Genomic DNA, 129784 nt, shown 5'->3' with positions numbered 1-129784 from the left:
GTTTTGTTAAAGGTGATTAAATCAACATTTCTTTGTTAATAACTTGAATAAGTGAAGGGACTGGGTTTTGAGAAAAAAAAAAACACAGCTACAATGATATGCGAATGGTGTAGAAAATGATCCATATTGATGCTACAATCACAACATATTTGATGCATCATCAACACAACATTGTTACTAAACTGAACTGAGTCAACACTGAACTGATATGATTTGAATAATGACAATATTGTCATCTGTACAGCTGCTTTATAGCTAATTTTCAATTCGTTTTGATAATTGATTAATTTTACAACATTAAGAGTCATGCTTATTAATGTGAACCTGCTTTGAAACAATCTGTATTGAGTGAAGCACTTTAGAAATAAATGTGACCTGACAGCACAGATTCATTCATGTAATAAAGCTGTAATAACTCTGAAGCTAAAATATAACCACAACAGAATCATGCACTCTATAACCTATCAAAGTGCTAAAAATGCTGATTTTCACAGAATTTCATTTTGGTGTACGAATATATGTGAACATGCAACATGAAAGAGCAGAGCCTTTGCTTTTAACAAACATGCAAAACAAAACAAAAATACCTAACTTTTATTCGAGCTTCATGCATTCTTTTTTAAGTTAAGTTTCAATCAAAATTCTGAACACATTTTGAACAAAAAGCTTAGAAAATCATGTTTTTTTTTTTATCAAAGACCACATCCAAATTCATAAAGATGGTCACAACACAAATGGAGAAAATCAAAACTTCAGTCCTAAACCACTTCATGTGTTGACATTTCATTCAATAACAATAGGCAGTTTTGATTTATATGCCGTTTACTGTTGATGATAAGTTTATTTTGCATTTAGATCTGCTTACATATGCAGCTGCTTGTTTCTTCTTCTTCTTCACTGTGTTTTGATCCAAAGATTTAGTACTCTTTCGGAAAAGTGTAATCGCGACTCCTACCGTCTACCAACTAAACACACGGAAAGCCGGAAAATTCTGTTAATGGTGATAAAAGAAAGAAATGTTATTCAGAAAAGCTTCTTATATGTGACCCTGGACCACAAACCGGTCATAAGTACAAATTTGTCAAAATTGAGATTCTCACGTCATCTAAAAGGCTTTCCATTGATATATTGTTTGTTAAAATAGGACAATGTTTGTCTGAGATGCAACTATTTGAAAATCTAGAATCTAGAAGGGTGCAAAAAATCTAAATATTGAGAAAATCGCCTTTAATGTTGTCCAAATGAAGTTCTTAGCAATGCATATTACTAATCAAAAATCAAGTTTTTATATATTTATGGTAGAAAATTTACAAAATATCTTCATGGAACATGATCTTTACTTAATATGCTAATGATTTTTGGCATAAAAGAAAACTCGATAATTTTGACTGGTTTTGTGGTCCAGGGCACATATGTGTTTGCATATGATGTTGTCCCTGTGTTTTGCACTACCAGAGTGTTGTTAAATCAAAGGAAATCAAAGGAAACGTAAACTGTGCTGGATCCGTATTTTGTAAATTCACCTGCACTATCGTGTCATTGGCCGTTGCCTCTATTGTCTCGGAGCATGTGAACCCGCCGCCACTTCATGAAAATGTGTTTGGATTCACTCTGTTGGTCTAATTGATATTTTGTGAGAAATCTATGCTCCAGACATTCTCAATTAGCCGTGTGGTGACAGTGCTAATTCTCTTGAAAAGCATCCCAAAAAGCCTGCCAATATGTACGCTTTACCATCGCACATTCATTAGAGCGATGCCGCGGCTGTAAGCAGGCGTATTGATCAGCGTGTGAATGCCGTGGCGCTTTTCTTTGTGCCTTTGTGTTGTGCCGTGGCAGACTGATATTGTGAAAGACACTTTACTGCATTACAGCCTTTTACAGCGTGGAGAAGCTCTCCGGTGTCGAGGTGTTTTTCTCCTTTGCTGTTGTAAAAGTGAGTTGACTGATGCACTCCAGATCAGAGCCCTGATGGGACTGTCTGTGTCTCTTCTGGTCACGAATCAGGATAGGAGGCCTGCAAGAATACCTGATTTTCAAACAATCTGAAGGAAATTAGATAATTTATAGCAAATTAATTAATGTTTTCAGCCATGTCTGTCAAAAAATGGCAAAGTAGTCCATGCACTAAGCCTAAAGGCAAGCAGTAGTTTTGTGAGAGTAACAGACCCAAATTTAAAGCACCACAGGTGAATATTGGGTCAAAATGTTGACCAATATATCAACAAGATTTCCCAGTTGATTAATCACAGTACATCGAAACGATTGGATTGTATAAAAGTTTTTCTGAAATGTTATGTTTATGTGATCCTGGTCCACAAAACCAGTCATAAGGGTCAATTTTTGGAAATTTTTGAAAGTTGAATTAATAAGTTTTCCATTGACAATATTTGGCTGAAATAAAACTATTTGAAAATATAGAATATGAGGGTGCAAAAAAATCTAAATATCGAGAAAATTGCCTTTAAATTTGACCAAATGAAGTTCTTAGCAATGCATATTACTAATCAAAAATTACGTTTTGATATATTCAGTAGGAAATTGACAAATATCTTTATAGAACATGATCTTTACTTAATATCCTAATGATTATTGCCATAAAAGAAAAATCAATAATTTTGACCCATGCAATGTATTTTTGGCTATTGCTACAATATACCCATGCTACTTATGACTGGTTTAGTGGTCCAGAGTCACATATAATTAAATATGCATGCATTTTCATACATTTCATAAATCTGAACATGGGATGAAATTGTTTTGTTGACATGGTAAAAGTTTTTCTAGAGGGGATTTTGGATTTCTCTTTTTATAATTTCATAAATCAGAAAATATTGACAACAGCTAGGAACTAAATATATATTTGACCGTATTTTAAGGAATAAAATGTTATATAAATCAGTCTCAAGCATATATGAACAACCCCTCAGTAAAAGCCTTCAGACTAGAAAGAAAAGATGTAAGCACCTTTAAAGATGAAGTGCAATGAAATAAACACTTAAATGTGTATTTTGGATGTTTTATCTCCACTAGTCTTAGCTTAGGCCTAAGTTGTTATTTACAGATTCAAATCTTATTTATTCACTTATTCCATTTGCATATTCAAACAGGCATTTTTGTTTTGGTAACAACCTAAACATGAAACCCAATGAGTAACAACTTAAATAAATTATTTATTATTATTTTATACATTATGAGAAGTTATACTGTGGCAGTCCTGATTTTTGTTGAGCTTGACTGTTGTATGGAAAAGATGTGCACGAAGATTATTCATAATGTCTGTTTTTGTGTTCTACTGAAAAACATGGCGAGTAAACGCTAACAGGATTTACCTTTTTGGGTGAACTGTTTCTTTAAGTAACAAGAATTTTTGTTCATGTTTCAAATATGTGACTGTGGAGCAAATACAATTATAAGGGTCAATTTAATCATCACAAATAAGCTTTCCAGTGATGTACGGTTTGTTAGGATAGGACAATATTTGGCTGAGACTTAAAAATCTGGAATTTGAGGGTGAAAAAAAAAAATCTAAATATTGAGAAAATCACCTCTAACGTTGTCCAAATGAAGTTCTTAGCAATGCATATTATCAATAATTAATTAAGTTTAAAAATATCTTCATGGAACATGGTTTTTGCTTAATATTCAAATTATTTTTGGCATAAAAATGCAATGTATTGTTGGCTATTGCTACAAATATACCTGTGCTACTTAAGACTGGTTTTGTGGTCCAAGGTCACATTTGTCTAATATGCGGCATACAAGCTTCCAGTGCTGATCTGACTGAGGATGATGATGGTGAGGAAGAATATGAATGTCATATATACCGCCGCCTATTTCTGAAAGTTGCCTCTCAACAGCAAGGTCACCGCGGCCAGACTAGAGACGTGATACGGAGCCCAAGTACGGATGGCCATATTGAAATGAGCCGGACCAGCCGCGCGTTCACGATTTCCCTTCGCCAATGAATGATATATACATGCGCGAAGTGTCACAGATGCAGACGCGCTCCCGCTCCACCCAGTCGAACGCGCGCTTATTTATTTACAGCGTGTTTTGCACTGATCTCACAACACTGTAAATTACCGACCGGTCAAGGTTCCTTTCTCAAGCGCGGGACGACATAAACTCTATGATCTATAAGACATTTAATCCCAGAATCACATATGATCTGTCCATTTCCATATATCAAGCTTTAAAGGTCATATTTTAAATACAAATCACATTTAGGAATATAAACGTGAATTATGACTGCTCATTTGTATGATAGTGCATTAAGTAAATTGATGCGCTAGAGACAGGAAAGTCTGGAAAAGCCTTTGACTTATTTGAGAACAAGACATGAGCTGCTGTTTTTACCTTTTCACTCTGATGTGTGGCCCTTTCATACTTCAACTACATATGTGGGTTTATATTGATGTTTATATAAATGACTTTGACCAAAAGATAGTGGTGCAGAACATTCTTGTGCTTCGTTTAGTAAGTGGCCTACATAACATTTAATTCACTTAAAAAAAGGGTACATTTTATAATAGTTTTATTTTTTTAGTTATTTTACGATCATTTTAATTTTTATTTTGAAATAGTTTTCTGTTTTCATTTTCATTTTGAAGTTTTAGTAATTTTGTTGCATGCTTTTGTCATTGTTTTTATTTTTGTCCTTTTTAACATTTCTGTGTAGTTTGTCATTTTACTACATCAAGTTACATCAAGGTCATGGAAATGAGAAATGTCGCCTATTCAACTTTTTTAATTAATTAATTAATTATTGAAGATGTAATGAAGATTGTAACACTTTACAATAAGGTTCATTAGTTAAACATTAGTTAATGTACTAACTAACATGAACTAACCATGAGCAATACAAATTTTTACAGTAATAATTGTGCTGATAGATCATTCACATATTTTCTACTTTGAGGCTTTAAGCAAAGAAAGGCCAGTATTGGCAGAAATGTTAAGAAATGATCAGTTAGGAAGCAAAGAGAGTGAGACACAGACAGACAGACAGACAGACAGACAGATGGCGAAGGTGTGTGGGTCATCTGTAGGTTCCCTCGAGAGCGTCTGTGCTGCTGGGAGAAAGATCTTCACTGTAATGGCAAACAAGAGCATTTCTTTTAAGGCCAGTAGAGATTTCTAACCTTTGGTTGACATGCAGAAAAGGTCGAGTCCATCGCATGCAGTCCTGACCATTTCTGCTCCAGCGCAACACATGCACCTTCACTAAAACACACCATCTCTGTCGGCCCGCTCACTCCCATGACGCAATGCCATTAAGTTCTGTCACTTTAATTCCATGAATGGGTCACCAAATGTAAGGTAAGTGCTGCTGATCCTTCAGTAAATGAAAAATGTCAAACAAAACATATTAGTCATTTCAGTGTTTATTAAGTATTTACCTAAAATAAGATTTGCAATTTTTTTTCCAGCCCTGTTGCCAAAATTTGGTGTACATTTTCTGAGACAAAATGGTAACAATAACAGCAAATGTTCTCAGACAAGGTTCTCTCTAAATTATGAATACATGTTCTTTGAGTAACATTATTCGAATCTTCGCTCAAAGTTATCTAGTCTTTAATAATGTTCTAAAAATGTTATCACAAAAATATACATTGTTTGTTTTTTCTAAAACATAAGTGAACATTCTTCTGCTGTTTAAATGTTACTACTTGTGTCAGAAAATTCAAAAGTAACATTCATATAATATTTGCAAAATGATAAAATAGAATGTTCATGCAATTTCACATAACCAAGAAAAAAATGTTTCTGATACAAAATAAAAATGTGGATGTTAATGGGAATGTTGGCAAAATGTTCTTAGAACATATGTTGTTAGTTAGCTTTTTTAAAGTTAAACAGACATCAAAACTGATCATTTATTAGACAAAATAAGATAAATGTGAGATAGGTAATAGGGTTGCAAGTAATGGGGTTGCCAGTTCCATTTAAATTAAGTTGCAACTCAGTAGGTGCCAAATGGTAACTATTTAGTATTGATAGTAAAAAGTTAAGTAAGAATATTGTATAATTTTCAGTATTGTATATAGTAAAGAAGATCAAGAACTTAAGTAAGCAACATTTTATATTAGTCTATATAACATATCTAATGGTTCTCAAAAAAACCCCAAAACAAACATTTAATCTGGAATAAATAAATTGTACAACTGTAATTTAGTTTCTTGTAAATTACAAATAAAATGCTGCAATACTGCAAGACACAAAATACACCATGAACCTGTTGGATGAGAGATTCTGCTCAATCAAAAAATCATCAGCAGTTTTCTGATTCAAGTTCAGATGAAATATCTCAAGTCAAATATCTCATTTTAAATGTGACCCTGGACCACATTATATTTGTAGCAATAGCCAAAAATACATTGTATGGGTCAAAATTATAGTTTTTTCTAATGCACAATTATTATGCCTAATAATTATTAGGATATTAAGTAAAGATCATGTTCCATGAAGACATTTTGTAAACTTCCTACCGTAAAAATATCAAAACTTCATTTTTGATTAGTAATATGCTTTGCTAAGAACTTCATTTCGACAACTTTAAAGGCGATTTTCTTAATATTATGTTGTTGTTGTTGTTTTTTTGCACCCTCAGATTTCAGATTGTTGTATCTCGTGTAAATATTGTTCTATCCTAACAAACCATACATCAATGGAAAGCTTTGAGATTATGGAATACAAACAAGAATGCAACTGGCATGTGTTAAACAACTGTGTTTTATATTCAACAAGCAGAAACAGAGCTAGAGAGCGATGAGAAACTCACTGGACCAGGAGAAGCTCCGAGACAAGAACCTGTTGAAAGACCAAGCCTTTTATTGTATTTCTGAAGCTGTGTCTCCCGTGGGCTTTCTGCACACTCCGCTTCAGTCCTGAGTGTAATTTTAGCTCTTACTTTATGCGAAGTGTAAACTGCAGCTCAGTCCAAAGCCAATCGCTCACGCCGACACGTGGCTCTTCCCTCGGCCATCAGCGCTGAGAGTAATGGAGATGTGTTAGGACGGATACGAGGCCTTGAACACGTACTGATGGGGATTCATGCTTTGATGAATGCAAATCCATCCACCAAACACACCGTCGACTTGATGCAAAACGGCATGCTGGGAAAACTGGCTTTGACTCCAGCCAACAGCCTGGGTCAATATCAAAATATTCATCCTGATAACATTATATTTCCAACAATAGATACTAATGCTGTACTCTATTTAATAGTGTTGCTAACAGTCTTTCTTTCAAACCATTCTGACTGAAATGCATTCTTCATAGGCAGCATCTCTGTGTCATACAGCTAGCAGACATGGGAACACATAGGATTCACAATTGATTTCAATAGAGTTTAATGTTATCATATTCTGAAAAAAAAAATCCATTTAGATAGAACTTTCATAAAAATAAACAGGATTTTTTTTATGTATGTATGTAGGCTTATGCATTTATTGACTTTAATAAGGCTTTGAAATGTCATAAAGCATTGCTAAATAATCAAATAGATTAAAAATGATAGAATATTAAATAGTATTTAAATTAAGTTATTGTGAACTTTATATGATGTTGGTGGATATGTGTAGTTTAGCTCTTCACAGACTTTTATCTCAACACAAGCAAAATATTACAGTATTTCTGGAAAGATTGATATGTTCATGTTAAAATCTGGTGGTTTTAAAATCTGGTGTATTTTCTTATTATTATTTGTAACAGGTTTTTGAACTTTTTCTTTTTCTCCTAATGAGTTGTTTTTGTATGTGTAGATGTTCTGTTTTGTTAGCCTGAGGAAAGTGAAATGACTTAAATGTTGCTACAGTAATACAATTTCATAATAATGCAAGTGTGTGATTTATACATTTATATATATTTTCCAACGTGATATTATACTTTTATCTGACACACCTGTGAACTATAAACTATATTTTCAATTATTTTTACTTGTTCTTAATATTTTACTTTAGGAACTCTGCTTTAAATGACAGTGTATTTATACATATTTGCATTTGAGTTAATGTTAACTACTATGCAACTAATAAAAAAGTATAATGTGCTACACACACACACACACACACACACACACACACACACACACACACACACACACACACACACACACACACACACACACACACACACACACACACACACATGTTTGTTTTTGTGAATTGTGGGGACATTCCATAGACCTAATGGTTTTTATACTGTACAAACGATATTTGCTATCACCCTACACCTTCCCTACACCTAAACCTAGCCCTCACAGGAGACTGTGCATATCTTTACATTCTCAAAAAAAAAAAACGTATTCTGTATGATTTATAAGCCTTTTGAAAAGTGGGGACATGGGCAATGTCCTCATAAGTCACCCTCTCCTTGTAATACCTATGTCATACCCATTTTATTACACAAATTTGTGTCCTGATATGTCACAAAAACAAACACACACTATTTACTAGTCACTATGTGCAGGAAAATGATAGACTTGAAGGTGGACTGCAGTAAGTATTGAAACAGTGGCTGTGTCTGAGACACAAAAGCCGATTATCAGGTTTTTATCTGCAGCAGGTCTGCGGTGTGTTTTTTGCTACACAGCACATGTCAGTTCTGGGCTGTTTGCTCTGCTGTCTCTGGTGCTCTGAGGGCCGTCCGGCGTCTCTGAGGACATCCTATAGCACTTACACGTTACTACATTACTGAGCCACGCTCTGTCTGAGAGACTTCAGCAGAGCAGATAAAGGTCATCGTCATCCGGCTCCACTGACCACAATCACAGAGCGGACAGTAACACATGGCTTCAGCTCACATCTACAGACTCATGTGCAGATTTATGTGTCATTATCAATGTAAATAATCATTTCATTTTAACAAAATCACTATTTATAGCATTACTGGAGCTCAAACAGACTTTGAATGCAATGTAAATCACTTTGGATAAATGCATCTGCCAAATGCATAAATGTAAATGCACATTTTCTTGATGCATTCAGTAAAACTAAAATGCAACTGCTTCAGTATTTGTCAATAATGCATTTAAAAATAGTAATTGTTCAAGTAACGCATATGTGTGTCTGTGTGTGTGTGTGTGTGTGTGTAAATAAACACCTATTTGCTGCTTATTAATAGTTAGTAAGGTAGACTAAGGGCTCTAAAATATGGTCAAGCTAAATAATAATGTGTGCTTTATAAGTATTTATAAACAGCCAATATGCTAGTGATATGCATGCTAGTTTATAGTGAGAATTGGTCCTTAAAATGTAGTGTTGCCAGATATTTATGAGATCTTACCTGAATTAATCTCCATCATTAAATGACAGTAACATTGAAAAATGTCTTGCAATTTTCAACATATCAAATTATTAAATATAAAGGTCTTTATTGGCATCAATGGTTCTATAAAGAACCTTGAACCTTAGTCGAAAAAGTTTCTTTAGGTTTTTAAAATGTTCTTTGGGGAACCAAATTGGCGTCATTACTGCAAAAACACCCTTTTAAAACATTTATTTTTAAGAGTTTGTGAGAGGAAATGAAGAGAAGTCTAACAGTGCTTTGAGAGTACGTCTTTGTTACGTTTTCATTTTTGACATAAAAAAGAAAGTGACACAGGTGTTTGTTAAATGAACAATATTATTGTACAGTACAGCGTGGCCAAAGTGATATAATATACACAATGAGTATCTTGAGGAGAAACACAAAACCCTTCGTCATTTTGAACATTGAGGGACCAATTCTGAGCTTGACATGCTGCGTTAGAAGCAAATAAATAAATGACAACATTTACAGATATGCATCTTTTCCTTTTTAAACAGGGAATGGAGAGGCACAAATCAACATTCACGCCGCTCACATGGTTACATGTTTTTGGGTAGATGATGAATGTGAACAAGTGTCCCATTGTCAAAAAAGTAGAAAAAAAGCACCTAAATCTGTGCACCGAACAGGACGTGGTAAGAGTGTAGTGTGCTTTGGTGGTTAGTGTGGTTTACGTGAAGCTAACCTAGTTATCTAGCAGTACCAGATGCTGTTACCATCCACCGAACCGCTTCCTGACAACAGGCTAAATAAAGGGCACTACGAAACAGTATTTACAGGATGTCCAGACGTGGATGAATGATGAGGTAGCTACGTGAATGTTGCATAAATGTTCATTACCGTACGTCCATCTCAAGTGCAGGACTAACAGATGTTCATAAAACACTGCGGTACAATTGCGTTACATTATGAATCGTGTTCTAGCGTATTCCAGAAAATCGTAGGTTGAAGCGTTTGCGTTTATGTCGTTCAGATGTGCGCTGCTTTGGCATGGTTTCAGTCAGAATTGATCCCTAATGTGAATCCACACAGTTGCGCTGCATATAAAATGAATCCCTGTATTATCTTCTCTCTCGCTATCTTGTCTGGTGGGGTCGAGACTGTGGCGGGTTCAAGTTTTCTGGGAAAAGTCCTCAGTTATTCAGAGAGAGATTGGACCTGGGGTGTGTTTTCCAGACACAACTTGCTGCTTAACCACAAACTAGTTACTGTTTCCCAAAACTGTAGTAACATGGTTGGACATGTCATTGATAACCAGTGTTGGGGAAAATTACTTTTAACAGTAATGCATTACAATATTGAGTTACGTTGCTTAGTTATTTTTATGGAAAGTAATGCATTACGTTACTTTTGTGTTACTTTTTAAATCTGGGCAGGGCTTGTTTGTTTGTTTTTAATATAAAAAGTTGTATTTTTGTCAAATGTAAAAAACTTTTTACACCAAAAGCCTCAGGCTTAGAGAAAAGTAAATTGACGTCTGTACAGTAGACCGCAGATGAAAAAATGTCAACTCTTCAGCAATAAAAAAAGGAAAACACATGTTAGATTATCTTGAGTCATTTTTGCTTATTAGTATGGATGAATTGGATCATCGAAGGTCGGCAGCAAAGACATCGGTTAATAAAATGGGATTAAATACATAAAGGATATTTATATTATTTAACATTTAATTATTGCAGGTTTGCGTTGAATTTCAGTGTTTTTATTCATTTTGAAGAACACTGTATCTGTTTTTTTAGTGAGTGAGATGAATTAATGCATGTTCACATTTATTCTAGAACTAAAGTAACATCTTACTGACAATTTCTCTCCACATGGGGACAGAAGAGCTTTTAATCAATAAATGGGGGGAAAAGTAACTGGTGTTACTGATTTGAAAAAGTAATTCAGATATTTTCTTGTCAATTAAAAAGTAATGCATTACTTTAATAGGTACTTGGAAAAAGTAATATTATTTTGTCACTTGCGTTACTTGTAATGCATAACCTGTTGATAACAATATAGGCCTGTTTTTAATAAAGAGTAACAACGAGTGCTAATGAATCATTTCAAGAGCGCAAATAATGTGGTCAGATTTACTCCCAGCAGGCACTGGACATCAATATAATGTCAGGTTGACGTTGAACCACAATCTCGGACAGTGTCAGTATTTGATATTAATTTGATGTTGACTTAATGTTGCATTTTGGTTGCACAGTCTAAAAATATCAAAACACCAACATCAAATGTTCTTCAAAATGGTTCTTTTTGGATCTGTTCACTGAAAGGTTCTTCTATTGCATCATTTATTTTTAAGAGTGTATGTTTGTGAGAGGAAATGAAGAGAAGTTTAACAGTCTTTCTTACGTTTTCATTTTTGACATAAAAAAGAAAGTGACACAGGTGTTTGTTAAATGAACAATATTATTGTACAGTACAGCAAGGGAAATAATACTCAAAAAATCTGTTTGATGTCAGTATTTGATATCGATTTGATGTTGGCTTAATGTCAGATTATTAAAATATAAAATATCAACATCAGCTGACGTCAGTATTGGACATCAAATAAACAATGAGATTAGTCGTTGATTTTTTTGTTAATTTTGTTAATGTGACCACACCTTTAATGTCAGATTTTTATAGTTCATTTACACGTACAACAAAAAGCCATTCATTTTTTATTAAATATACAGTATGTAATTGATTTAAATTGAATGGTTCATTCAGTCAAGACTCTATTTGTGATCTTCGTCATTTTGCTTTATTTGATGTTTGATTCATCGCAGGTTCACTTTTATGTCACACTCTTCAAAAATGGCACTGATTGTTGAAATACCAAAATATATAGATTGCAATGTAAGTAGCATGCTTGCAGCCATGATGTAGAAACCCAGAAGCGACACTTGGATGTTTTGGTCTACAACGTAAATCACACACTAATGGACCAAACCCACTTTTGAAACCAATTTTACAGCATTTATGTTTATAAAAATAATAATAAGTAACCGCTTAAGAAAATTTGGGAGTGTGAGTGTGTGCAGTTTACATTGTAAAGAAAAAGTCCAATTATTGTCAAGTTATGTTGACCACAGACCTTATTTTATTCATGAATTGAAAAACCCAATTGTAAAATCTGGAGTCTTTGACGTCACGGCTGCAGCACTCCTTTGATTTAAATGCAAGGCTATAGAAAGCATCTTATCTTGCCTAATGTGCAAATCAAGCATTATCCATTAAAGTCCACGTCATTTTAACAAGACGCTTCTAACTGAAGGTCAAAAGTGGTTCGGTTTTGGAAAACACCAAATCGCTAAGCTATGTTGGCAACAGTGTTGGGGAAAGTTACTTTTAAAAGTAATGCATTACAATATTGAGTTACTCCCTTAAAAGGAAACTAATTATATTACTTTTTATGGAGCATAATGTGTTAATGTGTTACTTTTTAAATCTAGGCAGAGCTTGCTTGTTTGTTTTTAATATAAAGAGTTACATTTTGGACAAAAAAAGCCTTTTCACACCAAAAGCCTCAGACTTAGAGAAAAGTAAATTGACGTCTGTACAGTGGACCGCAGAAGAAAAAATGTCAACTGTGAACAAATAAAAAAGAAAAAGAAAACAAATGTTAGATTATCTTGAGTCATTTTTGCTCATTAGTATGGATGAATTGGATCATCGAAGGTCGGCAGCAAAGAAATCGGTTAATAAAATGGGATTAAATACATAAAGGATATTTGTATTATTTAACATTTAATTATTGCAGGTTTGCCTTGAATTTCACAGTTTTTATTCATTTTGAAAAACACTGTATCTGTTTTTTTAGTGAGTGAGATGAATGAATGCATGTTCACATTTATTCTAGAATTAAAGGAACATCTTACTCACGATTTCTCTCAACATGGAGACAGGAGAGCTTTTAATCAATAAATGAGGGAAAAGTAACTGGCGTGACTTATTTAAAAATTAACTTATTTTCTTGTCAATTTAAAAGTGATGCGTTACTTTACTAGTTACTTGTAATGCGTTACTACCCCCAACACTGATTGGCAATGACTATAGTTGTTTTTGGGAAACACACCCCAGAACTCAACTAAACCCAAAGGTCCTTCAGTCACAGTATCGAATCCCGACAGCGCCACAGTTCACTTCAAGTAAATGACATCGGTAGCGTACGCCGACGACCCGGTCCACTCGATGACAGATCTAATGTTTGTCGGGCGCGGGATAATCCTAATTGATATCTCGGACTAACGGCCGAACTGTCAGGTGGATCTAGGGGTAATAAGCTGTTTATAGGGACGGCGAAGATTTGAAGGCCGTTTTCGAAGCGACGCTTTTGTGTCAACATGAGGTCAAACACCCCTCCTGTTCAATCTGCTGTCATCTTCCAAGACCTAAAAATAAAGCTGGTGATAAAGACCCGCACCTGCCGCCCACCTTCATTTGGATACATGGCTATAAAAGTCCTGGCAGGGTCCGAGCAGATGATGACGGGCACCTCGTTTCCTCCTCCGGTGGCTTAACAAGCCCAAAATAGGCCGTTTGACATATGGGCATCTGATTGTTTGAACACGGAGCGTCCTGGACTTCTGCCACGCGTCGTAAATCCTTTGAAAGCTCGTCCCCCTCCACCCACCGACTACATTTAGGCCAAAACATCAACGACAACAATAACAAGTAGTTTAAAAAAGCAGTACAGTGCAACACAAGAGGTGGGCTCTTCTCCTCGTCCTCTCGCCGTCGGCTCGATTTATTGCTGAGTTACTAGAGTAAGATGACTGAGATCCCGGATGAGCGTGTCACGAACGCCGTCCGCCCGGGATTCAAGAAGAGGTATTTTCAAGGACGTCAGCAAGTTCACATTTAGGGAAGAACCGGCAGCAGCTTCCACGTCCGGTCTCGGCCAAATCCTGCGGCTCGCCGCCATGAATATTTACAAGTCCTCAAGGTGTCCTGGCGCTCGCTCGCGGTCGGACCGAGGTCGTTGGCGACACGCACGGAGGGTTAGCGGAACGAAAAATGACTACTCACTCTGAAATGACTTACAGTTTCTTCCATCATATATAAGCACAGATCGAGAACAAAAAGCATTACTGTACAAGTACATAGTATTTGTTATAGATTTTTAAATTATTTTCCATTTATATTTATGCTTTAAACCAAGTTATTTTTTTTTTTTTCAGTTTCAGTTTCTCAGGTCTTTAAAAACGTCTCAGGCGGACGAGAGACGAGCGTCCCGCAGCCCACGCGTTCGTCGGAAGAGCGTCCGTCCTCCGCAGTCTCTGCCACGCCCCGCTCGCCGTGGCCTCCGTGATGTCACGCCACGAGCGGCCAATCAGACCTTGGCCTCCAGCATTTCCAGGAAGAGTTTGTGCATGGGCACCTTGCCCTGCATCTTGATGCTGTAGAAGTGCTGGATGGCCTTGGTGGCCGTCTGCCGGAGCAGCGGCAGCGTCATGAGCAGCTTTCCCGCCCGCCGAGGGTCTTCTGTGTGCTGACAGCTCTCGTAGTCCTGCAGCGCTTCGTGAAGGGCGTCCTGGAGCTTCTGAACTGACTCCACATCCTCTATGTGCATGGAGTCTGTCACCAGAACAACAAACATCACATATGCTGAGTACACATAATGAAAATGCACCAAACACACAGCCAATATGCTGTATAAAGCAAATGCTTTTCTTACATTGATTTTTTGTCTTGTTTCCAGCCAAAATATTGTAAAATTCTTAAATCAAGAAGGATTTTCTAGACGAGTAAAAATGATTGCCTTGTTTTCAGAAAAAAAGTCAAAGTTAAGTGCATTTTTGCTTGAAACAAGCAAAACAACTGCCAATGAGGTACAAAAAAGCTTATTTTTTGTTTGAAATAAGAATTTTTGCTTACCCATTGGCAGATTATCTCACTTGTTCTAAGCAAAAACTCACTTAATTTAGATTTTTTTCTGAAAACGAAGAAAATAATTTTTACTCATCTAAGAAAAGCATTTTTTTTGCAGTGTTGAAGCACGTTTTACAAAAAATACCATTTCAGGCTTGATGCTTCAAAATTTTATTACATTACATTGTTTGTCCTGTTCTTTGTAAGTAGAATTAATCATATGTGACCCTTGACCAAAAAACCAGCAATAGCCAATAGCCAAAAATACTTTTGTCTTTTCTTTTATGCAAAAAATCATTAGAATATTAAAATCATGTTCCATGAAGATATTTTGTGAATTTCCTACCGTAAATATATCAAAACTTAATTTTGAGTAATATGCATTGCTAAGCATGTAATTTAGACAACTTTAAAGCATTTTTCTCAATATTTAGAATTTTTTGCACCCTCAGATTCCAGATTTTCAAATAGTTGTATCTCGGCCAAATATCGTCCGATCCTAACAAACCACACATTAATTGAAAGTTTTTTAGCTACTTTTCAGACCAGTTTAAAAATCACCTTAACCGCAATGAAATAAAATGATACAATAATTACACTACCGTTCAATAGTTTTGAGGTCACCAGGATTATGGGGACAGTAAAGACAACATTTAATATATTACAAAATATTTCTATTTCAAATAAATGCTGTTCTTTTGAACTTTCTATCCATTTATGAATCCTGGAAAATAAAATACAAACAAAAATATTGGGCGACACAACTGTTTTCAACAGCGATAATAATATTTCTTAAGCAGCAAATCAAAGGATCATGTGACACTGAAGACTGACGAAATGATGCTAAAAATTCAGCTTTGATCACAGAAATAAATTGCATTTTAACAAATATTCTTAAATTTCACAATATTACTGTTTTTTTTGTCACATAAATGCAGCCTTGGTGAGCAGAGACTTCTTTCAAAACATTTAAAAAAAATCTTCCTGGCCCCAGACTCTGACAAATAAATACTTTTTAAATAAATATTTCTATTTTTTGTATTTTTGTCTTGTTTTCCAGTATAAACATTTTAAAATCAAGAAACACTTGAGATGCACAATGTCTTAAGATTTTAAGTCTTGTTAACTGAAAAAACAAACTTAAACCAAAATGAGAACAAGATTATTTTTCTGACTCTGTTGGCAGATATTTTTTCTTGAACTTGAATAATTCGAAAATTTTTTTAGTTAATACACTGCAAAAAATGCTTTTATTTAGATTTTTTGTCTTGTTTCCAGCCAAAATATCTAAAAATTATGAAATCATGAAGGATTTTCTAGACGATTAAAAATTATTGTCTTGTTTTCAGAAAAAAAAAACAAGTCAAAATTAAGTGTGTTTTTGCTTGAAACAAGCAAATTAATCTGCCAATGGGGTAAAAAACCCAAAACAAAACAAAAAAAAAACTTGTTTTCTGTTTGAAATAGGATTTTTCTTAACCCATTGGAAGATTATTTTGCATGTTCTAAGCAAAAAATCACTTAATTTTGGCATGTTTTTTCTGAAAACAAGAAAATGATTTTTACTCGTCTAGAAAATCCATCTTGATTTAAGAATTTTCAGATATTTTGGCTGGAAACAAGACAACAAATCTAAGTAAGAAAAGCATTTTTTGCAGTTTAAGACTTAATATCTTGTCATTTTGCTTCTCAAGTGAATGTATCTTAAATTAAGACAGTTTAGATATTTGCACTGGAAAACAAGACAAAAATACTGAGGAAAAACAATGTTTTGCAGTGTTCAGCAGAGAAACAGACTGAAGACCTGGACTCTTGTGTGTGTGTGTGTGTGTGTGTGTGTGTGTGTGTGTGTGTGTGTGTGTGAGGTGGAGGTTAAAAAAACACGTCTGAAGAAACAATTTCCTTGCAATCCATCAGAAAGAGCCTGTCGATACGATTGATAAACTGCTAATTACAAAATCAATGGCTATGAATTTTCACAGCTGTCAGACAGCGGCAGTCCCGCGAGAGCCATCGGACAGAGCGTGTCTCTCTCTCTCTCTCCCATCGCACCTCTCCGCAGAGCGCCTGTCATCCCGCGCGCGCCAAAGTCCACCATCAGCATTTTCATTTTTCAGCCAGACAAAGAGAGACAGCGGACGAGACGGCAGAATAAAACGAGGCGGAGCGCGGGCCGCATTGATCAGGCGGGGACGGGGCCTGCCTTCTGAAAAGCCAGCTGTCGATATGGCCCTGTGTCTTCTCCCCCGAACAGACGAGGGCCATCGCTCGCTGATACTCATTCCATTCGACTTAACACATTTTATTGACAGCCCTGGTGTTCCTAATGAAATGCTAAATTTATCTGTGGCGGCGGCCGGGCCCCGTGGCTACCGTTATGGAGATAGAGAGAGAAACGGGGAACGCGGCCACACGGAAGGCGTTCAATTAAAAGCTCAACGCTCTCTCACGCTCTTGTTTCCGCTGGCTTTATCTTTACACGGGCTGTATCCGTCCACGGGGCTCATGTCAGCTAATGCACGCATGTGTGAGTGTCCTCCGATATAATAAAGCGTACAGTTGGAAAGTGTGCATACTGTAATGCCGGGTGGTTCAGTCATTGCATGTGGCTCTTTTTTGAGGTGTTTTAGCGAATGAAAATAAAACTTTACAGTAGCTATTTTGGTTTTGGTTTGAATATAATTTAATTGAAAGATGGTATTAATAAAACCAGCCACTGTTAAGTGAGATTCTCTGCAATTCCTTTGTTAGATCTGCTGTATGGACCTGCACTGTAAATGTAAAATCTGAATGAGATGTTGTGACATTTTACTTGAACTTTTAATGTTATTAATTATTACATTATTTACGTATTATTTAAGGGATTTGAAATTTAGGCTAATTGATTTTTGTGCAATTCTTGGCAATCAGTGAACTATGTATGCGATCAAGAGGAATATGATGCTAAAACATTTACCAAATAAATAAAATTAAATTAATTAAAATAATCAATTTATCTCAAAATGTGACAAATGTGGCAGTTAATTTATTAAAGAAAAAATATATATTTAGTCTCTTCTACTCACCAGGGCTGCATTTACTTTGCAAAAAATACAGTAAAAAAGTAATATATTATTACAATTTAAAATAGCTGTTTTCTGTCTGAATATGTAGTAAAATGTCATTTATTTCTGTGATTAAAGCTGAATTTTCAGCATCATTACTCCAGTCTTCAGTGTCACATGATCCTTCAGAAATCATTCTAATATGCTGATTTGCTGCTCAACAAACATTTTTGATCATTATCAATGTTGAAAACAGCTGTGCTGCCCAATATGTTTGTGGAAAATGTGATACATTTTATTTTTCAGGATTCACAGATGAATAGAAAATTTGAAAGAACAGCATTTAAAGAGGCTTATTTTATATCTTATTTAGTATTTTGTATTGTTTCTAGTCTTAATCTTTTATTTTATTTTTTTATTTGAGGTGCATTTACTAGATAAGCAAAATGACATAAGATATTTAGTCTTGTTTTAGGCAAAATGCACTTTAAATGCAAATTATCTGCCAATGGAGTGTTTTACTTACCCAACTGGCAGATCATTTTACTTCTTTTAAGCAAAATGCACTTAATTTAGTTTTTTTCCCCCCTGGAAACAAGATTAAATATGTCATTTTGCTTATATAGTAAATGCATCTTCATTTAAGAATTTTTAGATATTTTGACTAGAAACAAGACAAAAATACTAAGTAAGATTATAAATGTATTTACTGGCACTTTACACTGCATGAATGCTTTTCTTACTTGTTTCCAGCCAAAATATCTAAAAATTAAATCAAGAAGGATTTTCTAGACAAGTAAACATTTATGGGGTAAGCAAAAAAAAAAAAAAAAAAGAAAAAAAAAATTTCAAACAGAAAACAAGATTTTTTTTCCCATTTTGACTTTTTTTTTTTCTGAAAACAAGACACTTTTTACTCAAAAAAGCACTAATTCCTTTAAAAAAGTATTAGTATGTGTATACATCTAAAGCTGCTGATACCTGAGTTGGCGAGTGCAATGGCCTTCAGCGTGACAAACTCCTCTTTCTCCACCTTGAGTTTCTTGTACTTGCGCACAAGCTGTAGGATGGACACATAGAGGTCCAGCAGGCCCGTGAGCCGCGAATGTTCCTCGTCCATCACATAGTCCTCCGCGTACACCAGCTCATCCTCGTAGGGCAAAGAACGGAAGACGATGCTGAGGATCAGGATTTCCATCCATGCACTCTGCAGTAGACTCATCTGATCTCCAAGAGACAGGCTGGAGAAACCTGAGCAAGAGACGAGATTGTTTTTTATTCATCAACAGTGTTGGGGAAAGTTACCTTTAAAAGTAATGCATTACAATATTGAGTTGCTCCCTAAAAAAGTTACTAATTAGTTAACTTAGTTATTTTTATGGAAAGGAATGCGTTACGTTACTTTTGCGTTATTTTTTAAATCTGGGCAGGGCTTGCTTGTTTGTTTTTAATATAAAAAGTTCTATTTTTGTCAAATGTAAAAGCCTTTTCACACCAAAAGCCTCAGGCTTAGAGAAAAGTAAATTGACGTCTGTACAGTAGACCGCAGATGAAAAAATGTCAACTCTTCAGCAATAAAAAAAAAAGGAAAACAAATGTTAGATTATCTTGAGTAATTTTTGCTTATTAGTATGGATGAATTGGATCATGGAAGGTCGGCAGCAAAGACATCGGTTAATAAAATGGGATTAAATACATAAAGGATATTTGCATTATTTAACATATTTAATTATTGCAGGTTTGCGTTGTTTGTGTTGTTTTTATTCATTTTGAAGAACACTGTATCTGTTGTTTTAGTGAGTGAGATGAATTAATGCATGTTCACATTTATTCTAGAACTAAAGTATCATCTTACTCATAATTTCTCTCAACATGGGGACAGGAGATCTTATTCGAAAAATTAACTCAGATATTTTCTTGTCAATTAAAAAGTAATGCGTTACTTTATTAGTTACTTGGAAAAAGTTATATTATTACATAACTTGCATTACTTGTAATGCGTTACCCCAACACTGATCATCAACATTCTGTACTCAGTTTCCTGAATGAAGACAATATAATACAGAAATACTAAAGTAAAAACAGGATAAGGGCATTATCATTATGTGTTTCCTCTGACAGCTGTCAATAACGTGTGCAGCTCTTCTCGGCGACCCCGTTTGCACATCACAGGCGTTGCGATGATTAAAATGATTGCTTTACAAGTAGACTAAAGCAGCGCTATCTGCCCCGCTCGCCATTAAAGAGCCGATAGATTACAGTATCGATCGACTCACCCCGCCACACCTGACCCCAAACTTTCATATGAATGCCGGCATTGAGGCAGAGATGAGCGGGCGATGTCTATCTGCCGCCGGCTGACACTTTGGAGTGTTTGTGGGCCGAGAGACAGAAAGAGCCAGAGGAAAATAAGAAAGCGGCAAAAAAGGGGAAGCTGAGTGTTTAATTTCCTTTATCGGGTGGGCGAACAGCGGCCGGGCGTGCTGGAGGATACATTAATTAACAGATTGCGATCAGGACCGCGGGGCACCTGACAATGTGAAGAGGGATCAATAAGGGCCTCGGAATGGAGGTGGCGGGATGAACGGGAGCCGCCGGAGATCAGGTCCTCCATGCGTACAGTCAAACGTGTGCCATTAGACATCATCTTTTTCTAAAAGAAACACTTCAACCTACTATACACAGAATGTAAAAGACTTCAGTGATGTGGGCTCAGGATTGGGTAACATCGAAGTGATTCATATGCAAAGCACATTGATTAGCGCATGAATGCCACATGTCTGTCACAGCCTTCTTTGACAAAACAAAGGGCCGGGTAGCGATGCCTAAACATGAAACACTACACTGTAGTGTTACACAGGATATTACATGAGAAGGAAAGATGGTACTTGATTCTATTTATTGAGAATGGAGCTCAGATTATATTATTTTAAAACAAAATATTACTATACTACTAATACTACTACATTGCAAAAAAATTTTTTCTTCCTTAGTGTTTTTGTCTTGTTTCCTAGTATAAATATCTTAGGATTCTCGAATCAGAATGCAATTACTTGACAATCTTAAATCAAAGGCTAAACACGATTATTTTTCTTGCCCCATTGGCAGATATTTTTGCTTGTTTTAAAAAAATTCAGGTAATTTTTTCACAAAACAAGACATAATATCTCAAGTCATTTTACTTGTCCAGTAAATGATTCAAGAATTTGTAGATATTTATACTCGGAAAAAAAGACAAAAATACTAAGGAAGAAAATCATTTTTTGCAATGTACTTACAAATGTCAGGTTTGATTCATTGTGTTACTTTGATATTGATTATTTGTAATTATTTGTAAAATCTGCTAGCAATTTTTAAATGTAAATTGCTTTTAAAAATGTTTTCAGTGTATATATTATAAAACAGATATTATAAAATTTTCCTTTCCTTTCTTTTCCTTTTCTTTCCTTTCCAGATTGTTATAATAAATTCTGATTGCGTTTGAAAATGAAATACTAATGCATATTTTATAAGAAACCTCAAAAGTTACTTTGCTTGAAAAAAAAAAGCTTATGGTTACTTAGAAATTTAAGTTAATGATTAGTTAATAAAAATAAAAAAATAAAAATTAACAGCTCTACAGAAGACAACCGTGTCATTAATGAGCTCAGTTTAGTTCATTGTCAATTTAATTTAGTTTAATATCAGTTCTGATCTTGCAGATAGTAACTATCATTATTCAGTTCAAATTGTGTTCTCATCCAATAAATCAATAATATTATTGAATATTTCTATTAATTGTATTTTAAACCCCAAATGTAAAACATTTATTGAATATTCTTTTATCATTTTGAGATTTGCATTGTGGGTGTTTAAGTCAAATTTTGTAAATTTTTCATTACATCATCAGTTTTTAAATTTATTCTCTTCAAATGGGATTTACTTTATAAAAATCTGCTTTGACAGGTTGTTTCTCATGTCCATTTACTCTTGTTGAAACGTTCCTGAAATCTTAGTTTTTACTCTTGGTGCAAAAACAACTGCCACTGTGATGCATCTTAACCACTAGTAAAAAATGTAATCAGTTTTTAGCTTGTTTTTATGCAGCCTAATAAAATTCATTGCTGGAAACATCTTCTATAACAAAGACGGGCTCGTCCATCTCCTCGTGATATATTTCACGCTCGCTGAATCAAAGCCAGCAATTCTTAAAGTAGACAAAAGCCGAAACCTGCGCAAAAAGGCTTTTTATGACTCTTATAAACAAAATAACCATAAAAAACGACAAGTTTTAATCTGCCTGTATTCACAAGCTTATATTTGAGAATTTATTCCTGTCAGTTTATGGCTGTGGTCTCCTCCTCCTCCTCGCCTGATGGTTTGTTGGTGGAGTTTGTGTGAGTTTCGCTGTCAATCAACATCCTCTCTCCAATGAAACTCATTTGACACTGAAAATAGCAATACATCATTCTTAAGACATTTGCATTATGCACATGCCATGCCAAAGTATATTTGATGGATTTGGAAGACATCTGTGAATTTAAGGTGATTAGAGCACCTTAGACTCAGGGGAGAACATTTATGATGAAGTCACGACCCCATCGGCCATTAAAAAAGCACTTCATTTAATGCGCGCACCCACAAACGTGTAGATATCAAACCGATATGCTTTTGAAATCCAAGTACATAAACTTGAATTACACATAAAGATCCACATGCGTGGACGGTTTGTGCATTATTAATGCATCAGCCTTTACTAGAAATCCTGCAGCATCACCATTATATCAGCAGAGATTTCAGATACAAACTGCACACTATGAGTCATGTGCCTTTACCTCCTTTTGACAGGAGCCGCATTCTGTCTGCTATTTAGTCTTGTTTGTGTTAATTAGGGGTAGATATTAAAGGTGAATAGAATACAATTGTAACTAATATACATCACCATACTTCCCCAGTTGATTAATCAGTGCATTAGGACAAATGTTTTTCTAAAAATGGTAGGTTTCCATATGCAAATTATTAAATAAAATATGATCTAATATTTGCATGCATTTCCTGAACAGAAATCTAAACTTTGTATACCCTAGTAAAAAGTAGTATATTTAAAATGCATCGATTTTGTTCTAGTAAAGTTCAAGTCTATTCATATTTACTGACATATCATTTGAGACTTATTGATATAAAAAATTGCAATTAAACTTTATTCGGAGTACTACTTGTGCATAATGCACATTTCTTAATATTAAGTCTAAAATACGTTTTAATGTCACTATTGATGATGATTGTATGATCTTTAAATAATATGTCTTTAACTGCAAAATATTAAGAGTGTATACTTGCAATAGTTCCACTTTAGCACAATCAAATATACTTAAGTATATCTTTAGTTTCAATTTAGCAGACTTTAAATATACCAGTTTAGTATACTAAAAGTACAATAGCAGAGTATTTTTATTAAGTGCACTAGCGCTCAAAAGTTTGGGGTCAGTAAGACTTGTAATAGTCTTTAAAGAAGTCTCTTCTGCTCATCAAGACTGCATTTATTTAATTAAAAATACTGAAAAAACAGTAATATTGCAAAATGTTTTTACAATATAAAATAATGTTTTTTATTTTAAAATATTTTAAAATAGAATTTATTCCTGTGATGAAAAGCTGAATTTTTATCAGCTGTCTTAAGTGTCACATGATCAAATATCCCAAAAATATTTTTTGGAACCTGTGATTTTTTTTTTCAGGATTCTTTCATGAATAACAAGTTTAAAAAGTACAGCGTTTATTCAAAATATAAATATTTTATAACAATGTAAATGATTTATTATTAACTTTTAATAAACGTTTAATTAATTATTAACTTAATACATCCTTGGTGAATAAAACTATTAATTTCTTTAAAAAAAGAAACAATAAAAATGTACTGAGCCCAAACTTTTTAAATGTGTTTGTAGTATACTTAGCATGAAATAAACGTACTTTAAATACATTTTAGTATATTTATTTTTTACTAGGGTATGAATAAAATGTTAAATATAAATCAGTGTGAATGACTATATTATGAGTATATGGATAGGAATAAAACTGTTGTGTTTAGTGTAAGTGTTGCTGAAGTAGAGAAAAACGCTGCTGCTGAACTGGGATTGGTTTAATAAATAAATAATGTCTTAATGAAGATGTAAAAAAGGTTTTTGTGGAGGGCAGAGTATAGAAACGATCCTTAACTCGCTGTAAAAGCGCCAGCAGTCTGTGGACAGTCTCCATTGTGATGAAAACAAATGTGTGTGTTTGTGCGATTCCTCTACATTTGGCATGACATCATCAGCAGAGACCCAATCAATACATGTCTGCTCATAAATTACACTGCTCCATAAATAATTTCAGCAGCGCTGCTGGTGCTCACACGAGCATTGAGCTCACGCGTCTGTCTCACCTCATCTCGCAAACGACAACAAAGAGCACAATCCAATAAAAGCCGTGCAATGGATTCCACCTCAGAGTGTTTGTCATTCCTGATCTCTGTAAGACCACGGTCAAATCAGACTAAAAACTACTTTTCTTATTTAGGTTAAATGTCTAAAAATTTGACACATATCAGATCAAATCTGAATAATTTCACATATCTGCTCATTCAGAAGCAGAAAAGATGTTGTAACATACAGCTTGAAGTCATAATTTGTCTTCTTAAGTCATTATTCTTATTGTGAATGAATCATCAGTAATGTTATGCTAAAAAGCTATATTTGTCTTCATAATCTTACTTTAAAATGTAAAACTTCAGCTTCAAGCTCCATGCTTTTACTTTTCGGCCCACCTGTGATACATTTTTGTCTTGTTAAAACCACTGATGCAATGGAAATACATTTCATTACTAGCCCGACTTTTATGCAAAATGATATTATGTTGCATCTTGCATGTTTCTCGAGACTTTCAAAGTGAAATGTCCAGTGAGTGGTGCTAAAAGTTTTATTCAAGACAGACAAATGTCAATCTGCCACTAAAAGGTTAATCATCTACAACTTTAGAAAATAAGATATCGCTATCTGAATTCTGACAGTGTTAACTAAAGCAAACAAGATTAAAAAAAAAACATATGCCCATTCCTTTTATTATGTTTAAGAACAGTTTGCCAACGTTCCAATTACGTTATTAATGTTATTTCTATATGTTATCTAAAAAATTAAAACGTCCAGGTTTTTTCATGCTTTAATTTTTTTTCTTGGTTATGCATAAACGTTTTTGTAATTTTGCAAACATTATGGAAACTATAATTTTAAATGTTCTCTGAACATTCTGAAACAACAACTTGTTATATATGTACACAGAATTTTTTGTGTACTGTCAACTGTCAACAAATGTTTTATTAATGTTCCTGGAAAAAAAAAAGTTGTTTTTTGTGACATGTATCATGACTTTTAATCACAAGTGCAATGCTGTACCGGGTGCGTTAACAAGCAAGTTTACTACGTCAGAAAATACACATTTATGAGGCTGGTTATATGATAAAAAAAATCGGCCTCTTTAATCATAATTTGTGTGAAAATGAATAAAAGATGTTGTTTTTTACTGCCACTAGTGTTCATTTCAACTTAAAACTGCAGTGAGTTGTACGCATAGGTATGTTTTTGGAGTTTCACAAAAATCAAGGGAGTCTGTGTTGTCCATTACGGAAGTACAATGGCTTCTGAGTGCCGTTTCATGTTGACTTTAAATGAAGATCTATCTGTACTTTACTAACGATAAGTGGCCCATCAGAAGCCAGCGCAGGCCTAGAGATCATTTGGTCAGTGAGGCATGAACGGTATGACGTTTTGTTCTGTTAAATACAGTAATACCCTTGTCTTAATCTGCTTTCCCTGACCTTCTGACCGGCCCGCACCACTGCGTACTCGTCCCCAGAGACACCGCTGGGCCTGACATGAGCCGCTCAGCTTGATGACAGGCCAGAAACGAGGTTTAATCAGTCACATAATTACACATCATTTATTTCCACTGCTAAACAGATTCTGTGGTTAATGAGTAGCCGTGTAGTATTGACGGACCTGACCCTGCAAAAACAGCTTCCTCAAGGGATTGAGTCGCGGTGACTTCTGTGTGTCTTTAGCTTTGGATAATAACCTGTAACGGACAAATTAATGGAATAGAATTATGCGAAAGTGAAAGTCACAATTTGGAAGTGCAAGTAAACTACACAACACTTGGACAGGGCATCTATGATTAAAGTTCAATTAAGGCCCCTATATACTCACTGCAAAGTTCTTTTTCGTTCCACCCTTAGGATTAAAATGTTTGAAATACCAGACCAATGGTAGATCGAAGTGTTTACCGAGTGGAGCTTTTAAACCAAATAGATGTCTGTTGGTGAACGTGGCGAATTCCCAATTAATTCCTACTGAAATGGCTGAATTTTGCCCACAGCTTTATTGTGGGCTGTGTATCCAAACTGGAATAAAACTTTAGTAGTGACTGATAATACAAAAGCACAAACTACAGAGATTTTGATATTAGCATATTGCAACAATAAAAAGATGGTATGCTAAAATGCACACATAAAAATATGTCTAAAATAGTACATTTTCAATTGTATTTATATTACTTTAACACATCTATGATTGAAATTTAGTAAAAGACCCTATATACTCATGGCAACGTTGGGTTAGGGTTAGGGGTTTTCATTCCTCGCTTGGGGTTAAAAGAAAATATGAAATGGACCATGGAACAAAGGTAGCTCAAATGTGTTTGTTTTGAGTTAAGCTCCACATAAACTTTGGTTTGGCCTGATTTCGTTTAAAATGACTTCACACCAGTTTGTTCTTTGATTTCACATGTAATTAACTTGAAGCGATTGTAGTTTGCAGCCATTTACCATCCTGAATTAACTTTTCTGGAAAGTTCTTAAAATAAACTGGAAATTAATTTGGTCTGATTTTAACAGAAATTAAAATACATCAGTTTGATCTTCAATTTTGCTTGTAATCGCCTCAGACCAATGGTAGTTTACCAGCCGGAGCAAGCTGTTTTGTTAAATGAAGTTAAATGAACTTCTGTTTGGCCTGATTTTCACAGAGAAGACGTCACACCAGTTTTATTCTTCAATTTGTTTGTAATTATCTTGGACCGTTGGTAGTTCAATGGTGTTTACAGCCCTTTGGCAAGCTGTTTCAAACTGCCTTCTGTTTAACCTGATTGAAAGTCACTCCAGTTCTTTTCTTAATAAAAGAAACGTTCTTGTAATCACCTTGGACCAATCGTTGTTGGAAGTAAGCGGTTTCAAACTTGGGAAACAAACTTGAAATGAACTTCTGATTTTGATAAAGATGATGTCAGACTAGTTTGTTCTTTGATTTGATTGTAATTGGCTTGGACCAATGGTAGTCTGTATACGTTTATCAGCCAGAACAACTTTTCTGGAACGATCACTTTGGCCAGCTGTTTTAAACTCTTGAAACGAACTTCATGTTGGCCCAATTTTGATCAAAATTAAGTCACACCAGTGGTCTTGGACCAGTGGTAGTATAGGTATATTTTGAAGCATGGCAGCTGGTTTGAGCCGGTTTAAGCTGGTCTTTAGTTGGTCATGAGCTGGTTTAAGCAGGTCCTAAGCAACTAGCTCCTGTTCAGAACCAGCTTATAACTAGTTCAGGACCAGCTCAAACCAGCTGCCATGCTTCAAAACATACCCAACCAGCATATGTTAGTTTTGTCAACAGGGCTGTTTCCAACTCTTGAAACAAACTCGAAATTAACTTTGTTTTCGCCTGATATTGATAGAGAAGACATTACCTTAGAGCAAAGGTGTTTACCAGGTGCAGCAAACTCTTACTTTAGTTCACTTTGGCAAGCTCCCAAAACAAACTTAATTTTGGCATGACTTGGTTTGAAATGACATCGGAGTCTTGACAAGCAACCGTTCTTCAATATCCTCTCCGCTCAAACACTGGTTGTCAGCACATGATGGGCCGCTGATGGCATGTGGCCGATTAGTTCACTGCTTTCCTGGGCAACTAGTCAACTAGCAAGACTCTCGTCCTCTGCGGCAGATGCCCCTCACTCACCTCTCCCATCTCGCGCATGGGTGGCGACGGGGTCGGATCCGGGCTTTGATTGCCCCATCCATCATGATCAGTGGTGCTGAAGCCCGTCAATGGTTAAATTGAATATACTAAGGCCTGTCGGTCGGTGTCTATATTTAATAAAAGCTGCTGATGAGGTGCTGATTTATCGGCCGGCAGTATTCACACTCCATTACAAGGAGATTACACAGCTCGAGCTGGATCAGCCCCGGCAACACAGTAAGGAGATTTCACCGTTTAATGACAACGAGAAAACAGCAAACTCAAGCCAGGGAAGGAGAGAGAGGAAGACAAGCGGATATGAGTGGAATCGGTCTATGTACGAGTGGAATTATCTGCCGTCATGAGGGGTGACGTGATGCCGGTTAAATTAAGGGTTGATGCTTGTGGTTTAACTGCATAAGCTTTGTCAAACAGTTAATCACCAACACCAGTCTAATGAAGGTGCCTGTGATCTTCAATAATAGACTGAACAGAAAAAATACACAAACACACAGGGTTTTAGTGGTGGTCAGTGAAAATTCATGGAAATTTCATGGGCAAAAAAGGTCCATTGTGTCTTGTTACTAGTGTAGCGACATGTGAAGCACATTTTACATCGAAAACGCTTTTACAGCTGAACCCACTGCGGAATCTGCATGGGAAGCGGTTCATTCCTACTGAAATGACTTTATTGTGGGCTGTGCATCCTAACTGAAATCTAAAATGAAGTTTAAAATAACTCATTTTCAATGAGATTTATCTCTTTTATTAAAGATTGACTGAAATACATGAATTCTGCATTTTAGGACTGAAAAATGTTATTCAGCATTTTTGTGGTCATACTGTTGGTCTGCAAATTTTCATGTTCGAAATCCATTCATTTTCATAAAAATCTGCACAAATAGGAATTGTTGCATGCGTTTTGCATTCTGCAAAATGTTCAAGTTTGTCGCAAGAATTTGCTGCATTGACTAACAAAATGCTGATTGGTTTAAATGTGATTTCTTTGTGAGCCGTGTTTCATACCCCTAGTAAAAAAGTAATATATTTAAAATGCATTTATTTTATACTAAGTATAGTTCAAGTCTACTAACATATTTACTGACATATTGCTCCAGACTTACTGATATCAAATCCCTTAGGATTCGGAATAGGAAAATGGGGAAAAAACGCAAGGTCTCAAGACTTGTTGAACTTCTTTTAACTTGAGCACTGCAAAAGACACAAGATGCAAATGCAATCAAACATGCAACCTAGCATGCTTGCATATAAAAACAGCTCCTATGTAAACGGCTCCTATGATAAGGGCTTTAGCAAATTACTTTTGTGTGTGTGCTTTATGTTCTTCATACATCACTACACTATTGACAATAGTGTAATGTGACCATGAAAGGTGGTGTGTGACAAAAATGAGCTTTTTCTATTCACACAATTTCTGCAAAAATATGCTATTGTGACAACACCCTTAGAATCAGAAATGGAAAAAAAGGGGGGGGGGGGAATGCAAGGTCTCAAGACTTGTTGAACTTCTTTTAACACTTTTACATTCACTGTAAAAAAAACACAATTTGTTGAGTAAACTTAAAATAATTTGTTACCCTACTGCCTTAAAATTTTAAGTTAAATCAATTCAAATATCTAAGTTGTCACTTAGTACAACGTAACATTTTAAGTTGACTAAGCTTTTCTGAGTTGACTGAACTTAAAAATGATAAGTCAGCCAGGTAACAAATTTTTGGAGTTGAATCAATTCAGATATCTATTTTTGACTTAGTACAACTTAACATTTTAAGTTGATTAAACTTTGAATTGACTGAACTTAAAAATGACAAGGCAGCCAGGTAACATTATTTTTTTTAAGTTGATTCAACAAATAGTTTTTTACAGTGTTGCCAAAGGCACAAGATGCGAATGCAATGATCAAACATGCCAGTCTAGCTTGCTTGCATATAAAAGCAATGGAAAGTGCAATGTAATAGAAAAATGTGTTCTGTGTGAACAGCTCCTATGATAAAGGCCTTAGCAAAGAGATGTGTTTTATACATCACTAAACTTCTGACAATAGTATAATGTGACCATTAAAGGGGGTATTGTACAATGCAACATGCCTTTCGCATCAAAAGTGCACCTGCAACATCTTCTAATGCTATCTATGTAGGGAGCTTATTGTGGTTTTAGAACGGAGCCATGATGTGTCAAATCAGTCTGCTTCTGTTAAAGCAAAACAATGTTTTTTGAGAACAAGACAGCTAACAAGCTACGTGACTTCCCACAGTGGACGCATCAGGTTGGGAAACAATTCCACACATCCTCACCGCAAAAATTCCCTGCTGGAAAAATCCGGCCCTAGGAGTCAGAGGTCCGGAGGCAGGTGATCGCCAGCTGTCTAATGTGACAGGGCTACTGTGTCCCACCAGTAACGGAATGTAAAGCCTTATTCCACACCACACCTGATCATCAGACATTAGTTCTGCTGTTCCAGTGAAAGGTAAGCCGTCACATTACACACGGCAGCTTTGTCCGTTCTCAGGCTTCCACGGGGCCTTGTCGGAACTGCGATCGTGTGGTTTTGTAACTTGCTCCTTATCAAGTAGAGTTACAGTACGACTAACATTTAGCTCATTTGCATAACTGTGAAGTTGCACTGGTGCGAGCGGAGGGGAAGTACAGGACTTAGAGTGAAACGCGATCCGGCCGAGAACAAGAAGCTAGTGTATGTATGTCAAAGGTCTTTAGCACCTTAGCGGCAAAAAAGCCGTCTGTCAACATGTCCCACACATCAGCTTTAATGAGACGCCACTCAAACTATTTACAGAGACCCCTTCTCTCTGCCGTGCCAACCGGAGCCCGGACATTCAGCGGAGGGATTAATTAACAATTAATCAACAGCCGATTCGATAGGGCCTGACCATACGAGGAGGCTGTTTACAGCCGTTTACTGACAGATGAGATGGGAGTCTGTGCGGCGTGTCCTAACGTGCACTATAAAAGGGCTTTACTGTGACATATAAATACGAATGCGCTTCGGACAGGTGCGAACAGGGACCTGTGAGTACAGAAGACCACAGTGTGAAACGCGTGTACACTAATAATATTTGTGAAAATCTCATCTGACACTTGATGGATAAAATCAAGCCCCATCCTACACGTGTACCTCTTTAACTTAAGAATTAGATCACCTTACAACAGTAAAGCGGGTTGTGTACAATGTTTTCACTTAGTTCAGTCATCTTAAGTTACATTGCAACATTTAGATTAAAAAAAAAACAGTATGTAGTCTTAATAAATAAACAGACAAACACACTGTCATAACCTGCCTTCTCAAGCAGTGTCACAGTAGAATGGAGCAAACAAAATAAAAAGATATTAAATTTGATCTATGATACACTGGTTTCCACTTTATAATAAACTAATGCTTTAAAACTAACATTTTAATGCTGTTTAGTGCAAAAACTAAGTGCAGCGGATAAAATAAGTATTAAACGCATCATTTTTCTCAGTGAATATATTTCTAAAGATGCTGTTGACATGAAATTTTCACCAGATGCATACAAGAAAAAAAAAAAAAAAGGTCAAAAATGTAACAAAATGGAATGCCACAAGGGAAAAAGTATCGAACACGCTTACTGACATTAATTTAATACTAGGTACAAAAGCCTATGTTGGTATCAAGACGCCTCCAGTATAAAGGGAAACTAGTTGCATGCATTGCTCAGGTGTGAATCTTGTGAAGAGCACCTGGTCATTGCTGGTTTATGGTGAAATTATGCTCCTTTCATTTGCATTTGCTCTGGAACATTCAGAAGTTTAGAAACCCTTTATAACCAACGTCATCACTATGTTTTGCAACAATAAGTTTGGACAAGTACTGAGAAAGCTCTTTGCTTTTACCCATCATGAGATGTTTCTTGTGTGACACCTTGGTAATGAGACACCTTTTTATAGGCCATCAATTGGGACTAAACCAGCTAATATTAATTTCCACTGACAAGGGGCAGGATTGCTTTCTAATTACTGATAGATTTCAGCTGGTGTCTTGGCTTTCCATGTTTTTTGCACCTTTCTTCATTAGTTTAATATTTTTTTCCATTTTATTACACATAATTGTTAAATGTATTTGTTTTGTTTTCTTTGTATGTAATTATGTATCAATTATTTGGGTTGCTAACAACATCTGGGGAACATTTCATGTCAACAGCATCTTTTGAAATATATTTACTGAGAAAAATGGTGACAATACTTATTTTACCTGCTGTATTTCTCCATCACTGACTGTCACAGGCAAAGACTAATAAATGTAAATGTGCAATATGTGTTTATTTCATAAATTAATACTACTGAACAATATAAGACAATTTAACACCTGATATATTTATATTGATTATTTAATGACAGGAAATAAGTTTACTGAATTTATGAATGATAAATATGTGCAGAATGTGTGCAATCATCCACAGTTTTATATTTTGTCAATAAAAACCAAACCGATTGCCAGCAATAACAATGTGCATAAATTTTTTTCCTACACTAAAGGTATGCAGCAAAGATAAACCAAAGCAAAGAATGAAAAAAAAAACTGAACAAAAAAACAAAACAAAAAGCAAAACAAAAAAGCAAAAACAAAATACTTTTGAAGGTACACAACATTGATAAAGCAAAAAAACAAAAAATAAACTAAACTACACAAAAATCAAAACAAAACAAAAAAGCAAAAAAAAAAAACTTACGAAAGTATGCAGCACTGACAAAGAAAAAAACTAAACAAAAAGCAAAATCAAAATTTGTGAAGGTACACAACATTGACAAAACAAAAGAAAAACTAAACTAAACTAAACAAAAACAAACCAAATATTAAACAAATCAAAGCTCCTGAAGATACAGAGCATTGACAAAGCAAAACAAAAAGCAAATAAAAGCAGAAAAAATGTAATGAAAACAAAAAGCATAGGCAAAAAAAAAAAAGCTGTGTGTGTACAGGTTTATCCTCCATTGTGGTATCACAATGACCCGCCATTTTTCACATTGTGTGTCCCGCCAGTGGTCCGACAAGAAAATTTTAAACAAAACATTAAACAAAAATACTAAATGATGTTCATCTGAAAATTCAGACATGCTAAAAGTTTTCTGTGAAGGGTAGGTTTGGGTTTAGCGGATAGAAAATATGGTAAAACAATAGAAGTCCATGGCAGTACAAATGTGTGTGTGTGTTGAGGAGCAGTTTGAGGAGACTGTGTTTTTGGGTCAGTAGTGATCCAGTCGGCTGTAAGCTCCTTGCTGAAAGGCTCTCAGTGCTGACGCAGCACTGCTGTGTGTGTGTGTGTGTGTGTGTGTGTGTGTGTGTGATTAAGGGGGTCAACATCCTCCTAATCTCCTTACTAGATAGCACTTCACCCAGCTAATGATTGCCATCTTCCCTAAAAACACAACACAGATGGACCACTCTGAGTCAGCATGTGTACACATCTACTTTCCCTTTCTTTCTTTAACGTGCCTGTTTGAACTGCCACAGACAGGCCTCTTCATGGCCTTTTTATTTGTTAAATAATAATCATCTGAACTCCGTAGTAGGTAAACACTGATTTGAACAAACACATGCTTTCTGCAGCAAAATGAGACATAGTGTGTGCTGCTGATTCAGGCTTGAGCTGGAGTCGAGAGCGCCTCTACTGACCTGGGATGTGTTTGGCCCAGCCGATGATGACCACCAGCTCACGGTCGGCCAGGTCGCACAGCGTGGTCAGGGCTTTGATGTCGCTCTCGGGCATGGTGGGGTCCGGCATGGCGTAGATCTTCTCCGGCTCTGCTACCAGCAGATGGGACACGATCTTTGTCACTGAGGATGAGGACGAGGCACAAATTGAGTTATTCTGATGTGAAATCAACGCACCAGCATTTAGACTACTAAAACTGTTTCAGCTTTACTACAGACATTTGAAAATGTTGTTTAAAAAGCAATGTACAGATTACATCTTATTAGGTTACAACATTTTGGTGTTTGTCAACATATTTTAGAGATAGTTTATAAGAATCTTGTTTAGAGTGTTATATTTTTTAATATGACTGTGTGGTATGTGGTATATGTGGTATGGGCTATTGCCAGTTAAAGAAAAGCAAAAACTGGGACGAGTAGTTAAAATTGCTAGTGCAATTGTAGGACAACCACAAAGACAAAAATCACAGGTTATTATTAAAGACTGCTCTCATCCTTTGAATCATGCATTTCAGCTTTAACCATCAAAAAGAAGTTTTAGGCAACATCTTGCGAGGAAAAAATGTTTATCAAATGTTATTTGTGCCAAATGGCATTAAAAATTTAAATATTGGGATCTGCGTGTGAGTGTGAGGGCTGATTGTGTTACTTGTTGTCTTTTATGTAATCTGTGTGATGATAATATTTTTGTGGTGAAGCCAAAGACAAATTTCCACTTGTGGTCAATAAAGTGACTAAACTAAAAAAATAAAATAAAATTCACAAACTATTCAAAATCGACTTTTTCTCCCATTGTGTGTTTATATTCATATCATCAATTAATCATTATAATAATTCATTGTAATATATAAGAACTTTTATTTGCCATAGTAAAGATTCACGATGTTTAACTGATTAATAGTTTATGCAGATTCAGTGAAAATATTGAATGCCATTGGGATTTTCAGTAAAGATAATGTTCCATGAGCATATTTTGTTCATTTTCTACCATAAATATATCAAAACTTAATTTTTGACTAGTAATGTGCATTGCTACAAATTTCATTTGAACAAATTTACAGGTGATTTTCTTAATATATATATATATTTTTGCATCCTCAGATTTTCAAATAGTTGTATCTCAGCCAAATTTGTGGTCCAGGGTCACATATAGATGAAAAGTGTGTGTGTGTGAGTGTGTGTGTGTGTCCTCACATGGTTTTTTGGCTGGCGGTGGCAGTGTGAGCCCCAGGTAGGCTGTGTTTTCTGCATCCATTCTCCTCTTGTATTTCTGTCGTCCTCCTCGTACACGATCTAGCCGAACACCTGATTAAACACAAACCATACATCACACTCATGAACACACTTAAAAATACACATTTAATCACATGAACAAAAATTATTTGAGTCTAAAAAGAGCATAAACAGACACAACTACAGTTTTTAATATGATATAATGCAACATAAAAATAACTATATATTGATATACAGCATTATTATGATTGCAAAAGACATATGGTCACAATTGTAATTTTAAATTAAAAAAAATAATTTTTAACACTGCATTGTTAACATTAAATGAACTAAATCCAAATAAATTGCTACTTTTTATTGTATACAAATTTTCTTTAGTGTTGTTTTTGTTTTTGACTAATTAATGAAGAAAGCATGCAGTACTTTGAAAAACTCCTGTTTTTTGACAAACTTTAACTGTAAAGAAATAAAATATTTATTTTTAAAAATTCCGCTCGTTGCTAAGACAGCATTTCTCCTTTTTACTTAGTTTTTTAATTAACTAAAGTAATTACAACTTAAGAATGTATGCACATTAAAAATAATATTAATTATTATATCATAATATTATTAAAAACCATAATAGTATCTCAGTGATAAAGTAACATTGAATAGGACTAAACACACATTAACAAGTAAATATCTTTCAAAAAAAATCTGTTCACTGCAAAAAATGATTTTCTTAGATTTTTTTATCTTGTTTCCAGCCAAAATATCTAAAAATTCTTAAATCAAGAAGGATTTTCTAGACAAGTCAAACTTATTTTAAAATTGTTTTTGCTTAGAACAAGCAAGATAATCTGCCAATGTGGTAAGCAAAAATGTTTTATTTCAAACAGAAAACAAGATTATTGTTCTTACCCCATTGGCAGACTATTTAGCTTATTTCAAACAAAAACACACTTAATTTTTACTTGTTTTTTTCTGAAAACAAGACAATCAGTTTTTAGTAGTCTAGAAAATTGTTTTGATTTTAGAAATTTTAGATATTTTGGCTGAAAACAACACAAAACATCTAAGTAAGAAAATGATTGTTTGCAGTGTTGCATCTGCGCTAATCTGTGTAAAATATGTGCTATTTAATCATCACTGCAAAAAATGCTTTTCATTCTTAGATTTTTTTGTCTTGTTTCCAGCTCAAAATCTTAAATCAAGAAGGATTTTTAGACAAGAAAAAAAACATTTTCTTGTAAGTGAGTTTTTGCTTAGAACAAGCAAAAAAAATCTTATTTTAAACAGAAAACAAGATTATTTTTCTTACCTCATTGGTAGATTATTTTGCTTATTTCAAGCAAAAACGCACTTAATTTGACTCGTTTTTTTCTGAAAACACATCAATATTTTTTAGCAGTCTATAAAATCGTTTTGATTTAAGAATTATTAGATATTTTGGCTGGAAACAAGACAAACAAATCTAAGTAAGAAAAGCATTGTTTGCAGTGTTGCATCTGTGCTTATCTGTGTAAAATATGAGATATTTTTTATAATCATTTGCAGTAGAGCTAGTATTTGCCTGTTAGGGTTTTTTTCTGACACACACACACACACACACACACACACACACACACACACACACACACACACAGATACACACAAACAAGCCTTTATAGTAACAGTATCAGAGTGTAAATAAATCATTTCTCCTTTAAGGGTAATTTAAACCGAGGAAAGAGCTGACAGATTCACCAACACAAAAACATACAAGGCTGAGAGGCAGACGTGAGCGAGCGAGGGATCAGCGGGACGTGCTGCTGGCGGCCGCGGTGCTGCGCTCTCAGCGTGTGACGGAGGTGTCAGGCCTCCATATGTGAACACTGAGCGCGGCCGCTGTGACACTACACGCCTGCCGCACATCTAAACAGATGAATATTTAACACAGGGTCAATGAACTCGCAGACGGACCTTCTCATTATTTAGCTTATCAGCAGCGCCGCCGAGAACGCTTACGACAGCGACCACGTTTATATACCACATCAGCTGCAAAACTCGCCACTTTGGATCATAAAACAATAGATGTCGAGCAGTCGATATGCATAAATATTATTGAAGTTTAGTTTCTAACACACATGCTGTAAACAACACACTAACATCTTATTTATTAGCCAATTATTTGATAAGAATGCGTTTACATTTGTACATTATTCACCACTCCTAAACCTGCAATACTTGACCTGTTTGTTTATTCATTCATTCGTAGTTTAAATATGAGAAAATCTGACAGATATACTGTACACACAAGCCTTAAAATCAAGCTCTAGATCAGAAAACTGCTGTTTTTGAGAACTAGGAAAGATAGCAGCTAAATTCTGAGTACAAAAACCAAAGGGTTTATGAATTAACATAATTATTTTGTATTAGTATGTTAAGCATATTGTGTTTGTTTTTGTTTTTTCACAAAATGACATTTTCAGTTCCAGCTATTTTTTTTTTTTTTTAATTTGGGGTTTATACCTCATCTGAAAGCTTAATAAATAATCCAATTTCCATTGATGTATGGATTGTTAGGATAGGACAATATTTGACTGAGATACAACTATTTGAAAATCTGGAATCAGAGGGTGCAAAAAAATCTAAATATTGAAAAAATCGCCTTCAAAGTTGTCCAAATGTAGTTCTTGGCAATGCATATTACTTAACAAAATTTGAGTTTTTATATTTATGGTAGGAAATTTACAAAATATCTTCACTGAACATGATCTTAATTTCCAAATGATTTTTGGCATAAAAGAAAAAACGATAGTTTTTACCCATACAATGTATTTTTGGCAAGGGTCAAATATAATAAATAAATAAGTAAATACATTAAAAAAAAAAAAAAAAAAAAAAATATATATATATATATATAAGTTTGGAAACACCTTCGCATTCAGGTGTGTCCAAACTTTTTGTCTGTACTGTAGATATGAATTCAACTGAAAAAAACTTGTGAAAAAATATCTTTCAGGTGGTCAAATAGCAAATAGTGGAGCTCTGCAGCCACCTACTGGTAAAACTTATTTGTAGTTTTTTTTTTTTTTACTTTTAAAACTGGATTTTCCAAAAGATGGGCAAACTAAACCATGTGAAATTATCCATGTTATCCCCATGAATTAAAGTTAGAAATGTGGGTCTTTTATAAAGTGAATTTTACATAAAAAAGCAGTTTTTATATATAAAAAAAATATTTAAAAATATTTATTTATTAATTTATATATATTTAAAAAATATCACTAACCCACTGAAAACTGCACAAATGTAGAGTAAAAACTTTAATAAACAGAAAAATATACAGTACAGACCAAAAGACTTTTGGTCTGTACTGTATATATATATATATATATATATATACACACTATTTCAGTCTTTCTACTCCAAAATTTCACATTTCAAAGTGTTCCATGCTTTTTATTTGCCTTTATTTGTGAAATTTATTAGCAATTTCTGAGCAAAAATATTTTGTCAGTGTATATACTATACCAGGGGTTTTCAAACCTGTCCTGGAGCCTCCCCTGCCCTGCACATTTTGCTTGTCTCTCTCATCTAATACACCTGATTCAAATCATCAGCTCATTAGTAGAGACTGCAAGACCTGAATTGGGTGTGCCTAATAAGGGAGACATACAAAATGTGCAGGGCAGGGGAGGCTCCAGGACAGGTTTGAAAACCCCTGTACTATACTATACAACTAAAACTTTTTAATTGAGAAATTTTTTTTTTCTCAATATTTAGATTTTATTTTTGCACCCTCAGATTCAAGATTTTCTAACTAACCATACATCAATGGAGTTTATTTATTCCGCTTTCAGATTATGTATAAATAAAAAATAAAAAATACCCTACTGTATATAACCGATTTTATGGTCCAGGTTCTTACTATGCTAACTATATTGCTTTAAAAATATCTAAAACTCTGTCATCATGTACTATAGTTAATCTAAAAAACACGTGACCACTTAAAGTTCCCTGGCGGCTAAATGATTTCATCCCTCTACAACTACTGTGTCAGAGGAGGTTTGTGTGCCACTACAGCAAATTACACTCCCGCAATTCTCCCTGCTCCCTCTTTATTGAACATTATAGAGTGTGAGATTAGAACAGGGGTGGAGAAGAAGAGAAAAACACAGAGAAGAGGAAAGGAGGTCCATTTAGCACCCATAATCAGCTGACAAATGAGAGCAGCGGCGTAAGCGCAGGACATTGTTGTGTCTCTTACGGATAACGCAACTCGGATGCAATGACCGCAGCCTTAAGAACGTTGATCTGACTGTAGATGCTTTGCATTTTCAACATTTCCCAGAAACGTACAGCTACGGAGTGTGAACTGCTGATTGTATTTGATCTGAATTATAACATCTAATTCATCTAATGTGATACAAAAAGAGCAACAAAGAGCAGCGACAACAAACTGCATTATCTTTTTAGAAGCCAAATCGGGAGATTTCTTCTCCTTATACAAATTATTTGATTCCCTAGAAACAGAAATCTGATTAGGATTGTCTTTCAATTTCCTGACACTGACAACCCACTAACCTAATTACCCGCTGGTCCCCGTGGTCCTACTCTTCCTCGCAAACTCCGGCAGATCATTTGATGGTTGCTAAGTCGCAGTAAAATCTCATTTCTCCTAACTACGATTTTAATATTTTTATTGATAGTCACAGACGGTGGGGAGCGAGATAAAATGATTTTGAATTATGCTAAAGATTGGATTGACTAAACGCACCGTAAATATAATTTAAATCTGGCCCAAATGGTTTGACTTAACAAGCTTATTATTACTGCATACCTAAAGGACACAACTTTAGTCCTAAACAAAGGCATGTTCTCATTCTTTGTCACGGTATTGTTATTGCAATTCTCAAGCTAACTAATCTAGAATTTAATGCCGGAAAAATATCCATGCTGGTTTAGTTAGTCTCCCCAACCATTCTAAACCATCAAACTAGGGCAGCTAAAACTGGCAAACCACCTCAGACTGGTTTAAGTTGTTTTTTATTAAATGAATTGTATATGGTCACATCTGACCGCAGGTTTCTCCAAAGATCTTAGATGGAGAACCGCTCCATGTCACATGCTTGTGTGAAGATTCAGAGGTACATAGGTGCCTGTTTTAATTAGAACAGTAAGTGCCATAATTAAACAGATGCTGGCAGGAATTAAACCTTGGCACTGTCTAGTTTCCCGTTACACCCCGAGCAAGAGGGTCAGGGCGAGAGAAACTGAGGGAAAGAGATAAAAGAAAAAGGCCAATCTGTAACAAACCAGTGTTTCATGAGGTCTTCCGATCACAACCTCACTGGTTCAATCAGAAATTGTATTGCAAAAAAAATTACATCTATAAAGTCAAATCAGATTCTACCTGCACTATGAATTAAAGGATGAGACTCATTAGTGCATGTTATCTGAAGGAAAAACTAAGGTCTGTCTTATCGACAGTTGTTTATTTAAAAAGTAATAGCTCTAATAGAATTCAAACCCAATTTTTGCCAACTTTTCTGATTTTCGCTGTAGTTAAATGTAGAAGTAAAATTAGTTGTGAATGCATTTCATGTTGACGGTGAGACAAAAAGAGAACTGAATGCATAATTTGGACGATTCCACATGCTCCTCACGTCACATCAGAAGATCTGATTTTTAATGGACGGATATCATGAGGTCTTCCACATCCTATGGTAACACTTTATTTAAAGGACAACTGAATGTTGTTCACTGTGGGTTGATGCACAATCTGGAAAAACGGACTTTAGGGCTACAACAGCTCAACCTCAACAGGGCATCTTTACCCATAAAAAGATTCTTAGTAGTAAATTAAGGGTATGCTAATGCAAAGATGTGAATCCATGCAGAGCAACGCAAATTACGCCAGTTGGGTGACGGGATTTCCGCGAGTGTACGATATTGCATTTTCCACGCAAATTCAAAAATTTTAACTCGAGTAATGATACATTGTTGCACAAGCCAATCAGCAAAGAGCATATTAAAACATCTGGTGTAACACCGATTGTATCAGTTTTTTTTTTAAATATTGTTTTTATCCATGCAAAAACAATCATACCTAACAGTTAAATTATAGTGAGATTTGGACCACAAAATAAAGTGTGACAAATCCAACTAGATCAAGAATGTTTTTGTGTGCAATGTCAACTGGACGATTAATTAGTTAGTGACGACTGAGAATAAGACTCTTGTATGTTGTTCCAAGGAAAAGCAAATGTTTGTCTTCATTTTAAAAGTTACTTTTACATCAGTATTCAAACCCAATTTGAAAGTCCTACGTTGGGCACTAAATTTTCTCACCCTAAATGCAGAAGTAAAATGAGTAGTGAATGTGATTTCATGTTGATGTTAAGACAATAAGAGCACAGGATTTATCTTTTGGATGATTCCACATGCTTCGCACACCACTTCAAATCTGTTGAATTTATAATGGATAGTGTATCATCTTTAGATTGCAACCTCAGTGATTCAAGCAGGACAATGTGTATAACAAAACTACAGCTACACTGTAAAAAAAGAAAAAAAGTAGTTTCATCTTTAAAAAATTAAGTGTTTGTGCTGCCTTAAACATTTAAGTTTACTTAACTCAAATATCCATGTTTTCATGTAGTACAACTTAACATTTCATGTTGACTAAACTTAAAATTTTAAGGCAGTATGAACACTTACTTTTTTAAGTTAAAACAACTTTTTTTACAGTGTACACCAGTCAAATCATATCCTACTATAAAAAGAGTGTTTTATTTTTCAGTTTTATGAGCAATGTAAACAGGATGATTAGTTAGTGACATCTGAGGATAAGACTCATGCCTGTTATTCCAAAGACAAACTTTTTTTTCGTCTTCATAATGTTTCGTTAAAAAGTAACAAATCATAAATGTCAAACCAGTACCAGTAATTTGAATGCCCTACATTGGGCACCAGCTTTTCTGTTTCTCACTGTAGATAAATGCAGAAGTAAACCAAGCCATTTCATGTTGACAGTAAGACAATAAGAGCACTGAATGCATCTTTTGAACGATTCCACATGCACGAGAGGAATGAGCAGCTCAAATTGGAATATCTTCAATGAAACACGAGAGCAATGCGTTTCTGATGCGAGTGTGTTTTACGGCATTGACCGCCGCCGTTTCACAGCGAGTGGATCTCGAATGTCGTTTCTTCAAAGCGAGCGTGGCGGTGTGGGAGAGAGAGAGGGCTTAGGGCCAGCGCCGAAGGCATCCGAGTGCGGATTAGCCCTCGGGCCCGTGACTGCGTGAGGGCCAGCTGACCCCGGGCTCCTTTTCCTCTCTCAAAACAATAATCCCCTCTTGAGCAAAGCCCCTACAAAAGGGCCTGTCGCTGGTTCGCTGGGGGTAGCTGGACTTGGCAGGGGCCCTTATTTTTGGTGGTCTCACCTGTTCCGGGTGCCTGTCATCTGGGCGAGGGGAAAGTGTCAGCGTGGCTGGGATGGTTGGCAGTGCCTCAGGGAGCTTAGGATGACCCGTTTTTAGCTAGGAAATTCACAGGGCCGCGTCCTAAGGCCACGGTGAACTCTACCTTTCATGGTTGCCGACAACCCCCGACTGAACTGGCCTCGCGTCAGCACTATTTCAAAGAGCCCTGCGTTTGGCAGCTCTCAGCCGTGTGGCATTTTTCCTCACGAACAGTGAAGAGAGATACAGCGATGGGACCGCAGAGCTGACATCTAACCCAAAAACACCTGTGCCGCGGCTTCTTCTAGCACGGCCGGACCCAATCAGGCACTCTTCCCAAAGAAGCTACCAACAAAGGAGGAAACTCACGCAGCACAATCCTGCCAAAGGACAACTGAATGTTGTTCACTGTGGGTTGATGCAGACTCTGGAAACTCTTCAAAATCTGACCTTTAGGGCTACAACAGCTCAACCTCAAAGGGGCATCTTTACCCTTAAAAAGATCTTAGTAGTACCTTAAGGGTATGACTACTGTGTACATCAAAAGTGCATTTAATTATTTGCACAAGTAGATTGCATACAAAGCAAATGCAAAGATGCAAATAGAATCCATGCAGAGCCACGCGAATTACGCAAATTGGGTGACGGGATTTCCGTGAACATACAATATTGCATTTTCCAAGCAAATGCAAACATTTTAACTCGATTGACAAATTTGGATGATACATTGTTGCGCAAGCCAATCAGCAAAGAGCTTATTAAAATGTCTGATGTAACACTGATTGTATCAGATTTAAAAAAAAAAATTGCATTCCACAAGTAAACTAGAGCGAGTAACGCAATGCAAATATTCACTTCACGTTTGGTGTGTACACACCATTAGGGGTAGAAAGCCACAAAGTAGTCCACTTAAGGGTACTTATAGTGAAAAGCCTCTAAAATTTCTGGGAATGGGGAATTTTTCTTCTAAATTTTTTTTTTTTTTAATTCAGCAGTTAAAATAGTTTTTTGGTAAAAGAATGGAACTACATGCTGTTTAGGCCATAAATATTGGGATTTAAACACTGTTACAGTTCAAATAATACAAGTTCACAAAAATAGAAAGTTTTATAAACGTATGTGGGTCAACAACGAAAAAGGGTTTAAGCATGAAAACAATAAGTGTAATACTGCTTTAATCCCCCGCCCCAAAAATATAAAAAAGTTTTCTGTTTAATTTAAGTGCATTTTTGTTTTTGTTTTTCTGAGAAAAACACAAATATCATAAATTTTTCCTAATTTACAGAAGACACCCACTAAAATATCATTCAGTGCATCAATCTTGTCAGGCATATTTACAACAAAAATAAATGTAGGACATATTAAAAGACAAATTACTTTCACCCCAAATACTAATTAGTTGTAATTCTACATTTTAAAATGTGCCACTATCGTAGGTTTTGCCCATTTGTCATTATTATTTTTTAAATTTAATATGATCCCTTATTCTTTTATACATTTTAATATGTACAAGTCAGAATAAGCAAGTTGTTTGAATTTTTACACGAATATTGTGTTACACTGAATGACGACGTAACATTATTTTAACCAAATTTTAACCATAAAACTAAACACTTTATTTACATTTAATGTGCTTTCCATGGACATAAAATCACTTTTGTAAATTTCTTTGTAAACGTCTTTGACTCATATACCTTTCAGCCTAATGAATGACTGTATAATTGGTCTGAACAAAAGTGGCAGACAGGCTGAATGAAAAAAAAAGCAAATTCACTTATAGAAAAGATTTTACTGGCCTGAAAACACTGAAACAGATCTGTCCAGCGGATAAGTGCATTACACATCAAAAATGAACTTTCTTAATTTTACTTGGATAATCTCAACATGTTGCACCAACCACCTGGCTAGAGCCCCAACTTTCCTCACACAGATGATTTGACTCATGATCTATTAAATTCAGTAAGTGTCTACACTTTCTTTAGACTGTGAGTGTGTTTTGTGATCAGGCAGTCATCTGTCTCCCTGTAGAGATGATCTACAGTGTGTCGTCCGCGTCCAGCAGTGATCTAGGCTCTCTGGTGGAAAACACATGTTCACGCCTGCGGTAATCCTCTCACCTGTTCAGACGAGGCCTCGAGGGAAACGACCGCCACACACACACACACACACACACACACACACACACACGGTTCACACACTCGGATATGTGTCTTAAAGGAATCGCTCACATTAAATGAGCATTCGGTCATCAGTTGTTCACACTCAAATGACTTCCAAACGCATATGTTTTTTCTTTTGTGAAACAAAGTGAGATGTTGCACAGAATGTCTGAGTTGTTTTTTTCCCACACAAGAAATGTGGAAAAAGGGGCCAGTTTAAAAAAAGACACCATAAATATATCATAACTAACTATGTTATGGTGTGCTTTTTTCTATTCTGACAGAATAAATGACTGTCCGCTTTCATTGTGTGGAGGATTTATATTTGCACATAAGGTCAGAATGACATAAGAGTGATTAAATGAAAAATGTTTTGAGTAAAGTAACCATTTAAACTTGCTGTTGTGCATATAATCTCACAAAACACCAAAGAAGTGCACCAAACACACTCTTTTGACGTCCAAAGCCACATATTGAAGCACACTGTCTGGGATTGTTAATAGTGCAGTGTTATTCAGATTACAATTGAGTTTTTGTCCAGCAGACCAACACATAATTCTCTATAGATTTTATGGCAGACAGAAATCAGACATATCTAGATGAGGCTTGAGACTGTGAGAGCGAGTCTTGTGGGTTTAAAGAGTCTTTGGATTACGTCAGTGTAATCTCTCAATAGTATCTGTTCCTTTCTTCCCAGCTCCGATTCGCTTCCATTGATCAGAGGAAAAAAACCTGTAGTCCCTGACATCCGAGTCCTCTTATTGATCACTTCCTGTTTTGAGGGAATGAAGCGGGTCCAGGACTATGCAGTAAATCTCACGACCGAAAACATCCTGCGCTCAGACTACCGAGCCCTGCGCGCCTGATAAAGTCTTTAGTTTTATCACCTTTGAAATTATTCTTTTAGCATTATTGAAGTCATTTTTCACTCCTCATGGTGGCTTTGTTGAGATCACTGTACTACTCATAATGTTTCTACCAATATTCACACTGTTACTAATTATATACATCTATTTTACCAATTATTTCCGTCTCCTCAATAGTAAAGTAACTTCACATAGATTTGTTTCAGTTACTCAACTGCTAAAAAATGTGTCGTTTTTGTGCACCAATGCAGCAATTGTTTAAAAATGCCGTAAAAATGTAAAATATTATTACAATTTAAAACAGCTGTTTTCAATGTGAATCTATGTTAAAATGTAATTTATTCCTGTGATCAAAGCTGAATCTTCAGCATCATTACTCCAGTCTTCAGTGTCACATGATCCTTCAGAAATCATTCTAATACACTGTTTTGCTGCTCAAAAAACATTTCTGATTATTATGAATGTTGAAAACAGTTGTGATATACAGTGATATAATTTATTTTTCAGGATTCACAGATGAATAGAATGTTCAAAAGAACAGCATTTATTTTAAATAGAAATATTTTGTAACATTATAAATGTATTTGTCACTTTTAATCATTTGAATGCATCCTTTCTTAAAAAGATGTGCTTTTTAACAGCAGTGTATATAGCAGCGTTAAAGTCCAAGACAAAGATGAAAAATGATTTTTTAAACAATTTTGCATTAATGACTTAAATTGAGCAAATTATGACTATTTAATACTACTGTTATTTCTATTAAAAACATGCATGTATTATTATAATATATTTAATATTAAGTCAAAAAGCAGAACAATTTAGTTTTGCAAATCAGTATCAGATATAAAAAACGGTATCTCTAGATGCTCTTTCCTCACATTTGTCTCTGGTAAACGCAATGTGTGAGAATTCGTGGTATGTCGTAAAACAGAAAGGTGCTGTCCTGTCCTGTAAAGTTCTAATTAGGTGAGATGGCTGCATTGAGCGCGTGACCTTCGCTTGTCTCAGTAGCCGCTCGGTCCTGGGCTCCGGTCGGGCCGGTCACACGTGAGGGTAGATGTGGACGGACGTGACTCTCTGCGTCTCATTTCCTTGTCGCCTTGAAAGGCCTGATTGATTTGGCGCTCACGTACCGTCGGATCGGAGACAGACAGTGACCTTGCAATTGAGGAGGGACGCGATATGGCCAACAAGATGCCTGTTCATGTCACCATACTCATTTGCGAAATGTATAAACATATTTTTAGAATTTTGGAAAACCTGGTTAAACTGCATAAACACTAATGTGTTGACTGACAATGAGAAATCTGTGTTAGAAATGATCTTTCCTAAAGAGTAAAGAACAAAGCCAGCTTGGGTGAAAGATCTAAGTCATATTTTCAGTACTGTCTGAGGTTGTCCTTCTTGACTTTTCCAAATAAATAATCATTGTATTATATTAGTTAGAGCTAGAGTTATCATTAACTAAAACTAAACTAACAATAATAATAATAATAATAAACCTTTGAAATAAACATTAACTGGGGAATAAAAAAAAAAAAAAAAAAAAAACATTTCAGCTACTGCCAATGCAACGTTTCTCAATTTTATTTAGTTTAAGTACTAATATAACTAAACGTAATAATCCAAAATGTAAAACTATAATAGATAAAAATCTATATAGACATTTCAAAGAAAATACTATAGGAAAACTTTAAGTAAACTTAAAACGACAACAGAAAATATAAAAACAAAATCTAATTTTAAAATTTTAATAAAAACTCAAATATTTGGCTTCTTGATGTGTAGTTTGCACTTAAGATAATTATCTTTTTCCTGCTTTAGTGAAATACACTACCATTCAAAAGTTTGAGGTCAGTACATTTTTTATGAAAGAAATTACTGCTTTTATTCATCAAGGATGAATTAAACTGATGAAAAGTGACAGTAAAGACATTTATAATGTTACAAAAGACATAAATGTTTTTCTTTGGAACTTTCTATTCATCTGTGAATCCGGAAAAATAAAATGTTTCCACCAAAATATTGTGCAGCACAACTGTTTTCAACAGTTAATAATCAGAAATGTTCTTCTTGAGCAGCAAATCAGCATTTTAGAATGATTTCTGAGGAATATGTGACACTGAAGACTGGAGTAATGATGCTGAAAATTCAGCTTTGATCACATAAATTACATTTAAACAGATATTCACATAGAGAACAGCTATTTTCAATTGTAATAATATTTCACTATGTAAGTGTTTTTACTGCATTTTGGTCTAACAAATGCAGCCCTGGTACAAACTTCAGCGGCTCCTAACATCTCAAAGCTGCTGAAGTACAGACATATGCACCGATGTCAATGTTTCCGTCTGCTCCTCCATCTTATTGTTTAAGCTCTATTTTTTGCCTCGACACAGGTGATTCATTTCTGACAATCCCTCCCTATTTTCTAGGCTCTTATTCCTTCAGATAATATATTTGCATTAATTTTTCATCAGCGAGTAATGCGATTCATTCTCGGTGTCTCATGCAGTGGAGAGATTCCGTTACTTCACTCAGCTCCATATAGACGGAAGAGCTTTCACAGATGGATTGTGGGTGAACGACAGACATTACATTACAGACCTGTTTCAAATCCAGCCGTACGCACACGCTCTTATGTTACTCCTGTGTGCACATTAGCGTAGATAATAACATGCATTCACTGCATTAACACGAATACTGTGAGACGTGAAAAAAAAAGAAGAAACGGAAAGCAAGAGAGAAAAAAATATCCGTGAGCGTATTTAATTGTCACAGACTTCCCACATGGCAGGACTTTAAAAAAGCATCCGCAGGAAGAGAGCTGAGATGTTCGGAAAACATTTAGCGGATCAATACGTCGGGGAGAGAGCGTGTGCTTTGGGACAGAAGCCTTTCCAGTCGGAATACTGTTACACTTCTATTAGTCAGACGCACGGATCGACCTATTCAGCATATTTCTGTCTCTCTGCCCAACAGGCGCAATTATTTACTGCCGTGTTGCTGCGTGCGAGCGCGTCTCGTGCCAACAGCCCCTCAGGTCCAGCGCGGCTCTGACACGGGTCCGCCGGAGCGCCAGCCAACAACATTTACGAGTCTAACATGGCTTGTGTGTCATTGGCAAGAGCGTGGCTTCATCTGGCGCTGCGCTCGACTCTGATCGCTGACGTGTGTTTGATGGAGCCACCGCGGTACAGTCAGTAAAGACTGATTTAAAGGCCAACAAATGACATTACAAAGTAAAATGTGATCTAATGAAAGACCTGCGAGGTGAACGGCGAAACCTACTTCACACATGTACATGAATGAGAACGATACGCAAGTACAATCTCAAACGCTGACATGTTTGAAATTGATCGAAAATGCGATTTGTAATGAACAGCAGGTAAATGTAATAAGGGTGATACACTAACGCAAGCAAGGAGACACTGTGTTCAAAAAACTATGTTTATTCTCTAGATATTTTTAAGTTTTAGTTCTAGTTTTCTACTACAATTTTTTAACCCCGTAGCGTTCCAATGTTCCACCCGCAGAACGTTTTGCATTAAGTTAAGTTTGACAGGAACGCTAAGGGTTTCAATAGTTTTAAAAACTGTTTTCACAAAATAAAATAAAAATAAATAAATAAAATAAAAAATTAGATGAAAAACTTGTAAGCAATTAAAAAAAGTAAAGAAATTGTTTAAGAAATGTTGCCTTGAAATAAAATTATTGAAAATAGTAAAAGTTACTAACAAATAATTAGTAAACTATAAAGTTAAACACTTTAAAAAAAGTTGAAGGACTACAATTACTAAAACTCAAAAAGCTAAACAGAAATATGTATATAATAAATATGAAAAGCAAATTACAAGAAGTGCTTCTCGTGAATATAAAACACAACACATCTTATTTTAGTATTCTAACTATGTACATCTTTTTAAAATCTGTGAATTCAAGAAATCAATCAGATTATTGCATTAATATGCCAAAACAACACGTCATTTGGATTATTGTTTAATTGTGTAATTATAGATAAGGTTGGAGAAAGTTTAGGCCTGAATCTAAAACAAAACTGATCCTGACCCTCGACTGGACTGACTGTAAGTGATCTAACTTTGTACCAAATATTGACCAAATATTCAGACCTCATGAAAAACTATACTGTTATAGTTTTTAGTAATATTTTAATTAATTTTATTTGCATAATTTCTCTTCTCTTTTAACACTGAGTTAAAATGTTAGTAATTTAGTCATTTTAGTTTTTGATATGTCCATTTAAGTTTTTTTCATTATAGTTTTAGTTATTTTAAAGTGCCCCTATTATGCCATTTTAAAGGTAGTTAATATTGTTGTAATAGTCTCTTAAAACAGGTTTACATGTATGCAAGTTCAAAAAACACTTTAGTTTTCTCCAAAATTAGATTTGTTTTTACCCCGTTTCTAAATGATTCGTAAACGACTCGTTTGAAGCAGTTCGAAGAATCAGTCTCTCTAAACCCCTCCTTTCAGTGAGCCCTCACTGCTGTGATTGGTCAGATGGTGCAGTCCTTTTGGATTGGTCTACCGCTACAGCGCAAAAACGAAACGCCCATTGGCATAACTGAATGACAGCTGCGGAGACCTGTTAATGCATAGAAAAGATAGCCTCGATTTTACCCTATCAATTCGAGCCGGAGTCTGACGATGAAAGGGTTGAAGTGGCACATCGACAAGAAACTGTTTTGCAAGCACGACCGGAGCAGGACGTCTCTCAGTGGGTGTCATGTTACAATTTGCTTTTGTAAGCGAACCGGACACATCTCTACGTTGTGAACTTCAACACTGTACAATCCATAACACTGCGTTAAGCCATCGTTTATCATTATCATTACTTAAACTAATAAGGCAGACAGACAGTCAAGCTGCATCAATCACAAGACTTTTTAGACTACATTGCACTCACAGCTGAACAACAGAACTACAGAAACGCAAGTTAGCCGCTTACCAAGACATGTGCGGGGTTGTTACACACCATAACGTACACAAAGACGTATTTTGAACGATCGCTAGAAAATACAATTATTAATCATACTTACAGGTAGAAGTTCAGAGGAGCAAGCCGGTCCAAATAAACTGGGCACTGATCCATTTTTTAAAACCAAGCGTTTGGTGAATCTTGCGTTGTAACGTTACTCCCCAAGATTAGAAAAGCAGTCATCAGTAAAATGACGCGAACACAACACAAGATTGGCATTGGACTGCTGAGGTGTTGAAAAAATTAATGTTAACCACTCATTCTTGATAGTTTCATCTTTCGGAAGGGCATATAAAACAAATTCACTCTCACAGGCTGTCACAGCGCAGGGCGTCTTCTTGACATGATGTAATCCACGTGAAAATGGTAGGCCTACTGTTTGTGGGCGGGCAAGTTGTTCGCGAAATTGAATGTGGGCGGACATTACGCAAATGTGTAGCTCGTGACGTGTGGCCGTTACAGAAAAAAGATTCGAATTGCTGACGACTCGTTTAGGCGAATGTGAGCCGACTCTTTTTTTTGATAGACAAAAACTTTATTTATAGTGCACTGTCGGCGTCACAACTTTGCAGATAGTTTATGTTCACATACAGCTACATGACACACTAAATGAAATAGCATATTCGAAAAGGCATAATAGGGGCACTTTAAGCATAACCCGCCAGTCAGCAGTAATGCATGATAAGTAACACCAATTACGTAATCAGATTACTTTTTTAGTAACTAGTAAATGCATTACTTTTTCATCTACAAGAAAATATCTGAGTTACTTTTTCAAATCAGTAACGCCTGATTCTTTTTTTCCCCCTTGACAGACAGCTTGTGTTGCCATGTTGAGAGAAATCATTCTGTATTTCTAGACCAGGGGTGCCCAACTCTGTTCCTGGAGATCTACCTTCCTGCAGAGTTCAGCTCCAACCCTGATCAAACACAACTGAAGCAACTAATTAGGATCTAAAGGAGCACTTTATAATTAGAGACAGGTGTGTTTGATCAGGTTTGGAACTGAACTCTGCAGGAAGGTAGATCTCCAGGAACAGCTTTGGGAACCACTGTTCTAGACTAAATGCCAGCATGCATTGATTCAGTATTCCTCAAAATGAATGAAAACTGAAATCCAAACTCAGAATATGACGCAAACCTGCAATGATTAAATATGTGTTAAATAACATAAATATCCTTTACATATTCAATCCTATTGTACTAACCAGTGACTTTGCTGTTGAACATCAATGATCCAATTCAATCATACTAATAAGCATAAATTACTTCAGATACGTATAACATTTGTTTCCTTGCTGAAGTCGGAGTAAGAGGAAGGTTCGGTTTTATTCATTTTGGTTTGGGTGTGAAAGGGCTTTTGCATTTGCCAAAAATAAAACTTGTTCATTAAAAACAAAGCAAGCCCAGCCCAGATGAGAAAAAGTAACGCAAAAGTAATGTAATGCATTACTTTCAAAAGTTACTTTCCCCAACACAGTCAGAGATTTGGCTTCTCACCTTCTTTCAGCATTCCCACTTTCAAGCACTTCATGAAGCGGCACGCTTGACAGGACTTGCGTCTTCTTTTCGTGATCTCGCACTCATTGGTGGCCGGACAGCTGTACTCGATGTTACCTGGTGAGAGACAAAGAGAAAAGAGAAAAGTGAGGCGCTTTCCACTCGCAGGACATCTCTGCCCGTCTGCCCGTCCAAAAATAACCCGACGAAAACAAGCTAATGCAGGAGAGTTTTACAGCGCGCCACCGCATCCATCAAAGCGATCAAAAGAACGCTCCATAAATCACTTTATTTATAAAATCATCTTTTACTCAATTTGATAAATTGCCTGTGGCCGTGAGACACTACAGAACAGGGACAGCGTGTGCTGGAAAGATGAAGAAACATGAGCCAACAAAACAGATGAGACAGGATTCAAAACAAAAGATCCCGGACGGGAGAAACCCGTGCTTCCATTCAAATCGCACCTCGGCAAATTACATTCACAAATTCAGAGCGCATTTGCCCACGGTGGCGCGGCCCGCTTTACATAATACCCGACCCAAACCGAGGCCGGTTCTGCCGCTCGCTCGCTATTTACATAGAGAATAACCAGCTTCTGATACATTATTCAAGCTGAGCACTTCAGCGCTTGATACCTGCACAATAAAAGAGCCGTTTGAGCGGCATTGTGCGAGCAACAATAGGCAAAGTGCTTGATACGCTCGGCCATTCTGCTTGTGTCCATGTACATTTAACTGCGGCGAGGCATTTCAATTAGGACATGTATGGGTAATGGCAGGAGAGACGGCTAAATGCAGAATGACAGTCGGCAGACAGCGCTCTTGTTCTCCTGCGAGCGTGTGGCTTGAATGTCTATGCGGACGGCACTCGCTCAATTTATTCAGGCTTGTCTTGATCACTGAAGACGGTGTGCTGAATAAAAACAATATGCTCTCTGACATAAACTGTACGGCGGAGGAAAATACTACTCGCTACAGGACGACGGCGGCAGGATTCGCCGGAAAATTTGAGTTTGAATAGTTTTAAAAGTGTTGTTTTGCTGCATCACGACAGAAATAAATGTGACCCTGGACCACTAAACCATTCATAAGGGTCACTTTTTTGAAATTGAGATTTATACATCATCTTAAAGCTGAATGAATGAACTTGGATGCATGGTTTGTTAGGATAAGACAATATTTGGCCGAGATACAACTATTTGAAATCTGCAATCTGAGAGTGCAAAAAAATCTAAATATTGAGAAAATCTCCTTTCCAAATGAAATTCTTAGGGATGCATATTACTAATCAAAAATTGTGTTTTAATATATATTTATATAGGAGAAATTTACTAAATATCTTCATGGAACATGATCTTTAGTTAATATCCTAATGATTTTTGGCATTAAAGAAAAATCTATAATGTTAATCCATTCAATGTATTGTTGGCTATTGCTACAAATATACCTGTGCTACTTAAGACAGGTATGTCCCAATACTGCATTTCAGGTCAACTAGAGTATATTTAGTGTAAATATGTCTGTTCATTGTCACTCTAATGAACATTGTTCACTTAAAATGCCTGATTTTGTGTTAATTATGGCCCTGAAACACAAAACATCAGTGATCAGCTGATTTTTTTGATGACCGATATCTTAGACAGTAGAGTGGACATGATATATATGAAATAAACAATCAATCAACAATCAATGTGCTCAGACCAATCAAAATAAAAGTCCTCTGCCAAATACTTATCGGCCAGACAGAAAAAAACTTTTCATTTTCATTTTTATCAATTCAGTTCAATGTTGATTCAGGTCAGATCAATAACGGTGTCAAGTCGATAGCGGTGTTGGGGGTAACGTGGAAAATAATCAGATTACTAGTAAAGTAACATTACTTTTAAATTTACGAGTTGCTTTTTCAAATTAGTAACAAAAGTTACTTTGTTTCCCATATTGACTGAAAGAAAATTGGCAGTAAGTGTAGAGACATTTCCTTCAGCCTTTGGTGTCAAAGCGCCTTAACAGTTACAAAAATATAACTTCTGTGCTTTTTGTTATTTAAAAACAAATAAACAAGCCCAGCCCAGGTGATAAAAAGTAACGCATAAGTAACAAAATGCATTATGTTTCATAAAAAGTAACTAAGCAACACATTTAGTTACTTTTTACCTCAATATGTGACACAATATTTAATGCATTACTTTTAAAAGTAACTTTCCCCAAAACTGGCCAATAGTATTATCGAATGCTAATTGTCTTTTAAGCCCCAATGCAAATTATATTTTATATTTGGTCGCTTCAATGTCTAGTAGTAATGTGTTGAACTACGTTTTTTGAGAAATACAGTTTTGAAGTATCTTACAGGTACGGTAAGATATTGCAGGACTTATTTAATTAATTATTTAGTATTTTACATTTTGGACTGGATAACATGCAGTTATATCATAAATGAACAGGTCAGTAACCTTATATCTAGTGGTTGTCGATAGAGCTTGTACATCAGTGTTCTTCTACTTCTCTCTCTGAAATCTTGCACAAGTGCTTCCATCCCCCATTCCCAACTTATGCAATTATGTTAACATTATTGCACAGATCAAGTGGAGGGTCCCAAGATGTATTAAATAATTAGAAATTCCTCCTTTTATCTGGGTTATACAAATCAGTATGCAAATGTAGCGGATCTCTTTGGGTTTGGGGTAAATAAAGGTGTGAAAATGAATGTGATAAAGTCTGATCGCTCCTCTTCCTGTTTTCCCATTTGTTGTCACGATCAACTAAACAGTGCTAATCAAACACATTTCCTGTGCGTTTCCAGATTACAGGCGGTTTGATTCATGGTTTTCCCACAACTAGAATGTGCAGCGACTCATTCCTCCTTCATCCTATCATATTTTCTGGAGAAGGAAGGGCTGGATCTTCCTATTCTGGGATGCGTCCCTGCGGGATCATTACGGCAGGATGCGTCTTGAATTGCAGTGTTGGTAAGCGTATCGCGGTCGTCTGATTGGCACTCTGACCCGCCGCTCCATCAGGAGACTGATGGCTCTCATTCCCTCTCAGATACGCTGCTAGTCTCAGGTAAACACACTTTTGACTATCAGCATAAGGTCTGGTCCACATCACAGCTTATTCTGACCTCTAAATGCACCAGACAGGAAGAGGCCAGAATAAACTGCATTGAGAACTAGGCCTTGTGCTCACAGTGACTGACATGTAAAGCAAACATTATTATTATTATTATTATTTTTTGCATTGTGTGTTTTGTTGTCCTATGTGAAATGCTTGAATGGCGCAACCAAATTGGCTTCAGGAGATAAATAAAGATGAACTAAACTAAACTGAACTAAAAGTTTGGTTAGGGCTGCATGATTTGGAAAAAAAAAAAAAAAATATCGCAATCTTTCTGATAAAAATTGTATTAGTAATTTATAATGCAAAAAAATTGTTGGGATTATTTTCAACTATAAAATATTAACAAATACTATTAGTAATATTATAATTAAAATATTAAACAAGTTATAATATTATAATATTCCACTATAAAGAAATATATTTATTTTTATGTTTAAGAAAATAAAATATTAACATAATAATCATGAACACATAATATAATAATAAACAACATAATTTTAATTTTATATTAAAGTATAACTAATATTTAAGTTTTTATTATTATAATTATAATTAAACTATTATTATTATAATTATTATAATTATTAAATCTTAAACAAAATAACAAAATCACTTATATTATTCCACTGTAATATAAAAAAATGTGATTTACAATACAATAAATTGTTGTAATTACATTTCTATATAAAATGCATCTAAAAATAATATTAAAAACTATAAAATACCATAGTGATGAATACTATAAATTTTTATTATTATTATTAAATATTAAACAAAATAACTATTATCATATTCCACTGTAAAATAAAAAAGTGATTTACAATGCAATTAATTGTTGTAATGACATATCTATATGATTTATAATACATCTAAAAATAATAATAAATACTATAAAATACTATGCTGAATAATATAAATTATTATTATTATTATTAAATATTAAACAAAATTACTAATATAACATTCCACTGTAAAATAAAATATTTATTTTGTATTTAAGAAAAATAATAATATTATAATATAATTTGATTAATAAAAAAACTTATTAATTCTAAACTGTATAACTAAATTTCAATACTAATATTTAGGGCAGTCTTCATTTCGTCAAACCATCATTTTAAGTGGAAAAAATACCACGGTTGGTATCTAAACAAAAGACAAATTCAACTCAGACATAGTAAACAGTTAAAAAATTACTATTGCAAATATTTGTAGCTCAAATCACGTAAAGATTTTATTTGCAAACAAGAGGCAACACTTAGAAATGATGCAATATGGAGGACGAGCGTGCAATCGCTTCAGACCGAAATCCCTTCAGTTCAGAAATCCTATAAAAGTTATATTCTTCAAATAAAAAGTCTTGGGATTGGAGAAGACAAATAAAGTCATGTTTTTTTTTCCTTCTCAACATTTATCTGCTTTAATTTCTTTGATGGTTTTTCAGGACCGGTGCCAGGCCACAGTTTGGGGAGAGACTCGGGTCAAGTAAGTAAATTACAGTAAAATGGAAGGTCTTCCTCATCAAAATCTAAGCTGACTTTTACAGGCTTACTGTCAGCCTCGATTACTTCATAGAGGAAGAGATGGAGCTTTCATACACTTTTACACCTGTGTTGAAAATGGGCAGCAGATCGGGCTCAGGATGGGGCTGACGGAGGTGTTTGGGGTGATGGGTGGGTCACAGCGGTCAGGAACGATCATTGGATCAGGAATGGTGTTCATTTAGACCGGCTCTGACTGATGGAGCCATCAAACAGTGCTGGTTTAAAGAACTGAAAACAGCAGATAGATTGACCAGCTCAGAGAGTCAAAATAAAGTTGATTATGAGTTTAAAGCAAAAGTGAAAGACCATGATTTCTGGTGACTAAACACATTTCTAGCAAACTATAAGCGTGCCTCCACTTATACTGTCAACATAAAACATTATTTATACAGTCAAACCAAAAATTATTTAGACACCAGATATAATTTCATATATTTTTACTAGAACTTAACACTATAGTTAATTTATGTACATGAGGACAGCAAAATAAAGTAAACTGTGACATATTATATCCAAAAATTCTTCATACAGTGGACTACTAGTAAAACTGATACAAATTTGGGACAAAAAATTCAGACACTTTGACCTGACTATGTTGTTTTTTTTTTTTATTTGCTAATGCAACCTTTTTACGCCACATACTGAAAAAAATTAAGCATTGCTTGGTAATTGCTCAACAAAATATTGACAGTTGTATAAATATTGTCATATTAACAGTTGTCAGATTTTTTTTGTAATCATTACATACCTTTCTATCAAAGTTATCTGACATTATCAAGATGAATGAGTTCTTATCATATTTTATTAGCATTTTCTAAACTATAGCAAATAAACTGTGATAATGTGAGAAAAGCTGAAGGTGTCTAAATACATTTTGGTTTGTTTTTCTGACACATTTTTTTAATAAGTTTTATCTGTAACATTTCTAAGTCACTTTTGTTGCTTCAGAAGCTGTACAAATGCTTTGCGTAAATGTCTATTTAAACTATAATTTAATACACATGCATTAATATACATATATGTAAATATATTCTGTAATATTTTTTGTCCGTTTTATACACACCCTAAAATAAGAAACATTTATTTCTATATTTGCTTGTTTACATGCTGGTGCAATCAGGATAAAGATTAAAAACTAGCTGTGTTTTTTTTGTCATTTATGACCTTATTCTGCTAAAAGAATGGAGGTTAACGGGCATTATTGGCTTATTAAGCATAATCAGGTTTTAATGTCTCTTCAAACACTAGAAAAAGAGTCAATGCTCACTAGCTCTACAATTTACAAAATGACAAACACTTGCCAGCTGTCAACAAAGAAATGAAAGAATAGACATTAAACACCTGTAGGCAGTACTGGAAGATATAAACATTTATTATTGCTTTGTTTAGACTTGTTACATTTGTCATTGTTTTATTACTATATGCTCTAAAATTGCTGCAGTTCACATGCTGCTCAGTTGTTTTTGTTTTGTTTAGCAATGAAAAGACTGTGAGGAAATTTGATTCTGATTTAATTTAAAGATCAACACTGATTACACATGGTTCTGTGATATTAGTATGTTTGAGATACTATATATATATATATATATATATATATATATATATATATATATATATATATATATTCATTTGAATGAGAAGGTGTGTCCAAACTTTTGATCTGTACTGTATATATATATTTTTTATGACAAAACTCATATTTTATATGATATTAAGTAAAGATCATGTTCCATGAAGATATTTAGTAAATTTCCTAACGTAAATATATCAGAACTTAATTTTTGATTAGTAATATGCATTGCTAAGAACTTCATTTGGACAACTTTAAAGGTGACTTTCTCAATATTTAGATTTTTGTATCTCAACCAAATATTGTCCTATCCTAACAAACCATGCATCAATGGAAAGTTTATTTATTCATTAAAAAAAAAAAGACCTTTATGACTGGTTTTGTGGTCCAGGGTCACATATGTACTGCATTAATACATACACTTTTGTTTGTATACGTTGAATCCCAGAAACCCTCAACCTCGCCCCGTTATTTACTTTCTTAATCACGTCTAATCCTGATCTCTCATGCCTCTTTTCTTGTCTCGAGTCAAGCGCTCATCGTCTGCTCTGTTCTTCATTATCTCAACCTGCCCTCTTTCCTCCACTTGTCCCTTTCTTCCTAAAATCCTGCCTCGTTCTTCCAGAGCCGTGCGTCTGGTTATTATGCCATTAGTCGTCCCGCTCCTGCACGAGACAAAACCCAGTCCCTCTTCAATCTAAAGAAAGTCCTGGGTTTCTTCCCCTCCTTCCTGGCCGCGGCTGAAATTACCCGGCGACGCGTGCCTGCGTTTCTAATTGCGCCGGTCGTCCCCGGAGAGGAGCCCCTCCCCCTGGCCTAATGAAAAGGCTCGGCCTTAATTACTCCTGCTGAACGCTGATTGTTATTGACAAAACTCCTGTGGCTCGGACAAACGGCTCTAGATTAGCTCCATTACAGGCAGCGCTCCAAGAGGAAGAACACAGCGATAGAGGGGGAAATTGCCATCTGACAATACAAAGTGAGGAGGGGGACGAGACGTCTAAGACGAGCCTTTCTCTCTGTCGTGTAACTCTCCTCCTTTTAATTGTCCGGCTCCTCGTTTTGCTCAAAGTGCTCATTTGTTCGAGTGTCTCGTTGCGGACGCTTTTGTGCGTTTGGCAGTGTTTAAAGCCGGACTCTAAATATGTGATTGAGGGACGCCGACAGTGGAGATTTTTGGACGACTGCGATCGTTTGCCTCACAAAGGTACATAGACTGTTTAAAGCCGATACAATGCAGCCAATATCAACGCGCTTGTGTTTAAACACCTGAGAGCTTCTGGACTCTGAGAGTGGAGTCATGTTTGTCTCCACAGTTATTCATAATTCATGGCGTATGTCGAAACGGACAAATACAGTAGGGATTTACCCTGTAAAGCCTGACATATAAAATCATAATCAGAAAAAAAAAACTGTTTATAAATGGAGCAGGACCTTTAAACAAAATATTTAAAACAAAAAAGTTTGCATATGTGTTTTTTAAAAGTATAATATGATACCCTGGACCACTAAACCAGTCATAAGGGTCTATTTTTCTGAAAATAAGATTTATACATCATCTGAAAGCTGAATAAATAAGTGTTCTGTTGATGTATGGTTTGTTAGAATAGGACAATATTTTGAAAAAAAATCTGGAATATTTGAATGAATCAGTTGAATGAATGATTCAGTAACTTGCTCATTAAGACTTACTGCCACCTACTGGAGCATTTAGTTCTATATTTAGAGCATCATTTCATTAAAAATGATTTTTTGAATATATATTTAATACTCTTTTTTTGTGTTGAATCCAAATACTTCTTTCTAAAGCTACTTTTTTGCAATGTCTCTTCAATGGCTTTCTCATTTAACACAATAATGACTTTAAATGATTTTTTGGGGAAATTTTTCATTTTGCCAAAATGTATTTTTGTGATTTCATTACAGTAAACATTAGTTTTTTTAATTTACTTTTTTTAGACCACATTGGTTTTGAATTTTGGTAAAGCCCCAAATCTGACAATATTTGGCCGAGATGCAACTATTTGAAAATCTGCAATCTGAGGGTGCAAAAAAAACGAAACACTTAGAAAATCACCTTTAAAGTTGTCCAAATGAAGTTCTTAGCAATGCATATTACCAATCAAAAAATAAGTTTTGATATATTTGTGGTAGGAGATTTACAAAATATCTTCATGGAACATGATCTTTACTTAATATCCTAATGATTTTTTAGCATAAAAGAAAAATAGATCATTTTGACAATGTATTTTTGGCTATCGCTATTACTATACCCGTGCTACTTAAGACTGGTTTTGTGGTCCAGGGTCACATATTTGATCCATTTATGGTCCATACAGTCTGGTATAGTGAGAAAATCAGCTCAATTTTATTCAGAGACTCAAAATATGAATTTGGTGCAGATGCTAAAATATTTATATGATGAAATTCTGCTGCTTGTAATGTAAATCAATAAGATCTTTATAACAGTAGAGCAGATACTGATATAAAATGATCTAAATATCTGTGTTCACTCTGTATGTCCAATAATATGTTTTAGTAAGATGAGATTGAAATGATCCAAACATATAATGCAATGCAATCTAATGATGATCGAGAGATAAACAAATAAACGTTCCTCAAAAGATGTGAGATGTTTTGGAGGTTTGAGAAGATCATTCCTCCAATGAGGAACAGTGACAACAAACCTTCCTCAAAAGATCCTGGTGATCAGATCTGAGACTCACTGATTTATAAAAAAAAACAAAAAAAACATGGAGAATCAAGTAAAGCCAAGCTGCTTCTGTCCAGTAAGTGTTCATCTAGAAATATTACTACAGTTATGTTTACTTGATAAAAATCAGTAAAGATTTGACAGCCAAAAGACATGTGAAGCACCAGCTGATGGTGGACATTTGTACAGTTACATTAAAAGAACTTTGACTTGATAAAAAAAACTCTATCAATATCAATATCAATATCAGACGACAACTAACCACTAAAAATCAACAATAAACTCAGCCAACAATAATATTCTTATCTGTAAATGTTGTATTTCTAGTGAGGACAGTGTTAAACCTCAGATACTTCTTTAAGTGAGCGTTCACAAATGTGTGCCAAATATACGTCTCGTGAGCATTGGGAAATGTGGGGTTTTATGCGATTAATTGATTAATGAATGAAGAAATTGCATGATGAAATACAGTAACACTCTAAACAAATGAGATTTCTACTTGCATGTTGCTGACGTTTAATAAAAACAGAGCAGTGCGACTGTTGTCGGTCAGATTCTCTCTCTCTGAGCCATCACACACACACACACACACACACACACACACACACACACACACACACACACACACACATGTTGGGTTTACATGTTTTATGGGGACATTCCATAGGCGTAATGGTTTTTATACTGTACAAACCATACTTTCTATCGCCCTACACCTACCCTACACCTAAACCTAGCCCTCACAGGAGATTGTGCACACTTTTACTTCCTCAAAAAACTCATTGTGCATGATTTATAAGCCTGTTTCCTCATGGGGACCTGAGAAATGTCCCCACAAGGTCAAAATCTACTGGTATTCCTATCCTTGTGGGGACATTTGGTCCCCACAACGTGATGAATACCAGGTACACACACACACACACACACACACACACACACACACACACACAGAGTCCATGTGATTAGTATCTGGTTCAGAACACACTGCTCGTCTTGTCTGTGCCAATCCAATCTGACAGTGTGATGCTGCATGTCTGAACATACCTGAACATCACGCACCACAGAAATCTCAACATTACAGCGCTCAGCTCACTCAGCACTCAGCTTAAAACACTCACTGGGCTTTACTGAAAACACAGTATTTACAACAGAACTGAATAACCTGTCAGACAGATCATCCCACTCATATTCAAAAATGAAATGGTTCAATTAGAGATACAGATTCCAGCTTCCCTGCAGAATATAATAATCTTGTGTATGCTCATACATATCATTCCATATGTGTGCCTTTAACACAATTGCAGAATTACTTTAAATTATTTAAAATTTATTTAAGTTAGTGTTGATTGTTTGACTGCTATATAATTGGTCAAACATTACTTACTGTAAGCATTGCTGAATTATGTACAAGGACCAGAAAACTGGAAAGTACTTTCTCAGTCTCACAAACTCAAATCTGATTGGCTGATTTTACACAACCTCCAGGTATCAGTATGTGAATCAATTAAATTTGAACCGTATTAATAATCCCAGTAGTTTTCTGTATGTTTTTTAGTATTGCCACTACTTTTGTCAAATGGACTTTCTTTCTTTCTTTTTTTTTAACAGAAACAAAAATAGTTCTGTTGTGAGTCTCTATTTTCATAACTAAATGAATCCATTGAACAAATCAAGCAAGTCAATGATTCAGTGACTCACTGATACAACAGTCACTTACTTTGTTCCTGAATGAATAAGCCATTTGAATGAATCTGCTAAATGAATGATTCAATGGCTCACTCATTAAGAAAGTGACTTACTGCCACCTACTGGCACTTTTAGTTCCATATTTAGGGTATATATTCATTAAAATAAATAAATAAAGATAACAGATAAACATGTTTCATAATTCAACTCTTTTATTTCAGTTGAATCAACATATTTCTTTCTAAAGCTACTTCTTTGTAATGTCTATTAAATGCTTTTCTCGTTTAACAAAATAATGACTTTAAATGCGGAATTTCTTTTTGCAAAAATTTAATTTTGTGATTTAATTTCAGCATTTTTTAAAACGCTGCTCTTGAATGTTGGTGAAAACCCACACCTAGTTAATTTTTTTTTTTTAAATCCTGCCACTAAACTAACTGTGATTGCTTGCTTTACATGTCACTTTGTCTCTTTCAGCCTTTGGTCAAAATGAGACACAGTGTGGACCAGTTTTGTACCATTAGTCAGTGTGAACCCTTTTGCTTTGTCCATTTCTTCTGTGCTGTAGTGAGAAGAGACAATGATGTAAAGATGGCTATTTCTTCCGCTCTCACTGTCTTCTGGTCAGTGTGGTCATCTTATCATATGTCTCAGTAACAGTAAACCTCTTATAGGCTATCAAATGGATTGATTACTGTAACGTCACCGCTGGCGCCACACCATACATCGCCATGTCCATGTCACGATAATGTCAATATGCACATTGTCTTTTTATCGACAGCTGGCCATCCACAGTTCATTGTTTCTCTTTCTCAGATCATGTAATGAAATAAGTATATAGTGACAAACAACATTGGGGTTAACTCATTGCAATTAACACAAATTACGTAATATTATTAACTAGCGAAGTAATGCATTACTTTTTAATTTACAAGAAATTATCTGAGTTACTTTTTCAAATAAGTAACACATGTTACTCCCCGCCCCATTTATTGATTAAAAGCTCTCCTGTCCCCATGTTGAGAGAAATTGTGAGTAAGATGTTACTTTAGTTCTAGAATAAATGTGAACATGCGTTAATTCATCTCAACCACTAAAAAAAACAGATACAGTGTTCCTCAAAATGAATAAAAACAGTGATATTCAACTAAGAATATGCTGCAAACCTGCATTAATTAAATATGTTCAAATATACAAATATCCTTTGTGTATTTAATTCCATTTTATTAACTTTGCTGGCAATCTTTGATGATCAAAGTCATCCATACTAATGAGCAAAAATGACTCAAGATAATCTAACATTTCTTTTCCTTTTTTTACTGCTAAAGAGTTGACATTTTTTCTTCTGCGGTCTACTGTACAGACGTCAATTTACTTTTCTCTAAAGAGGCTTTAGGTGTGAAAAGGCTTTTACATTTGACAAAAATAGAACTTTTTATAGTAAAAACTAACAAGCAAGCCCTGCCCAGATTTTAAAAATAATATAACTCATTATTTTCCATAAAAAGTACCTAATTAACTTATTTTTTTAGGAAGTAGCTCAATATTGTAATGCATTACTTTTAAAAGTAACTTTCCCCAACACTGGTGATAAATGTCTGAAAGTTTGCTGTCATAATAATCAGCAATGTTTGTTGAGCAGCACATCAGAATATTAGAATGATTTCTGAAGGATCATGTGACACTGAAGACTGCAGTAATGATGCTGAAAATTCAGCTTTGATCACAGAAATCAATTACATTTTATCATAGATTCACATAGAAAATTTTTAATTATAATATTTCACAATATTAAAGGTTGTATCAGCGATTTCTAGCCTGAAACATAAAGTGTCAAATTCAGCTGACCTTTCATCACGATCCGCTCGCTGCCTGCCCCATAAATTGTCTGTGAAAAAACCGCGTCTCTCTGGTCAGCCTAGGGTCCGAGATATGCCAAAAAAACAATCGGCACTACCAACCTTTCCACACATAAACAAACAGTGTTCCAACCAATCAGCGTCAGGGGTTTGGTGTTGTGGACTTTCGCTCCGCCTCCCTCACATCCCTGCACCAGTAGGAAAGTCCACAACACCAAACCCCTGACGCTGATTGGTTGGAACACTGTTTGTTTATCTGTGGAATAGTTAACAGCGTTGATTGTTTTTTTGGCATATCTCGGACCCTAGGCTGACCAGAGAGACGCGGTTTTTTCACAGACAATTTATGGGGCAGGCAGCGAGCGGATCGTGAAGAAAGGTGAGCTGAAATTGACACTTTATGTTTTAGGCTGGAAATCGCTGATACAACCTTTAATGTTTTTACTGTATTTTTGATCAAATAAATGGTGCCACTTTTTTTCAAAAATGTATTCGAAATAATGACCTGTAGTGTGTACAAAGCAGCACATGCATATGAAATACCTTGTATTGTTCTCTTGAAGAAGGCCTTGCAGGCTTCACAGGAGGCCACGCCATAGTGATACCCCGATGCGATGTCTCCGCACACCAGGCACAGGCGTTTTGGGATGGAGTTGAGCATGTATTCGCACTTAATGGAGCTGGGGTCCTCCAGTAACGTGCTGGAACAGTCCTCGTAGCGTTTGCGGCAGGCGCTCCCCGCCGCGCCCAGCGGCCCGCCCCCCGTGAACATTGGCGGAGAGTCCAGGCCGTTGGAGTGGCTGTTGATGGCGCTGGCGTAGCCGCCGCTGGCGTCCGAATTCGCGCCGGGACTGGGGTGGCTGGCCGTGTCCACCAGAGACGACGGACTGGAGGGCTCTGTCTTAATGTAGGAGCCACAGCTGGACGTCATGTGCCGCTCCTCAGCGGCCATCCTGTTCAGCAGCCTGAAACACACACAAGAACGTGAGACGGAGGACGGAGGACGCAAATGTCTAAGTAGTGTTGATGCCAATAAATGTGCGATCAAAAGTAAAATTACGTGCAATAAGAGTGTTGCTCTACAGGACATTCCAGTAAAATTACGGCACTCTCACAACAAAATCCACACTACAACCCAGTGCACATGTAAAAATAGGGCTGAACGCTAATAGTTAAACTGATGATTGGTTGTGATGACTGTATTGTGAAATTTGTGATTATTAATTAAGATTTTTGTCATGAGAAATGTATTTTTATTTATTGCAATCACATAAGCAAATCAAATCAAGAGAATATCAACATCTAGATGAACTGGTTTTACTCAAGCGAAAAACTATGTTTAACATCAATGATCCCATATACATCAATTTATACCAACAAAATCCATTTTTATGGTTTAAATAGTAAAAATAGGTAGAAATAGTTATTTAACCCTAATAGCTCTTCTATTTTGATCCGAAAGACATACATTTAAATAAATAAATAAATAATAATAATAATAAATAAAGTTTTTAGTAAGGGAACAAAACTCTGCACATAATTTATTTATTTATTCATTCATTCCGATTTTTTTTCCCAGTTATTTTTTTTTGAGATATAACTATTTAAACAAAAATGTACAGGTTTTATGTTCAGGTTATTTTCGACGCAGTATGTATGAGTACCAATAGGTGCCAAAAATACAGTTTGTAAAATGATCTATAAAGTTATATTAATGTAAAAAAAAAAAAATGAATCAATATAATCAATCCATATATGTTTTTTTTTATTAATAAAAAGTGCAGTAATAAATGCAGTTATAACTTGGTAATTACATAGTAACATTAAAAATTTATAATAAAAAAATAAATAAATCATTAATTAATAGGATCAGATAGAATATGGTTTTAGTTGAAAATATTAATATTAACTTAATACTGTTCTATAAAATAAACATTTTTCAGGTACACATGGACCCATATTGCAAAAACAGTACACAGATTTTGATTATACTGTATTATATAAAAAATATACGATAAATAGAAAAACTGCAAACTATATAGTCAAGATCCCTCTTTGGATTTATTACAGTTTAATACTGGACAGGACTGATTACAGATTTAATCTCAGCAAACAACGCAAATGGCCGTGTGAAAGAACTGACTGTATTACACTTTCATTTGAGCAGAATAATGCAACAAACTCCAACTTACATGTCTGTAATGTAGAGAGTGTGTGTGAATGGTTGCCAGGTTGAGAAGTAAACCACTGGGCAGAAAATGTGTCAATTTCAGGGAAAAGCTCTGCTCGGTGGATTTAAACCCTACTTATCTGGCAACCCCAAGCATTAAAGCTTTAGTGGAGGTTTGTTACCAATGCAAGATAATGGCAATGCCAAATGAAAACAATCTTTCCAGGACAAACAATCAGCAGACCAATATCGAATACGATTATTCTTAAGATAAGCAGAAATTGTGATTTAAAAATGTTGTATATGATGCTTAAAAATAACAATTTTAGCATTGCAAGTTTAAAAGCCATATTCAAAATGATAATTTTCTGCATAAAATGCAAACTTGATGAAAAAAGAAAACAACATCCTCTAATGAAGACGATGAATGTAGAAGCATCAGTGAATAACACTGTCAATGAGCCGAAGGGTACTGGATCACAGATTATAATTAATGCATTATAATACGTTTACAATGCATTATATAAAAAAGCTTGTGTTAAAGCAAGATTCTAGAGCAATGAATAATTCCAGCCAAAGAAATCATCATCTACATGCATCACAATTACAGACACCATACAGGCAGCACTGGTCAAAGCATGCACTGAATTGAAGACAAGCATCTGAAATAGACAGAACCTTATTTATTTGACTCCAGCCTATAAATAATTAACATTACAGAGTGTCGCAGTGGTCATGATGGGGTTACGCTCTGCTTTTTTAGCTGTGGAGTCCAGGGCCAGGAGTCCGATGGATTTGATAGCATTAATAAACCTGAGCTTTCCTTGATCCCATACAAATCATGTCATCAGGCCAAAACTCGGAGCGACAACCAGCCCTGCATGTCAGTCTAAGCATTATACTGCCAACTAGTGCTATTTTAGTATCTTTAAGATTTAATATATGTATTAAAATGTTAATTTTCTCTTTTCATTTTAGTTTTAGTAATTTTGTAGTTTGTCATTTTTATTAATTTCTTAAATGTAGTTTTTTTTTTCTAATCTATTTTAGTTTTTATTACATTCTAGTACAGCTCTAGTTTAATTATTTTTTTTAAATGTATTTATTTATTTTAATTAAACTGTATTTCATTTTTAGTAACAAAAATATTTAGATTTAACAAAATATGTATAATTTATTTATTTATTCACTCATTCAGATTTTTTCCCAATTATTTTTTAGAGATATAACTATTTAAACAAAAATGTTACAGGTTTTATGTTCAGGTCATTTTAGACCCAGTATATATGGAGTAATAGGTGCCAAAAATACAGTTTGTAAAATTATCTATAAAGTTATCTTAATGTAAAAAATAAAAAATAAAAAAAAATCAATATTTTTAATTAATAAAATATTACAGTTCTAGTATAATTTAAAATATTTAAAATGTATTTATTTATTTAATTTAAACTGTATTTTATTTTTAGTAACAAAAAGATTTAGATTTAAACTAAAAATGCTTTAAGAGTCTCAAAATACACATTATTTATTTATTTATTTATTTATTTATTTATTCATTCAGATTTTTTTCCCAATAACTTTTTTGAGAAATAACTATTTAAACAAAATTGTTACAGGTTTTATGTTCAGGTCATTTTAGACCCAGTATGTATGAGTACCAATAGGTGCCAAAAAAACAGTTTGTAAAATGATCTATAAAGTTATCTTAATGTAAAAAAATAATAATAAATCCATATTTTTTAATTAATAAAATATTACAGATCTAGTATAATTTAAAATATTTTTAATGTTTTATTTATTTCAATTAAACTGTTTTTTTTTAAAGTAACAAAGATTTGTAAAGGTTCCCAACTTTCAAAAAGCATGGAATTTAAGTGAATAAAATACTGAAATTGAAATAAAAATACAAACTCAACATTGTAAGTGAGCAGCGTGACTTGGCGAAACTGCACGGCTGCATTTAGATGAAAAAGCAGAGCGAGCGCAGGCTTCCTTTAGACAGTCTGTTTCTCTGACTGATTTAATTGTAAGTGCGGGTGATGCTGGGTTCAAGGCCGGGGGTCGAAGGTCAACCTTATTTTCTCGCCCTGGTTTCCCGTGCCCATGGAGATGGGGTCAGCGTGTCAAATTAAATCTCATTGCAGCGTTTCACTGCCTCTTGTGTCATGTATATTCAACGCTGCGGCAGGTGCCACCACCTCTGGAAATTCATAGAAAGGTTAACGGCTAAAATAAATAATAAAAAAATAGCTCCTTGTTAAAACACTGACCTTGTAGAAAAAAGGCAGAAGAGCGTGAGATGGCAGTGTCCTGAAAACTGCACAGAGACTACAGCCAGAGATCAGCTGAAGCTACACAAAATGCCTTTAGTGAGTAAATAAAGCTTGCTGGTCTGGAATTTAATGACAAACTGCAGCTAAAGTCTAAGAGCGATCTCAACGATGCTTATTCAGTTCAGACTTACTTGAGAAAACATCTTCATCTCAGCAGAAAATGAACTACTAGTTGTTGAACTAGTTTGTTCAATTATTAAACTGTATAACAAATAATACATTTATAAATAATGCAAAATACAGTTTTATAGTTGTATAAAAAAATGTATAGCTATTGCCTCAGCTGACAGAGACAAAAAGGTTGGGAATGTAATTTGTCATCTTGAATCAGCATTGATGATAATAAATGTATGATAAAACAACATGTTGACAAATACAGATGAAGCCACTTATATGATATAGTTTGCTTGTTTAGTCACTTAAGAACAATTTTCTTATTTACAGTTTGGGCCCGACAGAAGACAAATCAAGCAGGATGTTTTCATTCTCAGAGTGAAACCTGTGAGCTGCTGAATAAAGATAAATGCGTCTGTACCTTTCTCACATTCATTTCATTTATTAACAGCCATATATTAGAAACAGCAGCACAGAGGGCAATTCCATTTAGGCTTTATTTCGAGACTTGAAGGGGAGCTTAACCCCAGGTCAAAGGTCATGCTGAAGGTGACACTTAGCATAATTGCATAAATGTCTGAATAGCTTCATGTTCATATATAAAACATGCATTCAGAATAGATTCTACAGCCTCAGAGCTTCAGCACTGCATTCTGTTAGTCTGGCAGTACAGAAAATATGTCAGATATGACAAAATATGACATCTGGTGCCAACATTTTTATATTATGACTGTTCATAAGCATGAATGATTCTGGTCCTAGATTTCAAATGCACATTTTTTTAAGATTTTCAGTGCATTTGAGGAAAACCTCAAAAAAAAAAAAAAAAAAAAAAAGACAAAATATGACATCTGGTGCCAAAATTTTTATATTATGACTGTTCATAAACAGGAATGATTCTCGTCCCAATTTTCAAATGCACAATTTAAAAAGAAACAACAAAAACTATTTTGGCTAAAAAAGAAACGAAAAACTTTTTCTAAATCATTATTTTTAAAAAACTCACACACTTTCCAATAAAGTCCCATTTAATAGCATTAGTTAATGCATTGGCTAAAATTAACTAACAATGAGCAATACATTTGTTACAATATTTATCTTTGTTATTGTTAGTTAATAAAAACAGAACTGTTCACTTTTATTTTATGTTACTTCGTCAATTAAATATTATTAACAGATATTTAAACAGACAGCTTTTGATTTTTGGCAATCAATTAGTAAATGTTTTATGAACTAAGATTATTATTATTACTACGATTCTTGTTAGTTTTTAGCACATTACATTTGTTATTCTAGGTTTTAAACAGACACAAAGCTGATAACTCACGAGTTGTGATTCATGATTTTGTGAATGATTCACTAAATGAATCAGTTCAAAAGAGTCATTCTTTAGTGAATCAGACTGCCCTGTTATTCTGTTTATTGCATGAAACTAAAGACGATGATGCAATAGCTGATCTATAATCTTTGCATTATTTTATCAGTCCTTCTTTCTCATCTCATTCAATTTTGATAAACCAGTCATTACTGTAGATTTATAACTCTGCAGAAAACTTTTATTTTTATATTCTTATATTTCAAGAATTATTATTTTTTTGAATTACAATGCATTTAAGGTACAGATTTTATCAAGCATTCCCTGGGAATCAAACCCATTACTTTGGTGTTGCAAGCATCACTGCTCTACTAATACTATTTGAGCTACAGGATTGCAGCAGAAATATAACAGAGGCAATGCTATTCTTTCAATTTCTTCATGTTCAGTTTGTTACAGTGATATGAGTTTCTGTTGTGCGGTGTGTTTAACCCCGTCCCGCTGTCGTTTCTGTCTCCTGTCGCTGTGTCAGGTGGAGTCAAGGACCCGTTGGTTTCCTCGGGCTGATCTCCTCACGTCTGCTTTTGTTCACGGTCAACCCATTTAAATTCATGCTGAGTGGAGCCCACCGAGCATCATGTTCAGTTCGGGCCTAATCTGATTCCAGCCGCTCATACTAACAGAATTTCAGCCGCTGTAATAGAATTGCACTCCCGCCACAGCGCTGGACACCAGTTAGCCTGAAGATCTCTCAGAAACCCTCAGCTTTGCTCTGAAGTCTATGATTCTTAACAAAGTGCTGTTATAGACCTGAGCAGCAGATACTTCCCCAGCAAAGAACCTGAATGCAATAGGTCTTCAACTACACTGAAACATGATCCAAAACCTACCTAGACCCTACTAATAGCGAATCGGAACACTAAATACACCCATTTGATCATCCAAACTATTTAAATGAGTATATCTGGATTTATACCACACTATCATATTACTCAGCCCTACACTTAAAACATTTGGTGCAGGATTTACAAGTCAATTCCACTTAAATAAATAAATAAATCAATAGACACAAAGAAACAGCAAGTGACACACTGAGTTAAATTTGAAAATTGAATTGAATATAGTAGCATTAAAGTATTTTAGTAGTATTCTAGAAGTTATTAGTTTTATATAATCAGCTTCTAACAACATTTTTACTAGCGTTCAAAAGTCTGGAGTCAGTATGTATTTTTTTAAGAGACTAATACTTTTATTTAGTAAGGAACACTCTTAAAAATAAAGGTGCTTTATAGGGTTCTTCACAGTGATGCCATAGAAGAACCATTTTTGGTTCTTTAAAGAACCATCTCTTTCTTACCTTTTTCTAATCTGAAGAACCTTCTTTTGCCTTTTGTGAAACAGAAAGGTTCTTTAGATGTTAAAGGTGCTTTATGGAACCATTTAAACAAAAAAGGTTCTTCTATGCACCTTAAACTTTAATTAAATTGACATTTATAGATTTATAATTATTTAATTGCCTCAGATAAAAGCATCAAATGCATTCATTTTCCAAATGTAAAAATTTATAAATTTGACACGCCTATCAATTATGAGTTGAAATGTGAATGATTTTATACTTGATTTACTTTTTTTTACTCATCTTTTGTCTATACTAGTTCATTTTAAATGATCATGTAATGACAAATATTAATTTTGTTTTGTTTAAGTACAAATATTCAGGTAAAAACATCTACCAAATGCATTAATGTACAGTAAATAATTCCAAATGTAAAACCAAATTGTTTGTTTTGGATGAAGTATTTGACACATAACATGTCCATCAATATGTCAGGTTGAAATGCATGTCTTTTTAAGCAAAGGTATATTGTAGATTTCATTTGTAATAATGTTTTTTATCAGTTTATTTTAAATTGTTCTGTGGTGCCACAAATGACTTAAAAAATGTATAATGCTACAAATGTTTCTTTTTTCTAAATGCTGTTCTTTTAAACTTTCTATTCATCTGTAAATCCTGAAAAATAAAATGTCTCACACAATGTTTATATTGTGCAGAACAACTGTTTTCAACTTTGATAATAATCAGAAACGCTTCTTGAGCAGTAAATCAGCATATTAGAATGATTTCTGAAAGATCACGTGACACTGAAGACTGCCGTAATGATGCTTAAAATTCATCTTTGATCACAGAAATAAATTGCATTTTAACATAGATTCACATAGAAATAGCTATTTTAAATTGTAAAAATATTTTACATTTTTACTGTATTTTTGTAAGCAGAAGAGACTTCTTTTATAAACATTACAAAACTCCAAACTTTTGAATGGTAGTGCATATGTAGAAGTTAAAAGCTGAAAGCTGTATGCATTCTTCTAAAGCAGTGAGTCTTTCATATTTGAGTCTCATAGAGTCAGCAGGTTCGTAACACACACACACACACACACACACACACACACACGCGGTATCAGATGCCCTGGCGGGGTGGAGGGGAGATCGGTCAGAGGGCCGCAGCTGATGGGCTGATAAAGGAACAGCCAGCGGAGAGGAACTCAATTAACTCCTGACATGCTCTTGTGCTCCTCGCGTCTCCCCATCACGCAGAGCTCATGCACAAACACTATTTATTCCACTAACAAACATACTGCATTTATTGCATTTGTTGTCTGAGCGGTGAACAGTTTTGTATTGTGCTTGCAGAGCTCTATTTCATCAATGCAAATGAAACAGGGTTCGTTCAGGGCTCCGGGCGAGTGGGACGAAAGCCCACCGAGGGCCACTTGGAAATGCCTGCCCATAAAAAGGCCCCAGGTTAACAGCCACCGAGGGAATACGGGGCTCATGCCGACCATGGGGCCGTTCTCTAACGTTGTGTGTGTGTGTGAAGTGTGGTAACAGGGCTAAGCAGCACTCGCTCAGGCCCCTGGGAGCCGTTTTAATCTCGGGCCGCAGCGGAGAGCCGCTCATTCATTAGTGCAGAGATAAACAGAGAGAAGGGGAAAGGTGAAGACGAGCACTTTGTTAAAAAGCGAAGGAGGAATTTGACAAGGATTTATGAGCGACTGATCTAAGAAGGTGGAACACGGCCAATGAGAAATAGACAGAGAGAGAGAGAGAGAGAGAGAGAGAGAGGAAGAGCACTTGCTGATCGCAATTGTGCCCTTCAGACATCAACAACCGGGCTTCTGTGGTGTTTCAACATCGTAGCTGCAAATGAAGCCGATTAAATGGAGAAATAACACTGCATCATCAGTACTAATGAGTTCATTTACAGCAAATGCTGTATCTTCTGCAGCTCAGCTGGTGTTAGTAATAGTAAGGTCATGGGTTACCTTGGATGAACTGAAGTCACTTGAGATAATCAAATGCATTCAGGTAAATTACTCCAAATGAAAAGAAACACAATGTCCTACAATTTCAGATTCAAATGTGATTTCAAGTCAGTTGTTGATTAAATGTTTACTAAACTTTTTAAATATGACATCATTTTGGTGTGACAGATTTTAAAAGTAAATGCATTTATGTAAATAATTCAAAATGTAAAACCAAATCACATTTTTTAAAGGGGGAAAACAACAACAACAACAAAAATGTAAATATTAGGATAACTGACATAGTTATAGTGCTTAAGTAAAGCATATTTTAGATGTTATTTTAATCATCTTTTTGTCAATACAAGCTCGTTTTGAATGGTCTTGTGTTGACAAATGACCCTCTGAATAATGATGTTCATCCATACCCATAATTCCACATCATTTCTTGTTTTTGTATTTTTTGACATCATAAAATCACAATGACTGATGAAGGTGATGCATTACATACAACTAAAATGTTCAGTATTATTTTCTGTTGCAACAGTGATTTGTACAGAGTACTTTTTTGGTTTTTAAAATGTAATTGTATGTAAAATGTATTTTTTTTTGCATTCCAAGTAATTTCAACCAAACTGCAGTTGGGTTGTTTTAATTTAAAAAATAAATGTAAAAAAAATCTTTATTGTGTTTTATTGTGTTAGTATATATATATATATATATATATATATATATATATATATACTAACACAATTAACCACAAAAAAGATATGATAACACAGTAAAAAACTTTCAGAAAAACAGAGTTTGGTATTTTTGCAAATGAACTCTTCATCTATATATATATATATATATGTGTGTGTGTGTGTGTGTGTGTGTGTGTGTGTGTGTGTACATTAAGCTGTTTTTCTGACAACATCAAAATACATAATTTTGGTGTGCAAGGAAAGCATAATGTTCATATTGTTTTTAAATATTTATTATTTAATATTGTCTTACAATATATTTAATTTATATTAAATTATATCATATATTCCGTAATTTATTTATTAAAAACAAATTAAATCTGTATTTATAAAATTGTTTAAAATTGTTCAAGAATTTTAAATTTAATAATACACATATCACAGAGTTAAAGTACAAATATTCGATGTCATCATTCACTTAATGACCTCATAAAATCGGCAAGCATAATAATTCTATAATTATGAGTTTTAAAATAGTTTAGCATGTCACACCACAGAACGTCTTTCCAAAAGTAAGGCATGACTCAACTCCAGCTATTTTGTTCTGGCATTATAAACTCATTTCTGTGGTTAGGGCCAGTAAAACAGCAAGTAACAATCTCAACAGCTAGTCTGAGCATCCAGCAGAAAAAACTCCTCACTGAATGAATGAGACGCTGAGAGTTTGCACCACGGAGAGAGAAAGAAGGAGAAGGAGTGAAGAAAACAGCAAGGTGAGAGGGAGACAGATCGATATTCGGTGACGGTGCCCGGTTACTGCAGAAGGACAGACACCGGCCCGACTCGGCCCGTCTCTCCGCCAATTAAACTCCTGGGCCAAGGATTAAATTTAGTCCGTCTGCTTCGCATTGCCTCTGCAGCCTTTATCAAACTATGAGCTCACTCGCGACAACACCATGAGCCTTTAGCACGCCACGTCCCGCTGCAGGCCCAGAAACAGATCGCATCTATCGATCCCCGCCTCGTCCTTCCTGCGCTCAGGATGTGGGGGAGGAGAGACACGCGTCACATCTCTAACTAGCGCTCTCATATGCCACATACTGTAGGAAACAACTGGCAGCCATTAGCCTTTAGCCCTAGCAAACACAATTCATGCTCAGAAATGACAGCTTGCTCAAATCAAACCATAGTGAACACAACAAGCTGCAGACTGACCTCACAATAATTTCACGTAAATATATACAGTGTTGGACAGTCACAAACTGCACTGCTTTTTTCAGAGTGATAACTCTGAACATCACTGTTTTTGTGTTTTCAGTCTTTTCTTTGACCAAACTGCATCATTTTTGCGAACTGGTTAATTTGGATGATTTATTTCAGATCAAAATAAAAACAATTGTGACCCTGGACCACAAATCCAAACCATAATTTTTTGAAATTTAGATTTATACATCATCTGAAAGCTGAAAAATAAGCTTTCCATTGATGCATGGTTTGTTAGGATAAGACAATATTTGGTTGAGATACAACTATTTGAAAAGCCAGAATCCGAGGGTGCAAAAAAATCTAAATATTTAGAAAATCACCTTTAAAGTTGTCCAAATGAAGTTTTTAGCAATGCATTTTACTAATCAAAAATATTTGATATATTTACGGTAGTAAATGTACAAAATATCTTCATGGAATATGACCTTTGTTTAAAATCCTGGTTATTAATAGTAGTTATGAGTTTTATATAACCAGCTTCTAAAAACAGTAGTTTTACTAGCATTCAACAGTCTGGAGTCAGTATGTATTTTTTAAATTTAATTTTAAATAAATTAATACTTTTATTTAGTAAGGAAGGACACATTAAATTGATCAAAAGTTACAGTAAAGACATTTATAATTTCATAGCCTCAGATAAAAGCATCAAATATATGCATTCAGAAATTTTTTTCAGAATGTAAAGAATTCTAAATTTGACACACCTATCAAATATAAGTTGAAATGTAAGTGATTTTAAGCAAGATTTAAATTTGTACTCATCTTTTTGTCTATACTAGTTTATTTTAAATTATTATGTAATGCGAAAGATTAATTTTGTTTTGATTAAGCACAAAATGCCTGCTAAAAGCATCTACCAAATGCATTCACGTACAGTACAATTTGAAAATCTGGAACCTGAGGGTGCAAAAAAATCAAAAATTGAGAAAATCACCTGTAAAGTTGTCCAAATGAAGTTCTTAGCAATGCATATTACTAATCAAAACATCTTGATATATTTACAGTAGGAAATTTACAAAATATCTTCATGGAACATGATAAAAATTAAAATTCGAATGATTTTTGGCATAAAAGAAAATCGATCATTTTGAGCCCCACACTGTATTTTTGGCTATTGCTACAAATATACATGTGCTACTTTTGTGCTACAATTCATTCATTTCTTTTCACTCTCTGTATATGTCTTTAGTTAAAACCTGATGTTCATCGTTATATTTCTGACTTCAAAAAAAAAAGTAAAATAAATGATGGGGATTTATACATAATTTTTTTATTTTATTTTTTATTATTTTAATATTTATAAATAAATATAAAAACATAACATAGTACAATAAAACATGATAATATAACTAAAAATAAATTTAAAAAAAAACCCTTTCTTTCCTTAGAATGAATAAATGCATATATTAAACAATATATAATATAAATTAATACACATAAATAATAATAGTAATACATATGAAAATAACAAACGCTAATAAATAACAACAACATAACAAAATAAAATAACTAAAAATAACTAAAAGGTTTTCTCTCCCCGAAACTATGTACTTTGATGTTTTCGGAAAAACTAAATTAGGAAAAATGGCCTAATGTCTACAAAAATAAATACATACAGAATATATGTAATGTACATATTGTTTAATTTATACAAATCTCTAATGCAACAGAACAGTTTAGATATTAAATCAGTGTGTGGGTTCGTGTTTAATCGGATGGTTATATACTGTATTTAAAAACACATTATCCAGTTGAATTGCTTTAATGTGCTTTTTGTTTTTCTTGTAGTGTATCAAACTACTTAAAGGGTAGCTTGACTGTAATTGAACTGCTTTAAATGATTTGTGGTCTGTAGTAATTCGGTTTCCAAATAATGTGCACATATACTGTATAATGCAGGAGTGCAAATCAGGCAGTGTGACGAATGCGGCAGTGAAAGAGTTAACATGTAAAAGTGTGTGAGCCCAACGGTAAAGCTCCCTCTTGAATTGAACAGTTCATCATATGAAAAAGTAGTTCATTCCTCGCGTGGAGCACACTTGGGAAGGTTTTTTTAAAACCGTTCCCCTTTTTCCCTCTTTACACTAGAAATAATGCATATTCCTCATTTTTCTGCTAAATAATTAGCTGCCAAATCAAATATGCTCCTAATGTAAGACACAGAGGCAGATGAGCGTATGATTCATGTCGTCTGAACGAGACCAACTTATACTGTGTGTGTACGGCTTGACACATTTATTTGCACGAGCACAAACACCCTCACGTATAAACCATGAATGTCTATTTTCACTCCGTCTTCTGTGAACTTGCAATTGCATAATGCCGTAACAATCCTAAAGCACAAGACAGAAACGTCAGATGACATGTGAACTGTGACAGGTGCATTATGAGATTGTGCCACTAAACGAGTCCATCGGCGTAACAGTAACGTGTGAAATACAGCTGACGCAATGCATGAAATCACATGCTCATCTTCAACATATCTGAGCTCATGACACAGAAATGTACACATGCATCTTCACTTGTATAAGCAAAAACAACACAAACTTCAGCTGATGCTGACAAAATCATATATTTAAAGAAGATTTTTAACCTCTCCAAAAATAACTTGGGAGAAACCACTCTGAGCTAAGAAAATAAATAATATTAGAATTATTTTAGAAATTACATTGCACTCATTTGCAGTGTTTTATACTGAGGCTGCGTCATAAAGTTAATATATATCTTAATATTTTTCAGGCTAATGTCAGTATTATGTACACTGAAAAAAAAATTCACTGAATTTACAAATTTATTTAAGGTAAGTGGTTGCAATCAGATTTATTTTAGCTGCATTTAAGTAAAAAAAAAAAAGGGAAAGTTAGTCAACTACATAATTAACTACTAAATTAATTGCAACCACATACCTTAAAAAATATAAATTCAATGAATACTTTTTTTCAGTGTATTTGCTGAGAAATGGCTTAAAATGACAATAAAGACATAATTTCTATAAAACATCATATATTTAAAATGTTTAACTAAGTAAAATACAGTAGAAGTATATTTAAAAATAATCTGTAAGTAGTTAAAAATAAAAAAAGAAGACATGTTTTCAACTGTTTTTTTAAGGATTGTATTTAATTATTTTCAATTGAACCTATACACTAATGCATATCACTGTAAAAAACAATATAGTAACAATATCACACATAATATTTTTGAGAAGTTTTTAAAGCTTGTTTTTTTTTTTAATGAAATCTACCTGAATAAATCATGCAAAATCTCCTAAATTATTTAATCTTTGACACATATATTTAATAGTGAAATGTGCTCATTTATTTTAAGCTGATTCTCAGAATCCTGTGATTTTAAGTAAAGCCTGTTTGTATTCGACTTGGAGTTATTTGGTACGATTAAAAGCACCCTACAGTATACAGCAACTTTTATTTTTAACTTGACATGCTGACACTTCTTTTGGCCCAACTGAATTAAATTAACATTTAAATGAACAGTTTAATGTAGTCTTTCTCATTTAACCTTAACCTTACCATGTTTACCAACACAAGCTCGAATAACCCTTGTTTGGCTGCGGTCTCACATTTTTCAAGTAGAAGCCTTTGTGTAAATGTCACTAAAACACTAACTCAGATTACACTTGTGTTATATTTTACTATAGAGAACTTAATACCAAATGTTTTAAACTCCTAGCTTCCTTTTTTTTTAAACAGTGTCATCATTACACTCCTCTCTGTAAACACTGTCCTCTAATGAACTGCATTTGTCTGTCTGTTCACTGCTTTGCTCCAACAGAATCAGCACCTAACCAGCTGTATGATCTTGCCTTTTGTGTTATTTTACCAAATATCCCGTCTGATTAATTTTAATGTCACTATTGAGCACTCACAATAACATCTGACAGCAGATGACAATAATTCTTACAGAAAAGCTGCTTTTGTGAGCACTAGCACATGTTCGTGTGGAAAATTACGGATCTCAAATGAGCGGCGCCTGACAAACTCAGGTGACGTACAAATGAACTCTCTCCCGTCACTGGAGCAGGAGGTTTTCCATGTCATCTGACTGCAGCTCACCTTCATGAACGCAGCAGATTTCCATTGTAACGTCCTCTGATGATCTGTGAGCATTCACAGGTCAGCATGAGAGCAGACGCAGATTGTGTCACCTCCACACTGAATTAAAACACATTCCCACAGACCAGCAAAGCCTAATAGATGCGAAGAGTGTGTCTGAATACAGAAATGAAGTAAACACACAAAACAGTTATAATAGCAAAATAAATGATCTTATCAACTTTGCATATCCTTGTTTTGTCGTGTGTCCAGTGAGCGGTATTTTGAGAGCAGTCGGTAATATTAGACAGATGTCAACATGGAACGGTTGAGTGACACACTTGTTGTCGAGTACATAAACAGGGTCCTGAATTAAAAGCATTTCAAAAGCTCTCATCTAAAACACGTGTGTTAATAATTGACTTACTGTTTACCTCTCACTATTTCTATCTTGTTTAGTGCAGCCAAGCCGTATAATATCAGCAGTGTCAATATCTTGAACTGACAAACAACTAACAAAACATCAAATAACACACTATTATTAAAGGTCAGTTGTGTTCTCCAAACTCTCCCCCTGTCAAAAAGTAAGCTCCGCCTCCAAACTCACGTCATTGGTTGAGTCAGATGTTGGGCCGCTCAAAAAAACAGATCAGTGTTTGTTACTCTTCAGGTGAAACTACCATTTAAAAGTTTGGGGTCAGTAAGATAAAAAGTTATATTAAATACATTTATAATGTTACAAAAGATATTTTACTATGAATATCTTACATAAATATTTTACATAAATGCTGTTCTTTTGAACTTTATATTCATCTGTGAATTCTGAAAAATAAAAGGTAGGACTGTTTCAACAAAAATATTTATCAGCACAACTGTTTTCAACATTGATAATAATCAGAAATGTTTGTTGAGCAGCAAACCAGCATATTAGAATGATTTCTGAAGGATCGTGTGATGCTGAAGACTGCAGTAATGATGCCTAAAATTCAGATTTGATTACAGAAATAAATTACATTTCAGCAGATGTTCGCATAGAAAACAGCTTTTTTAAATTGTAAAAAATATTTCACATTTTTTATAAATAAATGCAGCCTTGGTGAGCATAAGAGATGTTTTTCAGAAACATTTATAAATCTTACCAACCCCAAACGTTTACAAAAATTAATAAAAAGGAGAGAAAGAAATAAAGGAAATATGTTGTTCTGTTAGATATGCACGCAAACCAAATGCACAGAGACAGAACAAGCAGTCAGAACCCTAAAAGCCTTGCTGGGCATCTCACACACCTGTGGCGACATCATTTCCTTTCCTAAATCCCACCCAGTTCCTGGCGCTTCCGCTCCTGCCCGCAGCGCAGGTAATGACTGTGTCTCGGGCCGCCGGAGGTCTGGACGCAGCACACTCAGTTTGGCTGTCAGGTGGAATCAGAGCCGCAATGGTGACAGACCGTTTCAATATTGATTTCATAAATAAACAGAGCTAACCATCGATCCTAATGTTATTTTGCATTTCAATTACTGCTCAGAAACATAACCTTCAAACGACTGGCCGCTCAATACCAATACCATTCTCTGATAAACGCCCGCGTACCGCCCCGCGGACATTCGGCCTCACGGTTTTTTTTTTCTCCCCTCCTCTCCAAAGTGTAAATTAGCGGACTTAGCATTTTCCCCCCGCAACATTTGATTACCGAGCAAATCAGGACGCGGCGCTCGGATCGTTTACTCTCAATGCGTGGGATTGATGCAAATAGAGAGCAACTGCTACGGACGGGTTGGACATCAGCGACGTGAGATGCATTACAGCTGACTAAAAAAAAAAAAAAAAAAATGTTAACTGAAAGATATATAAAACAAAAATAAGGTTATTTCAGCTGACTAGAAATAATAGAATAAAATAAAATAAAACACAAACAAAACTAATGTTAACTGAAAAATATCTAAAACAAAAATAATTTAAAAATTAATTTATCTATTACAAATATGATGCAAAATAACATATTTCAGCTGGTTGCAATGGCAAAGTTTAACTCAATTTACTAAAAACTGAAATAAAAAAAAATGCATAAAAACTATATAGACATTAAAAAAAATATCACATTTTAAATAAATGATGTGATATTGCTTAGACACAGCAGAAAAAAAAAAGTTTATTTTCTATTTGCAAAAGTTTGTAATGGTCAAACTGAATATTCAAAAGACTGTAACATTGTAAATATGATGCAATTGTCATGCTAAAGTTAGTATTTGTTACTTGCAAGCCCTGCTGTGTTTATAGCATCACTGCTTCCCCTGTGGTCTCCTCTGAGTGAGCATGCATGTGTGTGTGTGTGTGTGTGTGTGTGTGTGTGTGTGTGTGTGTGTGTGTGTGTGTGTGTGTGTGTGCAAGACCCCCCATGCGCCATGCGTTGGAGGGCCTTTATCCTCAGCACGCTAAAGGAGCTGGGTTTATTTTTAAACCTGCTGTCACGGCGTGGCCAAGGTTACCTCAGTGAGAATTGGGGGACGAATGGGCGACGTCGGGCGGTTCGGTCACTGCCGCAGGGTGTGAGAGCGCTGAATGTGACCCTACCATCAAGACACGCTGAGACCGCAGCGCTGGCGCTACAACACAGCCCTTCTGTCTCAATACACATGCATTTTGGGAATTTACACATGCATTATTGAGAAATGTGTCATTCTTTGAATGTTTGACAGCTGCAAAACACTACACTCTTAGAAATAAAGATTGCAATGCCATAGAAGAACCATTTTTCTACTAAAGAAGCTTTAGTGCAGTGGAAATGCATTTGTTACAATGCATGCTTGTGATGCATAAAACAAGCTGGTTAGAGAGAGTTAGAGGTGTTAAGAGTGTGAATCAGGATTATATTGTGCACAGATGACAAATATAGAGCAAAGACCCTCAGCAGAGCATGTGTTGATAATAAACTCGCAACGGAAAGAACGCAGGTGAGTGACACGCTGCATGTGCATATAAAAACACTGCGCTGCACTCACCAAAAACAATCCCCCGCTGGTACCTAGAGTCTGAGTGTTTGTTTGAAAAAGCACGCAGCGAATCGGAAGCGTGCTCGTTTTGGCCAAAGGTCAGCTGGCCGGCGAAGGGCTCGCGGAGAGAATCGAAACCCTCTCCAGAGCTCATGAATATGTGGGCTGACCACAGCCATGGATCTGTGTGAGTAATGTTTTCTGAAACCAAATTACTGTAAGCTGATCCCAGCTGGATAGTGTCAGAGCCGGCCGCTTTGGTTACCCGCGATAGCATCTCCTCACAGACAGCAAAAATCTGATTAACCCAACAGCACTGAAACACTTGCTCAAAGAGCGCCGAGCTTTTAACTTAAGATGCACTAATGCAATTCCCATAGCTGCTTTTTTCCCAACCTAATGCGATAAAACGGAAGAGGGAAAACGGAAACGCCACAGATACGCTCTTTATGCGCTCGATCCGCCAACTCGGTAATGAAGTCAAACAATTGTTCAATTGAATTTGCCTTGCGCTGCTTATGGAGGTTTTCTGCATACGGACACAATCCAGCTGTCATCTCTGCGAAGAGCCTGAAATGAGGCCGCAACGAGCGAGAATACGTCTAGTCAGTCTTCGCTCCGGGTCATATTGAATATCCCAGCTGACTAAAGAAGACGTCAAAGTGACCGGCTGTAACGCCACGTTTCTGAATGGCTCGGATCTACACAAGAACACACTTAAACGCAGCATATGGTTAACAAACAAAAGACAGGAGACACAGGAGCGATGCAGCTGCTGAATCAATCTCAACACACGTGCCTGTAAACATTTACCGGTGGCCGTTTCGATGTGAATCCAGTGCAGCGGTGCATTTGAGGACAGTGTGTGTGACAGACATGCAAGCCCATCAGTTATCCATCAACAGCCATAATCACACACAGCCAGCCGCTCACTTTGCTCTTGGTGTTCATTTTAAATTGTTAAAAACACATTGTATAAAATCACTTCAACAACATTTGTTGAATTTTTTTAAGAAGTGCTTACTAACTAAAACTAAAATAGTGCATTTTTCAATAATAACAAATAAACGTATAGATGCACAATAAGGCAAGTCAAAAAACTAAAACAGGTTCCTCTATTACACACACACACACACACACACACACACACACATTAAAAAAACCTACCAAGTAAATAACTAAATTTAAAATGCATTAGCAGGTGTGTTGACATTTTTTAAATTCATAATGAAGAAAAATTAAACAAAAGCACGCACATCAGTCTCAAATGGGTGCTCGACTAAAAAGCAACAAGTACAAAATAAAGTGTAAAGTCGGCAACACCAAAGCTCCAAAAATATCAAAAATATTTATTTTTAAAACAACTTTCGCATAGCGTATGTTAGGTTTCGAGCATGCAGGCTCTTCATCAGACAAATTGAATGCTAATGTGCAACTCTTTATATCTCCAGGTGATCAAAATCACATGACCAAACACCATGTTACTGACCATTATGTAAAACTATGCAAAATACAACAATATTGTTATTAATGTACACTTCAAAAAACACTTTTCTTGATTTTGTACCTGCAAGTATACATCAAATTAATGAAATGAAATGAAATTAGCCACACCAAAACCTTTGATATATTATATACATTAAGAGAAACACACACCCCTATGTATAGACATAACAATAATTTAAAGAAATGGACGAATATCAAAATCTTCATTTAGTCCTCTAGGGGACAACGTGTCTAATGTAAAAATCCAAAAAGCCTCACGCTGTAAAAGCAATTTATCAATATCACCTCCGCGACGTGGAGACTTAACTACCTCAATGCCTATGTATTGAAGAGTAGAAGCTATTTATCATAATGAAAAATGTTATTTATTATTTTCTATACTTATTACACATTTATGGATCAAAATAATTTGCTACATTAACAGTTTGTCAAATAAAAGTCTAACATGATGGGGTTTACGCAACAAACCAGCAGTAATTCGATTCGATTTATTGGATGCATATTTAATGACAGACAAATAAATCATGAAAAAATCTTTTGTATCTTTTAAGCATAACATTTTTAAAACTCTTCATAACAATTAAATCACTAAATAAAACATTAGTAAAGGAAACCTTTACACTATTTCAGATTATAAATTTGAACTGGAACTACAATAATTTGTACAAAACAAATTACTCTAAATAAAAATAAGAATTTTAAATAAAAACAAACTATGCACATCTGAAACTAACTAATTTTAAACAAAGGTTTACTAATGGCAAACGCGATTGTGGAAATGCATGCGTGGAGGCGTCAGAGCAGCTGAGCTGTATTGAACCTTTGTAATCCGTCTTAACTTCAAAGCAGCTTAAAATATGTGTGTTTAAGATGACTAAAGTGTGCAGAGTGTAATCTAGTGTAATTTACCCAAAACACACACACACAGAGTTTGCATTTGGGCCATTTTCATTATGTCAGAGCTGTTAGTTTGACATGTTACTGAGAGTAAATGGAAAAAATCCATATTCAAAAATCCATTAATGGATCAACACACATTACACTTTTGATCACGTTGATTTTTTTATGATTAGAATTGTTTCAGTTACTGTTTTAAATTAGAAATTTAAAACCTTGTGACATACTGTACACACACCCTTGATGTTTATGTTCCACAATAATGTTCAAATGCAACTAAGATAATTTAGAGAGAAAGTGTTTCATGCAGTTCATACAAAAAATATAAAAATATTATGATAAGAAAATAAGATGCAAAATAAAACAAAATCTTCCTAATCTTTATAAAGCAAGCACAACATCTCAGAGCGGCTCTCAGACGGCCCCGGGACACCTGGACCCCTTCAGCTGCTCCTCTGGGGCCACTTCATCCAAAAGACCTTTGTTTCACCATTTCCGCTCTCATTCATTTAATTCATTTAATAAACAAACATCCGTCCCATGCCTTTTGTTCTGCCTGAACCCTTAAGACTTGTTTTCAAACACAAACGGCTCTAGAAGAGCGTCCGACTGCTGGGACGCATGCTTCACGCAACACTCTACAACAAACAAACAACCTACATTAAATCACAAGAACAAAAGTGCCTCTAAACCTCGCTCTTCTGACATTTGAAACATAAGATTGACTGGAAAGTAACACTGTGTCCATGCAACTGCAAAAACATTTCTATCACAGCAGCAGAAAGTTCAACCAGTGCGAGAAAACTGAACAGACATGCAAAGAGCAAGAAAACAGAAAGCAGTGTTAGTGCATGAAAGAGAACGATGCACCTACTGGTTATGATAGCTGAGAGGATCAGGGATGCAAAGTTCGGAAATGTCCATCAGCCCAGTTTTAGCATTCCAGGAGGAAGAGAAGAAGGAAAGAGGATACGCCGGACACTCGCCTCTCCCCCCAAAACCACAAGCGAGCACCTTCAGAAAAGTTGCGGCGAAAAGCCCCTCCAGCCCACCGACAGCTCAGGTACGCATGTATGTGTGTGTGTGTGTGTGTGTGTGTGTGTGTGCGCATGCACGTGTGTGAGTGAGGGGGAGGGGGGCTGGTCAGGGTGAAGCGGAGAGAGAGAGAGCGAGCGAGGCTGCAGCGGCAGCAGGAAAGCGCGCTACGATGAGCGTGTGAGCAGTGGAGAGGCAGAAATGAGTGTTTGCATGCTCAGTGTCGGCCTCTTTAAGACTGAAGAGCTTGATGAATATGGAACAGCTGCTGTTGGCTGCTGCCTCAGAGGGGCGTGGCTTAAGCACACTGATGGGGCGGGGCTACACTGGGGAGGGGGAGGGGGAAGAGAGCAGGAGGCAGGGCTGATGTGCACTGTGCTGAAATACTCCCACAGACGATCGCACACACGAGCAGCCAGGCTCTACAACAGACTGAAGCAGATATATAAAGCAAACGGACAAAACATATCTTATTTGAGGTGAATCTGAAGAGGAAACTCTTTTGTTTTGTTTTGTTTATTTTACACTTACAAACAGGATTGTTATTTCAAATTACAATGACAGTTTGTAAAATCTGTGCTCATTTATTCATTGTGTTAACTGCAAAGCACTAATCAAAAGGATGTTTTTTTCATAAAAAGCACTGTAAATTAGTTTAAAAATCTTTTAAGAAATAACTAAATAGGTATATAGCAACTGTTTTTTTTTCTAAACATTATTTTTTTTAACATTAAAAATATTTAAGAAACCAGTGCTCATCTACTTATTGTAATTGTAACATTATTTGAAAGCATGTTTTTTTTTAAATAAATGCTGTAAATCAATGTTAAATTACATTAAAAATTTAATGATTAAACAAAAAACTAAATATGTATTACAGCAACTGTTTTTTCCCTAAAAAAATAATTTTTAACATTAAAAATCTTTAAGAAACCAGTGCTGATCTACTTACTGTAATTGTAAGGTTATTCAAAACATGTTTTTTTTAAATAAATGTAACATTTACATTTTTAAAAGCACACACTTTTATGTAATCTGTAAAAATGATACAAAACGTAAGTGGCAATGTTACAGTAACATTATCAAAGTATCAATATTTTACTTTTGATGCATTTGTTTTATTAATAAAATATAATGAGCTTTGGTTAAAAATGTGTTTTATGTAATGTCGTGAAACAGTAAATATCATTGCAGTTACAGTCACAAATTTTGTGTATTAAATTAAACTTTGAACATTTGCGAGCAAGTGCTAGACTGTTTCAAGTCTTTAGTCAAAGAGTGGACACCCAAAAGCAGAAAATCGCTTTCTGTCTTTGGGGCGCAAAGCTTTATAATAACCAGAGTCCTCGGTGTTGATCGAGCCTTGAAGAATGCAGAGAATGCAGATATAGCGTTTCACAGTCGCTTATGCTCCTCCGCTACTGTATCGCGTTTTATAAGCAGAGAATCAGAAGAGAGCCATAGCGAAAGCACACGCATGACAAGTGGCCAGTTTGAACAGCTGCCTGTGTGTCACAAATCCACAAAACACACACATACACACACGGCTGAAGCATGCTGGGTAGATATGCATTGCAAAATAAATCGTTTTGATGAATCTACATCATTCAGGTGTTAGGTGAGCTGATTTGTGTATTTTATTGGTCGACATATGCCTCTGATTCCACATGACTCCTGAACCCCGCCCTGCTCTATTCAACGGCTCGTGTTTCCATAATCAATACTAAAACATCACACAAGCTCTATTGATCATCGCAGGACCTCAAAACTCAAACCTTATGTATTTGGTAAGACATCAGAGCGTGAATGCATATGAAAAGTAAATCAAATACATATGTTGCCTCATCTGAATGCTGTTATAAAAGTGCAATATCCTCTGTGTTTACTGTAAGTATAATAAATAAACTCATTTGTTTGACAGCAGTTCAATATATGGATGTTTGTAAATATGCACATGCAGTTTATACAGACACATAACAAGCCAATAACAAAATACAAACTCTCACATGAGCGTAAAAACACTTTTTGCATGTGCTTTTTAACTATGTCCCCATCTTCATCGTGTGGCTGATACGGAGTAGATGATTGATGTCTCTGGGATTCGGGATCATACAGTAATTTAATTGAAAAACATGGAATTAAAGGTCATTCATCCACGAACCTAATCCATATGATTTGCGTACAATCCCTTTGGAATGCTTATTAAGGTCTGGTCTTATGTTACACAGGATTTGATATCAAACGCTGATATTGTGCTCGTGTTAAATGATGAGATATCTCTAGATTTAATTTAGCCATGCACACATCTCATGTGCCTCTGCTCTGAGAAAACAAACAGCATTTGATAATGCACCAATTAATTTAAAACTAATTCTATAGATATATTACAAAAAAATAGTGCAAGTAAAATCTGACATATTTAGAGCTGAAATATAGTCATTCTGAGGTTCAATTTGGTCTATTGATAATTAATGATTTTATGCATGTAAAAAGTATTTTAGTTATAGTTTAGATTTTGTAATTGCTATTTTATTTCATCAAAATAAAATCAACAAATGCAGTAAAGCTCATCATGTGTATTGTGTTTCAGTCAGTGGATAGTCCTTATTGTAGATATGAAGTGCTCAGCAAAAAGTCAAGCTGTTTTATTGATCATAGTATTTGTATCACTGTTAACTATTCTTTATTCATGACAGATTTTTCTCTCAAAGATGTTTGCATTTGTCTGATTACACACGTCTAGTTTCTATTGATTTGTACATATTGATTACAAAATAACTCAGCATTTTTAGAATTTAACTGTATAGTGTGTATACATAATTTTCCAAATGTCCCTTAAATGGAGATCTATCTCACTCCTGATGACAGTTTCGACACTAAACGTACAGTTATAAGCAAAACGCATGCAAAAACTTAATAGAAAGAAAGAAAGGCACTGATCAGGCTGTAAATGTGTTAATATTCTGAGTTTAGTTTAAGTGACATTTTGTGTTTTCACTCATATGTGTTATAAACATATTAAATATACGAACTAACCCAAGTCATTACGCAAAAGCTAATCGATAAAGAATTGATAGATGTGAGTAAAACACAAAGGTGTGTGAAAGTTCCCGCCACTCCAGAGGCTTTAAACAGCGCAATAATTCACTGACAGAAAGATAAAGAAGTCAGAAAAGATATTTCAGATGTAATGTTCCAGTAAAAGAGGAGAAGAGGGGAGATATTGAGTGTACCTGCAGACACAGACACACGGAGCTCATCCTCAGGTGCGCCTCCATCTCCAACTGCGCGCGTTTAACGCGGAGCGCCGCTGGACGTTCATTTGTATGAGCTCCTCCTCCCGCCTCTGGCCACTCAAACCATACTAAACTCTCCTGCCAGCTCGCAGTCTAACTTGTTTAAACTATTATACCTTTTAACGGATACCTGTGTCTCTTTGGGTATTTTAATTTTCTGGGCTGTTGAATACTGTTGGCATCTCTGTTAGCCAAAGTAAACCTCCCATCTATCTCAACTATATGAAAGTCTTAAAACGGTTTAAATCTAAAAATGATGTAAAGTGAGAAAAAATGCTAGCAGTCCAGTCGATGTTCTGTGAGATACTGACCGTAAAGAAAACGCTCGAATGACGTACTGTTGCTATGGTTACCCGCTGACTCGAACTCGATTTCATCTCATCGCCAAGTAAAAATACGCGTTCTACTTTTGCGGTTATTGAAAAGTAGCCTATGTTCTTGGGTGATATTCTGGATTAACGTATTAGTAACTAACGTACAATAAATTAATAAAAAAAAAAAAAAAAAAAATTAATTAAAAATTAAAATAACTATGACATAAATATCGCGTAAAACTGATTTATCGTCAGTGAAGTAGGTTTTTTATATAGAGAGAATTTTAGAATAAATAGATGCAAACAATTAAATGTATTAGAGTATAGATGCTTCTGTAAAAGCTGTGCCTAGGCTAGTCTTAAAAGTTAAACATTTGTGACCCTGGACCACACAACCAGTTATAAGGGTCTTTTTATTTTTTATTTTTATTTTTTATTTTATTTTATTTATTTATTTTTTGTTCAAAAAGCTGAATGAACTGATATATGGTTTGTTAGCAATGCATATTACTAATAACAAATATGTGTTGATATATTTGCAGTAAAAAAATAGCAAAATATCTAAATGGAGCATGATATTTGCTTAATATCTTAATGATTTTTGGCATAAAAGAAAAAATGATAATTTTGACCCATCCAATGCATCCTTAGCTATTGCTACAAATATACCAGTGCTACTTAAAACTATTTTTGTGCTCTAAAGTAGATTGGTTTAATTTGAATCTGAAAGGTAAGACTGGTTTACTTCTTAAGACACATTCTAACAAAGTGGCTGTGTTTATGCAGCTGGACCCTGGACAGACAGGCTTGTGGGACAGTGTTACACAAGCACTTACAAGAATCATAATCTATCTATCAAACACAGAATGTTCTCTTAAACATCATTAAAACCTTAAAAGTCATGTCAATTTTACTAGAAGCATAGACTCATTTCAAGAACTTAAACTTAGACTTAATTTTAAGAACTCCCTAGCATTGTGAATGCATTCTATTACCATGGGAATCCTGACCAGAGGCCAACGAAGGGCTATAAACAAGAATATTTGGACTAGAGCACTAGTTAGTTGTGTTGGCCGGGTGGATTTCACTGATGAATAAATCAGAAGAACAACATGAGCGTCTGGACTGAGCTGAGATCACACCGGTGTCTGTAATAATCACTGGCTTAAATGTCATGACTAGTAGTTTTAAAGGCCTAAACTGCCTGTTTGGTCCATTAATTTAACATTCAGGTGAATTTGCAGATACTTTAATTAGATTAAAACATGGTAAAGTTGTTGTTTAGAGATATTTCTTGTTTTAATTCATATACTGATAAAATGACAAACAAGCAAGCAGATGGTGGTGTTTTAGTGATAAGGGGGAAATATTGCTTTGATAAACCCTGTATTAAACTTATCACTGGAACATCCCAAAGACAGATCTGTGATTCTGAGTATGAAACTGTGAATGAGTCTGATTCCACTAGACTCCACTAGAGGGAGGGCTGTTTCACCACAACTTAAACACTAAGAAACAACCACTAATCACTGAAACCAAGATAATCACTTCAGGGAATGTATTTGTTATAATTGTACATCTCATTTCAAACATATTCTGAAAGCAGATCATGTATATAATAGCAAAATATATAACACTCTGTCAGCAAATGTCAAATTTGAACTGATATTTTTGCACTGGACTGGATAGAAGTAGGTATTAGAGACAATACGTTATGATTTCATTAGTTAATGGTGTTTGCTACAGCAAGAAGTATTATTACTATTGCTTATATGTATTATACATTTGACCTGTAACTTGTCATTTGTGCTGAATGATTCCTCAAAACTTGAAAAAAAGCTGGTTGAAGAAAGGTGTAATGTTACTTTTAGGAAGCCATTGGACATAAAATAAAATGGACACAAAGATTTACACTGAAAAGGAATCACGTGTATTTTGTGATCAAGAATCGAGTAAAATCAAGAACACCTTATCAACAGCCTAGCAAATACTTGCATAAATGCATAAAAGTGTCAATTTAATTTAATTTAAAGTAAATTTAATTTGAAACATTGCACACTGAGAAGATTTGGTTTAGGATTTTGTTTGAAACAGTTAACACTTGTTAAATTTAACAAATAATTAAATTGAAATTAAAAGTATTGCACTGAATTGAACAACATTTAAAAGTAGAAACCCTGAAATAGTATTTTCTTGCAAGAAAAAAAAAAAAAAAAAAAAACTCCAAGTCTTCATTTTGTTTACAACTTAAAAATATATATATTTTCACACAGGCAAATAACTCTAAAAGTTAAATCAATCTAAGTTGCAAATAAAAGATTATTGTTTTTTCAATATGCTATTTGTTATTCCTTTGTAATTATTTGTGAAATTTACTATCAGTCATTGAGTGACAACTGTTTCAAGTAAACCCTACACCAGTTTATAAAGCAAACAACTGTGTATTTTTAATATGCACTGTTTCCACATGCTACACACATGTACACTGTATTCATTTAAAACAAATAGGCCTGCATTTGTGCCATCAGTTACAAAACAGAAAAAGCATTTGATCGCACAATCGTACAAGAAACCCAAGATGCTCTTAGAACCACAGAAGATATAAAAACACTTTAGTTAATAAACGTGGATAGCCGCTCTTCCCATAAACCTTCATCATGTTGATCCAATCCAGCTGGAAACATCATCTAGTGTATTTGAGGTGTATTCGGGGTCACGGGTGCTAGACAGTGGCTTCTTCTCCAAACTCCTGATACCTACTTATTTTTCCCTGCAGTCTCAGTAAATGAATTAGGGCATCATGGCAAACCCAGTTAAAGTCAGTGGCGTTCAGAGCAGCAGACAGTCAAGACCCAGTGAAATATGTCCTGGGATCAAACAGAATCAAGCATTAATCTAAACTTCTGTCCCTCTGAACATTGCATAATTCAAAACCCAAACATTTTTCTTTCCAGCGCTAAACCAAATAAGAGGCCGTCCACTCTCCCGTGCTTGTTTTTCCATGCGTTCCTCTCAGTCCACTCAGTCCATCCACCCAAATTTCATTTGGAAGCCGCGGTCCGGCTGCAGATTTACTCACTTAACAAAACTGGACAGGCCGTAAGTGCTTTTTGAATCTCTGAATGGACGCCGGCATGCATGTGTGTGCCCATGCATCTCTCCTTCTCTCTCTGTGTGTGTGTGTGTGTGTGTGTGTGTGTGTGTATGTGTGTGTTTTAGAGTGTGTGAGGAATGGGGGGTGGGACACTCAAGAAATGAGGATGTCTACTTCATGGGACCTGACAGGAAATCTATACACTGCAATGTTTATCATTCAGTCATTATCTCGCCGCCAAATGGAAGGACAATAATCCAATCATTTAGGCCGGCTTTACCTGAGGCTCTTTCGCAGGTTTTTTAAACAGTAACGTGTCTAATGTGGCAATGATAGAGAGAAGAGTCCATGAGTGTCACTGCATACATAAAATCAACTCTGCTCTAGTGAACTCAGGCCGATCGAGCGCTCATCATTTATGGCTCATGCTTTGAAACGAGGGACTTTTTAAGTAAAAAAAAAAACAAAACAAAAAAAAAAAACAGATTAAACTAGATTTCTGTAAGATTTCACACATTCTATTGTTTGGACAAAATGTGTTTTTGCCCTAACAAACAGCAATCACTGCAAAAAATGCTTTTCTTACTTAGACTTTTTGTCTTGTTTCCAGCCAAAATATCTAAAAATTCTTAATTTTTCAGATTATTTAGCTTGTTTTAAGCAAAATCTCACTTAATTTTGACTTATTTTACTAAAAACAAGACAATCATTTTTACTTGTCTAGAAAATCCTTCCTGATTCAAGATTTTTTAGACATTTTGGCTGGAAACAAGACAAAAAATCTAAGTAAGAAATTCATATATATATATATATTTTTTTTTTTAAGTTGTTATTCAGTGGTGGAAATGGGCTTCCATAGACTCCCTTCAATACATTTAAAAATCTTACCAAGCCTAATCATTTGACCTTTTTATGTATGTCTCACTCAGACTTTAGCATGAACATGTGAAGGCAACATTGCTACAAAATCTGCATGTTTCTGTGTGTTTATTAAGCTCAAATTTTCTGTAACTGAATTGTGTGCACCATCGCTCTCTAATTTTCGGCCATTGAAAGACCTATATGATCGTCCACTAGCACTGAGACTGTTAACGCTGCTCACATCTGACACCAAACCTGTGAATCCCACCATAACAAGCAGGTCATTAGAAAGTCTTTGGTGGACAGTAAGCGCGTCGGACCTTCTTCACACCAAGAAGCGGCTAAAAGGAAGTTTATCTCATTTGGGAAAGTGAAAGGAGCACGTTCTTATCTGTCAATAAACAGTAATTAGATTTGGTGGCCGATAGCGTCGATTGCTTTCTAATCTAGCTGTCAGCTGGGATGTGTATAATTAAAATCCTGATTGATAAAGGGGTGCGAGACTGGCCACAGTACCGGCGGCACACGCCTCCTCTCCTCCAGACGCATGCATGTACTCAGATCCACACCATGACTGGAGGAGCAGCAGAAATGAAAGGCCTGAGGAGAAAGAGAGGAGCCAACAGCTTTTATTGATCAGGGATATCTGCTATCAGTGATGCTCCTCAACAAAAGAGCCCGTGGACGCTTGAGGGACCTTCAGACAACACCACTGACACTTCACTTCATTTTCATTACTGTCCACTTTATTTATGGAATAGTTCAGCTACAGTTCATTGATTCATTGGCATTCATGTTGTTTCTTTCTTCAGTGAAACACAAAAGGAGAGCCATGCAATATAGTGGTGACTTTTACTGCCAGGTTTAAAAAAATAGACATAACAAAAGTATTTAATAGTAGCATAGCAGTAGACCACATGATAGAATCCAGAACTATTCATCATTTGATGCTTTGTGTGAGGAACAGACTAAAATGCAAGTCACTGTTGACTGGCAACATTTAGGTGCATTGATCTCAGTTTGGTACCAAAAACGGCACTGGTTCTCAAAGCAAAACCAACTTAAATGTTTTTTTTTTTTTATCTGTCAAGACAACATTTTCATCTAAAATAAGTACTACACTGCAAAAAATGCTTTTCTTGTTTTCTTGTTTCTAGCCAAAATATCTGAATGTTCTTAAATCAAGAAGGATTTTCAAAACAAGCATAATCTGCCAATGGGGAAAGCAAAATATTATTGTTTTCTGCTTGAAATAAGATTATTTTGCTTATAATCTTTACTTGTCTAAAGAATCCAAACAATACATTGCATGGGTTAAAATTGTTTTTCTTTTCTGTCAAAAATTATTAGGATATTTAGTAAACATCATTTTCCATCACTGCAAAAAATGCTTTTCTTATTTTGATTTTTTGTCTTGTTTCCAGCCAAAATATCTAAAAATTCTTAAATCAAGAAGGATTTTCTAGACGAGTAAAAATGACTGTCTTGTTTTCAAAAAAACAAAAAAAACAAGTCAAAATTAAGTGCATTTTTGCTTGAAACAAGTAAAATAATCTGCCAATGGAGTAAGAAAAATAATCTTGTTTTCTGTCTGAAATAAGATTTTTTTGCTTACCCCATTGGCAGATTATTTTGCTTGTTCTAAGCAAAAACTCGCTTAATTTTGACGTTTTTTTTTTTTTTTTTTTCTGAAAACAAGAAAATAGTTTTTACTTGTCTAGACAATCCTTCTTGATTTAAGACTTTTTGGCTGGAAACAAGATAAAAAAATCAAAGTAAGAAAAGCATTTTTTTTTTTTTTTTTTTTTTTTTTTGCAGGGATGAAGATATTTTGCAAATTTCCTACCGTAAATACATCAAAACTTAATTTTTGATTAATAATATGCATTACTAAGGACTTAATGTGAACAACTTTAAAGACGATCTTCTCAATATTCTGATTTTAGAAAACTGACCCTTATGGCTGGTTTTGTGGTCCATGGTCATATATATATATATATATATATATATATATATATATATATATATATATGGAATGGAACTGAATAATGTACCTAAAATGTTAAAATGTTTCTCACTGACAGATATCACTGTACTAATCATGCCCTGTGATATTAAACATGCCAAATAAAAAGAAAAATCAAAAGAAAGAAAAGTCAGATTTGTATGAAGTATAAAATGTTCATGATTTCTCATGTGCCAACTCTGGCTTACACTAGACGTCCTAAAAGGAACAAAAAAGAAAAAAAAAAGCAGTGAAAAGTCTCTAGAAACACAGACCAAGACCCTCCATTCAAAAATAACACATCACACATTTAAAGGCATAGTTCACCCAAAACTGAAAATGTGCTCAGCCTCAGGCCATCGAAGATGAGCTTGTTTCTTCATGGGAACAGATTTGAAGAAAAATGTAGCAAAAAAGAAGCCTTTTATCTATAATAACACTTACTAATAAATTTGTCTAGTCTGAATCAGGAGATAAATCTGCACAGATCAAAAATTGTTTACGAGCCAAAATGGTCGCAAAAAAAGCTCTAAACAAATATGTGGCTGGGTTTTGATGTGAGAGACAGCAGGAGATGGACTTTATCACTAGAGGAAGTTTTATTATGGATCATATGCTTTTTCAAGATGTGCTGGAGTGATGTTTTTATCAGCTGTTTGGACTCTCATTCTGACGGCACCCATTCACTGCAAAGGATCCATTGGTGAGACAGTGATGGAATGACACATTTCTACAAATCTGATGAACAAACAAACTCATCTTGGATGGCCAAAAGTTGAGCACATTTTCATTTTTGGGTGAACTGTTCCTTTAAAGTGCAAGTGTGGGTTTCGATAAATCTCAAAGCAATGGTCCAGCACTTAATTTACTTCTTAATGGCAAACAAAATTTAGTCAGGAACACTTCCATTGGGCACAAAATGACTTTCTTTAGTTTTCAATTTGCGTGTCTATGATGGCGATTGAGATTGATGCGAAGGCAGCTCATGCATGTCTACTCTCAGAATTTACCTCATTTAACTGATTTGCATCATTTCCTCACCAAACAATGTCGTTTATTAACTTTAATCAGATATGAAAAAAATCAGCTCAGATTAATGCAAGCGTGTTCATACTGTTGAAAATAAGAGATCATAAGTGATATAGTTTGTTATTAATTGAAATGTCTATATGTTGCAAATACTTCATCCTTATTTCTCATTTGGTTTCAAGTGTGTTGCAGCTGGCCATCAGGATAAAGCTGTAAGATATTCAGCGGTGGTGAGCAGAGAGTTCAGAGACTGTTAAACACACAGAAGTGAATCTCCCTGCTGATTAAAATGGATGTTCCCATGCTGATCCTTCACCGTCGAAGTTCGCGGTAAAGAAACTCCTTAATATTCCCGCCCATGTCTGGCTAATGTGTAAAAGTGATGAATCGCAGGGGGTCGGAGGGCCTTTGATTGTGCTTCACGGGCAGCTCGAAACGCTCTGAGCCGGACGGACTCCTTCAACACATTTGAGTGCCGTTGATATAACGTTATTAGAGTCAATGTGGTGTGGCTACAGCTGCTCAGAGATCAGTGATGCTCTTTAGTTGTTGTTCAAATACATCATACTATGAGGGTCACCATGCATCTCCATACGAACATGCAGATCATGTAAAACCATCAGCTGAATCATTTGTAAAGGAGATATAAGTAAATACAGTACTGTAGCATGTAAATCTAGTATAGTATTGTAAATAATGTCAGAAATATAATTGTCTGTGGACCATTTATTTGAAGTGGAACTTAAAATTTATGCATTCTCAGAAAAAAGGTACAAAATCTGTCACTGGAAAATGACTTGGTTGTAAAAAAAAAAAACATGCAATTAAACATGGTAAACACTATTACAGCAATGATTATATGTTGCAGTCAAACTTATAGCAAAATGTGGTAGTTCTAAGTAAAGATATTACATAAAGACCATGTTCCATTAAGATATTTTTGTAAATTTCCTACCGTAAATATATCAAAACTATTTTTTAATTGGTAATATGCATGGCTAAGAACTCATTTGAACTTTAAAGGTGATTTCCTCAATATTTTGATTATTTTACATCCTAATATAACAGATTTTAGTCGTATCTCGGCCAAATACTGCCCTGTCCCAACAATTTATTCAGCTTTCAGATGATGCATAAATCTCAATTTCAAAAATTCATCCTTACGACTGGTTTTGTGGTCCAGCGTCACATTTAGCCCTTAAAAATGGTTTGCACTAAAAATGTCTTCCGATCAAAACGTATTCCTTTTTCAGCTTTTTTTTTTTAAATATAGGCTACTTTTATTTTCTATGCAGAAAAATCTGACGCCTCAAAAATCACCAGAAACTAAATCATTTGTAACACCGGACCACAAAAAAAAAAAAAAAAAAAAAAGTATATTTATAGAAATAGCCAAAAATGTATTGTATGGGTCAAATTTATCGACTTTTCTTTTATGCCAAAAAACATTAGGATATTTAATTCAAGTCAAGTTTATTTGTATAGTGCTTTTCACAATACAAACCATTGCATCTTTACAAAAACAATTAAGTTTCTACAATATATTTAATAATAGCTATCAGTGGTGTCTTTGTCAAGCTGATGTACTTTTGGCAAAAATGTAAAGTAAAAAAAAAAATGATTAGATTAATAAATGTCATGTAATCGAACATGATAAACACTATTACAGCAATGATTATGTTGCAGTCAAACTTATAGCACAATTTGGTAGTTCTAAGTAAAGATATTAAGTAAAGATCATGTTACATTAAGATATTTTTGTACATCTCCTACCGTAAATATATCAAAACGTATTTTTTAATTGCTTAAAAGTTCATTTGAACAACTTTAACGGTGATTTCCTCAAATTTTTGATTATTTTGTGCCCTAGTATAACAGATTTTAGTTGTATTTCGGCCAAATATTGCCCTGTCCTAACAATTCATTCAACTTTCAGATGATGCATAAATCTCAATTTCAAGAAAACCACCCTTACGACTGGTTTTGTGGTCCATGGTCACACTTAGCCCTTAAAAATGGTTTGCACTAAAAACGTCTTCAGATTAAAATGTATTCCTTTTTCATGTTTTCCTTTTTTTTTTCTATGCAGATGAATCAGACGCCTACAAAATCACCAGAAACATTCTAAAATGATGGTTTCCAAATATACAAGTCATTTGGTGAAAAGTCGTGTATTTTTTTTTTCCATTGCTATACATATTACAGAAAATTAGTTCTGTCCATGGTGCAACCCTAACACACAACCACTGGCATCAACAAGATGCAAAGGCTTTTCTCCTTAGTTTAAAAGTTATTATTCTGTTTATTTTAAAATACTATTACACGGTTAGTTTCACTTTAATATTATGATCCATTATTAATATCACAGTGTGCCTCTGTCCTATTACAGTCCTTTTCCTACTAGAATGAATTTCACTTATTATCTCTCATGATTTGGGGTTGAGATTTGGCATATGGGATTAATGACTCTGGGCCACACACTCACACACTCATTGGGAGTAAATGTCATTAAGGGATGTGAGATCAGGTATGATCAGGTCTTCTGAAGACACCAAACCCAACGCCAAACAAAGCCAATGATTCCAGTCAGTGCTGCTCAATCACTTCCAGAGTTTCATCTCATTCCTGTTTGATATTCCCGCATCATTTCTGCACGCCGCTCTCCCGCAGTTTCAGACGGGTTTTCTTCTTCATCGCGGGCTCGTGTTGTGGCGGCAGTAAAGGGCCGCCCGCAGTGGGAGAGATCCTAATTAACAGCCTTTTCATTGGAATGGGCCTTTCTGTTGCCGTTCTTTGCAAGCGCTTGTTTTATGGCAGCGTCGGGGAGCCCCGGTCGGGGATTTGGAGAGGGATAATTGCCTTTGCCGCAGGCTCCAGTAATCTGGTGGGCTAATTCATTATTTTAATAAGTTAGCTTCTCCTAGGGGGCGAGCGGCTCCGCGTCGCACCTCAGAACTCTGACAGCGGGCCCTCGTTATCGTGCCGCGGCCACGTCCGCGCGGGGTTAATAACAGTTATTAGCCCCTCTCCTCGGCCGTAATTTCTGCCCTAACTGGGGCCATTCAGACCGACGTCAGACGCTGATCAGCACCAGAACGAGCCGCGTGCGTCACGACTGTTCGCTTCGCTGGGGGTAAAAGAGTCATCGGGGCAGCAGGTAGATCCAACCGATTTATCCAAACAAGTGCTCGGTCGTGGGGTTTGCGTAACTAATGACTTCATTTTAGAGACAATCTTCTTCCTGCCTTGCTAATGGACTGCTCGGCGCATTCGGCCGCCTTTGATGACTGCAATTCACACGGACATTTTACACCGTGCCTGATTAAAAAGCATGTCATTGTCATTTCAACAAGGGGGAGGGTGGTACCGATACGCTCCAGATTCATCAAACTCAAGAGTGTCCACTAATGAATCAAGTCTTGCACATTCACAAAAACCAGCTTACTTCTGCGATGTAAAACATGGTGGATTGGTAAATAACTAGAAGAAGAACTATTCAATGAATGGTAAAACTACAGTATATGAGCACTCTTAAAAATAAAGGTACTTTAAAAGGTTCTTCACAGCGATGCCATAGAAGAACCATTTTTGCTTCCATAAAGAACTATTCAGTCAAAGAACCATCTCTTTCTTACCATTTTATAATCTGACGAACCTTCTTTCGTCAGACTTAAGTGCAAATATTTTTTATATTTGCACTTAAGTCACAGTTTGGTCAGTTACCAGGATGCAACTGGATGTTATGTGCGGAAATACTCAGATGTAAACAACAGCATTGATTGTATGGTTAATGTATTACTTAACTTGTTGTTCTGATAATGTATTCTGTCTAAACCACGGGAAAAAAAAGTGTGCACTGCAAAAAATGCTTGGATTTTTTGTCTCGTTTGCAGACAAAATCAAAACAAATTTTAATTTAGTTTAATTTGTACTAAAATAAACTAAACCATCTAAAACTAAAACTTACTAAAATTGGTAAAAACCTATTAAAATAAATAAACAAAAACTAACAAAAATATAAAAAAAGCATACAATAAAAAATAGAAACAAAAATACAATACTAAGTCACACATTAAAGTAAAATAGCACCAATTCCAAGCAGAATTATGCAATATGATTACAAAATCAATAAATGCATATTAAACAGCTTACTTCATTTTAGCTAGTTGCAAAGGTGACATTTCTCATTTTCATTTAGTTTAATTTGTACTAAAATAAACTAAACCAACTAAAACTAAAACTTACTAAAAATGATAAAAAACCAATTAGAATACATAAATAAATACATAAACTAATAAAAATGTCAAAAACATACAATAAAAATAGAAACAAAAAATACAATACTATGTCACTATATTATAGTAAAATAACACCAATTCCAAGCTCAACTATGCAACATGATTACAAAATCGATACATTTTTAATAATATATTTCAATAAAGGGTGAAGATGTTAGTTTTTCTTTTCTTTTCGCAGTTCTGACACAAATGTCCTGCTTTCAAAGCTGTTGTAAAAACTACAGACAAACCGATGTTCATGACAGAACTGGGGGGAATTTGTGAGATTGGAATAATAATACCAATGTGGAAGTGAATGTCATTTTTTCAGTCTTTCAGTGGATGTGGATTGTGTGTGGTCTGATGCTCTTTAATACCGCAGCGCTGCATGCGGCGACACAGTCCCAGCGCTCCTGTCGACTCCTCTTGTCTCTCCGGCCGCTCTTTGTCAACCCCAGTTTCAGAGAACCAGAGGCCTGGTATTTCAGCTTTGAGTGACGCAGACTGTGATTTACCTCACACAACACTGCAGGATCTGAGAGGAGCCCAAAATGCATGAATATAGCAATAAGTCAAACCTTTCCCAATCAGCTCATTTCATCAGCATGCCTTCACTGTAATTTGTGCTTGACAGCAGCACTAATGTGGAAAGTCTTTTTCCCAAATTGATTCATATTGCTTCAGTATTCCCGTGACTGATTACACAATGTTTGTTTAAGACAGAGAAGGTTCGTGAATGGTGCAGATACGCATCTAAATGCTCAACCATCCAGTCTGAGGAGGAGGATGTGGTCAATAACCCCGCATGTGATATCACTAAACTAGTTGAGCATTAACCGCTTAATGTCTGCCGTGAGCAGCCACACGTGGAGAGCTGGCAGCGCAGAGACTGCTGGGAAAGCCTGAGGCATGCAGCGGGCCGTCGCATTCAAACACACGCAATGCATCTGCTTTTACTGCTGAATGTTTACATGCTTGCCATTGGCTGACCTGACAAACTATCAGGTGCAAATGGACCTCAGAGACTGTTTGCAGAGTAGTAATGATTCAATTCATTATAGAATTAAACAATGGTAATCATTTTAAAAACTGTAAAACAAAATATGTGACCCTGGACTACAAAACCAGTCTTGAGTAGCACTGGTATATTTGTAGCAATAGCCAACAATACATTGTATGGGTCAAAATGATCGATTTTTCTTTTATGCCAAAAATCATTAGGATATCAAGTAAAGATCATGTTCCATGAAGATATTTTGTACATTTCCTGCCATAAATATATTTAAACGTAATTTTTGGTTAATAATATGCATTGCTAAGAACTTCATTTTCGACAACTTTAAAGGCGGTTTTCTCAGATTTTTTTGCACCCTTAGATTTCAGATTTTTCTTTTATGCCAAAGATCATTAGGATATTACGTAAAGATCATGTTCCATAAAGATATGTTGTACATTTCCAACCATAAATATATCAAAACTTGCTTTAAACAACTTTAAAGGGGATTTTCTCAGTTTTTAGATTTTGTTTGCACCCTCAGATTCCAGATTTTCAAATAGTTGTATCTCAGTTAAATATTGTCCTATCCTAACAAACCATACATCAATGGAAACTTCTTTCAGCTTTCAGAATCTCTCTTTGTCATTCTATGGTAAAACTGCATGAAAGTCAAAACAAATTTACAGGAACAAACTCCACCATGGCAAATGTTCAATATATTTTTTGGGGGGGCACTTGTTTTTCATGCAAATGGTCAAAACGGGATCCAGTTGACCCCAAAATCAAAAGAAAAATAAATATGATTTGCAGCTCAGAGCATGCAGACAAAACACACTAAAACCACTGTCATGTTATCTTGTGTTCAGAGGCAGATAATGTTTAGGAACGCAATGGTGTGAGACACTTCTGGAAGGTGAGTATACCAAATCATTTTGATGACAGACTTTGGCTCAGACATTTCAGTACAATTAAAACTATGTGTGTGATGTGATTGTTGCACTGGGTAGTCCAGCTATCCAATCGCATCATCCGTTGAGGCGAAGTCACATGATTTTTGGTTTCACATCCAAGAATGCTTAACTGAGCACATTAATATTTTATGCACATTTTAAGATTTTATGCACATCTTGACATTTCCATCCAGCATTCTTTTATGCAACATCAAAAAAAAAATTGAAAAGAAATAGGTGAATAGAAACAGCTGATGCAATCTTGTTGCATTTCCACAACATTTAACTGTTTTATGCTTTGAGATTGTCTCATTAATGTTTGTTTTGAGAAATTTATTTGAGTGTTATTTTAGTAGAACTGAGATCCTATTATAGTTTTATTAATATTATGAACTAATTTTGGTACTTAGAATTTTATTAGTGCCAAGTACACAGTTAGTTAGGTACACAATTTTAACACTAAGGCAAACTTGAGCTGTAAGCGAGAAAGCTGTCAACTCACCTTGTACTAGTGCCTTCAGGGCATCGAGTGACGCAGCGGCCGGCGTTACATAGCCTCAAGGAATCATATGCTGCCTTCTGTGGCACGTCTGTCCATCTGTATCTGTGTGAGTGAGTGTGAGTGTGTGTGTGAGTGTGTGTGTGTGTGTACCTGGTATTCATCACGTTGTGGGGACCAAATGTCCCCACAAGGATAGGAATACCAGTAAATTTTGACCTTGTGGGGACATTTCTCAGGTCCCCATGAGGAAACAGGCTTATAAATCATGCACAATGAGTTTTTTTGAGGAAGTAAAAGTGTGCACAATCTCCTGTGAGGGCTAGGTTTAGGTGTAGGGTAGGTGTAGGGAGATAGAAAATACGGTTTGTACAGTATAAAAACCATTACGCCTATGGAATGTCCCCATAAAACATGTAAACCAGTGTGTGTGTGTGTGTGTGTGTGTGTGTGTGTGTGTGTGTGTGTGTGTGTGTGTGTGTGTGTGTGTGTGTGTGTGTGTGTGTGTGTGACAGCGGGACTGTGTGTATCTCTGCATGCATCAGGTGTAACACAGCGCCCGCGAGGAGGATGCGTTCTTGGATCAACATCTCTCACTCCACCTGGAATCACAGAAAACCTGATCCAATTCCAACTCCATTCTCTTATTAAAACAATGGGAAAATCATTTATGCTCAGCTATAATATATTGCATCAGTTAGAAATTGCTCGTTGTGGGTGCAATCTCTGGTCCTTAAAAAAATCCTCACCCAGAAACCTCAAGCAAATGGAAAAGTCATGGAAACTCATTGGTCAAAAGGTGTGGAAACCCTGTGAAACCACATTCCTGTCAAATAAACATAGTCCTGAGATTACCCTAATGAGGTTTAGCTGGTTAACACAGCCTCATTTAACTCCTGCTGATGCTGTGACTTCACCACCAGGGCCTACACTCCCAAAAATAAAACATTTTTATTGGCATCAGTGTTTCAGTGAAAAACCCTGAACATTCATGGAATCCTTCCATTCGACAAAAGGTTCTTTAAGTGGAAGAAAGTTCTTAGATTATCAAAATGTTCTTCACGCTAAGAAAATTCTTTGGAGAACCTAAAATTGTTCTTCAACACTCTTTAAAAATTAAGCTTCTTTATTTGTATCGATGGTTCTATGAAGAACCTTTAACCTCCATTTGCACAAATGGTTATTTATAGAAGAAAGGGTCCTTTAGATTATTAAAATGTTCTTCACACTATAAAAAATGGTTATTTTAAGATCAGATCACTGAAAGATTCTTCTATCATTGTGTCTTTTTTAAAACTCTCTGAGATGAATGAGAACGCTAATGGATCGCTCTCACCAATTATTCCCAACTATAATAGCTAACAAGCTGGAATTCAAGTGGAGACGACTTTTATTTAGTATTTGAAGAGGTCTGAGATGCTCCCTGATTTACTGCAGTCACAGAAAACTGAGTTTGGAGACAGATCTTTTGACCAGTGCCGCACCTGTGACCTCTAGGTAAGCTTTGTTATCGTTTGCTCATTGGCAGGGCCATCGCAGTGGCACAGATGTCGTTTTAAAGCAATAGGTTTGCAATTAGCTGACACAGCAAGCAGGTTTTGCAAGCTGTCCTATTCTTGGATGTGGGCGGACGGGCTGAAATGGGAATGGAACTATTGATCCGCTGGTCTGGTTGAGGATGATGCACATGGACTATTTTGGGGGCAGAGGGGAATTCGCTGCCGTCCAGAACATTATGTAGCGTGACGTAGACGAGCTCTTCAAAAATCAACTCGATATTGGCAGCAAAGCAAAATGGCTGCTACATCTCATGACCTCTGTGCTTCATGAGCAGAAATACATTGGCCTTTGCACCGCTGCTGTTGATGTGGGACGACTGTTGCCACCCAACACAAACCTGAGCCAGCAAACTAAACGTGCAAGGAGTCAGCTGTAGCTATATATAACGCCATCGCTCTATTTTTACTTCACTTTGCAATAACTAATAAATTAAAATTTGCAAAAATGCTTTACCTCCTTCAGTGGACTATGCTATTTTAAGTAAAAAGTCCATAGTTTTGTGACCATACGGAGCATGATGGATTGTAGCCAGTGTTGTGCAAGTTACTTCCAAAATGTAATACATTATATATTACTAGTTACTGTCTTTTAAAAGTAATTAGTTACATTACAATATTACTGTCTCTAAATTGTAATGCGTTACACTACTTTTAAGTTACTTTTGAGTTACTTTCATCAAAATATCCACAGATTATAAAATTCCAAAATATTATACATTAAGATTAGGATAGGTGGCATAAAATTATAAAAACATAATTTGGTGAGCCTACCGGTATGTCTATTAATGTTACGTTGTAGTTTAGGTTTAACACCGATAAGCACAAACCGCATTAATACATTCATAAATAACACCGGTAAATAAAGCAAAGTGTTATAATGTACAAACATTAAACACAATAAATAGCCTATAGGCTATTTTAAATGTTTTTCAGAACAAAACAAGAATGAAGAATATAAGTTGCTAAACAAGCCCAAACGAATTAGACTAAAAGCGAAACTGAAAGCAAACGGCATTGTCCTCATGCAGCCTACCTCTCTCATTCGGCATGACTCTAATTAAACGTGTCCATATTGGTGATCTATTTGAATGCTAAACTATTATGTAAACCAGGATTTGTACTTAACGCGCTTATAAAACATCCTCCTCACATGAGCAAATTTGTGTTTGACCCGGGCTCAGGTTGAACGGCACGGATTGTACTACGCAGTACGCACTATTTAATTTTTTACCAGTGTTTCTATATTTGACTGATTGTATTTTATTCTTATAATTAACAGACTGCAACATTTGCAATGCTGTGTGTGCATGAGGCGCCGGCGCAATTGAATAGCGGAACAACTCTCGACATTTTTGGTCATACAGATCTAAAACTGCAGTGTGTCTACTTTTATTTCTGTCATCTCGGTTTCCTTTCCGTGAACTTTCGTAGAGTGCCGCTCCACACAAAAATGAACCAAACTCAGCAGCATATGTCACTCAGTCTTTTCCTTTCGTTTTGAAAATCTGTTAATTGGGCTGTTATTAAAAGTATGTCAGATATATTTCGTGTATTCATTCATTTTATATACAGACTATGATTTAATAAAAACAGATTTTGTCATTTTTAGCTTAATTTTGTTGCTTGTCTGCGCTCGTCCGCCGCATTTTTTCTCTTCTCCGACTCCGCAGCTCTCTTCGTTAGTTTAGTGTTAGTGGCACCAGTCCAGCTGTTTCCAGGAGTTACTCGTGCTATTTCTCCATAAAATGTAGAATCTGTCCCTGCAGTCATCTCAAACATCGAATTCCAGCAACAGGAAGACAAAATATTTTACTCGTGGACTTTTTTTTAATTAACAAATTAATTTTGAGCTAAAATATGTTGATGTAACTTGCGTTACTGAGATTGTAACGAGTAATATTATTACCCAAATTGTATTAGTAATGCGTTATATTACCGCGTTACAGCAAAAAGTAATAAACTACTGTAATATATTTCTTTTGTAATGCGTTACTCCCAACACTGATTGTAGCACGACAGAAGACTGGTTAGGTGCATAGGAGATAAACCATTTAGGGCCTTAAGTAAATAGTAATATTTTGTAAGCAATAAAAAACTTAATCCAGTGTAGAGATTGTAAAATTGAGGTAATATGATCATATTTTCCTGTCCTGGTAAGAACTTAAGCAGCTGCATTTTAGACGCACTGTAGTTTGTTTATTAAAGATGCAGGACAACCACCTAGTAGTGCATTACAATAGTCCAGTCTAACTGAGTCTAATATTCCAACGAATCCCATATTTTAATATTATCGAGTGGCATTATTTTGAAAAATAGCAAAGGGCCTAAGACAGATCCTTGCAGCACACCATGATTTACCAGCATTAAATCAGAAAGTTCCCTTTTTAAATAAACAGGGTTAGGGTTACTCTAACTTTCTAATCCCATATTTTCTAAAAAATATTATCAAGGGGAATCTTTTATATTGAAAACAGCAAAGGGCACAAGTCAGATCCTTGGGGCATGCCATGCTTTACCAGCATTAAATCGGATAGTTCCCAATTTAAATGAACAGGGTTAGGGTTACTCTAACTTTCTAATCCCATATTTTCTAAAAATATTATCAAGGGGAATCTTTTATATTGAAAAATAGCAAAGGGCCTAAGACAGATCCTTGGGGCACACCATGATTTACCAGCATTAAATCAGAAAGTTCCCTTTTTAAATAAACAGGGTTAGGGTTACTCTAACTTTCTAATCCCATATTTTCTAAAAATATTACCAAGGGGAATCTTTTATATTGAAAATAGCAGAGGGCCTAAAACAGATCCTTGCAGCATGCTGTGATTTACCAGCATTAAATTGAAAAGTTCTCAATTTAAAAGAACAGGGTTAGGGTTAAGGATGCTCTAATATTCTAACAAATTCCACATTTTCTAAAAATTTTACCAAGGGGCATAATATATATTGAAAATAGCAGAGCAAATCTGAAAGTTCCCTTTTTAAATAAACTGATACTAAAAAGTTCCATTTTTAAATAAACCTAAGATTGACCAAAATTATTTTTCACGTTTTACATCTCCCTATCATAATTACACAAGAATTGATTTTCTTTTTTTTTAAAAGTGTTATGATGTCTAAAAGGCACCGAATACTGGGAATGACCCATTCCCCTTAACAGGGTGGACATGGAAAAATGGTGGTATTTGGTGGTTTAAAATGTTTAGAATTGTTAAAAAAAAACTTAAATATGCTTAAGTTCAAAAGATGTTATTCATGTCAAAGACAACTTTAATATTGATTTTGTTGAAAATTCTAAGGTAATAACATCATGATCTTTACTGGAGACACAAAAGGCACCAAATTCCAGCAATGACCCAATACAAAAAAAAAAAAAACAGGTTAAACAAGTCAATGCATAAAACAATGTTTACCGCATTCAAATACTGTATGCACATGATTGGGTAACACTTCAGTCCAAACCATCATATTCCAGTACTCTATAGTTCAGAAAACCATACACTGATAACTGGACTCTCGAGAGACATCTATAGAGCCCCAGTCCCACAGTCACTGCTCTGCCTGTAATTTCCATGCCCTTAAATCTAGTCAGACACCATCTATCGTGCTGGTGATCAAACGGGCTGAATTCGTCTCTCCCACTCCACCTGATTCATAGATGTGGAGAAATCCCTGAGGGAAGACGATTAAACTGTAGCGGACAGAAGTCTGGAGTGATACGGTGACCCTCGCCAACATTCGCTCCTCTGATCCTCACGGGAGAATAACACAGATCGGACCGGGATAATCTGTGGCGTTACTAAAGGGCTTCTACTTATCCTGTCAAATCACAACCTGTTTTTGACACGGCTAAGCCTCCAGAAAGCAGTCGTTTGAGAGCGCTAGTAATTAACACCTTTTAGAGCGCCACTTTAGGAACGCTTTGATCGTATCTCCATCCCTCAATGCGACTGTCCAAACACAATCAAATGCGGTGTGATCGGCGTCGGAGAATTTACATTTTATTGACTGGCTAATGCCCTCTAAATCTAGACCGCTGAAGATGACAGGACTCTACGGTTCATTTCACCGAATTCCTGCTTTAATTCAACCTGAGTGTTTCTAGTTCAAATTTTACCGCAGCCCCCCTACGGGGACCTTAACTCTTTCTGCTGTATAATTTCAATTGCTTTCTTTTTGTTAAATGTTTAACTTAAATTGGGAGCCTCATAAATATTCCGAATCACTCGCCCAGTGTTTGATGAGGAAATGAGAGTCCTACCCACCGAGATTCCCCAGGCTAGGAGATGAAAACCAGAGAAATCCCCTACAACTTTTCTCTTAGAAGTAGACCTGCGTGCCACGATGCCGGGCCGCTGCGTAGAGCGCCTGCTCCAAACACCAATGGCTTGCCTGCTGCACATTTTAAGTGTGCATTTATACTTCTTCTGAAGCATTTGGTAGAGTCTTAAAGGCTTAGTTCATGCAAAAAAAAAATTACAATTCATCATTTATGTTTTATGTTTTGTTCAGATACACTCTCTTTTTAAAAGTCTCTTTTGCTCACTAAGGCTGCATTTATTTGATCAAAAATATAGTAAAAACTGTAAAATTGTGAAATATTTTTACAATATTAAAAAAGTTGCTTTCTATGTGAGTATATTGTAAAATGTAATTTATTCCTGTGATCAAAGCTGGATTTTCAACATCATTTCTCCAGTCTTCAGAGTCACATGAACCTTCAGAAAATATTTTATGCTGATTTGCTGCTCAAAAAATTTTGTAATTTTTTTCAAGCTTCATATTTCTGTAGAAAATGATTCTTTGATGAATAGAATATTCAAAAGAACAGTATTTTGTAACATTATAAATGTCTTAACTCACTTTACTCACTTTGTCACTTAAACAGTTTAATATGCCCTTGATCAATACATAAATTTTAAAAAAAGGTTTGAACTAAACAATTAAACAGTAGCGTTCAAATATTGATCAGTGCATATAGATAGAGCACATTGATTATGGTAAACACAAGCTCAAACAGAATTGCTTGATATGCAACAAAAAACAAACAAAAAAAACCTCATTGGTTTTTGCAGTACACTGGCTTTAAAACTCAAAAATGTATAGTAAATTTCACAAATAATTACGAAGAAAAGGCAAATAACACACTGAATTTAAACATTTTGAAGTAGAAATAGTCTTTAAAAATTGACTTCAATAATCTTTGTTTTATTAGCAACTGAAATGTGCTTGCATCACACATGAGAACAAACGTCATTGACATGTTTGAGCTTTCATTTATCATATTTTGATATTGAGTGTTTATATGTGACGTGTGAGAGGCGATAATTTATTTGCCAGAATGACGTCAAACTTTCCTTAATGTGACAAAACACCAATATCTGAACTTAAATGCCAATGTGCATAATTGTATTTTTTTGCAAACTAGACAACAATAGTCTTTGTTTTTGCATTAATAATGTAATATATTTACTGTATTTTGTGTGGGTTCATAACAAATTCACTGAGACTACTGCCCCCTGAAGCAAGCATTTGCATTTAAAATGCGTCTGCATAATACACTCACATCCACATGCTAATTAGTTTGTGCAATGCGTTTCTGTCTCTGACAAAGTTCTTCATCAGCAACAAGTGAGAGGGAGCGAGTGGCGTTTCCTCCTCTTTTATTACTCTCTTCCCTTCTCTGAAGAGCCCTCGACAGACAGGCAGACAGACACGCGCTCTGTGCCATGTTTCGGGGTCGCAACCTCGCTGTGGCAACCACACCAGGAAGTCTCAGTTAGACGCTGCAGGAAGTCTTCATTCAGCGGCCTCTCACCGCGCTGGCCATTTACATATGCAACATTTCAGCAGCGTCTCACACACAACATGCACTGCAGCTACACAGACTATCAGAATACAAATGCCACTCAGGGCATGAGGAGGGCAGGAGGAGGCATGTGGGTAAACTGTTAATTTGCTCTCTGGGGTGGACGGAGCGGAATAACAATGCAGTTAGAAGAACAATATTCATATACAGTGCGTGCATATGTATAATGGTTCATCAGCTGAAAGACTAAAAAGTTAATGCACTTAAAGCACAATGTGTTAAAATATTAACTTACACTTTATTTTAAGGCCACGCTGTTACAGTGTAATATATGTACAAATACAGTAAGTACTGAATAAAATGAATTCATGACGTAATACCTTGGCTTAAGTTTAAATGCTTGTACTTATCTAAAACGTACTGTTGTTACTGGAGTAAACACATGTAATATGTGACCCTGCACCACAAAAGTAGTCTTAAGTAGCATGGTATATTATAGCCAACAATACATTGTATGGGTCATTTTTTTTCTTTTATTCAAAAATCATTAGGATATTAAATAAAGATCATGTTCCATGAAGATATTTTGTAAATTTCCTACTGTAAATATATCAAAACCTAATTTTCGATGAGTAATATGCATTGCTAAGAACTTAATTTGGACAACTTTAAAGGTGATTTTCTCAATATTTTGATTTTTTTGCACCCTCAGACTCCAGATTCCAAATATTGTCCTATCCTAACAAACCATACGTCAATGGAAAGCTTATTTCAATGTCCAGGGTCACATATGTCATGTCAAAATAATGTTTTAGCTTACATTAAAAAAATATATTTTGAGAGGAAGCTAATGGCATTTTCTTTTCTATGATTACTTTTTCTTTAATAGTATAGTTATATAATACTTTTTTGTCAATCCATTGAAAGTTGTCAGGGGTCTCCAACCTTATTTCATTTACTTTTTAAAAAAATGAAAGTGGCTGAGAGCTACCCATGTTATACAATACTTAAATCTCTTAAATAATGTATCAAACCAAACTGTTATACACAGTATTGTTAAAACGCGTTAATTTTTTTATATTGAAAGCCAACAAATAAATAGTATTATGTACATATTGTCTGCATTACCATTTAAATAGATCATTTAAAAACAATGGACAGATTTTAAACAAAAAAATGTACTACATGTTCAAATACAGATTTGACCAAAATAAGTTTTTTAAAATGATAAACCTCACATTTCAGCCCTTAAATTTTGTGAAAAGGATGAGTCAGAATGATCTGCTTCATAAATAGTACTGCATAAGCTAACATGCATTCTAAAAATCTCAACACTTCAGATAATATAAAAATGTAAATCTATCATCTGACAGCAGGTGGCGCTTATGGAACAGCAGAAAAAGAGCTGTTTCCCACAAAGCAGCGCTGTGCTTATAAACACTGCTTTATTAGACATTACATAGGGGGAAGATGAAGAGCAAATGTCACTGAAACCTTTCTAAAGACAGTTGGTTCATTCATACAATTCATTCAAGCATACACTCTGTCATGTAATTTCTCTCAGCAGTCTGCCTTCAGTCACGTTTTCACACAAAACAAAACCTACTCTGCTTGTTGGGCCTGTGTGAGACTTTAATAACTTAGCTTAGTTTTTCAATCAAATACAGTTTGAATGATAATTAAATACAAAACAGGATAGCTAAAGTAACCTCAACCCTAACAAATAATTCATTTGCATTGGAGGGGAATAGGACATTATGGAAGTCCGTTTCCGCCACTGAATAAAAAATAAAAAAGGTAATTGACTTTTTATCTCACAATTCTATTCTTTTTTTCTTAGAACCGTGAGGTATAAATGCACAATTGTGAGTGATAAAGTCACTACATTAAAAGTACCATACTTAAAATATATAACAATTCCTTTAAGAAAAACGGCTAATGAATGAATGTAAAGTGGGACAAACGTTATACAGAAGAAAACAGCGTTAGTCACACAATTCTCCAGGCCTGGAGATGAAATGCTGACTTTCAGCTCACATCTCGGTGAGGTCACCCCATTGGTATCGCAAGCGCAGCAGTCACGTTGTGGCACAATGCAGACAGATTGCTTATAATAACCGTTAGAGACCTTTCATTTTTCATTGTCAGCGATTTGCAGGATAATTTTGGCACCCTTTAAGGAGACAACCTTCCTATTAAGAAGATAAAAATAAACAAACTAGTTGTGAAAGCTCTATATCGGGATGAGCTAATCCTATTTACAGATATCTGGCGTCGATACGGAACCATGCGGACATGCTTACATGTGACAATTTTTGCTATTTTTAAAAGCAAGCTACACTTAACGCCAAAAGGTTTCTGGTGCCAGAGCACCTAAGGGGATAAAACGTCACAATTAAAATCATATTACAAAGCCTGTATGAGAAGAAACACTCTGGCCAGTTCATCTAATATAGGAGCACAGTAGAGATGGCTTAAAAACTCAATTTTCTCTATATATATGTTGCTATCACTGATCAATACCTTTACCAAGTAATTAAATTAAATGCTTCTAGGCCCTTAACATTTTACAACAGTGAATCTGAAAAAGCGGTGCCCACAAAACAAAACAGACAAAATTTAGTGGATGACTGACTATAAAAATATTAGGAATATGTCCAAAGAAATCTCAGTATTTTAACACCACTTTATGAACAAAGAGAGCATCCCAGGAAAAGTCTGTCTTGTTTGTAATCACCTCTGATAAAAGGCTAATGAGGAATTAAAGACAATAAACAAATCATCACCCTTTTAATGTCATCCAAAAGTCAATATCAGCCAGCAATTAGTTTTTGTGTCTGCTTCGCTCGTCTTTCCAGAGCTGCCGGTCGAGCCGTGTGTTTCATACAGACTCTTCCAAAGCCAAAATGAAATAAAATCAATGACTTTTTTTTTTTTTTTTCCAGTTATATAGGGCTACTTCCTATCTTGCATTCTTTTTATGTATCTAATATTTCTAATTTACCACCAGCCAGAAAAAAATGACACATGAAGCCGTAAATTTCCTACTAATTCCAAATAATTCTGATTACATGGACGAGTAGTTTTCAATCAGAAAGATAATCTTGGTGATAGATGGTGGGATAATTGGCTGTCTCGGCGACGTAAATATTGTGTCGTTCTATTAATCTTGCCGAATGAGGTGTCAACCTGTCACTCATTCGTCAAACTGAATAAGGAAACATAAGAGATAAATAAATGCATGCAGGTCAGGATGTGTGCGAGAGCCGCTCTCAGGGTGTCCGAGTGTCATTACTATTATATTGAATGCGACTGGCCTCGTAAAATTCAATGCTGTTATAAATATAAGCAATATGGTTAAAAGACTCAGATTTTACATTTGAACATCAAGTGGACACAACATAAAATTGATAATGTTCTTATAATCAAACATGCAGGTTATGACTGTTACCATGACCTGCTTGAGCACAATCATATGCACCCCAATTAAAGGGATAGTTCGAGCATTTAAGACATGAAGTTGTATGCAATCCTTATCAGCACTATAGTGTAAACACACTGACCCACACTGCGTTCACCTCCCTGGTCAGAGTTCTGGCCGCTGGAAGTTTTTCAAGAAAGTAGTCACGGTTAGTTTCCGGGGCCTCAAAGCGTTTTTACGTGAAAAAAATATATGCGTTTCAAAGCTTGATTAATTTACATCACAAAAAACACTCCTGACAAAAATCAAACCTCAGTTTTAATCGGCACTATATTCTTTCCGTTTCCATCAATCCGCGCTGCTGTCAGTTCGCACGTTCCGATCAGCTGTTCCATTACACACTCGAATGACAACGACGTAAAAAGTAGAAAATAAACAATGGTGCGAACTTGTAAATTCCCAGGTTGTGACCACAAGAATGTCCAGGGATCGCCGTTCAGATTCCATCGTTTTCCTGTTTCTGATATAGTTATGAGACAGCTTTGGCTGGTTGCCATCGGCTACTCTGCGGGAGCTAAAATATCCAGTATCAAGGATTTTCGTGTGTGCAGTGCTCACTTCAGCGAAGACGATTACATCCCCAACCAAGGAGGAAAAATCAAAAAACGGATTTTAAAGAGTTCTGCTGTACCAGTACCACGGGTAAGCTCTATTTACTAACTTTATGTCGCATACGACAGGTTTATTTTGAAGCTAACGTTGGTTTTTAGGCTAACGTTACACTGAGAATATTCTAACCGGGGCAGTGATAGCATCGACAATAATCGACTGTCTATGTGGTGAGAAAATCGGCAAATGTCATAACTAATGAATTTAATTGAATCTATATAACACAACAAAATATGATGCTTTGCTATATTTGTTATGGTCTGTAACTATGCGGAACGTGTGTCGGTATCATCGTGTTTATAAGTGTGCTTGAAGTCACATACAGGTAGGTCTAAACCAGGTATCTCCAACTCCGGTCATCGTGAGCTACATTCCTGCAGCTCGATGTTTTCCTATGACAGGACACCTTTCTCAAATGAGACATTCTGTACAAGCCTGCTAATTACCCGTTGATTTGAGTCAGGTGTGTTGCATCAGAGAAAAACTAAAACCAGCAAGACAGTAGCTCACGAGGACTGGAGATCCCATGTCTAAACTGTACAGTAAACAATCTGATGTTTAGACTCCTGTGGAAATCACGTGAAACGAGGTCTAATATAAAAAAAAAATGTATCGTCTGTTCCGTCTGACATTGTGCTCAAATTGGTTTCATCATCAGAAGTTTCGTAGTCAGACATGTTGTCAGCGAGTCGCGCTATCAACAGCTGATCGGAACGTGCGAACTGACAGCAGCGCGGATTGATGGAAACGGGAAGAATATAGTGCCGATTAAAACTGAGGTATGATTTTTGTCAGGAGTGTTTTTTGTGATGTAAATTAATCAAGCTTTGAAACGCATATATTTTTTTCACGTAAAAACGCACAGTTTTGAGGCCCCGGAAACTAACCGTGACTACTTTCTTGAAAAACTTCCAGCGGCCAGAACTCTGACCAGGGAGGTGAACGCAGTGTGGGTCAGTGTGTTTACACTATAGTGCTGATAAGGATTGCATACAACTTCATGTCTTAAATGCTCGAACTATCCCTTTAAAGGAACAGTTCACCCAAAAATGAAAATGAGCTGAAAATGTGCTCACTCTCAGCCCATTCAAGATGTACATGAGTTTGTTTCTTCATCAGATTTGGAGAAATGTGTCATTCCATCACTTGCTCACCCTGGGATCCTCTGCAGCGAATGGGTGCCGTCAGAATGAGTCTAAACAGCTGATAACAGATGATCAGTTAGTTTAGAATGCAGCCTCAAGACTGCTTGAGGCAAGCGAAATTATGACCATTCGCTCTTAAACATAAAGGTGCTTCACGATGCCATAGGAGAACCTTTTTTGTCTAAATGGTTCCATAAAGAACCTTAAACATCTGAAGAACCTTTCTGTTTCACAAAAGGTTCTTTGCGGCAAAAAAAAGGTTTTAAAAAAGCAGTGCATTACTCCTATTTCAATGTCTCTAACAGTGTTGGGGAAAATTACTTTTAAAACGAATGCATTACCAATATTGAGTTACTCCCTAAAAAAAGTAACTAATTGCATTACTAAGTTACTTTTTATGGAAAGTAATGCGTTATGTTACTTTTGCGTTACTTTTTAAATCTGGGCAGGGCTTGCTTGCTCGTTTTTAATACAAAAATATCTATTTTTGGCAAATGTAAAAGCCTTTTTAAACCAAAAGCCACAAGCTTAGAGAAAGGTACATTGACGTCTGTACAGTAGACCGCAGAAGAAAAAACTCTTCAGCAATATAAAAAAAGGCAAAAAAAATGTTAGATTATCTTGAGTAAATTTTTCTCATTAGTATGGATGATTTGGATCATCGAAGGTCGGCAGCAAAGACATTGGTTAATAAAATGGGATTAAATACGTAAAGGATATTTGTATTATTTGACATATTTAATAATTGCAGATTACTTTAGTAGTGACTTGGAAAAAGTAATATTATTACGTAACTTGCGTTACTTGTAATGGCCGCTACACTGGCTCCCTTTCAAGTATAGGATTGATTTTAAAATCAAAGCTATCAAAAACCTGGCACCTCAAAATTTATTTGCTGCTTCCGTATATCCCTAATTGAACCTCGAGATCTTGTGACCATGGCTTATTCATAGTTCCTCGAGTTAAACTTAAAAATCATGGTAAATGCACCTTCACTACTGCGGGACCCAAACTCAGTAGTCTTCCTCCCTTTATCAGATGTGCCCCTTCTATTAGTATTTTTTAATCTTATTTTAAGAACTTTTTTATTTTTTTCACCTTGGGTTATAACACTTCTTTGTTTCCTGCGGTATTCCATTGATTTGTCTGTTGATTCTCTGGTTTTCCTTTTATTTTATTTTTGTTTTTTCTTTGTAAAGCAATTCGGTCAACCTCGGTTATGTTTAAATGTTCTCTATAAATAAACGTTGCTGTTTATAAAAACATCACAATAATCCACACCACTCCAGTCCAATTCCAATCAATTAACATCTTAAGACATTTACAGTTAAAATCCTGTTGCCTCTCACATCAAAGTCCACTCACATATCTGTTTAGAGGCGGTTTTTGGACTGTTGTAAACTGCTTGATCTGTGCAGATGTCTCTCCTGATTCAGACCAAACCACTTTTTCACTGAAGGAAGCATTATTATGGATTACTTTGACCAGAAATGACAGTTAAAAATGTCTTAATTATGGATTTGTTTCTTATAAACACAGCTTTTGACTTCACAAGATGCTAACTGATGGACTGGAGTGGTGTGGATTACTTGCGGATTATTGTGATTTTTTTTATCAGCTGTTTGGACTCTCATCCTGACGGCACCCATTCACTGCAGAGGATCCATTGGTGAGCAAGCGATGGAATGCTACATTTCTAAAGAAGAAACAAACTCATCTACATCTTGGTTGACCTGAGGAACACATTTTCAGCACATTTTTTTTCATTTTAAGCATTTTCTTGTCAAAGATTATGGGAAGCATTTTTTAAAAAAATAAAAATAAAAATGGTATTATATTGTCGTTTCAACTCTGTATGATTATATATTAAATTGCATTTTATTATTTGCATAGTTTTTCCTTCATAAATGATCCACACGAGCAACATCCCTGCATTTTTCCACAGTTCTGCCGTTTTCTCATTTATTTGCAGTTAATTCACAGGAAGGTCATAAACAGGGTCTCTGTCAGGTTTGTAATGTTCACTAATCTGTGATCATGATAGTAGATTAAAAAATAGAGTGAATCAAGCAGTGACATCTTCTTCATTTAATTTATAAAGATGATAATTAATGACCTCCTGGCAGAAGAGCGCCCTATTTTAACGCGAAGACTAAAAAGCCTGCCTGCTTTTCATTGAATTTGGAATTAACTCTCAAATATCAGTAATTTAAAGGAAAAGGTCAGCCCTAATGTAGTCCCTCCCCGCTTTTTAATATCCCATAACTCTCTTTAAGATACTCACCTGGCATGGCCGCGCACCGGCTAATTGGAGGCAATTAATTAATTCGGCATCAGGTGTTGGTGAAGGCAAACAAAGCAGTGGAGACGGAGAGGCGCTCATGCCCTTCGACATCATCATTAAGAACCATCAGGTGAGCGAGCGTCGCTTTGACGCGTGACAGATTACATTTTCTCTGACGACAGGCCGCAGATTTATCTGGGTTATAAAGTAAGTGCAGAGCGCAGCATTCAATCACAGCAAAGGGAAATTGGATTAACGAGCTCATGATCACAACAACTCTAAAAGAAACCAATAAGATGCCATTAAAGCCTGATGTGTGAAACGCAACACGACCAGTGCATAAAAGATCATGTGAACCTTTGTTTTTGTATTGCAAAAATGAAATGGTTGCTGTTTTTTCAAACAGATAAATAGTGAAACATTATTTCAGTGCATACTTCAGTCATCCAAAAACATGCCATACGTGTTTCGTGAATAAAGATTTCACTTTTACAAAGAGAATAATGTAGATTCACAGCAGAAGAAACCATGTTGGATGTTTGAACCTGTTTTTCAGGGTCTGTACTGAGATTCATCCCTGAATATGACGGTAATGTCAGACTATCAAACACTCAAGCAAATCCGTTCAAAGTAAAAACAGACAATATGTTTTTGTCTTGAAAGTCACATCAAAATGAATTCACTTTCTTGCTCCTATTGTGACCGATTCATCTGTTTTTGATAACACTTCTTTAAATCAATTATCATTTACTTTAACTATAAATCATTTCGTTACTTGAAATAAAGCTGAAATAAAACATAAATATTCCATTTAAAAATATTAGAAATGTTGCTCTGACAGCTAAATAAGTTTAAGCACTAAAATTACTAACAGGAAATAAATAACTAAAACTGAAATAAAAATAAATAAAACAAATAGTAGTATTTAAAAAGACCCAATCAAAAATGATAAGAGCATGTAAAAAAGAAAAAAAAAAAAAAAAAGATACTTAAAATGAGTATGAAAAGCGAATTAATTTTGGATTTGATTTAATTTCCATAAAAACTATAACATTATATAGAGGGTTTGCACTTGGTCAGTTACCCAAATGCACGGCCATATTGGAGATACTTGGATTACTTGGAAACAACATGGATTGCACGGTTAATGTACTATTGAATGTACTATTGAGTTTTGCTAATTTATGTGGTCTAAACAACTGAAGAAAAAAAAAATGTGTGAAAGCTGCTAAATCATATAGAGAAGTACTTAGTAAGCAGGAAAGGGTGCAATAATTTGACAAACTAAAGTTAATAGGTAGTAAATATACAGTAAAAAAAATATAGTTGCAAGCAGCAATTACAGGACCGAGCTTTGCAGAGATAAAGCTTCAGATGCACTTTGGCATCTTCCCAGCAAATTCCTTGATGCGTTAAATAAAAATGGTTTCGTATATCGACACGAAATCCATAACTCTTTGTCAACATGGTCTGAAGATGATCCGAGCCAAATTTGGTGAAAATTGGACCAACTGTCTAGGAGGAGTTTGAAAAAGTAGGTTTTCTACAATAATCAAAATAGCGGACAGGAAGTTTGGCCAATTTTGGCATGCTTGGTATCAATGTTCTCGGCCTGAGCCAAGGAATATTTTGAGATCATTACAATTAGAATTTTTCATCAGAAGTTATTAGCATTTTTCAAGTTTCCTTATAACTGCCACCAAACCTTTTAAGTACTATCGGGGCATGGTGCCAAAGACACATAAGTTTTTCTTATATTCGCCAAATTGTCTAAAAAAATCTATTTTTGCCAGCTTTTCGTAGAATTTGTTCGTGCCTTATTCGAGAACAGTTTGACTAGTCAACTTGAATTTCATAACTTTTTGCCAGCATGGTTTGAAGATGATCTGAGCCAATTTTGGTGAAAATCAGACAAACCGTCTAGGACGAGTTCGAAAAAGTATTTTTTTTTTCCAAACAATTAAAAATAAATAAATAAACCTTATTTATTTATTTATTTTTGGTGTTCATTCGACTCAACATGAGCCATGGATTCAGAGAAAAATATAATTTTGATGTTGTACCTTACGGTTCAAGTTAAAGTTGTTAGCATAAAGAAAGTTTGGACAAGTGGTGGTGCTAGAGAGTTTGAGTTAGAGACTCAAAACTTGCTATGGTTAATGATGAGGCTGTCCTTTATATGTGTGCAAAATTACACAACTTTCCCGTAAGTGGTTCTATGGGTTGCCATAGATTTAAGAGTGGCAGAAGAAAAAGAAGAAGAATTCGAATGCATACAATTAAGATATTAGCCTAATATATTACTTGACCGGAAATAAGAACAAACAAAATGTTGTCAAGATTCTTGCCCTGGAAATCCTGGTTTAGTTTGGCTAATCACAAATGCCTTTTGTTCTTCAGTTTTTGCACTCTTCTCCTTGATTTGTTATAACTTTTGGCAGTCTATAGTACTCCAAATGTTTTTCCCAGACTGAATGATTAGTTCAGCCTAAAACATAAAACAACTGATTATTTTCAGCAGCAATAATCTGCAAAATATGCAAGTTTTGTTTGGTTCAGTGGCATTGTTTATGTTCAGTGCCTCCAATATGGCCAATTGATGACATAACACTGCAATAAAGTTCCATTTGTTGACATTAACATTAAACAACAATGAACAAATACTTCTAAATCAATTATTAATGTAAATCGTAACATTTCAAGTTGTATCTGTGCTAATGTGAACCAACAATGAGCAGCTGTATTTTTATCAACTAACGTTAAATTGAGTAACATTACCTAATGGGACCTACTTGTAAAGTGTTATCAAAGCATAATAACTTGCTCCTTTTAACTCACCACCAAATCCTCCTTTTCTTTAACCACTTGAAAGTCCAGTCCTGCAGTTTCTGTCACTGGATAAGAGACTAAGATAAACAAATGGATTTTTCCCACAGTTGTCAAAGATGTTGTTAATGTTGAATAAATGATTGCAAAGAGCAGCACACACTTATTTGTTGATTAGATCACTTTTATCTACCAATATCTGTAATGAGATCAAATTGAAAACGGTTCATCATTTCTGAATCATAATGATGTTCCTCAGCAGAACAGATGATTAATACACCTGACAGACATCTGCAGGATCTAGATGATAGTTAAAGAAATAAGTCACCACAATACCAACACACTGCATTATGTATTCAGCCTAGTGTTGTGCTGTTTTTAGCCTGTTCCACTGTGTGGAAAAGAGCTGCATTAACATTCTTTAAAATATCTTTTTTTTCTTAATTACACTACTGGGGTCAGTAAAAAAATTTTGAAAGAAAAAGATACTTTTTACATCAAAAGTAACAGTAAAACATTTATAATGTTACAAATATTTAAAATAAATGTGGTTCCTTTGAACTTTCTAAATAATCTGTGAAATCTTAAAAATAAAATGTGTGACAGTTTTCACAAAAATATCAGTCAGCACAACTTTAACACTGATAATAATCAGAATTGTTTGTTGAGCAGCAAATCAGTATATTAGAATGATTTCTGAAGAATCATGTGACACTGAAAACTGGAGTAATGATGCTGAAAATTCAGCTTTGATCACAGCAATCAATTACATTGTAACAGTTATTCACATAGAAAACAGCTTTTTTATGTAGTAATAATATTTCAAAATTTATACTGTCTTTTTGATTAAATAAATGTCTTGGTAAGCAGATGAGACTTCCTTCAAAAACATGACCAGTTGTGTACATTCAATCAGTATTAAGGATTTTTGTTATTTTATGCAATATATAAAAGTAATAGGCCTCAATAAAGGGGTCACTCAGTAGGAGTTTCTTTAGTTTGGAATTATATTTTCCATAAATAAAATTAAAAAAGTTCAGTTTGATAAATGCGGTGCAGAGGTTATGCACTTGTCCTCTTGTGATGCTGACCTGAACTGACCTGATCTGAATCTGAAAGTGTTGGTTTGATTCAGAAACAGCTTTTATTTCTCATACGGCATATTCATCAGAACACTGAGGCATCTGGACTCACATTACCAGCAAACTCAATATGACAGATCAGAACAGCGCCGGTCAGAGGAAGAGTATGTGTCGTCTTCAGACACACCTGTTCCTGTGTGCAAGTGATCCGATGTTTGAAGTGACAATCTGTTTCCACAGTCCTGTTCTCTGATGATCAGACGCTCAAACATGCTCTTATTATCGCCTCCCGCTCGCCCCGTCACTCTTTTTTTTCAGGCCTGTGGAGATCCAAAAGGTCCAATAGCGGCAGTGTCCCGTCTTCCGCTGGTCTCCGGGAGCTTTCAGCAGCTGCGGGACGGGGTTCTGCCGTGCCGCTGTCACTGGGTGTCACGTTTCGAGGGCCCACACTGTCCTCCACTGTGCTGCCCGTGAGTCTGTCTGAATGGGGCTTTTGACGGGCAGAGCCGCGTCTCTCAACGGCCCCGTCCCGGCCCAGAACAGAGGAGCGCGGGTCACGGCTCACACACCTGGCAGGTACGACTGACCACGTGCCACCAGCCAAACAAAAGCTGCTCTGTACTGACGGTTATTGCGAATTATTCTCCTCTCTCACTGATCATCCGCTGCACCCTCTGCATTCATAGAGGCGAAGATGAAGATGAAAGAAAAAGAGTGTCACGCACATGTGCACAAACAGGGTTAATAAGCAGGATCCAGGGTTATCGCTAACTAAAATTAAAAACATCAAATATTTTGGTAACACTTTTTTTTAAAGATTCTCTCTATTAACTAGCATAAATATTTCTAGCATGATGGCTGTTTTATAGTACTTATAAACAGTTTTGGGGAAAGTTACTTCTAAAAGTAATGCATTACAATATTGAGTTACTCCCTAAAAAAGTAGCTAATTACTCAGTTACTTTTTATGGAAAGTAATGCTGTACATTACTTTTGCATAACTTTTTAAATCTGGGCAGGGCTTGCTTGTTTGTTTTTAGCAAATGTAAAAGCCTTTTCACACCAAAAGCCTCTTTAGAGAAAAATAAATTGACGTCTGTAGAGTAGACCGCAAAAGAATAAATGTAAACTCTTCAGCAATAAAAAAAAGGAAAACAAATGTTAGATTATCTTGAGTAATTTTTGCTTATTAGTATGGATGAATTGGATCATCAAAGGTCGGCAGCAAAGACATCGGTTAATAAAATGGGATTAAATACATAAAGGATATTTGAATTATTCAACATATTTAATTATTGCAGGTTTGTGTTGAATTTCTGTGTTTTTATTCATTTTGAAGAACACTGTATCTGTTCCCTTCCAGGAACTCAACACTGCGTCCTGAAACGCTATGGGGAACGCCATTGGCGGGCCGCACTCTGAGTCATAGTCCAACGTCCAATGAGAAACGGGAGTGACGTCACAGGCGCGGTGACGTCAGCGACCAGGAAGTATAAAAGCATGTGCGTTTGAAGCCGGCATCAGCTTTTGTCATTCAGCGAGAGCGCTCTATGTCGATTGTCTGTCTGTCCTCATACTGCTGTTTTTTAGTGCCAGTTTGCACAACTTTATTTTGAACAGTATGCCAAAAGGGGGAAAAAGAACTTTTAAAAGAAAAGCGGTTGAGCAACCCCATAGAAAGTGTGTCCCTCCCTGCCAACGTTTCATTGTTGGTGGGGATACACACGATCTATGTGTGGTCTGCTTGGGAGCGGAGCACGCTAGGTCAGCCCTTGAGGGGGCTGGCTGCCCGCAGTGCGAGCGAATGCCGCTGCGGTTGCTCCGTTCCCGGAAAGCCCTCTTTGAGGAGGGGGCTTTCACAAGCGTTCCCCGCGGGTCTGGCCCCGCTTCCGCTGAGGCGGAGCGGCAGCTGCACTCGTGGGGTTCGCAGTTAGATCTGCTGGAGGGAGTTGAGACGGGTGATCCCCTATCTCTCTCCTCACCCAGCGGATCGTTTGACCTCCTCTTGGATGAGGAAGCCCGCACTGCGGTTCCTTCCCTCCAAGAGGAGGAGTCAACGCTTCATCTGTCTTCCTCCGAGGAGGCTGACATTGAGAGCGTTGACACCCCACAACCGTCCCCCCCCCCGTTCACCCCAGTACGAGGAGCTAGTCGAGGTGCTGACTAACGTGGTGGCCAAACTCAATATCAGCTGGCCACCCGCTCAAGAACATGAACCGCAGGGAAGCAGGCTCGATGAGCGCTTCCTGCGGGCGAAGTCAGCACCTCCTAAACGGAGCCTTCCTTTTTTCCCCGATCTCCACAAAGAGATCTCGAGATCGTGGGAAAAACCATATTCCTCACGTCTTTTCTCCCCCGCCTCTGATTACTACGGTAATGTGGGGGGATGGAGGAATATGGTTATAAGACGATGCCACAGGTCGAGCAGACACTAGCGAGCTATCTGTCTCCCGGCCTGGCATCGTCTTTGAAGGCTCCGTCCTTGCCCACCAGGCCATTAAAGATCACATCCGGCTTGATGGGCAAGGCATATGCGGCAGCAGGTCAGGCTGGTGGTTGTCTACACACTATGTCTGTACTCCAGGCATACCAGGCTGACCTGCTGAAGGAGTTCAGCGACGGCGAGGAAGTGAGTGTTACAGAGATGCGCAGGACCGCAGACCTGGTGCTCCGCGCCACCAGGGAGACCGCCCGTGCCATCGGGCGGTCTATGGCAGCCCTGGTGGCCGGGGAGAGGCATCTCTGGTTGACCCTGTCCGACATGAAAGAGAAGGACAGGGTCACGCTCCTGGACGCCCCCCTGCATCCCATCGGCCTCTTTGGTGACTCTGTTGACACGGTTGTCAACAGGCACCAGGAGGCCCGTAAGCAGGCGGCGGCGTTCCAGCGTTATCTTCCTCACCGCGTTTACTCCTCTGGGGCTGCTGGATGGGAGCAGCCCCAGCCGCATGCTAGCTCCTCGCACCGGGAAGCACAGAAAAGGAGTGTTGCTACCCGTACCCCTCCGGCAAGACCTAGAGGGCGGGCTCAGCAACACTCCAAGCCGGGGTCCTCTAAGACGAGGCCGGACCTGAGGGTCGTCCTCCAGTCTAAGAGGGCCTCGGCTAAACGGCCCTGATGGTCGTGGCCCAGGGCCAATGAGGGCAGCCCCTCTCGAAGAGTCAGGTGCTCCACCGCCTTTCACGGTGGCCACCTCTCTTCGGGGCCCTCAGGAGATTCGTCAGCTAACCCTGCCGGTGTTACAGGGCGCAGCAGTCTCCCGCGAACATCATTCTCTGGTCTCTCCGCCCGGAAACGTAGCGGAACCAGAGAGTTCGCCACCCCCACGGGGGTCTCTAGAGCGCTTACTTCAGGTGCATCCTGCCAGTTTGCTGTTACAGGTCACCGAGTTAGCTCCTCAAATAAATCAAGAAACCAGTCTCGAGAGGCTGGTTCCCTTAGTAGAATTTCTGGCAGCGTGGAAGCTACTGCCAAATATTTCTACGTGGGTCCTGCGCACTGTAGAGAAAGGCTATTGCATTCAATTCGGCGCCAAGCCGCCACCTTTCAGCGGGGTATTTCCTACTCTTGTAAGCCCCGAGCAGGCTCTGGTACTGGAACAGGAAGTAAATACTCTCCTGAGGAAGGAGGCCATCGAGGTGGTCCCTCCTCAACACAGAAAATCCCAGTTCTACAGCCGGTACTTCATTGTTCCCAAGAAGGATAGGGGGCTGCGGCCCATTCTAGATCTCAGACAGCTAAACCTCTCAGTCAGAAAACTGAAGTTCAAAATGTTGACTGTCAGACAAGTCGTGTCTCAAATCAGGTCCGAGGACTGGTTTGTCATGATAGATCTGAAAGACGCGTACTTTCACGTCTCCATCCTTCCTCAACACCGGAAGTTTCTCAGGTTCGCTTTCAGGGGCAAAGCTTACCAATACAGAGTTCTTCCGTTCGGCCTAGCGCTCTCACCCCGAACTTTCACGAAGTGTGTGGATGCTGCTCTGGCTCCTCTGCGACTCCAGAGCATCCGCATACTCAACTACATAGACGACTGGCTCATCCTAGCCAGTTCAGAACAGTTAGCGGCTCAACATCGAGATGTTGTTCTTGCTCATATGAAAAAGCTGGGGTTGAGGCTCAACGCCAAGAAAAGTGTGCTTTCTCCATTACAGAGAACCACTTATCTAGGTGTAGTCTGGGATTCGGCCACGATGCAGGCACGAATGTCACCTGCTCGGATCGAGTCGATCCTTACTGCAGCAAATGCGGTCAAGCTAGGCCTGCTACTCACTGTCAAACAGTTCCAAGTACTGTTAGGTCTTATGGCAGCTGCATCCAACGTGATACCTCTTGGACTGCTGTACATGAGACCGCTACAGTGGTGGCTCAAAACAAAAGGGTTTTCCCCGAGGGGGAACCCATTCCGCAAGATCAAGGTCACGCGGCGCTGCCTACGTGCCTTAGTCATGTGGAAGAAGCCCTGGTTCCTATCTCAAGGTCCAGTGCTGGGAGCTCCTTGCCGCCGCGTCACGCTAGCGACAGATGCATCCCTCACCGGGTGGGGAGCAGTCATGAGTGGCCGCTCGGCCCGTGGCCTGTGGAACGACCATCATCACTCTTGGCACATAAATTGCCTAGAAATGCTGGCCGTGTTCCGGGCTCTGAAGCATTTCCTTCCAGACCTAAGAAACCGTCACGTGCTGGTCCGTACAGACAACACTGCGGTAGTCTACTACATAAACCACCAGGGAGGTCTGCGTTCACGCCCCTTATACAAGCTGGCGTACCAGATCATCATGTGGTCCCAAGGGAAGCTTCTCTCATTGAGAGCAGTTCACATTCCTGGACGCCTCAATGTGGGAGCAGACGTCCTGTCGAGGCAGGGGCCGAGGCCCGGGGAATGGATGCTTCACCCAGAGGTGGTGAAGCAAGTCTGGAGAGTGTTTGGTCAAGCCCAAGTGGACCTCTTTGCGACTCAGGAGACATCGCAATGTCCCCTTTGGTACTCTCTAGTTCCTCCAGCTCCTCTTGGACTGGATGCCATGGTACAGACGTGGCCGAGGCTTTGTCTGTACGCTTTTCCCCCGATCGCTCTGCTCCCGGGAGTTCTGGAAAGAGTGCGCCGGTACGGAGTACGGCTGCTGCTAGTAGCCCCGTACTGGCCGGCCCGAGTATGGTTCTCGGATATAATCGCCCTCCTCGATGGCTCTCCATGGGAGATTCCTGTCAGGAGGGACCTTCTCTCCCAGGCTGGGGGCGCAATTTGCCACCCCCACCCAGAGAAGTGGAAGTTATGGGTGTGGCCCCTGAGGGGGCACAACTCATAGAAGCTGGTCTCCCAACTGAGGTTGTCGAGACCATCCTTCAATCCAGAGCTCCCTCTACGAGGAAACTTTATGGCCTAAAGTGGAACTTGTTTGCTTCATGGTGCCATGATCGCCATTTAGACCCAGTCCACTGCCCGGTTGGTACAGTGCTGGAGTTCCTGCAAACTCGTCTTTCCGCAGGGTTAGCTCACTCCACCTTGAAGGTGTACGTGGCGGCTATATCGGCTTACCACGCCCTTCATGGTGGCCTTTCAGTGGGCAAACACCCCCTGGTCTCACGTTTCCTCCGCGGTGCACTCAGGCTGAGGCCTCGTGCGAAACCGAGAGTCCCTACATGGGACCTAGCTGTGGTGTTGGAGGCGCTGTGTAAGCCTCCCTTCGAGCCTCTGGACGAGGTCTCCGATCAGATGCTTACCTTAAAGACAGCACTGCTGCTTGCGCTGACGTCTCTCAAGAGAGTCGGGGACCTGCAGGCCCTTTCGGTGGCCCCCTCCTACATTGACTTTGCCCCTGGGCTGGCCAAAGCATTCCTTTACCCAAGAGCTGGGTACGTACCCAAGGTCCCATGAGCAACACCACAGCCAATAACGCTTCAGGCGTTTTATCCTCCTCCATTCGTGGAGCACGACCAAAGGAAGTATAACTTAATGTGTCCAGTAAGAGCACTAGACACTTACGTCCACAGAGCTGCCCTGTGGCGTAAATCAGAGCAACTTCTGGTTTGTTATGGCCCCCCTAAGAGGGGATGCCCGGCCTCCAAACTTACTATCAGTAAGTGGATCGTTGATGCCATCTCTACTGCCTACGAGTCCTCTGGTCTCCCATCCCCCATGGGAGTCAAGGCTCACTCAACTCGAGGCATCTCAGCCTCTAAAGCTCTGATGGCAGGTGTCCCTATCCAGGACATCTGCAGTGCGGCGGGTTGGTCCTCACCTCTAACGTTCGTTAGGTTTTACGAACTCGACCTCAGAGCCACTCCTGGCTCAGTCATCCTTCAGCCCTAGCTAAGGCTAGGCCCAGAGGTCAAAAGGCGCTTTCCTTCTATTAAGGAAAAGAGGTTTTACCCCTTTTTGGGAATTTCCACCATCTTGGCCTGGCACTCCCCAGGCAAGTGGTGTGCTATCTCGCCTCGCGTGCCTGAGGGCCGAGGCTCGTATTCCTCTTGTCTGGTGGTCGATCACAGACAGAGATGTATTACTTCTCGCGTCCTGGCAATTTCCCCAGGCGGAGCTATTCCAGTGTCCTGGCAAGATCACCAGGCACTCCTTGTGTCCCTCTTGTACTGGCTGTAACGCAGACAACGGACTACTACTCCTCCTCGTGTGCCTGAGGGCCGAGGTTCATATATCCCTCTTGTCTGGTGGTTGATCACAGACAGAGATGAATTCCAGTGTCCTGGCAAGATCACCAGGCACTTCTTGTGTCCCTCTTGTTCTGGCTGTAATGCAGACAAAGGACTACCAATTCTCCTCGAGTGCCTGAGGGCCGAGGTTCATATATCCCTCTTGTCTGGTGGTGGATCACAGACAGAGATGCATTCCAGTGTCCTGGCAAGATCACCAGGCACTTCTTGCGTCCCTCTTGTTCTGGCTGTAATGCAGACAAAGGACTACCAATTCTCCTCGAGTGCCTGAGGGCCGAGGTTCATATATCCCTCTTGTCTGGTGGTGGATCACAGACAGGGATGCATTCCAGTGTCCTGGCAAGATCACCAGGCACTTCTTGCATCCCTCTTGTACTGGCTGTAACGCAGACAAAGGACCACTATTTCTCCTCGTGTGCCTGAGGGCCGAGGCTCATTTATCCCTCTTGTCTGGTGGCTGATCACAGACAGAGATGAATTCCAGTGTCCTGGCAAGATCACCAGGCACTTCTTGTGTCCCTCTTGTACTGGCTGTAATGCAGACAAAGGACTACCATTTCTTCTCAAGTGCCTGAGAGCCGAGGTTCATATATCCCTCTTGTCTGGTGTTGGATCACAGACAGAGATGTATTACCACTCGCGTCCTGGCAAGATCACCAGGCGGAGCTACCACAGTGTCTCAGCAGGTAAGTATTCTAGACGC

At 36.3% G+C, this 129784-nt stretch overlaps 1 protein-coding gene across 1 annotated transcript; it reads right to left on the bottom strand.

Annotated features, from left to right (window-relative positions):
* Positions 1 to 9548: 9548 nt before the first annotated feature.
* Positions 9549 to 86380, bottom strand: esrrb (estrogen-related receptor beta). Its single transcript, XM_073827065.1, has 7 exons — positions 86132 to 86380; positions 65166 to 65587; positions 52132 to 52248; positions 35139 to 35249; positions 33906 to 34067; positions 19188 to 19457; positions 9549 to 14868 (listed from the first exon to the last, which is right to left on the bottom strand). The coding sequence occupies exons 1-7, from the start codon at positions 86179 to 86181 to the stop codon at positions 14624 to 14626; spliced, it is 1377 nt and encodes a 458-aa protein (XP_073683166.1). The 5' UTR covers positions 86182 to 86380; the 3' UTR covers positions 9549 to 14623.
* Between the last annotated feature and the right edge of the window lie 43404 nt (positions 86381 to 129784).

Source organism: Garra rufa, chromosome 21 (genome assembly GCF_049309525.1).
Source record: "Garra rufa chromosome 21, GarRuf1.0, whole genome shotgun sequence".
In the NCBI taxonomy this organism is placed as follows: domain Eukaryota; kingdom Metazoa; phylum Chordata; class Actinopteri; order Cypriniformes; family Cyprinidae; genus Garra; species Garra rufa.
Note: the sequence above shows the minus strand (reverse complement) of the source record. Positions and strands in the feature narration are given on the sequence as shown.

Coding starts and splice junctions, on each gene's coding strand:
- esrrb (XM_073827065.1), bottom strand. CDS start 86,181: ATGGACATTTCCGAACTTTGCATCCCTGATCCTCTCAGCTATCATAAC. Junction 52,249..65,165: donor CTTCAAGAGAACAATACAAG/GTATTTCATATG, acceptor GTCTCTCACCAG/GTAACATCGAGTACAGCTGT. Junction 35,250..52,131: donor AGTGGGAATGCTGAAAGAAG/GTGAGAAGCCAA, acceptor GTGTTTAATCAG/GTGTTCGGCTAGATCGTGTA.